Source organism: Brassica rapa, chromosome A01, assembly GCF_000309985.2.
Source record: "Brassica rapa cultivar Chiifu-401-42 chromosome A01, CAAS_Brap_v3.01, whole genome shotgun sequence".
Classification (NCBI taxonomy): Eukaryota; Viridiplantae; Streptophyta; class Magnoliopsida; order Brassicales; family Brassicaceae; genus Brassica; species Brassica rapa.
In genome coordinates this window covers 14,654,493-14,769,093 of record NC_024795.2, presented here as the reverse complement: position 1 = coordinate 14,769,093, position 114,601 = coordinate 14,654,493, and the positions used below count along the sequence as shown (strand labels likewise).

The window sequence follows — 114,601 nt, the reverse complement described above, 5'->3', positions numbered from 1 at the left end:
AAGAAAAAAATATAGTGTTTTTTTTTATGTTTTGATCTTCTGATCTTTTAATCAAATATTTTGTTTTCTTTGGAGATTTCACTTTGTTTTTTCTGGCAAATTTTAAAGTTGTCGTATTTTCAAATTAATCGGACGGTTCTTAATCTTCTTCATTTATTTTTTGATTAAATTGAATCAACAAAAATTTTGGTCTTTTCGAGAAGTTCGTCTATGTAATGTCTTTCTCCTTTTAAGATTCATTAAAGTCTGATATGTCGGATTCGAAGCGACCTTTGTATTACACATAGCAACTCCTTGCTCTCTTTTCTAGCCAGAGAATATTAAGTCTAAAAGGAGTAATATTGCGCCTTGTCATGTCTGTCAGTCCTTAGTGGGGCGGAAGATGATCTCTGGGACAAAACATTTTGTCGGACGCGAGGGTGTGCTTCTCTTGGCCAGTGGAGAATGGTGGAAGAAGGGAGATAACCGGAGGAAGCTACATATGGTGTCGGATTACAATAGTGTCCAGAGCTAAAAAAAGCATAGAAGTTGTAGTAGTTTGTGGTGCTTAATGATTGTTTACGGGGCTTAATGCTGGTTCGAGTGCTTAACACTGGTTCGCGGCGTTTAACAGTGAATCTCCGTATTTTTTCTGCAAATTGCGCACGTACGACGCCTAGAACGATACAAACGGAGATGATGACACATCTATGGTGACTGGCGTAAGAGATAATTTTGTATTTTACAATTTTATTGTCTATGATTTTAAAACTCATCTTGTAACCGAATCATATTTTCCTTTATGGACCTTTTAAAATGGTCAAAAAAAAATATTTAATACCCTTTTTTGTAAGGATGCAAAAAGTTTGAGAATCATATAAAATATGTACTTCATTACGGGCATGCAACATGAGCCTCTCAGCTTTGCATTCTATGATGGAAGGTATACTTTGGACAGCCTCATGTATGAAATACAAAAGGATAACATCGATACGGTTCGAGACAGAATGCTCGGACTAAGTGGAAATGACTACAAACCCGATGGAGTGGCCATCATTCACGACAAAGATGGCGTTCCAGAGATTACAAGAAGACTTCGAGGATGTGAGCCTGTTTCATATTCCTCGGAGTAAAAACGACTGGACAGACGCGTTAGCAAAAGAAGCAAGAATCAGAGGCTACACTTTTCCTATATAGATCAGACCTGAACATATAGAGATGCTCCTCGGAGAATTGGCTTGTCTGTCTTCCACTTGATCTAGCCTAGATGGGTAGCTGACAAAAAAAGAATATGTCAAATGGTATTTATAGTGAGTTGTAGGCTGGATGGTCATGTTGCTAAGCTGAGGTCGAGTACATGGAAATATCGTATAAAGTTGGTATTATTTGATGTGGCTTGCAACATTGTAAGAGGTGATGGCGGTGCTCTAAATAAAAGGTGATTCTTTAGGTTTTCAAACCTCTTCCATACGTTAATCTTTGTTTTTCTTGAGGGTAATTGCTGGCGCAAACATATCGGTTTCCTTACTCCAAGCATTTTTTTGTAGTTCAAACAAATGATAAGTTTGGGAGAGTTGATATACCTTGGGGTTTGTGGATTTTAACTATGGTGTAAGTCCCGTTTTAGAGTCTATATTATGAGTTTTGAATCTGGTTTAGAGTCTTTGCAGGTTCATGCACATTTTAGAGCGTTTTGGAGATTACATAGCATTTTGGAGATTATGGAGTCATTTGGTGTATGAAAAAAAGTGAAGCTATAAGTAGAATTCAGAGTCAATATTTGGAGAAGGCGTCGATCGATACTTACTCTTGGTGTCAGTGGACACCCATGTTGTATGAGCAAACCAACACAAATTTCAATAATTTCACTTTAGTTTAGAAATTTCCTTATTTTCAAAGAGACCCGTAAGTGTATTTTACATTATATTAGTTATTTTAAGCCAATGTTTAGACTACGCTTTACTTGATACTTAGAAATACTTCAAAAAAACTTTGGAGAAAAGATTCAGAATTCCTTCAGGGATTGAGTTGGAACTCCAGTACTTCTATATTTTATCTAACTTTGCACTTTATTATGTATTTGATTATATTTTCATTGATCAGTTTGAGTAAAAACGTGTTAGCTTTAGATTTTTTCTATGGTTTATGAAGAACTGTTAATTGATAGAATCTCTAAGTGATCTAAGTGAATTCTTCATCAGGATTTCTATTTATGCATCTTTCTTTCTAATCTTAGAATAGTTGGTAGAAACGACAGTATAAATAATTACATGAATTGAATCTTGCTGATTGAATTGAATCTTGCTGAGCTAAATATTTATTTGCTACGAGAGTTGGTTTAGAAATTTAGTGAACATATAGAATGGAGAATTAATGCTTGTTTGAATCATTAAAATCAAGAAAAGACACAATAAAACAAAAAACAAGCCACAACCAAAATGAACCAATCAACGAAATCAATTGACAAAACCCGTTTGGTAGCAATGAAATAAAAACACAAAATGCATATAACAAACCCCAATCTTTGCTTTTCAGGGAGATTAAACGTGAGTTAAGAACATGCAAATAAGTTTACCTAATCTATTTTTCATATAGATTAACCGCGATTTAAGCACATGCAAAGAAGACTGCAAAGAATGAAAACGAAATTGCAAAGAACAACTATTCGGTGCTTTGGTCTAGTGGTATAGGAGCTCCAGCTGGAGTGCCCGCCTTTGGGTTCGAGCCTTGGCCACTGCGGAATTTACATATGGGCTGCAGCATCCGAGACCGAAGACCGTTACACGGTAAGCCACATGATGACGCCCTGGCAGTGTCCATGCTCACTTCGGTCTCTAGTCTGGATTACTTCGGTGGGGCCCGGATACTCGGTTAGCAAAAAATTTCTAAACTTCTAATTAGTAGAGAGAACAAGGATATTTTCAAGCACAAGATCGCAAAGAATGAAAACGAAATATGAAGGAGAAGTGTCGACTTCATCTTCAATTAGATGGAGAAGAATATATTTAGGCTGTATATGATTTGTCGGAATAAAATTGATTTATGCCAGAGAATAAGATATTTCAGTCGGTGTCAAAGTTTTTTTTTGTCACCACACCGAGAGAGAGAAAGAGGCAGAGATAAAAAAAAATAAGGATTAGTTTAACTTAATTAATGGAGATTTTCGTTTGGGTTTATTATTTTAATTTGTTTATTTGTAAACAAGGTTTTAACAGATAATAATAGTTTTAAATTTTTTTTATAAGATAAATCAAGGACTAGGTTGAGTTTTCAACAATCATTATCCGATCAGGATAAATATTTTGTTTTTTTTTCTACTAGAAATTTTTAGCGCCATGCGTAGAAACAATAATTTTTAATAAAATATTATTTTTATTTTAAAAGAAAATTTTAATTTAAGTTTGGACATCATTATTTTTATAATTTAACCTTAACGGTTTTATAAAAAGGAAAATGCCACAAATAGCACATTCATAGTACCACTTTTCATGTTTACACTAACCATTTTTACCCTCACTTTTAGTGAAGGATAAAAGACAATTATACCCTTAGGGTTAACTAATCTAGACTTAGGGTTTAGAGTTAGACAGGTGGGTAAGGTTTTTAGAATGTGAAATTTAGGATTCTAATAAATATATAAATAAATACTTAAAAAAATATAAAAAATTTTAAAAAATAGTTTCAAACATAATTTTCGTTTTTCAAAAAAAATTTGAAAAAAAAAATAAAAAAAAAATTCGAAAAAAATTTCAAAAAAAAAATTTATAAAAAAGTTCGAATTTGAAAAAGTATAATTCGAAAACATAAAAAAAGTTTTACTTTTTTTATTATTATTTTTTATTTAAGTAATGATTTATTATATATATAAATAACAAGGGTATAAGAGTCTTTTGCCACTTAATGAAGAGTGTATTTTTGAAAATGTCTCCTTAATGGTGGTAAAAATGAAAAGTTGTACCATGAAAGTGGTAAACATGTAATTTCCCTATTATAAAAATCAAAAACATATTTTTGTAGTCTTTGATTTGGTTTAACTATTTCAATTTGAATTTATTTACGTTTTAATAAAGTCAAAGTTATATTTTATAAATTTTTTTTGTAATTATACTATTTTATATTAATGATTTTTATTTTAAATATATCTCTTATAGTTAAAATATATTCTTATTAATTTTGGATTTTTGTTTGTTTTAGTTAAAATATGTTAAATGGGAAAAATGATTTTTTTAATTAATCTAATGAACCGATAAATTTAAATAAAAAATTATTTATCTATCAAAAATAATATTTTTGATGTTGCTATTTATTGATGCACACTTAAAAATAATTTGGGTAAAATGCATATATACAAAATATGATTTATAAGTTCTTGTAAAAAATATTTGTAACTATATTTATTATTTAGATTATTTTATTAATATGATATGATATATATATATATATTAATTTAAAAGTGATATATGAATTATTATTTATTAAAAGCTATTATTGTTTTTCAAAATTATAGGGTTTCTCGTGCACACAAAAAAAAACAGTTTAAAGTATTATTACAAACGGTCAGAAGCCCAGTAGGTCATAAAGGAAAAACATAAGAATATTTAAAAGCCTACAAACATTTGACCAATAGCTTTCTCCGTAATTTTTAGAACAACTCAAACACAGATCTGAAACCTGATCGATAGTTTCGTCAATGGAATCTCCTTCGTTCCTTGACTATCTCTTCTTCTTCATCGTACGTCCGCTTCTAGCTATTTCCTTTGCTGTCTGCTTCATCGCTCTTTGTACTCTCTTCTCAAACTTTCTGTTACTTGATAATTATGAGCTTTCAGATGATGATGATGTTAATGAATTTGATCATCTGGGTATTGCACAATTCTCGCAGGGTGGTTTCTGGCATGGAAGCTGGTACTAAGCCATGTTCCTCTTGTTCAAGAGATCTTTGGTTTGAGGAAGAAAACCTTTAAACCTAAACCTGAATCTCGCGGTAGAATCTCCAAATTCTACAAAAGTCAGAATTATGTTCCTCAATGGTAATTACTCTCTTATTTACTGAATCCTGAAGCCATCCATGTATAATTTACTGTGTCTTTTAGACTAATATTTCTCTCAGAAATTGTGGATTTAACAAGAGCCGATGGTCCAATACTAAACGAGCAAGAAGGGAACAGTTCCATGCTATAATCTCAAGTTAAAAGCTTTAGAGTTCTATTTTCTTTTGTGGAAGAATTTCTGCAGTGTTATGTGCATTCTGTATATTGAAGTGTTTCAAACCCAATTCCTTGATGTTGTTTCAAACTATTGTTGTCGTTGTGAGAGAACCCATTGTTTTCGGATGAATAAGACATCGAAATTTACCCTATTTGCTCATCATGTCCATCACAAACTCAAAACCAGCCTCAACATAGCCGACACCTTCACCTACTAATAAATGTCGCTCTTATTTGCTGATCCTTACTTTGATGGAAGCTAAAATGCTGCAGAGACAAACATTTACTAAACCAGAAGAGAGAATACAAAATCCAAAGCCAACACTGAAAGACAGAATTTTTTGGAAGAGATAGTTGGACCCACCACAGCGAGACAACATGAGACTTCGGGAGAGGGTTGTTCTCAACCTCGGTATGTAAAAACCCAGTCTGGAACCGCAAAGGGCAAGTCACTATACTAAAATTTAAACTATCAAACACATCTGAACCTTCACATCAACAAATGAAGTGCTCTATAAGCTATGAGCGGACAATGCATAATGAGAAGCATCGATGCCGTCCATTTACAGACAAAAGCAACATATTTAAGTTCATTCGTAGCAATAACAATAACACCACAAAGAAAACAGCCATTTAAGTTCATTCGTAGCAATAACCATAACACCACAAAGAAAACAACCATTTGTAAACAAAAGCAACATAATTAATTATTTGTAGCAACCACCATAACTTATTAACTTCATGCCATAGAGAGACGCAATAAAAAGTGAGACGCCCTTCTTACAACCACAAGTGATCTTTCTAATTCTAGCATTTCCTCGGTGAATCGATCCAGCATATGAGAAATGTCATGAGAGACAGACATTCCAAGACCTTCAAAAAAACTTTTGGACAGTCTTCTCCAACAATTTATCTTCGAAAAAGTTAGTACAAATCTTACAAACGTGAGCCTTGAATTCAGAAAGTGATGATTCTTCCTTTAAGATCTTCTCACCGGTATTACAAATGTAGGAACTCAGTGCATCGTTGACATGACACACACTAAGGGCTTGATTGAGAGAGAATTAACAAAAACATTATGCTCCTTATTCTCCAATCAACAATTTATTAGAAAAGCATCTAGAATATCATTTCGATGATGCAAATGCTCTCCATATGGTCATTATCCTATGTTTTCATATGAACCTTTTGGTAGAACATTTGCATTTAGACTACATAAAAATAATTTAATATAATTTATTTATTTGTTCTAATAATATACTGATACCTTTCTTGTTTTGTAGATCGTTGAAGGTGGATTGGATGAGCCACCACCTTTCTCTGAGCTTGTGCGCAACACACACTTACAAGGATGGCTCAGTAATTGATGAACGTGCTGAGTAACTTGTCCTAGAGGTTGCGGAAGCTGCAGCCGAATTGGAATCCAATGAGGAGTCTTCCAATAATTGTTGGGGTCAAAATGTTGAAATGAGTTGATCAGTATATGAGAAGATGGCTTAAGGAGTTGGGAATGAGAAAGTGTGAAGGCAAAGAGAAGGAGAGCTTGGGATTGATCAGGCCGTACAAGGCCGTACTGGCCGTACGTACCATCCGTACGGTCCGGATCAATCCACTACTCGACCAAAAGGAGAAGTTACCCGCGTGAAAGGATTAAACGGCCAAAGGAGTTTTACCTTAGAGGATATTACCGTTTGGATGGATAGAGTGACTGAGCCTTATCCTCACAGGCTGGAACAGGCTGTAAAGGCGAAAGGAACCTTGTCCAAGATGCCAAAAACGTGTGACAGCTCTCATTGGATCTGTTTTGAATTAAAGCAACCTTATCCTTGACCTCACATGCTTAGTCTCTCTAAAACCCTTGTATCTGATCATATATATTGTAAACTCAGTCTTAATGAATGAATAACACGAGTTCATCATATTCTCTCTCTAGTTCATCATGTTTCTCCTTTACATTTCATAAACAATCTCATCTTTCCTTAATCTCCCCATAATCTCTCTTTAATCTCTCTTGAATCTCTTTAAATCTCTCAATACCTATTCTACTCTCTAAAATCATATGGTATCAGAGCCAGGTTGGCTTTGGTATTGAGATTTCGAGTGTTATTCAGCTTCATTTCAAACTCTTTTCAATCTACTCTTTCGGATCTAACTAAACAAGATGGAGGGAAACTACAAGGTCATTACGGTTCCTGTTGCTTTGAAGGGTAGTGGAAACTACCTGCTGTGGTCTAGGCTTGTGAAGACAGCCATTGGGAGGCTAGGGTTATGGAGTCACATCACGGATGAGGCACCTAAACCAGTGGCCAAAGAAGGAGAAGGAGGTGAAGGTGATGAAGATCAAGTTGCTGCTGCCGAGAAGAAATGGATTCAAGAAGACTTAATGGTGCTTTCAGTACTACAAGGATCCCTTGAAGTTCATCTCCTAGACGCCTACAGCTACTGTGAGACTCCTAAACACCTGTGGGAAACACTCCTGAAGACATTTGGTAACACTACCAACCTAAGTCGGGTGTTTGAGCTCAAGAGAGCCATCAACAACCTTGCGCAAGAAGAGGAGGAGTTCTCTAAACACTTGGGAAAGTACAGATCACTCTGGTCTGAGGTAGAGACCTTGAGGCCAAGCACTATTGATCAAGAGACGCTCATGGAGAGGCGGGAACAAGATCAAGTGTTTGGTTTGATGCTAACTTTGAATCCGGCCTTTGGTGATGTTATCAAGCACATTCTAAGGTCTCCAAACCTTCCATCTATGGAGGAGGTGTGTGCACAGCTTCAGAAGGAAGAAGGGACCCTCGGCTTGTTTGGGAGAAAAGGAGATATGGCTCTATCCAACAAAGCTGAGGCAATCCAAGCAAACAAAGCTGCTTACCGTGGAGAGGAGAGGAAGTTCAGTGGCAACTGTGATCATTGCAAGAAACCGGGGCATAAGAGGAGTCAGTGCTGGATCCTACACCCTCACTTGAAGCCGGCCAAGTTCAACAAGGAGAGGGAGGGAAGAGCTCACCTTTCTGCAGAGACAAGTGAAGCTGGCGCATCAGGAGCTGGTTCATCTGGTCATGCGGGTGAAAGTGAAGGAAGAGCCTTAACCTCTCATCACCAAGGAGCCGGGAAGAACATGGAGCATGAGATGATTAGGAAGTCTGACATTGATGCCCTGATCAAAGCTCTCAAAGAGTCTGGTAACACACTCGGAAACACTCTTGGTTATTCCTATGCTGCTCATGTGTTACCTAGAACTTGTAATAGGTTGTTAGAGAACCTTGATAACACACGAATTGAATCTGACTCATATAAGACCTTTGCTGCTGATAGAATGTCTAGAAATGAATCTACATTGCTTGATATCATTAATAAGCTGAAGTTGGTAAGTAAATCACCTAGGAATCACATTGCTCAAGGAATAAAACCCTTGATTATTGATTCAGGTGCTTCACATCATATGATTAGTGATGATAGTCTTATAAAGAATATAGAACCTGCTCATGGACATGTAATGATTGCAAATGGTGATAGAATTCCTATTAGAGGTGTAGGAGACTTGAAAATGTTTAATAAAGATTCTAAAGCCTTATACATACCTGAGTTCACTTCTAATCTATTATCTGTTAAGAGATGTACCAATGATCTTCAATGCAATGTTATTTTCAGTCCTAATGATGTGAAATTTCAGGATATTGAAAACAGTAAGTTGATTGGACAAGGAGTAACCAAAGGAGACATTTATTTACTTGAAGACATTTCTCTTATTTCTAGTTCTAGTTGCTTGTTGAGTTCTGTTTTAAGTAGATGTGCATTATGGCATTCAAGGTTAGGACATCCACATGTTAGAGCCTTGAGCTTAATGTTACCACGTGTCATATTTAAAAATAATGAGTGTGAAGCTTGTATTTTGGGAAAACATTGTAAGACTGTGTTTAAGAGGTCTACTACTATCTATGATAAATGCTTTGATCTTATTCATTCTGATGTGTGGACTGCTCCCTGCTTATCTAGAGATAATTACAAGTACTTTGTCACATTCATAGATGAAAAATCCAAATACACCTGGATAACACTAATCAAAACAAAGGATAGGGTTCTTGATGCATTTAAAAACTTTCAATCATATGTTTCTAACCAGTATAATGCCAAGATTAAGATTTTCCGGTCTGATAATGGTGGAGAGTATACTGGCAGTGCATTCAAAAACCATCTAGCTCAAAATGGGATTCTTCATCAAACGAGTTGCCCTTACACTCCTCAGCAAAATGGAGTGGCTGAAAGGAAGAATAGACATCTTATGGAAGTGGCCAAATCAATGATGTTTCAGATGAGAGTGCCAAAGAGATTTTGGAGTGATGTTGTGATCACGGCTTGCTACCTAATCAATAGGATACCAACCAGGATCTTAGAAGATAAAGCTCCTTATGAAGTTCTCAACAACAGCAAGCCTGTACTAGATCACCTAAGAGTCTTTGGGTGTATAAGCTATGTTCTTGTCCCGGGAGAGATGAGAAACAAGCTGGAAGCAAAGAGTGTCAAGGCTATGATGATAGGTACTCAACTACACAGAAGGGATACAAGTGCTTTGTTCCAGAAACAAGAAGGGTACTTGTATCTAGAGATGTCAAGTTCTTTGAAGAGAAGAGCTACTATGAAGATAAAGATTGGAAAGAGCTGGAGGATCTGTCACAACCTTCAGATAGAGCTACAAGCTTGAGACAGATACTAGAAGGTCTCGGGATTGGAATGTCCCAGGAGTCGAATGAAGATCAGTCACCTGAAGTACAGGAAGCTGAAGAACCATCTCACCTTGATCATGAGGGAGGGATGGAACTGAGGAGCTAGATGAGAGTCAAGATTTTGCGCATCATCCTGATCAAAGTGGAGCTGAACCAAGTAGTAAAGAGCGGAATGAGTTGCCAGAACAAGGAGAAGTGGAAGCAACTGAAGTAGAAGCACCAGAGCAAACACCAACTGAGGTACCATTGAGGAGAAGCACACGGCTAAAGAGAGATGCTTCCAACTGGGTAAACACGAGAGTGTACTACAATGCCCAGGCTGTGGAGCATCCCTCTCAGGCTGTATGTTCTTTTGCTTGTTACCCAAAGGAGCATTGTGCATTCATGATGAGCTTAGATGAAAGCAGTGTACCAAGATCATATGAAGAAGCAATGCTGCATGAAGATTGGAAAGAATCAGTGAGTGATGAAGCCAATGCCATGATAAAGAATGACACTTGGTTTGAAAGTGAGTTACCAAAAGGGAAGAAGGCAGTAACAAGCAAGTGGATATTTACCATTAAGTATCTACCTGATGGAACCATTGATAGGAAGAAGACAAGACTGGTGGCTAGAGGATACACTCAAACATATGGAGAAGACTACATTGATACCTTTGCTCCTGTTGCCAAGCTACATACTATAAGGATTGTACTGTCTCTTGCTGTGAACCTTGAGTGGGAACTTTGGCAGATGGATGTGAAGAATGCATTCCTTCAAGGAGAACTAGAAGATGAAGTGTATATGTATCCACCACCAGGTCTAGAGCATCTTGTGAAACCAGGGAATGTGTTGAGGCTCAAGAAAGCTATCTATGGGTTGAAGCAATCACCTAAAGCATGGTACAACAAGCTGAGTACTACTCTGAATGGGCGTGGATTCAAGAAGTCAGAATTGGATCACACTCTCTTCACTCTCACTACACCCTCAGGTATCATCTGTCTACTTGTATATGTTGATGACATTATCATAACAGGTAGTGATAAGGCTGGTATAAAATCCACAAAGGAGTTTTTGAAATCTTTGTTTGAAATCAAAGACTTAGGAGAAATGAAATACTTCCTTGGAATTGAGATGTGTAGATCTAAGGAAGGATTGTTCATTTCCCAAAGGAAGTATACACTTGATCTTTTGAAAGATGCAGGTATACAAGGAGATAAGACAGCAAAGATGCCTCTTGAAGATGGATACAAGATTCCACGTGAGGGGGAGGTTGAAGATAGCAAGGCCTTTCATGATCCAAAGCTATACAGGAAGCTAGTGGGGAAGCTCATCTACCTCACCATCACACGGCCAGACATATGCTTTGCTGTGAATCAAGTGAGCCAGCATATGCAAGTCCCAAAGGAACATCACTGGCGCATGGTGGAGAGACTTCTCTTGTATCTGAATGGGACATCAAGCCTTGGAGTTTGGATGGGATGCAACAAGAGTACTGAAGTGGTGGGATATTGTGACGCTGATTGGGCTGGAGATAGAGCAGACAGAAGATCAACCACAGGCTATTGTACATTCATTGGAGGAAACTTGGTGACTTGGAAGAGCAAGAAGCAGAAGGTGGTGTCTTGTTCAAGTGCTGAAGCTGAGTATAGAGCAATGCTGAAGCTCACCAATGAGTTGGTATGGATCAAAGGGATCTTGAAGCATTTGGAGATAGAGCAAGCAACTCCAATGACTATGCATTGTGATAATCAAGCGGCTATACACATTGCAACCAACTCTGTCTTCCATGAGAGAACCAAGCACATTGAAGTTGATTGTCACAAGGTGAGGCAGATGATTGTCTTGGGAGTAATCTTGCCATGCTACACAAGGAGTGAGGATCAACTTGCGGATGTGTTTACCAAGGCTCCAAGACAAAAGACTATGGAGTCCATTCATACCAGATTGGGACTCATAGATCTTTCCCAAAGGAGCTGATCCCCTTTGTCATGAGGTCTTTACTCTTTTTCCCTCATCAAGGTTTTATCCCAATGGGTTTTCCTTGGTGAGGTTTTTAATGAGGAAGTTCTCATGGCTGTTCCAAGCTTAACTAAGTCATTAAGTTAAGCTTGAGAGGGAGTGTTGAAATGAGTTGATCAGTATGTGAGAAGATGGCTTAAGGAGTTGGGAATGAGATAGTGTGAAGGCAAAGAGAAGGAGAGCTTGGGATTGATCAGGCCGTACAAGGCCGTACTGGCCGTACCATCCGTACGGTCCGGATCAATCCACTACTCGACCAAAGGGAGAAGTTACCCGCGTGAAAGGATTAAACGGCCAAAGGAGTTTTACCTTAGAGGATATTACCGTTTGGATGGATAGAGTGACTGAGCCTTATCCTCACAGGCTGGAACAGGCTGTAAAGGCGAAAGAAACCTTGTCCAAGATGCCAAAAATGTGTGACAGCTCTCATTGGATCAGTTTTGAATTAAAGCAACCTTATCCTTGACCTCACATGCTTAGTCTCTCTAAAACCCTTGTATCATCATATATATTGTAAACTCAGTCTTAATGAATGAATAACACGAGTTCATCATATTCTCTCTCTAGTTTATCATGTTTCTCCTTTACATTTCATAAACAATCTCATCTTTCCTTAATCTCCCCATAATCTCTCTTTAATCTCTCTTGAATCTCTTTAAATCTCTCAATACCTATTCTACTCTCTAAAATCATACAAAATCGGTCACGACGGAATCAATGTCTGAAAGTCCGTAAAAATTGGACTGAATATTTTTACGAAAAGTAATCTTCGTAAAGAAATCTTTAGGAAGAATCTCACAGTAAAATCGAGTTCAAATCTCGATTGAATCAAATACCGGCTGTCCCAAGGCAACGGACACGTATCTAAAACCAGCCACAGACGAGCTCGAGTATGGCAATCGGACCACGCAGCGACCAAGCATGCACACTGCTCAGTCGCTACGTAGCGACCGAGCGCACGTCCCGCTCGGTCGCTACATAGCGACCGAGCTCTTCCGAAATGTCAATACGACACCAGTCCATGCATTCTCGTCTATCCTTCGATGCTATCTCCCGAAGACCGTAGCGAACTCAGTTCATGTTTTCCGCCATTCTAAATCATCGATCAAACTTTGCGGTAAAAACCGCGGAAAGTTTGTTCTTTATCGAAAGAAGTCGCAGTAAACGCTTCGAGTCGGAAGACGGCCCAAAGGGACCTAAAACGCGACTCGAGGCCCATCCTACGATTTCTTAGCCAAAAGCCCGTAAACCGTCTTACGGTTTACGCTTGGCGCGCAAGGAAGGATAAATGTCAAGTTCCTGCGGATAAATACGAAATTTTGAAGATAATTACGAAGAGCGGAAAAAATGGAATATCTCCATTTTCTTAGCCAAAAAGCCCGTAAACCGTAGGATGGTTTACGCTACGTAGCGACCGAGCTCAAGACAACTCTCCACTCACTACGTAGCGACCTGTAAGGCCTGAGAAAGGTCCTTCGTTGGGTTCTATTTTGAATCCTCATCGAAACACTTTTCGTTTCGTCTCAATCGAAGTTTCCGTTGAGATTTTACGACGAAAACAAATAGGACTCTTCTTGGCTCGCTTCCACTCGCTACGTAGCGACCTGTCAGACCTTCACTCGCTATGTAGCGACCGGTAAGGCCTCAGAAAAGTCCTCCTTTCGGTTTTCTTTTGAGTCCTCATTGAAACGCTTTTCGTTTCGTCTCAATCGGAGTTTCCGTTGAGATTTTACGACGAAAACAAGTAGGATTCTTCTTGGCTCGCTTCCACTCGCTACCTAGCGACCTGTTAGACTTTCACTCGCTATGTAGCGACCTGTAAGGCCTCAGAAATGTCCTCCTTTGGGTTCTCTTTTGAATCCTCATCGAGACGCTTTTCGTTTCGTCTCAATCGGAGTTTCCGTTGAGATTTTATGACGAAAACAAGTAGGACTCTTCTTGGCTTGCTTCCACTCGCTACGTAGCGACCTGTCAGACCTTCACTCACTATGTAGCGACTTGTAAGGCCTCAGAAAGGTCCTCCTTTGGGTTCTATTTTGAATCCTCATCGAAACGCTTTTCGTTTCGTCTCAATCGGAGTTTCCGTTGAGATTTTACGATGAAAACAAGTAGGACTCTTCTTGGCTTGCTTCCACTCGCTACGTAGCGACCTGTCAGACCCCCAGCTCGCTACATTGCGACCTGTCAGGCCTCAAAATGCTCCTCCTTTGTGTTCTCTTTTGAATCACGATCGAAACGCTTTTTCGTTCCGTCTCAATCGGAGTTTCCGTCGAGATTTTACGACAAAAACAAGTAAGACTCGTCTAAATTCCTTCGCTTTCTCCTACTCGCCCTTACCTCCAGCTTTGTGTTCTCCTTCAAATCTCGATCGAAACGTCTCTTGTTTCGGTCGGAGTTACCATTGAAACTTTACGACAAAAAAAACCCCGCAAAGACTTGTTTTCTCGCATGGATTCAGATTAATCGTATAAAACGGCAACGGTTAACTTAACATCTTAGCCGCCTCAACTATACGATTACGTTGAACCTTTTTACAAAAATTGACGTCGTTTCTAAGGAGAAGATAACAGTCAAGTTCGGAAGATAAATGTCAAGTTTCAAAGGATAAACACCAATATCGGAAATGGCGAACATACACGAGAAGAAGAAAGGGAAATGAGCAAGCAAAACTGAAAAGAGACAAAACTGCATCTTCGAGAGAACTAAGGTATTTCCGACTTGAAATTTTTGAAATCAGACTTGGAATTTTCGTAGGAAATTACTAAGAAATAAAAACGCCTTTGAGACTGCCATAGAACTTTACGGAACGTAAAACCTAGGTGGATAGTCTAGCGAACTAAGTCTTAGGCGATTTTTCTTGTCTCGATATATTGTTCCATAACTGTTCAGAAAGATCTTGCAAACGATCTAAACTCTCCGAAAATTGAGAAACGATCGCCACGCATGTCAAGATCACTTCCTAAAGAAAGAAAAAACTAGAGACATCAACGTCGTTTTAAAACCGATTTGTTACTAGCAATTTTCTCGGAACCGACATATTCCAAGTCGTCAAAACAACCAAATCACAGTCCAAGCGTCGTCTTTAAATCGTCCTGGATTATCGATCATTTCAAACCTCAGAAGACGAAACGTACACAACCCCTTCAAAGTATCGGTTCAACCGTTTTCTTTCGTAAAAAAAAAAGAGGGAGTAGGTACATATACGCCACTCGTATACTCCCAAACTTCAAAAACTTTTGCAAATCATCACGAAAACGATTTTGTCAAAGCAAATCGTCTCAAATAGGCAAACGACAATCTAAAATTCGTCTAAACGCTAGCAACATATCCAGACGATCATGAACATAATCTCAAAAACTATACATCATTTCTTGTCGCAATCATGCGTACAAAAAACTTGTACCAATATCAAACTGAAACTCGACGATTAGCCAAAGTATTGAAGCCCTTTCCGGCTTCAGAAACTAGTTTCGTTTTAAAAATTTCTACAAGAAATCTTCAATCACCAAAGCATTTCTTTCAGTTTCCGTTGTACCAAGTGAGTCACGGAAAAGCATCAAAAACATTTGCGACGAAGAAAACTCGAGAGTAGATGTAACATCGTGCACATTAAAAGGAGCACTTTCCTCCCGATGGTTAGCTAAATCCACCTCTGGTTGACCAATTCGTTCAAGAAACGAATGTGTCATGAGAATCCTCTCAAAAAACCTATGAAAAACGTTCTGCGACTAGATCGTATTGAAATAAACTTCGGTAACACTCTATGAGTAACTCCAAGCAACTTTCACCTAAGATCGAAATCACAGTAGAAACGTTTCTCGTAAAACCCGCAGAAACAACGCTACTTTTACATATGTATACATATCACTGATTTACAACCTTCGTAAAACCGGTTATATGATATGCCTACATTCGGAAATCATATGATAAATTCTTCGTAACGAAACTAAGTCCTAACAACCAAACAGTTAACGGAAAATCTAAACTTTTTGAAAATTGACCAAGTTCAATACGCTCCACAATTCACTTTAAGCCCGCAACGTTTTAACCATAATACGCGGCATGTAAGGAAAAATTTGTAACAAAGCTTCTAGAGCTATACGAAACATCCTAAAAAAATGCACGAAATAGATCTCGGAAGGCCAACACTTCACAAAGCACTATGAAGGAAAACGTTGTTCCCATGGAAAAATTTACACGACACCTCAGTCCTAATTCCTCGATCGCAAATCAAATTATTAGCATCCAAACAGGAACAACAATTTTGGCTGCGAACATCCGTAGTCAAACCAGAATGTTTCTCAAACGCAGGGCTAAGACTAAACCCTTGCAACATCGCGAAACATCTTCGAAGCCCGCAAACATTTCAAGCACGTAACGCGGCATACGAAAAAATAACAAATCTTCAGCATCGCGAGACGTCGCAGACGCCTGAAGATTTGTTCTTCGGCGAAATTTCCTTCCTCGATAAAAACACTTTCTTGGAAGACCAGACAATCATACGCACTAACATCTTCTCAAAAAATATTCTTCGCGAAGACTCAATATGGTAATTTTTACCATTAAGTTTGTTGCTGATCACAACAAACTCTTAACGTCCTAAACAGACTTAGCCATCTCGTAGAGATGACTCTCGTACATCCGACACAAGGATAATAGCGCTATAAAAGAAACCCAAAATTTTTGGTCAGCACTTCCAGGAGGCTTAAAAATTGTCCTTGGAGAGATGCTCGGTTCCTACCATACAAGTCGTATAAGCCGAGAACCTATCACGGACTTTAAATCGGTATGGAATCAGGATGAAACTGAAACGGGATACGTAAGTCGAATTAGTCATCGCACCCTCTAAAACCAGGAGTAAACCTAGGTCTTGCCCTAAACACAGCGCACTGGTCTTTAACATCTCTAGGCACAGTATCAAACACCCAGATACAAGATCCCAAAATTTGTCTCTTTGCCAATATTCGAGAATCTTCAGAAATTCCGCAAGTTTACACACTGCGGAAAACTCTCGAAACAGATTACAGATATAGCAGTTCACACAGAGTTAGATTACGAGATGACAACTCGTAGTCTTCCTTCTACACCCATACAAAATGCCATCGGCAGCAACACGCCTTATAACCGCAACATAAAAACTAGACCATAAAGGTCTCACTGGAAAACTAGTCATAAGAACCTTAACTCCAAGACGAACTACGAAAGGCTTGATCCCTTCAACAAGGGTACGTAGGCAGCCGTCATAAGGCGCAGCCCCAATCTTATCGCATTCTATTTTTAGAAGACCACTTACCACAGACCTTTTCAACCATTAATTCCACCTAACTCACCTAACTTGCCTAACTTGCCAAGCCACTCGCTAGAACCTCACGCTAGAAGCTCATGGTTCTAACGAGCTGGAGGGCTAACTGTTGGGGTCAAAATCGGTCACGATGGAATCAATGTCTGAAAGTCTGTAAAAATCGGACTGAACGTTTTTACGAAAAGTAATCTTCGTAAAGAAATCTTTACGAAGAATCTCGCGGTAAAATCGTGTTCAAATCTCGATTGAATCAAATACCGGCTGTCCCAAGGCAACGGACACGTATCTAAAACCAGCCACGGACGAGCTTGAGTATGCAATCGGACCACAGACAAGCCAAGCACGATCGCTACGCAGCGACCAAGCATGCACACTGCTCGGTCGTTACGTAGCGACCAAGCATGCACACTGCTCGGTCGCTACGTAGCGACCGAGCGCACGTCCCGCTCGGTCGCTACGTAGCAATCGAGTTCGAGCCAAGCTCGGTCGCTACGTAGCGACCGAGCTTTTCCGAAACGTCAATACGACACCAGTCCATGCATACTCGTCTATCCTTCGATGCTATCTCCCCAAGACCTTAGTGAACTCAGTTCATGTTTTCTGCCATTCTAAATCATCGATCAAACTTTGCGGTAAAAACCGCGGAAAGTTTGTTCTTTATCGAAAGAAGTCGCAGTAAACGCTTCGAGTCGGAAGACGACCCAAAGGGACCTAAAACGCGACTCGAGGCCCATCCTATGATTTCTTAGCCAAAAGCCTGTAAACCGTAGGATGGTTTACGCTTGGCGCGCAAGGAATGATAAATGTCAAGTTTTCGCGGATAAATACGAAATTTTGAAGATAATTACGAAGATCAGAAAAAAATGGAATATCTCCATTTTATGCTATGACGGCTTAAGGGCAGAAGAGTAAAAGCGTAAACCGACCTTGGAGCGAGTATATAAGGAATCCTAGGCGAGAGGCATGGGGGGAGGACTTTTTTTCAGAGCAAACTTAGCACTTAGAGCAATTAGGCAACTTTCTGTTTTTGTTATTTCGAGCTGTGACTCAATTAGGTTTAGCCGTCTTAGGGTTGCTAGAACTAGGAATCTCGCCGACAGCTCTCGAGCCCAGGCTTATACCTTGTTGTAAACGCTCATACGCAAATTTGGAATAAGACTTCTCTTTGCTCTCTTTTTACGATTTTTATACTTTTGTCGCTGTTATCTCGTGTTCTGATTACTTAGCGTGTGGTATTAGCAGATATCCGGGACCTCTGGGAAATTAGGGTTTTCCTAGTTTCCTAATTTAAACGGAAATCGACAGTGCGAATTTCGGTTCCCACAATAATGTCAGCCAAACTGCTTCGATTTCAACTGCTGCAGCTGCAACTCCAAGACGCATCCTCCTTGATCTAGAGTATGTCAAGGTACCATTCTTTGATTGATTATTATTTCTTAATGTCTTATTACCTGTATGTTTATAATGTCTGCTTAATGACTCTAGGTCAAAAATGAACTATCATTATTGCTTAGCCTATGTCTTGAAGATTGTCTCTTATTTGTCTACTTGTGTATGCGTCTGTCATTGTTTCCATTTTCAGCATGGACAAACAAGCGAGGAGGTATATATGGTACTGGGAGCGTCCAGTTCAGAGACTATGATTCACCTGCTGCAGTCCAAACATCTCTTAAATACAGCTTGGACATGGACTTGCGCATCTACGGGATGGAGTAAAATTCTAAACTTGTGCAGCTCCGGTGTGGATCTTCTCAAGAGCGATATGTGATATCACTCAAATTACTTTAAGGATTGACTTTACTCTCTCAAATAAAAGGTTTAGTTGTAATATTTAGGGATCGAATCTACACGGAGCGTGGGCATACAATAAACTCAATACATTCGCGATTAAGCTAGGTAGATAAGTATGAAAGCAGGATATAAAGTAAACATGGTGAAGAAGGTAGTTGTTCAGTTGATTGATGGAAGGAGGGTTGCTAGACTTAGGATTTCAGGTAATCATGATTATAGTGATATAGATGCTAAGGTTATCAATCCTAGAACTCGAATTCTAATGAGAAAGTATTCCACCTTCCGTGTGCGAATAATTCCTATTGACTAAGTCCAATATCTCAGATGTCTATTGTTGATATGGATCAAACGTCGATTGATGCTATGAGATTAGCGTCGATCGATGTTTCCTTAGGCAAGTTTTAGCGAACTGTTCGATAGGTTCACTAGTATTGATTAAATCAGGTGTCGCTTGTTTCTAACAATCGTAGCTAAGGAAATTAATTCAGGTAGCAGACCATGCCCTCGCGTGCTCTTAATTATCCGAAGTCCAGGGTTCTATTTAGATACTCTAGAACACAAGCATTACAAACATTTCCATGAAGGAAATCTTTATCACCTTAGCGTATCTATATTTTGGGTTAATCCCTCATAACCTTAATTATTCCCTAAACCTAGCAGGTGGAACTATTCAAACATGAAATTGTTCACAGAAATCATAGATGAATAGATGAATAGGTATAAAATATAAAAACAAAAACCAATGGAGTTCCAAGAGGACTCTGAAGGAGTTCCTCTCTTCTCTCCAATCCTAAAATAAGAACAATGAATAGAATAAAGCCTAGCCATCAACAAAGGCTTAGAAAACACATAAATAGGATTTTGAGTCTTCCAGGGGCATTCTGGTAATATGTGGTGACTCCTGGGCTTAAGTCGGTCATGAAATAGGCTCAACCCGTCTTCTGGGATCACCGTCGATGGACACCAAAGGTCTGTCGTCGATCGACAATCCTTCATCTCCTCGACAGTTTTCTCTCGTGAGGCAGACATACCATTCTTCAATAAATCGGGCATAACTTCTGCTATAAGATGCTGATTGAACTCAAACCGGCAGCACTGGAAAGCTAACTAAAAGATCTATCTTGTGTAAAAATATGTGTCAATCGAACCGTGGGAAGGTATCCATCCATAGCTAAACATATGACGCGTTTGTGGAGTTCTCCACCTCAAAAGGCTCCAAAATCATCAAAGTTCTCCAAAACGTACCTGAACCTAAAAACACTTTAAAACATACTCAAAACCCATATAATAGTCTCTAAAACATCTATATACCATGGCTAAAAACTTGTAAAAGCCATGGTATATCAACTCCCAAACTTATCCTTTTGTTTATCCTCAAGCCAAACAAGAACAAACCTCTGAAAAAAGTTTGAAAACAAGAGGAACTCACACAACTTTAAACTTACTACTTTCACCTCTGAAATGTTGCAAGCCACATTAGAGCAGTGCCAACTTTAGAAGAAATTCATGTATTAGACCTTAGCTTAACAACCAAACCATCCATTCCACTGCTGAACTGATTCTGCCTGACATACCCCTCTACTGACCTCATTTCTGCATATAAATGTCTAGGCTAAATCTTGAGAGTATCGATCAAAGGACATACAGACTCTTACGCCAGCAAGTATCTGAACACACAAGTATCACTCCCGTTGAAAGGTATTATGAGTTCTGAGTTATCCTCCAGAGTCTCTGCATACGGCGATTCCCAAACCGCAACAATTGCATAAGAGAAGCCTTCACTCGAGGCTAAGGATTGCTTCGAAGGATATTTCTCATATATTACTTCTGTTTGGTCTCCAACTATTGCTTTGATGGCATCAAAAAGCATTAAGTAATGGATGTTATTATTACAAACATACTCAAACTCCATCATTATTGTTCAATAATGGATGAATGTTTTGCCAGGCCAGTGAAGTTAAACATGGTTTGAATTCCCGCTGGGATTCAATTAAGACCGAAACCAAGAGGGAACAACGAGTCTTACAAATTGGCATCGGCGTTTAGGGGCAACTGTTCAACTCGTTTGAACCAGCTCACTGGTAACTTTCCCTCAAAGTCATAATCTCCAAATATGACATCAGCCATTCCTTGCCCTTCGCTTCCAGGCAGCCAAGCAGAGACTACAGCCTCTGTCTTTTCAAAAACCGTCGTGATGCAGCAAGATATTTGGAAATATTCTAAATATCTTTATTATTCACTAGTTTACATAGATAATTACTTTTTATTGTATTTTCTATATTTTAGTAGTTTTCTTATTTTAATTAAGATTAGGGTTTTCATAGATTTAAGGATTTATTATAAATAGTCATTCAAGCCTAAAGTTGTATTCAGTTTGATTTGATTAATAAAAGAGCTTTGGCTTTTGGGAGAATAGTATTCTCTATCCCTTGTATTGATTTGATTAGATTCATCAATCAAGAAGCAGATCCCAAACGAGGATTCTCTAGAATCCCTTGGTTGAGCTGACAGGTCCCAAGCGTGGTTTCACAACCCCTTGGTTGAGCTGTTTATCGTTGCTTCCGCTCCATCACGTCGGCTCAAGAACCATAGGCCGTCCTGAGAACAAGATCATTAGAGTTGGGACTCTCTCTGCAACTGTGGTTACAATATCACTCCCGTTGAAAGGTATTATGAGTTCTGAGTTATCCCCCAGAGTCTCTGCATACGGCGATTCCCCAACCGCAACAATTGCATAAGAGAAGCCTTCACTCGAGGCTAAGGATTCCTCTGAAGGATATTCCCCAACTGCAACAATTGCACAAGTGCTCAGTTTCAATGCTTTATTCTTCTTGTTTTTTGGTTGAGCATCGGCTTCTTCTAATTCTTTTGAAGATTTTTCTCGTAAATCACTTTGGATTTATCTCTAACTGCTGCTTTGATGGATTGTCAACAAGAAACTAAGTTAATGACATAAAACAAACCGGGTCAACACATCAATCGTTCAAGTTAAAAAAAAACATGCTAGAAAAAAGGAAATTTAGTTTTGCTTATAGATTCTCAAAATATACATGGGGAACGTACATATCAATAACACACACACACACACATATCACTTGATTTTGTTATTACAAACATACTCAAACTCCATCATTTATTGTTCAATAATGGATAAATGTTTTGCCAGGCCAGTAAAGTTAAACATGGTTTGAATTCCTGGTGGAATTCAATTGAGACCGAAACCAAGAGGGAACAACGGGTCATACAAATCGGCATCAGCGTTTAGGGGCAACTGTTCAACTCGTTTGAACCAGCTCACTGGTAACTTTCCCTCAAAGTCATAATCTCCAAATATGACATCAGCCATTCCTTGCCCTTCGCTTCCAGGCAGCCAAGCAGAGACTACAGCCTCCGTCTTTTCAAGAACCGTCGGCTCAAGAACCATAGGCCGTCCTGAGAACAAGATCATTAGAGTTGGGATTCTCTCTGCAACTGTGGTTACAATATCACTCCCGTTGAAAGGTATTATGAGTTCTGAGTTATCCCCCAGAGTCTCTGCATACGGCGATTCCCCAACCGCAACAATTGCATAAGAGAAACCTTCACTCGAGGCTAAGGATTCCTCTGAAGGATATTTCTCATATATTACTTCTGTTTGGTCTCCAACTATTGCTTTGATGGCATCTAAAAGCGTTGTGCCTACATTTTCAGACCAAGACAGATCCATTCATATTAAATTTCTAACAACATTTACTTTCAGTCGTTGCGTTAATTACCGATTGTTATCCTTCCGCTTAGACCGAACCATGCCTTTGTCCATCCCCCGCACTGGTAGCCAAGATCGTCAGCATGTGTTCCGGTGACTAAAATTCTCTTTGCATTGCGATCTAGTGGTAGAAACGGTTTATCAACATGTTTGCCGTTCTTTAGCAGAACTAGAGACTTTCTAACCGCTTCACGGCCCAATTCTCTATGTTCCTAAAATCATGAAAAACAGAGTCAATAATGCCCTGCAATCAAATAACACTATGTACAAGAAACCTCACCGTGCAGCCAACAGTACCCAATAAAGATCGGTCTGTGAGAGGATGTTCGAAAAGACCAGCTACAAACTTCACTCTGAGTATTCTTTCAACAGCATCATCAATCCGAGCCATCGGCACTTCCCCTGACTGCACCAGATCTGTTAGGTCATGTATGAACCGTTCGTACTTGAAAGGCACCATCACCTGCAATAAAATAAATTAGTAACATAATGCTCATTCATTGCTTACTCTGAAAAAGTGTAAATCATTAACAGGAGGTTTTAGAGTCTACCATGTCAATTCCAGCATTAATTGAGATCTTGACGCAATTGCGGCAATTTGAACCAAATGGCTCGCTAAGCCGGTCCAAAGCTTCCCAGTCAGAAATAATAAATCCCTAGTAATCAAAGCAAAGGTGGCCAGCTCAGTTCATAGACCTCTGGTTTGTTCAGATATTCCATAACAAACAAACTTTTTGTTGACCTTGAAACCTAGTTTCTGTTTGAGAAGCTCTGTCAAGAGGAAATAGTTAGAGTGGAGTTTACTTCCATTCCAGCTTGAGTAAGATGCCATAACAGTAGAGACTCCCTGAGAAAGACAGTTCAGATATGGAGGAAGATGTATTCTCTCCAAGTCTTCGAATGACACAATAGTGTTCCCTTCGTTTGTGCCATTTTCGGTACCACCATCTCCAACGAAGTGTTTTGCACAAGCAACCACATTGTTTCTGTCGCATATGAATAAATCCATGAGTAGTGACATCAAAATTATTAAAGACGCATATCAAGGCATGTGCGTACCTTCCCGCAAGAAAAGGGTAACCATTAGGGTGTTCTTTGGGTGGCTCTCCTTGAAGGCCCGAGACAAGAGCTCACATATAGTGTTAGCATCTTCACTATAACACTCATAGGATCTCCCCCATCGTGGATTTCTCAAAGCCTATCAGAAAACTAAAGCTATTACAAGAAAAGAGAGGAAGAAGAGGTCTTGGTTTAACCAAAAGTAAATCAAACACCCTAAATTATTATCATAAGGACTTTGCTTGGACGACAAGAAACAATCATGGAGTAAACTCTACTGATTATCCATTCAGTATCATAACATGTATAAGGAACTTACGGCTACGCAAGGAGCAAACGCCCAGTGAGCACCCATGGCCCTTACTTCTAGTGCTGTTGCAGCCCCAATTCTTCTGATCAAATCTGCGTCTCTTTTGAAATACCGCAACGACTAACCAGTGTTATCACATTAATTCAACAACCACTTGCTTCAAATACCAGTACTTAATTAGGTTCAGTTCCAATCTAATTGGACAAACACTACTACTATACCCAAGTGCTCAATGTTCTTGTAAAATGAAAAAGAATGAGACTCGGGGATCAAACCTGGTGGCTCCGAGTCCAATGTTGTGGGGGAAGATGGTGGCTCCGTAAACGTTGTTGTTGCCGTGGACGGCATCAATGCCGTATATTATCGGTATTCCCAAACGTGATGCCAAAGCTGCGTTTTGGTAACCGTCGATCATATCAGCCCAGTCCGATGGCCTAGCGTCCTCGAACGGCCAACTCCCTCCGCCGTTCAAAACACTACCTGTAACTCCAAATCCATTTTTATAACTTTAGCATTTATATTCAATTTTTTTGTAATGATACAAAGTTTGTTCGTCGACCGAATAAAAACAAAATGGTGTGTATACCGATGAAGGAATTTGTAATGACGGTACGAGTAGTTACGACGCGTTCGATCTGAGTCATCTGACCGATCTTCTCCGCCAAACTCATCCGAGAGAGAAGGTCTTGAACACGCGCCTCCACTGGCGCGTCTGGGTTTTTGTAAACGCATGATTCTTCTTTGCTTTCCATTCTCTTTTTTTCCTTTTCTCCTTCTGTCACAAGTTAACTACTTCTAACCTATTTGTCCTTTGGCTTCAGGTGATATTATCATTTCGTTATCGTTATATATATTGAACTATTCTGAAACAAATATAACTTTAAACCAATCATGCAAAGGCACGTTACAAACTAAATTAATTTAAACACACTAGTCAGCTTAATTTAAACATTAGGTTAACAAACACGCAAGAACCTTATCGCTATGACGCCATACCTATGCGGTCATCATGGCTTCGATTGTTTTTATTTCTTTTGTCAGCATTGAACTATTCTCAAATTAAATAAAAACATGCCTAATCAGATTAATTAAAACATTAGGTTCATAAACACGCCAAAACCTTATCATTACGGCAATACACATGCCTAATCAGATTGGTTGAACTACCATTTGTTTTTCTTAAGTTGAGCTTGTCACCTAAGCCACTTTAAACTTACTTTAAACTTGCAAACACAAGAAAATCAGGAAGTACTAAACAACTTGCACTAGCAAAAAAAAAATGTTATAGCCACGAAAACCATTGGCTAAATTGAAAAAATACCCATTAAAAGAAAAAACTGTGGTTAACGGTATCTATTTTAGCCACGATCTAGCCACAAATAAAACGTGTCTAAATTAACCACAATGTAGTCAAGTAAAAACCATGGCTATCATCTAGCCATGATTTTTTTTCGTGGTTATTTCCGTGGCTATACATTTAGCCACGACTCTACCACATAATTTTCCGTCGCTATACATTTTGCCACAACTTTGCCATGTTATTTTTTGTCGCTATATATTTAGCCCTGATTTTGCCACAATTTTATGTGACTATATATTAAACCCTTCAATCTAATACCTTAAACCCTAAACATTAAACTTAAATCATATATCCTAAATACTAAATGAAATCTCCAAATATAATATTTTCAAACTATAAACCCAAATTTGAAAACTAAACTCTAAATCTAATTTTATTTAAACTCCATTATACATCATAAATCTAAACCCTTGACATCTACCTCAAAACTTATATTCTAAATACAAATTACAACAATAATATTCTTAAACTTAAAGACCAAATCTTAATTATAAAACAAACATAATCGTGGAAAGTCAAACTTGGTCAATTGCAAAATTGACTTTTGTAAAAAAAATTAAAAATGTAGACTGCAAATGAAGTATGTTCTAGAAAGTTAAATACTAGGTAAATTTTGATCAACTGCAAAACTAATATTTTTATGCAGGAAGTCTACTCATGTTTTCAAAAATAGCTTACAATTATGTAATGGCAAAATGTAACCTAAATAATAGATTACCTTGGTAGTCTACAAAACTAGACTTCAAATGACGTATTCAGCTGAAATCAATGTCGAAAGTTCCTTTAAAGTGGATTTGGGTATTATTCATCATGTGTTTTGATGATTTAATTTTTTTACAGTGTGTGTTAATGAATTCTAATGGTCTTGCATGAATGTCAAAAGTTAATGTGTTATAATTATGGAACTCTAATTTTTCTTGTTTGATTAAGTTGTTAACTAATAGGTGTAGACTTCCTTAAAATGTCTACTTCCATAATTGTATCAAACATGTAATATTTTTTTTTCTAATTTTGTTTAACGTGTTTTTTTTTTTGCAGAAAATTGTCCAGTTACATGTTGTATACAGAGAATTTGTGGTAAAAGACTTTTGTGTAATTTTGTTTGAAGTATACCCTTGAGACTTCTTAGGAAGTCTTTTTAATTATTTTTACTCCTGAGCCTTCTTGAGCAGTATTTGTAGATTTTTTTTGTTTTCACATGTGTGTTAATTTTTTTTTACTTATGTGTAAGTTTGATATATTTAAGTTTTACATTCATAATGGTTTCAATTTCTTGTTGATTAGAGTATGTTGTGATAAAGTTGAAAGCTAAAAATTAATAATATTATACAAGTGAAACACAGTTAAAAATTAATATTATATCCAAGGATTTTGCATCCAAATAGTAGTTTACAAACAAATATTTTATGATAATAATTTATTACAAAGCAAATTTAATAAGATTCTCTAGAGTTTTTTTGATTATTCATAATATTGATAGCACAAATAAAGTTTGCTAATGAAATCTTCTAATGATGTCTGCTAATAATACGACCTGCAAAAGAAGATAAGATAATATTAAAAATGATTAATTTTTTAAAAAAAAAAGACATTATATAAAAAGTCTGAAATCATATTTTAGTAGATTTCATGTGAAGTCTACTTTGAATTTATGCTTTTAGTAAACTTCATTTAAGGTATATTAGCTTTAATTTCTAAAATACATATTTAAAATCTATAGATCTAAGTATTAAATTTTTGGGTGGGGGAGATGAAAGCTTTGGAAGAGAATCTGTAAAAATAAAAAAGACAAAATTTTGAGAAAACATAAGAACATAAATTAAAATTATATTAGTAGTCTTCTAATGAAGTCTACTTAAAAGTTATTGTTTTTAGAATTCATTTGAGTTTACTAGTCTTAACTTTTAAATAGACTTCATCAAAAGTATACTGTATCGAATAATTTTCAAATTTAAAAATTAGACTTCATGAGAAGTCTTCTTAAAATTTATGGTTTGGTAGATTTCATTAGAAGTTTATTGGCCTTCATTAGAAGTCATCTGAATCACATAATTTTCAGATCTAAGAATATGTATATTTAAGAACATGAAAATAGCTTCAAATCTCAAAAAACTTATAAATAATTTTTTAAGCTGAAATAGTGGCAAATAAGAAAGGCATAGAGTTTTAATCTATAACTGAATTTGAATATAAATACAAATATAAAATCTAAAGATCTAAGTTACAAGAGGAACAGAAGAAAACCATGAAAGAGAATACCTACAAAATAAGATAAAAGTACGAGAAAACATGAGACAAAAAAAATTATAAGTATATTTTAGTAGCCTTCTAAAGAAGTCCCCTTCAAATTTATGGTTTAAGTCTTATGAATAAGATAATTTTAAAATCTAAAATATGTAAATTTAGAAAATTTAAAAATAGCTTTGAATTTGTAAAAATCAAAATAGAATTTATAGGAAAAAATATTAGTAAAATAAATACATATATTTTTAATCTATAACTTTATTTGAATATAACATAAAATATATATTTAAAATATATAGATCTAAATCTTAAATTTTCAGAGAAGGAGATGCAACAATGAATGAAAATACTTACAAAAATAAGATAATATTGTGAGAAAGATATGAGAAAAAATTAAAAAATTAAACTAAAACTTTTCTTCAAATTAAAAGAGATTAGAGATAGGTGAAAGAGTTCTAAAGAGAAGAGAATCTGTAAAAATAAAAAAGACAAAATTTTGAGAAAACATAAGAACATAAATTACAATTATATTAGTACTCTTCTAATGAAGTCTACTTCAAAAGTTATTGTTTTTAGAATTCATTTGAGTTTACTAGTCTTAACTTTTAAATAGACTTCATCAAAAGTATACTGTATCGAATAATTTTCAAATTTAAAAATTAGACTTCATGAGAAGTCTTCTTAAAATTTATGGTTTGGTAGATTTCATTAGAAGTTTATTGGCCTAAGTCATCTGAATCACATAATTTTCAGATCAAAGAATATGTATATTTAAGAACATGAAAATAGCTTCAAATCTTAAAAAACTTATAAATAATTTTTTAAGCTGAAATAGTGGCAAAGAAGAAAGGCATAGAGTTTTAATCTATAACTGAATTTGAATATAAATACAAATATAAAATCTAAAGATCTAAGTTACAAGAGGAACAGAAGAAAACCATGAAAGAGAATACCTACAAAATAAGATAAAAGTACGAGAAAACATGAGACAAAAAATATTATAAGTATATTTTAGTAGCCTTCTAAAGAATTCCCCTTCAAATTTATGGTTTAAGTCTTATGAATAAGATAATTTTAAAATCTAAAATATGTAAATTTAGAAAATGTAAAAATAGCTTTAAATTTGTAAAAATCAAAATATAATTTATAGGAAAAAATATTAGTAAAATAAATACATAGATTTTTAATCTATAACTTTATTTGAATATAATATAAAATATATATTTAAAATATATAGATCTAAATCTTAAATTTTTAGAGAAGGAGATGCAACAATGAATGAAAATACTTACAAAAATAAGATAATATTGCGAGAAAGATATGAGAAAAAATTAAAAAATTAAACTAAAACTTTTCTTCAAATTAAAAGAGATTAGAGATAGGTGAAAGAGTTATAAAGAGAGAGAGAGAGAGAGAGAGAGAGAGAGAGAGAGAGAGAGAGAGAGAGAGAGAGAGAGAGAGAGAGAGAGAGAGAGAGAGAGAGAGAGAGAGAGAGAGAGAGAGAGAGAGAGAGGAGAGAGAGAGAGAGAGAGAGAGAGAGAGAGAAAGAGAGTTTTAGATAGAAGGGAGAAAACTATAGAAACTTTTGCAGCCATTTTACAAAGAATATGTAAATTTTCTTTATATAGGGAGACAAAACTATAACTAGGTTAAAATTTCGGCATATTTGAACAATACTGATTTAAATTATGGAGTAGAATTCATTGGAAATTTAATATGATTTTTTATTTATTCTTTAATGTTCTTATTGTTTTAATATATGATTTCAAATTTTTTGAATAGTAATTTAAAGACTATTGTTTTAATTTATTCATCCAAAAATTTATATTAATTTAAAATTATTTTAATTTTTAATATCAATTTTAATAGACTACATAAGAAGTTTAATATACTCTAAAATTATACTCTAAAATTGAGATTGCAAAAATTAAAATAATATTCTTTATTATCATTTTCTTCAAATAATATAATACTACTTTCATCAGGATCTAAAAAATCACAATTCTTGTAGTTTATTCATTTTTGTAATGCTGGGTTTTATCGGGTTCTTTAATAATTGTTTTTTAAAATCTAAAGCGGATTATTTACGGGTCACCGGGTTTACCGATTCAACTGCGGATACGGATCGGCTATGAAAACACTGGATCTAACATGAATATGCGCCTAGTCGAATGAAGTCCTCATCTTGTTGCGGAAGAGGATTGAAGAGGCCGTGTATTATAATTTATGACTGTTATGGTATAGCTCACAGACTGCAAGTAAAGTTGTCTGGCTCATTTTGTTTGTTTTTTGGGTGGATTTTCTTAATCAATAGCTCACAGTGCTTCACAATCTTGTCTCTCTCACACATTTCATGTTTCTTTTCTGGCCTGAACTCACTTTAGATTTGTTAAACATTTCTCTCCAGCAGAAATCCTACCTCTTACACACAGTCTCTTGCGATCATGAACTTGTGAGTCATACATAAAACAATTATACTTTCCCCATGTTTCTGTTCTAGTTCTGTCTTTAGAAGAAAAATTATCTCTATGACAGCTCTCTCTAGAGATCAATCGATTGTATCAGGACTCTTGCAAATGTTTTGAAGAAATTGCTAAATTGATACGTAATTGTTTCTTATTTTTGAGTTAGCAAAAATTGCAATATATAGGCAATAGATAAACCATACATTTGGCTAGAGTTTTTACATAATATCTCAAAGAAGATGTTTGTCAAAATGTAAAAACGATAACACAAACAAACATTCATCTTATCACACAAAGTTTCATTTCTTTTGTGCAACAGAGGATTCCTTAAGAGAGCATAGATAGAGAAAATAGTACAAATGCTGAAATGCAATATTATATAGGCCTCATATTAATATTTTATGTGGGATTCAATTAGATAAAAACAGAAAGACTTCAACTTTTGGCTCCTCATTTGGCTTGAAAGAACCTCTCCCTGACAGACATTAACTCTTATTCCATGTTCACTGGCTGGAGATTCTTCACAACACTTAAGTCCCACCTCTACAACCAGTGTCAAACACTCACTAACCGGGAAACCAACTCTGAGATCACTATTAAGAACTGATTTGTCTGCAATGTCCAACACCCTATCTTGCAATGCCAACTTAGTGTAGCTGTGTAGAGAAACGTCTCCCCCAAAGAAATCATTTGTTGGTCGTTATCCAGTGAACATTTCCAAAAGAACACCAAAACTATACATATCACCATATATCGATGGTTGTCCTCCTATTCCATATTCCACACCATAATTCACAGAAAAAAAAAACTATGTTAGAAAGGAAGATAACATACTAATTTATTCATTTAAACCTTATACATGTGTGATAACAAGTCTTGGTGCTGTGCTGGCTCCAATGACACCAACCGAGCTTAGTTGGTTGAGAAAGGACTCTTTGACGCATTTGAGGAGAAGAAATGTGAGGCAACCAGGGTCGAACCTGAAGTTAACTTGGAAGAAGAAAGACCTAGTGAGTGGATGTAACTTCGTGGATGCAACTCTGTAATGCAAAACCAGTGGATAAATCATGTGGATGCCAAACGTGTGGATAAACCTGAGTGGATGCAACGATCAAGTGACCATGAAGATAGCTTGGACCTTGACGTGATGAATAACACTGAAGCTGACTTGGAGCTACAAGGACTTGGTGAGTTGGATACAATATATGATAGTAGATAAATTCTTAGCTGATATACTCTAACCGATAAACTTTGTTTTAGTTAATCTTATATAATCAAGTATCTGTAAAATAATTAAAACTCATAGAATTAAATATTCAAATGTCAATCAATAGAAAACAATATTGTTTCCTTTTTTCTTATTAAGTTATAGTTAGTTAAGTATCTCGGAAAGTTTTCTTATATTATTACAATTAGATAATATATAATATTATTGTTCAGATATATTTTAGTAAGTAATATAAAATCAATCGTTTAAAAAGTTCTTGAGAAAAAATACCTATATATCATCTATAAAATTATGTATTGAAGTTGACAAAATGTTTTACATAGATAACTATAATTTGATTCACAATTGGAAACAATAAATTAATATCAGTGCTATTAAAACACATTATTGGTAACATTGTCTTTCATTAATACTTAGTATATTAATCATCCACACAAATTCATAATGGTGTACTTAAATATTTTCCTGTTGTAAACCATTAATGCAATAATTCAGGGATTATTAATTATAGAAGTTTGTCGTGTATAAATATAAAATGACAATCTTCATAATTTTTCTAATAAGAATATAGATTTTTTTTTAAATTTGAACTGTGAAAAGAGCTAAGGTGTTAACACGACATCATAATAGGCGATGTTACAACTTAAATATTTTAAAAACAATTCTTATAAAAATTTTAAAATATTTTATTTAAAATATTTTACTTAAAATATATTTTAATGATCTGATCAAATTGAAACTGTAAAAAATTGTTTTTTTTATCAACTCAAGTATAATACATATTTTCTTAAATTTTGAAATAAATTATTTATATATATTAATATGGTATATAGTTAATTTAAAATATATTTATATATATATATATATTAATATTAATATAAATATCTGTGGGAACCGAAATTCGCACTGTCGATTTTCGTTTAAATAAAGAAACTAGGAAAATCCTAATTTCTCAGAGGACCCGGATATCTGCTAATTACCACATGTCAAGTAATCAGAACACGAGAATGACAACGATAAAGTATAAGAAATCGAAAAGAGAGCAAAAAGATCTTATTCCGAATTTGCGTATGAGCGTTTACAACAAGGTATAAGTATGGGCTCGAGAACAGTTGGCGAGATTCCTAGTTCTAGCAACCCTAAGACGGCTAAACCTAATTGACTCACAGCTCGAAATAACAAAAGCGGAAAATTGCGTAAATGCTCTAAGTGCTAAGTTTGCTCTGAAAAAATCGTCCTCCCCACGCGCTTCGCCTAGGACTCTTTATATACTAGCTCCAAGGTCGGTTTAAGCTTTTACTCTTCTGCCCTTAAGCCGTCATAGCATAAAATGGAGATATTCCATTTTTTCCGATCTTTGTGATTATCCTTAAAACTTCTGTATTTATCCGCAGAAACTTGACATTTATCTTTCCTTGTGGACCAAGCGTAAACCGTGCTGTGGTTTACGGGCTTTTGGTTAAGAAATCGTAGGATGGGCCTCGAGTCGTGTTTTAGGTCCCTTTGGGCCGTCTTCCGACTCGAAGCATTTATTACGATTTCTTTCGATAAGGAACGAACTTTCCGCGGTATTAATCCGCAAAGTTTGATCGATGATTTAGAATAGCGAAAATCATAGATTGAACTCGCTACGGTCTTCGGAAGATAGCATTTGAAGGTTTGACGAGAATGCATGGACTGGTGTCGTCTCGACGTTTTGGAAGAGCGTAGCGACCCTCGAGCCCGGTCGCTACGTAGAGACCGAGCGGGACGGATGCTCGGTCCCTACGTAGCGACCGAGCTTGGCCGAGCTCGGTCAAGCTCGGGCTCGGTCGCTACGTAGTGACGACACGTGTCCCGTTTCTTCCAAACCCAGAGCTTCATTAATCTGAATTCGGATGGGCTTGTTTCTTAGCATATATGGGCTTTGTGAATTTGTTACTTGTTGGGCTTCCTTTTTCAGAAAATGACACCTCCGTTTTCCTCTTCTCTTCGCGTCGCCAAAAAACGTTTTTTTTTTTTACGAAAGCTCGATCATTCATCTAACCGGCGTCGAATCTCCATCTGTAATACGTGAACCCATTGTTTCTGGCGATAGCCTGTTAGAACTCGGCGGTGGTGTCTTTTGATTGACTTCCAACTCACCTATAAATAAATTCTTGGAAACGTTACGAGAATCAGTTCATCCAATCGTCGTCTTTAACGCCCTCATCAACAACATCTCCCACTCTTCACACGATCTATCATTCAATGTATCCCCATTATTGCTATTGTGTGAATCACCACTATAAATAGGTCATCTCATTCCATCGAAACTCATATTATTCATGCCTCTCCATCTTATAGATTTCTACACGTTCTGACTAACTCCGCTCTCTTCCTCGCAGACTTGAGGGATGGGCCATTGGACCACCACCGTGGAGGTCCGCCTATTTTGGGAGGCTAGGTACATGAAGCGAGGATTGAGCTTTTGTATATAGACATGCTCATCCTAACGCAAAGATACAAAACTCATGATCTTCAATCTATTTATTGAAAATTTTTAGATTTTTGATTTGAATGATGATAAAGGTTTCCATTTAATATAAAAGAGTATGTTTTGTCCTGTGAGATTCATCAGTTGTTTCTCCTCATTAATTATCTTTTAAAGAAATATGTCCTGGAAAATTGCTAATTCTTCTGTCCTCCTCACTGATTTGAAGTATGGTTGTTGTATCTCCACCGTCGAGGTCCGCCTCCTAAGGTTCAGGAATGTGAATGCTCCTCCTCGAAGCAAAGGTAACTCCAGCATTAACATCTTTAAATATACGAGAGATGATTATTGTGTGGTTTGTTGATTCTGTTTCACTTTGTTCAGGAATTGATTATTAAATTTTTTATCCAAATATTTTTGTAAGACCATTTGTTCAGGTCTTGATTATCTTATTTTTTTCCCCAGTAGCTTTCGTTTGTTTATTTCCCCAGTAGCTTTTGTTTAGCTTATTCTAACTCCTTTATCTCCTACTTTCCTCCGCCGTGAAATGGGGAACTGTCAGGCGGTGGAGACTGCAACAGCGGTGTTAGAACGACCAGACAGCAAGTCGGATAGATTTTACTGTACAGTGATCGTTAAGTTTATATTCTTTGGAACTTGCAAGTAAAGGAATGATGGTTTGACCAATCGAAGTTCGGGTGAGTCTAGAGCTAACTCATCCACGAGTACCACATAATATGTTGGTGTGAAGAAAATTGAGTCCATAATGGTGTCCGAGCTAAATGCACACGTTCTCAATTCTCCTCTGCATGTATAAACCGTTTCTGGTCCACCCTCCTATAAGTTAACATATCTTTTGAGTTAGTAACGTATTTAGCTGCATTACTCAATAGAATGATGAGTTTCTCTGCATGAACAAAGTTGAGAGCATTGAGACATGTATTAGCATGTAACATCCAAAGACAACTATAATATAGACAATTTTTTTTGTTCTTTGTTAATAACTATTTTGATCACCAACCATTTCTGAAAATTACAGTATTGTGCAAATACGATTATGTTATTCGAAAATAAATAATTAGTTATATATTTGCAAATACGATGTGGAACGAGGAGAAACAAAAGATTTTGAAAGATAAATTTTCTAAGCCCTTAAAAGTTATAAATTTAATGGTTCTAAACCAAAATAAAATTCAAAGCAAATGAATAGTTTTACTCTAACTATTTAAAATTCAAAGCAAGAAAACTAAAATAATGATTCATACTAATATAGAACAAAAGATTTTAAAATAAAAACAAATATTAAACAAAAATCAAAAATATTTACTCAAACTATTTAAATTATTTTAAAATTATCATCCCGCCCGTAGGGCGGGCCGATCCTAGTTTCATATATATTTTAGTCATATTAGGTAATTCTATAACTTTAATTTAAGAAAAGAAAGAAGAATATTTTTATAGATTTCAAATTAATTTTATGGTTAGTTTAATAAAAAGGCTTTTTGCAAAATTGACTCAAAACTCAAAGTCAACCACAAAACTAACTTACGTTTTTTTTTAACATTTCTTTTTCCTTATTCACCCTACAAGTTCAGATTATTCCTGAAAATGCCTTAATTTTTGTTTTCTTTTCGAAAATGGCTGTTTTACTCTCTCAATCTCATCATCTTCAAGTATTTACAAGATTACCATTGCTATCAATACACCAACCACCATGAACAATCCACTTGAAGCTCTTAATGCACCTCAAATCGATTTACACTTTTTCTTTCTTAATTCTTATGAAATAAAAACAACATATCTTTCACTTTCTCTCAATATTCATCCAAAAAATTCAAGATTTTGATTCTAAATTTTTTATGGTCGAACCATTGAAGCTTACGATTCTTGGTGGGTCATTTTTGTTTGAGATTCTGGATGCTCGGAGAAGACTTATGTGTGCTAAACAAGTTATCTCACTGGTTGAAACTATGAAATCAGTTTTTTATGCAGATCTATTCACCCAGACGACTTTTGGGTAACTCTTATGGCTGTAGACGACTTACATGAAAGTCTTCTAGTCAATGCAGAGGTTAATTTTGCAATTGACTTTAAATGTGTTTTTAGAGACGACTTACATGGACGTCGTCCATCTATATTTGTTAAAAAAAAATTTGAGATGACTTCCATGTAAGCCGTCTAGGGTAAACGGATTAGTTTTGCATTTGACCGGATTGTGTCAGAAATTTGAGTTTTCTGGACGACTTATCCATAAGTCGTCCAATATAAAATTAAAAAAAAAATATTTTGTTTTATCTAGACGACTTCTATGTAAGTAGTCTCATGTAAGTTTTGCAACTGAAAAATCAAACATAAAAATTTATTTTTTTCTTGACGAATTACACGGAAGTTGTCAGTTAGACGACTTACACGAAAGTCGTCAATGATTTTATTCAGAGATTCTGGTCAAACCTTGCTTATCTTGGACGACTTCCGTGTAAGTCGTCTAGAAAAAATATATATATATTTTTTTATCTTTCAATTGCAAAACTAACCTGAAACGACTTACATGGAACTCGTCTAAGTAAAACAAAATATTGATTTTTTAATTTTTTACTGGACGACTTATGTGTAAGTCGTCTAGTAAAAGTCAAATTTCTGACACAATCCGGTCAAATGCAAAACTAACTCGTTTACCCTAGACGGCTTACATGGAAGAAGTGGTCTCGGTTTTTTTTAACAAACAAAGATGGACGACTTCAATGTAAGTCGTCTAGGTTAAAAATCAATTTCAAAACTAACCCAAATGGACGACTTCTTAGAAAGACGACCTTCGTGGAAATCGTCTGCGTCAATGTTTAATAAACTTTCATTTTCTCTAAAATTATAAAGACTTTTTAATATTTTTTTGTTAATTCATTTATATTATTCGATATTTGAGCTCTTTGAATAAAATTCATAACTTAATTGGTTTTAATTATGTTTTTACCGATATTCATGTGTATTATTGTTTCCAGAAGACTTGTCAAAAAAATTTAAAATTATTTATAAATTACTTTTAAGATCAATTATACCAGAAAACTTCCATGGCTGTCGTCTAGACGACATGCATTATCTTAGAAGACTCAAAAGACTTTTTGGGGCTATATTCGTAAAAATGAGTTTTGTTTTCTTGTTTGGTCACAAGGGGCTGATTGTAATTTCACAAGGCTTTTGGGTTACTTTTGCATTTGATTCAAATTTGAGTATACTTTTGTAATCAAAGTTAAGTTTTGAGTCATATTTGACAAATTTTTTTTAACAAAAAGTATAATATACATCTGTATGGACTAATTTATTTTTCTAAGGATTGTAAAAGTCATTTTAGTGACGATACATGGTAATACTTAAATATTATAATGCTTCTATTTTAATATATACCGGCAGAGCTTTCTATAAATATTTTCTATTTTGGTGAAACCATAAAAATTGTGATTTGGAGACTTGGGTCTCTTTATGACTTCGTTGACGTAAGCCTTGCGGCGTTGGATAATATATTATATATGTATTTAGGTTATCAATTAGTAAGAACGTGCAACTTACACTTTGTAGTATGACTACTAACCATCAATCATGTGGACACATGATTATTTACATTTCAACAAATTAAAATAACAAAATTCTTTCAAATTTTGTGAATTGCACTCCAACTCAGTCACATATTTTTTTTGTAAACTGACTCCAACTCAGTAACATGCATGGAGATTAATATTAATATCCCATCATTTTCATTTTAAACATTTTTCGAAATTGGTATTGATGAATTAATCCCTTCTACGTTCTATAGAGAATCTTTATACAGTTCACTCACTTAAACGTTGGCTTTTGATATACGCATCTACACGTTGATTTTGATTTCCTCATATATTAATCGAGGAACATTTAAAAAGATGTAATCTCAATTTTGTAATAATTAAAATTTTTTTTTTACTTATGTGTCAATCAATTAGGTAGTTAATTATTCTTACGTATCAGCCTCACATTGAAATTGAAAAACATATTGGTCCAATTTGATTTTTATATCTCACTAGAAACATTTAATACTAACTATATGATATATCATATGATATTAACTAAAGAAAGGTGGCTATTTATTATATATTATTTCCTTAAATAAAATCTATGAAATTACCTAATGTGATTATGATATATATAGTAATTAATGATTTTAAATAATATAGATTTACTAATAATATGTATGCTTTCTATCATTTTTGTTTACTTCTTTACTATTAAAATAAATTACACAATTACATTAATCATATATTAAAAATTTATATTTTTTTTGTATATGTTGTATTTTGAATTTTTTAAAACGAGTATAAATTACTAAAACTGTTAAAAGTCTCACATAAACTTTTGTGATCAATGTTTAAATTATTTTCTACAATAAGATACAATGATAATAAAATCATATAAATAAATAATTTTATTTTAATAGGTGTTTATGTTAATATATATATACTTCATATCGTTTAAATTTAATTATATATCATACACGATAGATAAGATTGATTTTCTTTTAATAAATGTTTATGTTAATATATATATATACATTTAATATCGTTTAAATTTAATTATATATCATATATGATAGATAAGATTGATTGTTGTGATTTATTTATTCTAAAATAATTGCGAATAAACAAGAACGGTCATTTGATTTATATGTGCAAGCCAATTTATTACATAATAGTAACTGATCTTAGTTATTTAATATATAATTATTATTTTATTATTTCATAATATGCAGAAAAATATAAAAGAAGTATTTATTCTGCACAATGCGTATATCTTAACCTAAGTATGTATCTCTTTAATAATTTGAAATCTTAAACATTTTCTAAATCTCCGACCAAAATAAAAGAAAGAAATGAGAATAAACTCAAAAATCAATATTTATATCGAGCAATAACTAAAATGACACAAAAAGGAGAAAAATACCTAAGATAGATAGGATTGATACGTGAACGTAAACTTCTCATAACCATAATTAACTTTTAAATTGCTAAATCATGATATTAAACCGAGCTGACATAGTTTCAATGTAACCAAATACAATATAACCTGTTTAAATTAATACTCTATAAATTAATATACATTAAAAATCTCTATAAAATAATATAATTTTATAGTCCCAAATTGAGATTTTGGTTGAATTAGTATATCGATAAATTAATATCTTTATAAATCAATATCTCTGAAATTAATAAAAAAATATAGTTTTGGTGTAGTCCCAACATTATTAATTTATAGAGGTTTCATTGTAGTAGGCATGAGATTCTTCGGCCTAAACATTAGGTTTTTATGCGATAAATAATTTTTTGACCTAAAATATTTTTTAAAATGGGATCCGTTCATTAGTAAACAAATTATATAATTAACAAAAAAAAATTAAAAAAATTGTTTAAGAGCCAAATATATTAATTCGCTCAATAATATAAATTTTTTTTCATACGATATTTTTTAAATAATTTTCATATAAATTTACCTTGCGCAACGCGCATGTCTTATCCTAGTATATATAATAAAGCCAGAAAATTTGGATTAAATAACTTTCTTAAATGTTTTGGTAATCTATCTTAGTAGATATTTTCTATAAGACGATGGAGCACGGTACATTATCAGAAATCTTTAACCTGGAACTTCCAATTAGCTAGAAGACAACTTTTTAGTGACAATTTACATTAACAGACCAGCAGAGACTGTAGCTGTAGCTGATTTGACCAAGTCCGTTATAAACGGTAAAGAGGTTTATAGATTCATAACAGACTTGGTCTAGTAGTTTGATTAAGGGTTCATTAATGCTTCTACATCGAGAGATCTGGATTTCGAATTCCAGAGAAGGCCTAATTATACGAATTAGAAGAAATAAGCTTACAGGAGATCTGCATCAAGGCGCAAGAAGTATTATCAAGCGTAGATCCCGTAGGACGGTTCAGCTGATTCAGTCAGGCGTGAATTCTCATAAGGCATGTAGAATTGTCGAATGTAAAATTGTCTATAATATTTTTCATTGTTTATAATAGGATAATTATCTAGCACTATAAAAAATCTTATAGATTTGGATTTTATAATAACTCTAGTGTTATTCAATTAAAATTTTCTATAAAATATGTTAAAGTCTTATGTTATTGGTTTATGAATTTATAATAAGTAGTTAGAAGTTAACAAACATCTAGAGTTATGTTATTTGTTTATGAATTTATAACTGATTTTGTCATTTTTAAAAATATGTTGTTATTGGATTCTTCATTTATGAAAATTTTCTTTATAAAATATGTTTATTAAAATATTGCAAGTAGATCAAGTATTCTCAAAGTCTTTTTTTTTTCTGTCAAATTGTTAATTTCATTCAAATGAGGAATACAAAGTTTACTACAAGCTGGCAGACGAACAAGAAATCCCAGAAACACATGCCAATAGAAAGATAACTAAAACCCACACCGGGACAACTTTTGAGAACACCGAACACGTTAAATAAAAAAAACCCACAATCATGTTAGCACACTATTGATATACTATGGATTTTACCCATTTTTAGCCATAGTATATATGTGTGTTTTAAACACTTTATAGTTGTTTTGAAGTCTTTTTAGTATGCTTTTAGGTTTTGGAGTGATTTGGAGGAAAGTGGTGATTTTGGAGATAAAATGATAAAGACCATGATTATCAATCGATAAGGAAATAATCGATCAATACACACTCAGTGTTGTCGATCGACAGCGAAGCGCGCGGAAGCCAGATTGGATTCCAGCCGACTTTAAGCCCAAGTCTCACAAAAATTACAAGATTACCTCTGACGAGTTTTAACCTAATATTTATGTGTTCTGCCATGTTCTAGGCAACACACGCTTTCTTACTTTCATGCAAAAAAATAATAATAAGAGTCTTAGGTTTGGAAAGAAGATTCAATAACTCTTTCAGAGATCTGTGAATGGAACTCCAGTTTTTCTACTCTATTTTATCTTATGCAGTTTTCATATCTCTTTGTTATGAATTGCTTATCTATGTCTGAGTAATTTTTTTGGTTAGATTTAGGGTTCAGATATTCATGAGGGATTAGCCCAAAATATAGAATTTCTAAGTGTCAGGAATATGAATCAACTAGTTTTTTTCTTAATGCATGTGTTCTTGAGTAGCTAACTAGGACATTGCCTTTAGATAATAGGACGCAAGCGAAAGTTTGGTTCTCTTTCTGATTAGTTTAGATTGTGCTAGGATTGATAGAAACAAGCAGAAGCTGATTTAGTTAAACCTAGTGAGCATGTCAAAACCGTGCGATAATGCTTCCTGGAAGGTTCATCGATCGACAACTTGCTAGTTGCATCGATCGACGAGCTGAACGGTGTATCGATCGATACCCCGTTGTTGGAATCAATCGACACTCTCTCAGGACCAACAAGCGACAGCTGAGGTCCTAGATCCAGCGATAGATAGTCTAAATATACGAAAGTTGATCGACTATTCTTATTGTTTGAGTTCTAGAATATCCATATATGCTTAGTCTAACCCTTCCTATATTTTCCTTAAAACCCAATCAATCAATCGAACAATTACTTGTTAACCCCTGCTATTTACTACTTTAAGACCTACTTACCTAGCTTAACTACTTGACTAGATAGATCTCTTGTGTGCCTTAACTCGCTCTGAATTCGATCCCTAATTACTACGACTGAACCTCTTATTTGAGAGAGTAAATCACTCCTTAGGTAATTTGAGTGATATCAAATTTGGCGCCGTTGCCGGGGAGCTTTGATTGCCATTAGATTAAATCTAGTTAGGTTTAGTGTAAGGTTTTGTTACTTGCAAAAACTGATAAATTTTTTTCTTGTCATTTCAGGTGCATGTCCATCAGTACCAGAAGCAACAAGGAATATACACTTCTCTTTTCATATCCTGCACTTCTATAACGCAGCATCCGTAAAAAAAAACGTACCGCGTCGATCGGCAATAGCACCTGCTCGTCAACCAACACTCGCCTTCCACTGTCGATCGAGACCACTCTTCCGTCGACCACCCTTACACACCCGACATCGATCGACATTCCACCTCGGACATCGATCGATACTGAGCCGCGAGACATGGTTGCGACACTAGTTCTAATTCAGGACGCGGTTGGAAACCTGCATGACCAGGAGGGTCATCTGTGTAATGTAGCAGGTCAGAAGATATATGATCAAGGGGCTGTAATCTCTGATCATGGTGCCGATATTGCAGCTGCTCAAGCTGTAGAAGAGGCTGCTAGAACGAGGACATTAGCTGATTACAACATGCCATATTAGTACTATGAGAACAGATCTGCCATACATCCTCTAGCCATCTGGAGGAAAGACTTTGAGTTGAAGCCTTAGTATTTCACACTCGTGGGACCTATTGTGGGTTATCACACGAGCATCCTATAGACAATCTGGAGAGCTTCGATGGATCTAGTTTTTGCTATCAAAGCCAATGGAGTTTGTGAGGACTATCTCTTTTGCAAGCTCTTCAAGTACTCACTTGCTGGAGAGGCTTCACACTGGCTTAAGCAGTTACAACCAGGATCTCTTATATCCTGGGCCGACATCAAGAATGCATTCTTATACCACTTATTTGATTAGGCACGTCATGAAGACTTGAAGAACAAGATTGCTACATTCACACAGGAGCCTACAAAATCATTCAGAAGCTCCTGGATCAGATTCAAGTCGTATCAGAGAGACTGTCCACACCATGAATTCAATGAAGTGCAGATGCTCAAAACTTTCTTCAGAGGCATCGCACTAGCATATCAGATGGCTATATACTCTGCTAGTGATGCAAACTTCAACACTAGGAATCCATAAGAGGTTGTGAGACTTATTGAGAACTTGGCATCCAACAACATCACCAAGAACACTGATTTTGAAATAAAAAAATCGACCACTACCCTAGGGAAGGAGAAGTTGGAAAATGGTAAAGCTAAGATAGATAGTGTTCACAAGCTTCTCAAGAATCATGTTAGCTATGCAGAGGATGTAGAGGCTGTAGATTTCGACAGTGAGATGGACGAAGAGGAGGATGTGAACTTTGTCAGTGGTTCAGGCTTTCAAAATCAGAGGTCTAGAAATCAGAGTGGATACAAAATCCTATGGCAATGGTCAGATGAGGGGATATAACTAGAGTTCACAATACCAGAAACCCTAGATCAGCAACTACAACAGCAGCAACAAACCTTTTGGAAGTTCTTACTATCAGATTCAACCACCGCAGACTCGAGAGAGAAAGATAGAGTCAATTCTTGAACTTCAATGGAAATATTGATTTTGTCTACACAGAGCTGAACTTAAAGTTAAGTCTTTGAACACACATGTGAGAAAGCTGGAGACACATGTGGTTCAAACAGGAGACACCATTAAAAGGCATGAGGCCTTCATGAAGGGTAAAGGGGATGACTCACTAAAGCACCACGTAAATGCCATTATGGATGATGATTTCTTGCAAGTGGTTAAGCATGAGAAGCTTCAAGAGGGAGACTTCCAAGTCGAAAGCTCCATGAGTTTTGGCGGTTCACATTGGTGTCGATCGACGCCAAGTCACGAACATCAACTGAAAGGAGACGGACGCACATTGACCGACATCAGTTTTTTTCACATAGATCGACAAAGGAAGTTGCATCATGCGCGACCGTGAGAATTCTGACTCACGAGGAGTTCGCGGCTAAACACCCACATCCACCCAAACCTTTACGCATCAAGAAGTTGGACATCGATCGACACAAAGAGCCTGATGCCGATCGACATCCAGACTCGACTGACGATCGACTCAACTCACCCAATATCGATCGACAACCACCTCTGACATACCGAGTGCAATTACCAAAGATTGATGTAGCATGACTGAATGCACTCAGAAACCCATCTCAACCTTCAGAACATATTGCAGACAACTTCGAAAAAAAGTTCTGGTGATGCACTATAGAGCCTATGCAAGTTGATCATACTTCTGCGAGGAGAACCTTGAGGAGAAAAAGGAAAAGCTTCCTAAGCATCTCAAAAGGGGAGTCAATGAGAAGGAGATGGATAGCTTCATTAAGAGAGTTCTCAGGATTCCCTTGGACAAGCCATTTGAGGAGCTTACTTTACCCATAGGTTGCGGATGTTCTTTAGAGAGACCAAGGAAACCAAACAGGACATACATAGGATCTTCAATCAGATCAAAGAGAAGATGACGCAGAAGATTACACTGAAAAAGAAGAGTGATCCTGGAAAACTTGCAGTGCCATGTTTGTGGAAGGGCATTGAGTTTCCATGTGCGCTGTGTGACACATGTTTATCAGTCAACATACTGCCCAAGACGATAGCAGGCCATATGGGTCTTAAGATAGAGCCTTCGGAGGATTCATTCACTTTTGTGGATTATTCTACGACGAACTCAGGAGGAATCATCAGAAACCTTGAGGTGCAGATTGGTAATGCACTAGTTCTAATTAACTTCCATGTCCTGGAAAACAAGCAAAACAGGAGTCCTTCTGTACTACTTAGGAGAGCCTTCATGCCTATTGTAGGAGCAGTTTGCAACATGAATACTAATCAGTTGTGTCTAACACTGATAAATCATGATGTCTACTACGATCCAGTCATAGTTATCAAGCCAAAGACGTTCAACACTGGATTCATATCAGCATGCCACTGCGATTACGAGGATGAATATGAAACAAAGTATTCAGGATCGATTGATAGCGGGACTCCACTATCGATCGACATTTCCATTCATCCGCCGATCGACAACATGTCCAGAGAATCGATCGACATCCGTCATGCAAGTGAGACTTTCGCTCTGCCAGTACACTGCTATCCAAGCTTTGAAGTCGCTACCCAGCCTCAGACATTGATTGATTACCAGTTTACCACTATGGTGATACAATCAGCATACAAGGCGACTATTTTATCGGCAGTTGGGCAGAAAATAGCCTTCATGAGAGTTTCGCAGTGGACACTGAATTACCAGAGATGAAATCTGATGAGTATGACAAGGTTTACCACAAAGAGAAGGACATTGAGTACTTTGGTCTTGCCATGGATGGCAGAGGACTTCTCCATACATTGTTTGCATTTGCAACGTCAACATCGATCGACAGCAACATCAAGCCATCGATCGACGATGATCCAACACCAAATATTAAGGTACAAGTCAAAGATAATACATATTATGATTATATAACTCCGGATGAATTTGGTATTTTTAGGGATCCAGAAGGCCAAGCAAGAGTAATGGATGGACGCATTCTCCACATATCTAATGGGGACATGGCTGAAATCATTGCCATGAATGGATGCAGTAACTTCTACATTCCGAAAAATAGATCAGAGGATCTAGCATCGATCAACAACGCAGCAGCACCATCGATCGATGGTCACTTCGAATCCAGACGAAGCACACTTCATCCAAACAGGAAGAGGAAACCTCGTTGGGAGAACACATAGGTATCCTTACCGACCGTGCCAGAGCAGAACATATACAACAAAACTGATATTGATGAGCTAGTAGCAGAGATCTACAAAGCTATCATAACTTCAAATGATTATCATTCGAAGAGGCTCGATGACCGTTCGACAACATTATCAGCTGGTTGACCATATGCACAGATGAGATGAAGCAAGACTTAGCCATGCTTCAGAAACAACATGCAGTCGGCGCATGAAGATCAAATCGATCGCTTCTCACGCTCAACAATCGATCGACGCTCACACTCAACCATCGATCAACGCTCGCATCTAAGCATCGATCGAAGCTCGACTCGCACCACTCAGAGAAAGGCTACAAATGCTAACATACCGACTTCAAGGTGTAGATTTCCTGACCAAACGCATGGACTCTTTGCAACAGGAGATATATACGATTCAGAGACAACTTAATTCTCAAGCAGAACCGTCACCATCGAACGACAGAAAGACTCGACCATAGATTGACGGCGACTATGCAGCACTACGAAGCAAGCTGGTTACTGAGAAGTCACTACATGATAAGCTTGATGAGATCACTTTCTCTCAAGACTTGCTGAAAAAAGATGTTTACTAGGAGCTGAAGGACATCTCAGAATCAACATATGCCATACTTGGAATACAACAGCGCAGCATTGGGAGTCTTCAACATAGGATGCATGCAAGTGAGGTTGCTAGAGAAAGATTATAGAATCCGTGGACAAGAGGAGATGAAGCCATAAGAAGCTTCATTAGAACTTGGTTCCAGATGAGAAAAGATGAAGTTGACACTTGCATACAACCAAGTGGTCACTTTGATCATTACTAGCCAAATACAACCTCTAAAGTCAAGCTAAATGACTATAACAAAGCGCTGAGTGGGAGGCAACCCACTATTAGGTAACTTCTTATAGTTTTAATATTTACTAGTTAATTTATTTCTGTTTTTACCTTTATTGAAGGTCTAAAAAAAAACCAAAAAGAGAACCAAGGAGCGGATACTTGTCATCGACCGGTGAGTCAAGGTCGACATCGATCGACAGCACAATACCAGAAACGATCAATATACTACCCTGTGTCAATTGACATCGACATCAGCGATCAGGTATATCATACTCCTTGTTACATATTGTCCTTATGATCTATGTTTTCACCAAACTCCGACTAAATGGACATTAGAACAGTGTATGAGAGGAAGTTTACTGATATTAATTTACCATGACTTTTATAAAAGATTAAAAAAATGTTTTTATTGACTCAAGAAGGGGATTATAAACTTTATAATTTCACTTATTATCTAACCACTCTCTAGCACCACTCTTAGATTTATTGACTGCAGAGTATATTAGAGATACCAAACTGGATCACCTGCCTATTATCCACACTTGTTGAGAATGTTTGAAAGAACCAAAGCTGATCTACAACCTAATTGAGCTTAATCAGCTCGATCGAACCGGTGGAAGAATACGAGTGGATGCAACCCCGTGGAAGCAATTCTGTCGATGAACCCGAATGGATGAAAACCCGTGGATGCGATTCTATGGATTACCCCAATGTTTTAGAAAGAAGATCCATTTGCCATATATGATGGGCCCATTACGAGATAAGGTCCAAGAAGCTGAATGAGAAGATTGCTTGCCTTGTTCAGAACCAAGAAAGTAAAGAAGATCTACTTGGCCAAACCACCACCACCCCAACCACTTTCATTTACTCAGATGTCTTATTTATGTTTTCTATGATGTTCATGCAGCTTGTTTAATTATTTCATTGTCTTTTTTTATATGCTTTCTAGGCTGATCATGCAGTAGTTCTAGTGTTTTCTATTTAAGTATTTTGAAATTGTATCAGAAAATTTAATCATCATTTTTATAAAAAAAAATTCTTCTCTTATTTGATGATTCATCATTGTTCTTATGAACAACCTGATTATAGAGGTGTGTAAACCTAAATCAAATCAGCAACCTTTCCTGTTGACTGGTGTGTCATATCCAGAACAAGAGAGTGGTGAATCTAAGGCCATTTTGCAACCTCAGTGTGATCAATCGATCTATCTATCTATCTAGAAACTGTCATGCATCTATCCATCCCAAAATAAACCATCTATCATCTGTCCTTGTTCCATCCAACCAAAATCAGAGTGGAGTATCTTAGGGAGCGTTCATCAGCGAGTCAGACACTATTAGCTAAGTTGCTGGTTAGATGGATTTGGTTGCTAAGCTAGGATATGGTATATAGGATACCTCTGAAGTTAGAATTGATTTGATGTGGTATGCAATATTGTTGAGGTGATGATACTAAGTTCTTAAATTATGTGAGTCCCTGCTGTTTTCAAACCACTTTCAGAGAGACTGCTCGTTGGTTTGCTTGAGGACAAGCAAAAGAGTAAGTCTGGGGGCTATATACCATGGATTTTACCTATTTTTAGTAATGGTATATATGTGTGTTTTAAATACTTTATAGTTGCTTTGGAGTCTTTTTTAGTATGTTTTCAGGTTTTGGAGTGATTTGGAAGAAAGTGGTGATTTTGTTGCTTTTTGGAGATAAAATGATAAAGACCTGTAGCTGACCATCGACCATGAATATCGATCGATGGGCGAAGGCAATAATCGATCGACACACACTCCTTGTTTTCAATCGACAGCGAAACGCGCGGAAGCCAAATTGGATTCCAGCCGACTTTAAGCCCAAGTCCCACAATAATTACCAGATTACCCCTGGCGAATTTAACCAAATATTTGTGTGTCCTGCCATTGTTCTAGGCAACACACGCTTTCTTACTTTCATACAGAAAAATACTTAGAGTCTTAGGTTTGAAGAGAAGATCCAATAACTCCTTCAGAGATTTGTGATTGGAACTCTAGTTTTTCTATCTTATGCAGATTTTATATCTCTTTGTTATGAATTGCTTAGCTATGTCTGAGTAGTTCTTCTTGATAGATTTAGAGTTCAGATATTCATGAGGGATTAACCCAAAATATAGAATTGCTAAGTTTCAGGAATATGAATCAACTAAAATGTTCTTAATGCATGTGTTCTAGAGTAGCTAATTAGGACATTGCCTTTAGATAGTAGGGCGCAAGCGGAAGTTTGGTTCTCTGTATGATTAGTTTAGATTGTGCTAGGATTGCTAGAAACAAGCAGAAACTGATTTAGTTAAACCTAGTGAACACGTCAAACCCGTGCGATAACGCTCCCTGAAAGGTTCATCGACCGACAACTCGGTAGTTGCATCGATCGACACTCCATTGTTGGAGTCGATCGACACTTTCTCAGGACCAACAAGCGACAACTAAGGTCCTAGATCCGACGATAGATAAACTAAATATATGAAAGTTGATCGACTATTCTTATATTTTGAGTTCTAGAATATCCATATATGCTTAGTAACCCGAAGTCTAACGCTTCCCTTGTTTGTTTTAAAACCCCAATCAATCAATCGAAAATTACTTGTTCACCCCTGCTATTTACTGCTTTAAAACCTACTTACCTAGCTTAACTACATAACTTGATAGATCTATTGTGTGCCTTAGCTCCCTGTGAATTTGATCCCTAAGTACTACAACTGAACCTCTTATTTGAGAGAGTAAATCACTCCTTAGGGTAATTTGAGTGATATCAACTATACTTGCAACCTTTTGACACCTCGAAATGCTTCTGAACGAGATTTATCGTTGTCGCCCACCCCCCCCCCCCCCCCACCCGAACGATAACATCCACTTCTATGAACACCGACAACACATTTTTCCCTCCTAAAGAACCATACTTTATAACCCAACAAGAATGAACCACTTGTAGTTCCCGTCCTCTTTCGGATACGGCAGCGACACACTTCATGTGTACAAACTACGCCCAATAAAAGTCCTCCAACCAACACTCTAATCTCAAAAGATCTAGAGATAAACGAAGTCAATCCCATCCGAGCCCACCAAAAACATAAAGAAACCAACAGAAATAGACAGGAAGCATTCACTACCACATCAATAACCCGATAACTTGCAAGTATAGAGACCAGACAACTAAAAGAGATCCATCAATTCTCTGAACTTCAAGGATAGCATAGAATAGCATAACATAAAAATTTCCCAACAACAATGGAAAAAAGTTGTTCTAATCCACCTAAAACGAAAGTCTCCACAGATCGAAGAGCAGAGAGGTCACGGGAAAACGGAATCAAAATATGATAAAGGAGCAGAACCTCTTCAGCACCAGTGAATCCTCAACTGCAACCTTCTCACAGATCTGACCCAGATCCAGTTAAAACCACACAAACCACCTCCAGTCTCGAGCTCCCTACCTTCACGTCATGGACACTGGCCTTGTCGGTGCTCCATCTGTGTAGAATAACAACTAGAACACATATATATCTCCAACAAGAGAAATCTCCAGAGACATTAACAAGGAGACCATGCCACATAGATAAAAGACAGAGGAGGAGCAGAGACCAAAACGATAATTAATCAAACAGAAGGGTGACCGGCAGAGTCTTTTTATAACATGTCCTCACCCAATCTTTTTATAACATGTCTCAAAAGTCTTTTTATAATTAACAAAATTTAATCAGCAAATAACACAAATTTGTAACTATAACATGTCCTCACCCAGTTGCCGTCGTCAAATTTTTTTTATATACTTATTGAAACGATATCGTTTTGTATTTTAAGCTGACTCATATGATACGTCAATACCACGTCGTCACTAATTAACGGTTAAATGACGGATTTCAGATCAACGTTAGTCAATGTATGTAAATTTTTTTTTTATAAATTGATGTATGAAGTTCAAATAACTTTTGAGTTAATGTATGTTTTAGCACATGTGATAAGTTGATGTCTTGATCAGGACCATAGAGTAGTGTTGAGGAAGGAATTGGCCGTTTTCCCATCATTCATCTCCACAGTAAACATAAAAGTCAAAAGCTGATGTCGCACTCTCCATAACGTCACCGTCGGTGGTGGTTCTTTGCAAGAAAGGAAAACGATTTGGACAGCTAGTAACAACACCACACATGAGACCAAATATTTCAAGTCACCTAAGAGAATTAGGAATTCAATGTTGTATAACACTCTGAAAACTAAAAAGGCTCAAAATGACATGAACATATGAAAATGTAGTTTAATTATAAAAAAAAAATCTTCTATGCTTCATTGTTACTTCACTGTAAAAACTTGTTTATTAGATCACTAGCATCACATCAATTTACAGAACATGAATAGGTCGTCAAAAAGAAAATGGATAAAACAAATGCAACAAATATATATATTATACCATACTCTTAGCGATAAATTCTACAATAAGAAGGATGTCATCAGTTTGTTGTTCAGGTTCCTCAACTTCATTGATGTGTTCTTCTTGCAATGGTTGTTCTTTTCTACCGATTATTCGTCCACGAGGTGTAATTTTGATAACGACAAACCAATTAATTCCTGATTCTCTCATCCGAGGGTATGGAAGGAAGCTAACTTGGTCTGCTTGTGAAGCTAATACGAAAGGCTCGAATTTGTTGTACCTTCGTCCACCATTGACATCAACTACACCGAATTTGTTAAATCGAACACCTCTGTTGACGACGGGGTCGAACCCTGTTGGGGTCAAAAACGGTTACGACGGAATTACCACCCGAAAATCCTCAGAGATCGTATTTCCGAAAGAGTTAGTAAAAGAAGGGATGTAATTTTCGTAAAAATAACCTATACGAGGTTATTTTTACGAAGAAGTGTTCTTTGGGATTCAAACCGAACGATCGTCCCGCTCGGTCGCTACGAAGCGACCGAGCTCGGGCCAAAGCTCGGTCGCTACGTAGCGACCGAGTGATCGTCCCGCTCAGTCGCTACGTAGCGACCGAGCGATCGTCCCGCTCGGTCGCTACGTAGCGACCGAGCTCGAGCCAAAGCTCGGTCGCTACGTAGCGACCGAGCGATCGTCCCGCTCGGTCGCTACGTAGCGACCGAGCTCAGCCAAGCTCGGTCGCTACGTAGCGACCGAGCGATCGTCCCGCTCAGTCGCTACGTAGCGACCGAGCTCAGCCAAGCTCGGTCGCTACGTAGCGACCGAGCGATCGTCCCACTCGGTCGCTACGTAGCGACCGAGCTCGAGCCAAAGCTCGGTCGCTACGTAGCGACCGAGCGATCGTCCCGCTTGGTCGCTACGTAGCGACCGAGCTCAGCCAAAGCTCGGTCGCTACGTAGCGACCGAGCTATCGTCCCGCTCGGTCGCTACGTAGCGACCGAGCTCGAGCCAAAGCTCGGTCGCTACGTAGCGACCGAGCTCAGCCAAGCTCGGTCGCTACGTAGCGACCGAGCGATCGTCCCGCTCGGTCGCTACGTAGCGACCGAGCTCGAGCCAAAGCTCGGTCGCTACGTAGCGACCGCGCTCAAGCCGAAGCTCGGTCGCTACGTAGCGACCGAGCACTCGTTTCGCTCGGTCGCTACATAGCGACCGGGCTCGAGCCAAAGTTCGGTCGCTGTGTAGCGATTGAACCTTTCCGAACATCGATACGACACCAGTCCTTGCATTCTCGTCAAACCTTCGAATGCTATCTCCCGAAGACCGTAGCAAGCTCAGTCCATGTTTCCCGCTATTCTAATTCATCGATCAAACTTCGCGGATTAGAAACCGCGGAAAACTCGTAGTAAACGTGTCGAGTCGGAAGACGGCCCAAAGGGACCTAAAACACGACTCGAGGCCCATCCTACGATTTTTCTTAACCAAAGCCCGTGAACCACAGCATGGTTCGCGCTTGGCCCACGAGGAAGGATAAATGTCAAGTTTCCGCGGATAAATACGGAAGTTTTGAAGATAATTGTGAAGATCGGGAAAAATGGAATATCTCCATTTTTATGCTATGACGGCTTAAGGGCAGAAGAGTAAAAGCGTAAACCGACCTTGGAGCTAGTATATAAGGAGTCCTAGGCGAGGAGCAGAAGGGAGAACTTTTTCAGAGCAAACTTAGCACTTAGAGCGATTTAGGCAACTTTCCGTTTTTGTTATTTCGAGCTGCGACTCAATTAGGTTTAGCCGTCTTAGGGTTGCTAGAACTAGGAATCTCGCCGACAGCTCTCGAGCCCAGGCTTATACCTTGTTGTAACGCTCATACGCAGATTCGGAATAAGATCTACTTTGCTCTCTTTTCGATTTCTTATTTTTATCGTTGTTATTCTCGTGTTCTGATTGCTTGACGTGTGGTAATTAACAGATATCCGGGTCCTCTGGGAAACTAGGGTTTTCTTAGTTTCCTTATTTAAACGGAAATCGACAGTGCGAATTTCGGTTCCCACAGTTTGGCGCTAGAAGGAGGGGGACTTACGGATCAATCTAACCCGCAAAAGCCACACACAGTCAGACATGTCAACCAACGACGCGGATAACGTGCAAACTCCCCTTAACGGAGGCAGCGGCACCGATCTCCACACTCCGGTAGCGGACGTATCTGCGGCCAACGCGCAAGCCAACGCCGCGACTCTCGAGGAGTTTAAAAAGATGTTCGCCACCTATGAAAAAAGGTCGGAAGAACAGGATAAGCTCGTGAATACCTTGACCAAACAGGTTGAAACCTTAACGGCAAGGACCCAAGCTATCCGTCCCCGCGGAACCACCAAAATCCGCGGGAAGAGGCTCGATTTCGCCACCCCACTCGATAGAGCAGGAGTCGCGCGGGAACGACCTTCCGGTCAAAACCCCAGCGAGAAGTCTCCCATCGAGAAGGGGAACTCTGAAAGTCTTCCGCTCCCTGCAAAGGACTCGGAGGATAACGAAGCCGAACACATTGACCTGGATCCTAGCGATGTCTCCAACGACACCGACGAGGATGTCGACAGACATCCAAGAAGGACCAGAAGCCGATCCGCTCGGGAAGGCTCCCCGTTCGAAAAACCAATGACGGAAGAAGAAGAAGTCGCCTATTGGAACGAACAAGAGGAGCTGGCCGAAAGGCAAACCGAGCTCACTCGCAGTAAGCGCCGACAGGCTCGGAAATCCACTGACGAGACATCGGATATCCGCGATCTTCGCGACTACATCACCAAGACTGCGGCAGAAGTGAGAGCCGTAAAGTCTCAAATCCATCATGCTACTAGTGCTGCCCCCGAGATCGATCGACTGCTGGAAGGAGCTCGAAAGACCCCCTTTACCAGTCGCATTTCGGACATGAGGGTGTCCGATCCGGGAAAGATCAAAGTACCGAAGTACGATGGTACGGCCGATCCGAAAGCGCACCTTCAGGCTTTCCACATCGCGATGGGAAGAGCAAGACTGAAGGACGGCGAAAAGGATGCCGGCTATTGCCGCCTGTTCGTCGAAAATCTTGAAGGAGCAGCGCTCGAATGGTTCGCACGCCTTCGTCGCAACACCATCGGGAGTTTTCGACAGCTCGCATCGGAATTCCTCAAACAGTACTCTGTATTCATAGACAGGGAAACCTCCGATGTTGATCTCTGGAGTCTCTCCCAGAGGGAAGACGAACCCCTCCGCGAGTTTATCAGTCGGTTCAAACTGATAATGTCCAGGGTCAGCGGGATAAGCGACAAAGTGGCCATCGACGCGCTGAGAAAGACGCTCTGGTACAAGTCGAAATTCAGAAAATGGATAACTCTCGACAAACCGCGAACGATCCAGGACGCCCTCCACAAAGCAACGGACTATATCATAGTGGAGGAAGAAACTAAAGTCTTATCGCAAAAACATAAGCCGGCAAGACCATCCTCGAAAGACGCAGATCCGAAGGGGAAAAAGAAGAACTCTCGTAACGACAAGTACGTCCATCACGAGGGGGAAGATCTCCAAGGAGCGCATAACTATGCGATCAATTCGGATCAAGGCCGGACCACGGGCAACACATGGACTCGCAATCAAGGGTATGACGAGAACACCTTCTGCGAGTTCCACCAATCCCGAGGACACTCCACGACTAATTGCAAAGTCTTAGGAGCAAGACTGGCCGCGAAGCTGCTCGCTGGAGAGCTTTCGGAAGTAACTAGCGTCAAGGATCTCATCCTCGATTCTGATCGGCCTCCAAAGACGGACAGAAATCCGCCCGCCGAAAAATCTCCTCAACGAAACCAACCTGGGGATAAACGCGGTAGGAGGCCGGATGACAAAGGGAACGATAACAATCGTCGCAGAGTCAATATGATCATCGGAGGATCTCAATACTGCGGCGATACCGTGTCAGCCATCAAGGCTTACCAACGGAAGGCAGAATCAAGCGCAAATTGGCCTACATGGTCTCCTCCTCGAGACGGCCAAAGTTGCTCGATCACCTTCACGGAGGAAGAAGCCGGCGGTATCGACCAACCTCACTGCGACCCGCTCGTCATAGATCTCGTCATACGAGATTTAGAAGTCGGAAGGGTACTCGTCGATACGGGAAGCACGGTCAACGTAATCTTCCGCGACACTCTCAAGCGGATGAGTATCGAACTCGGAGAGGTAATTCCGACGCCAAAACCACTCACGGGTTTTTCAGGCGAAGTGTCGATGACTCTCGGATCAATCCAATTGCCAGTCATGGCCAAGGAGATCACGAAAATCGTCGAATTCGCGGTAGTCGACCATCCCGCTATCTACAACGTGATCATGGGAACCCCATGGCTCAACGCCATGCAGGCAGTTCCGTCAACTTACCACCTGGGTCTCAAGTTCCCAACGCCGAGCGGAGTCGCGGCCATCTGGGGATGCCAAAAACAGTCGCGACTATGCTTCCTCGCGGAGCATAAGTTAAGGCAAATCACGGCTTCTGCAAACGGCAAACGCGCGAAGATAGATCGATCTTCGGCCAAAAGCGCCCCGCACAAGGACGAAGTAAAATCGTCTGTCAACGCAAACGCATCGGACGTCGAAGCTCGACATAAATCCGAAGCCCACGCGACAACTCAACCGGAACATCCGGAAAATAGCGTCGACCCAGCCACGATCGACACGGTCAAGGCGGACATCGCGACACCAACCGCCGAGTAAGAACACTCGCGGCATGAAACAGAACTACGAGATGGCTTGATCCTCGAAAGGGGTACGTAGGCAGCTTGTCAAAAGACGAGTTCAGCTATCCCCCTCTCTAAAAAGGGGGGGGGAGTGGGTGCGTATACTCGTATACTCCCACAATCGCCATTATTGTAATCGAGTTTTTAGAAACATAAAATTTTTTTACAATATACACTGTCTTTTTATCGAAAACGCTTACGCTTCAGTTTACGCTCGTCTGCGGCCTCATCCGGCCCAAAAATCGTAAAGATTATCACCTTTCAAACACGCAAAAATACACGCATAATCCTCGAAAATAACTGCGAGACGTCGCAAAAAGTTAAAATTCGAGGACAATGCTAAACAAATTGTCCGAACGCGACCACCAAAAACTTACACCCCGTTCGTCGATTGGCCCCGACGAACACGCCAGCCGTCTTAAACAAACGCAATCCGATCACTCTTTTGATCTTTAAAAACGTCCAGCACAAGGACAAAAGCGCGCTACAACAAAAATCCGAAATTTTGGTTTAGCACTTCCAGTTGATTCTGAGAAGATGCTCGATTCGTACCATACAAGTCATATAAGCCGAGAACATATCGCGGACTTTAAACCGGTGCGAGTCAGGAAGAAATCGCAACAGGAAAAACGATAGCCGGCTAGTCACCGCACAAACCTTAACCGAAAGTAAACCTAGGTCTTGCCCTAAACCCAACGCTCTGGTCTCAAACATCTCAAGGCATGATATCTAAAAGATACGAGATCATAAACCATGCCTCTCCGTTCGTATCTCAATGTTCTCGAAAATCGTAAAGACAGATAAATTTTTACGAAAATCACGAACGAACCAACAGATTGAACGTCTAATTAGAACTACATACGAGACGACAACTCGTATTTACTTCAACCCTACTCAGGAAAAACTCGAAACAAAACATTTATCATATAAATAAACCGCGTAAAGCGGCAAGGGATTCAAAGCCACCAACGGCCAGTCCCGGAAATACAAATACGGCCATCTTGGCCTAAACGAAATCCAAATTCAAAGGGCCACATTCGGCCGAAAACAAGGATAACTGATCCATCCCTCATAATCCAAAGTCAAAGTCCCCGGACAACGAAGCACCAAACGCATCCGCAGGACGATCCACTTCCTCGCCACCATCGTGAAAATCGATCGGGACCTCCTCGGTATCAGGAGAAACCGGGATGGAATCCCAGAACCCTTGAATCCTCTCGTCGATCGGAGGGATAAGCGCCTCAGCGTGGGCACGGTCACTCATCCCACTCTTCATCAAGCTCATTTCCTCTTCAAACACATAGTCGTCGGCTTGCGTCCTCCAAAGACTTCCGACCGAACCACGGCACTCGCGAAAGTCGCCCACCGAGGTAAAGGCATTCTTAAGGTTCCCGTACTCAACCTGGAACTGAGATGCGCGAGTCTTCATCACCTCGACGATTTCTCTTTTGCCTTTCCTCTCCGCTCTACGAACAGCCCGCGCATGATCACGAGTAAGCTGTGCCTCTCGCTCCAGCATCTCGCCTTGCACGCGAGCGAGATCCCGCTCCGCTTTCTCCGCCTTGAAGCGGTAGACCATGGCTTCTCTATGACCCACCTCGATGGCCGAGCCCAGCAAGCTCAGGCCCTGCAAAATCGATGGGCGTGTTACAAATCCATACATAGGATAATCACTAAAAAATTCCCAAAAAAAAAAAAAAAACTAACCCCATTGATGATGCGAGATCCTTCCGCAACGACTCTCGGCCTCGCCGATTCTTTCGTAGGAGGAGGAGCATCGAAACCCGATGGCAGCCCAGCAAAGAAATCATCGAAGTCCGGAATGGGGGCCTCGCTCGAACCGCTTCCGTCGCCGTAAGCAAGGTTCGGATCCCATCCTGGAAGCATAGAGTCGTCCATCGAAAACTCTATCGACATCTTTTCCCTTCCAAGAGCTCGACTCCGGCGCAGCTGTCGGAGCTTCGACGGGATTCTGGTCGTCGGGTTCGGAGTCGCTTCCCGTATCCGCGTCCAAAGCTGGACCAGGTTGCACAAATTTCAGTGCCTTCCGAACCCTTCTCGGCGTGAAAGAAGTCCAGAAGAAGGGACCATTCCTGAGAAGATCCCTCACCGCGATAATGTCCTCAGGGAATGGAGCAAGAGGATTGATGAAGGGACGATTGTTCGGCAACCTCCGGAACAGTGGAATGCAACTCTCTTCGACGGACGCAGCGTCCAAACGAACAAAGAAAAAGAACTTCTTCCACAAGTTGAAGTTCGAAATGAACTTCTTAACCACCGACATAAATTTCCGAGGGACAAACCTATGCTTATCCGTATCCTTGACAAGTTGAAGCCTCAAAAGCGCTTCATAATGATCGACGGAAAGGGAAAGGCCATGCTCATAGCTTAGGATCAAGATCCCAATAAGGTGCTGAATGGCAAGGGGTGTCAACTGACTTATCGCGACTTCGAAGCGGTCCAACACTCGGACGAGAATTTCGGGTATGGGGAACCAGAGGCGACAACGCACTATGAACGCCTCATAACAAGTAAAGTAACCCTCCGGGGGGTTGTTAGCACATTCCCCGCGGCAGGGAACCCGGAACTCCACAACATCCGGGATGTGGTAGAACGACCGCATCGTCGCGAGAAACTCGTCAGTAGTCCTGCTTGCGTCCTCTTCCTCGACTCCACGATGGACCAGGACCGGGAATGGCTTCTCCTTGGGAGGGATCAACGAGCCATAATGAGCAACCCACCATGCCTCGTTCTCGGCAGGATGCACCGAGTGAGGCACGAACTCCATCTTCGGAACGACGAGCTCTTCGTAAGGACTCGCGGACGAAGACCCTTTTTTCGCAATCTTTTTCTTGCTCGACATCTTTACACTTCTCTTAAGAGAATAGAGGAAAAGGGTGGAGAGAAAGATAGAAAGTTTTTTGAAAGATCTTAGAGAAAAACAAGAAAGTGAAAAAATTATGGAACAAGTTACCTCTCTTCTTATAAGACATGAGGATTTACTATTCAAGCTCGGACTTTCGCATATTAATTCCATCCATCACGCCTAACTTGCCAAACATGCCTAACCGCACGCTAGGATCCCCCATGCATGATCCTAACGGGCTGGGGGGCTAACTGTTGGGGTCAAAAACGGTTACGACGGAATTACCACCCGAAAATCCTCAGAGATCGTATTTCCGAAAGAGTTAGTAAAAGAAGGGATGTAATTTTCGTAAAAATAACCTATACGAGGTTATTTTTACGAAGAAGTATTCTTTGGGATTCAAACCGAACGATCGTCCCGCTCGGTCGCTACGTAGCGACCGAGCTCGGGCCAAAGCTCGGTCGCTACGTAGCGACCGAGTGATCGTCCCGCTCGGTCGCTACGTAGCGACCGAGCGATCGTCCCGCTCGGTCGCTACGTAGCGACCGAGCTCGAGCCAAAGCTCGGTCGCTACGTAGCGACCGAGCGATCGTCCCGCTCGGTCGCTACGTAGCGACCGAGCTCAGCCAAGCTCGGTCGCTACGTAGCGACCGAGCGATCGTCCCGCTCGGTCGCTACGTAGCGACCGAGCGATCGTCCCGCTCGGTCGCTACGTAGCGACCGAGCTCAGCCAAAGCTCGGTCGCTACGTAGCGACCGAGCGATCGTCCCGCTCGGTCGCTACGTAGCGACCGAGCTCAGCCAAGCTCGGTCGCTACGTCGGACTCGCGACCGAGCGATCGTCCCGCTCGGTCGCTACGTAGCGACCGAGCTCGAGCCAAAGCTCGGTCGCTACGTAGCGACCGAGCTCAGCCAAGCTCGGTCGCTACGTAGCGACCGAGCACTCGTTTCGCTCGGTCGCTACATAGCGACCGGGCTCGAGCCAAAGTTCGGTCGCTGTGTAGCGATTGAACCTTTCCGAACATCGATACGACACCAGTCCTTGCATTCTCGTCAAACCTTCGAATGCTATCTCCCGAAGACCGTAGCAAGCTCAGTCCATGTTTCCCGCTATTCTAATTCATCGATCAAACTTCGCGGATTAGAAACCGCGGAAAACTCGTAGTAAACGTGTCGAGTCGGAAGACGGCCCAAAGGGACCTAAAACACGACTCGAGGCCCATCCTACGATTTTTCTAACCAAAAGCCCGTGAACCACAGCATGGTTCGCGCTTGGCCCACGAGGAAGGATAAATGTCAAGTTTCCGCGGATAAATACGGAAGTTTTGAAGATAATTGTGAAGATCGGGAAAAATGGAATATCTCCATTTTTATGCTATGACGGCTTAAGGGCAGAAGAGTAAAAGCGTAAACCGACCTTGGAGCTAGTATATAAGGAGTCCTAGGCGAGGAGCAGAAGGAGAACTTTTTCAGAGCAAACTTAGCACTTAGAGCGATTTAGGCAACTTTCCGTTTTTGTTATTTCGAGCTGCGACTCAATTAGGTTTAGCCGTCTTAGGGTTGCTAGAACTAGGAATCTCGCCGACAGCTCTCGAGCCCAGGCTTATACCTTGTTGTAACGCTCATACGCAGATTCGGAATAAGATCTACTTTGCTCTCTTTTCGATTTCTTATTTTTATCGTTGTTATTCTCGTGTTCTGATTGCTTGACGTGTGGTAATTAACAGATATCCGGGTCCTCTGGGAAACTAGGGTTTTCTTAGTTTCCTTATTTAAACGGAAATCGACAGTGCGAATTTCGGTTCCCACAAACCCCACATTTGAAGAAGACACATTCCAGCTTCAATAATCCTGGAAATTCCACTTCAATAATCTCATTCAATATCCCGTAGAAATCTGTTTCGCCTTTCACACATATTCCATAATTACTTGTCACCCGCTGTCTATCATACTCATATGTATGAAAAGTGAAGCCTTGTGTTAAATACATCAGTGATGTGGTGACCTTTGCAACTAGACCTCGAACTACTTTATGAAACCATGAGGGGTAATCTGGATCGTCATAATCAACCTGGAAAAATAAAGAGAACGGTGAAATTAATTAATCATACTAACGACAAATACAGATCATGTATGCCAACTTACAAGATTGGGTTAATACATGACCCTTCAACCACTTAATAAAGTGTTGATCTTTCCTTCTGTCTACCTCCTTTTTGGATATACATGAGATTGTTTCTTCGACTTGAGAAAAAAATAGGCTGTAAAATCATATTTTCTATTAACTAATCATTTGAAAATTATATAATTTGTACATATATGTGTTTAGAAGTTTCAATATATGTTACCTTTCAAAATAACGCATCAATGGATCCTCGCAATTGAGTAGAATATAAGTGTGTGCACTATAGGCGTCTTCATCACTCGACCACCAAACCTCTTTCAATTTCCCATCGAATCGCCCAATCTGGCAAAAGATGTGTGGAACACCAGCAACTGCATATGTTGGCGCGACACCACCATCATCATATTTTCTTGGAGCTCTTTTTCGGGTCCGTACTTTTGGTGCAAAGTAGTAAGATGTGAAGTAAGATGTTTCTTTCGTCAAACTTCCAGCAATTATAGAACCTTCAACTTTGGCGAGTTTTTATTTTCCTTCAAATATTTCATAGCCCACTCATACTGATACATCCATCTGTAATATACAGGTCCACGAAGCAATGCCTCATACGGGAGGTGGACAACTAGATGCTCCATGACGTCAAAAAAGGTCTGACGAAAGATCTTCTCCAAGTTGCAAAGTAAGATTAGAATGTTCTCATGAAGTTGTTCTATGGATCCTCTTTAATAGTGTGTGTGCTCAGATCCCTGAAAAATGCTCCGATGCCTTGTATATTCCAATTAAACGTACATGATTATTAGTCATATTAGTCATATTAACGTAAGAAATTATTGTGTATATTACCTCCAAGTGCTTCATGTACATTTGTTGGAAGTAGCTCTGCAAATGCAAAGGGAAGTAATCGTTGCATAAAGACATGACAACCTTGACTCTTCATCCCGAAAAACTTTTTGACCCTTTTCAACACATCTAGAGATATTTGAAACATACCCATCAGGGAACTTTACTTATGATGCCACCCAGTTGAACAACACCAACGTTTGTTCGGAAGAAAATCTGAATATCGGAACGGGAACTTTTCCATTGCTTTTTATATGTAACTCGCTTCTTAAGCAAATATCAGACAAGTCCAACTTTGATTTTTTGTTGTGTTTTGTCTTCTCTAGGACATTCAATATTGTATTCATGATGTTCTCAAAAAAATCTTCTCTATATGCATCACATCGAGGTTGTGGCGCAAAAGAAAATCCTTCCAATATGGCAACTCCCAAAATATACTCTTATTGTGCTAGTTGTGCTGAACTCCGTAAAAATCAGGCATATTACCGGGAACATGCCAATTACCACCACAACAAACTATTTCTTGAGCTCCGTTGTAATCTATTTGCGCTTCAATTTCTTGTCCAGTAAATATGGAGGAGGAGTGTCTCTCAATTTTGTGCCTAAACAATTTCTTGTTTCTTCGGTACTAATGGCTAATGGAAAGAAATCGACAATGACAATCAAATCAACTTGTCTTCCTACCATTCTTCAGTTGAAACGCATCTGTCATTCCATTACAATATGGACAAGATAATCTCCCATGTGTAGTCTCCCATAGGCAAGAAAGTCATTTATGGTCCACAAAAGCATCGCTCGCATCGTAAAATTCGTCTTCGTAAAATTCGTCTTCATTGAGCAATCATACGTCCTCACCCTTGTTGACCACAACTCTTTTATCAGTGGTTCTAGAAAAACATCCATAGACCTTTTTGGATGTTTCGGATCAGGTATTAATATGGTTAAGAATAGAAACTCCCGTTGCATGCACATCTCCGGTGGCAAGTTGTATGGCGTAAGAAAGACTGGCCACAATGAATATTGTCTCCCTGACATTCCAAATGGACTAAATCCATCTGTGCAGAATCTAGGATACATATTTCGGCTATTGCTAGCGAATTTTGGATGTACTTTGTTAAAATATTTCCAGGCTCTTGCATCTGATGGATGAGTCATCTCACCATCCGTCTGAGTAGGCTCGGCATGCCATCTCATTCGTCCAACAGTCTGCTCAGATTGGTACAATCTTTTTAATCTGTCAGTAATTGGTAGGCACCACATCCTTTGGTATGGTACCCTATTACGTCGTCATCCTTGCGGTTTGAATCGTGGATTTTTGCAGAATCGACATTCTTCTAACTTCTCATCATCTCCCCAGTAGATCATGCAATTGTCGATGCAAACGTCTATCATCTCCGAAGGTAACCCAAGACTATAAACCAGTTTATGATTCTCATAATAAGAATCAGCTCACAGATTGTCTTTCGGAAAATACTCTTTAAACAAGTTTGCACATGCATCCATGCAACTTTCAGGTAGATTGTGATCAGTTTTAATATTCATAATTCTAGCAGCCAACGACAATTTAGAGAGACCTTCTCTACAACCACTGTAAATTGGCTGATTCACAGCATCTAACATTTCATAAAAAAATTTAGCATCTATGTTAGGTTCTTCAACTTCATCATGGGCTACAAATGCATCCACTACCATATCATGAACCCTATCACAATCTACCATTTTCTCCTCTTGATGGTAACTATGTTCATTATGCAAATGATCAACCGGTTCATCCTGAAAATTACTATTACTACTACTAACTTCATTCCCATAATTATAACCTTCTCCATGTTAAAACCAAATATAGTAATGTGGCGTGAAACCTTTATTTATTAAATGCTTCCATACATTTTTACGAGTTGTCAATTTTGAATTGTTGCATTTCCGACAAGGACAAAACATTTAACTGCTTTCATGGGTGAGCGGTGTAGAATCTACTTGATGCATGAATGTCTCCAGCCCTTTGAGATATTCTTTCGTCACTCTCCCGTTAGCATCTCTGTGAGTACATCCACCTCTGAAACTCCATAATATTTTCATCACCCGACATTTTTTTTTCACGTTTGTAGTTTTTCTTTTCTTTTTGGTGTGTTTGAAGTGAAACACAATCGACATATTTATAGGAAATTTTCAAAATTGGTAGGTGAAATTTTACTAGGAATTTACAAGAAAATTTAGTTAGTTAGCCGAAACAAAAAATGTGTTACAACTAAAAGGTTAGTGAACTCGAGATTGTCGGCGGTAAATTGTCGTTAAATATTTCCTCGTAAAGTCTTTGTTACATTTACGCCTACTTTACGACGAAATAGTATTTCCTCGTAAAAACCACGTCAATTTGCAATGTTTTTACATCGAATATTTATCGTCGTTAGTTTGCGAGGAAATTACGTTGATTTTTTTTTTCATCATAAAATACTCGTAAAAGGGATGTAGGACATTTTTTCCTCGTTAAACCTCCTCGTTATATATGTGTTTTTTTGTAGTGGCCTTGACGGGTTAAGCAGGTTTGGTATTTACTCTTAATTATTAATTTTAAAACGTCTATATTTTATAAATACTATGATCTTTAATTTACGTACCAACGGTCTGGTTGTCGAGGCTTGCAACTCAGATAAGGCGTACACTCGGGGGCAAAGCTAGGTTAGAGACAATGGGTGCACATGCACCCACTATATTTTAGATGTTTGGTGTTTCACATTGGACGTATAAGTTGATAGTGTCTAAGTTGGGCATGATGCACCCTTATTTTTCTACCAACCCGAGTTCAATACCCCTTTTTCTCTACTTTTCCACTAACTTTATTAAACATTTAATATATTTTATTTGTTTTTCACCCAGTCAAAATAAAGTGGCTTCGCCCCCGTACACTCGCACGATTTCCAGATTTATATCCCAGTGGTATTCATCACGATCTCGAATTCAGACGCATTTTTAGGTCAATCCATGAGGTGCATAAACTTCCACACGTGAAAGCATTCGTCTAGATTACCATCAAAGCACTCAATAATATTAAATAAATCTAAATGAGGGTTACTAAAGAGGTACGCTATCTCCACCTCCTACAACTGCCTAAGGAGTTAAACGGAAATTCCTCGCCTTCGAGCTTCTAGCAAATTGAGTTTGATTGTTTTAACAGAGAAGACAAGTTGAGAGGCTATCTAGTAGTTTCTGCGAACGAACAACATGGATATACTTCACACCAGTCTAGATGTCCTTCTACCTCTTGTTTCCATCATCTTTTTCTTCTTCTTTTACCCATTTTATGTTTTGATCAAACTTGTGATGTTTCTCTATAAGCAATTTCTCTTCGAAAACGTAGCTGGAAAAGTAGTTCTAATCACCGGAGCTTCCTCGGGCATCGGAGAGGTTAGCTATTTTTCTTCATCTTCTTTTACTGGAAGTAATTTCTTTGATAACAAAAGGTTACTTTGATTTAAGCTATTCAAGAGGTTAGCAACTTTTGGATGCAATGTTTTTTTAACCATTTTTTTGTCAACATTTTTGTTTTGTTTTTGTCTTTTATTATTTTTTTAATCTCTGTACTCTGTAGTATTTACCTACAAACATTTTACGGACAATTCCAAGTAATTAGTGACTACTAAATCTTAAATCTTTATAGTTTTGTTCACTATATACCGTCTGAATATATGCTAACTGATGATTCTATTTTTATTTTACCAGTTGCAAGGTATGGTGTAATGTTTTCGGATGTCCTAAAATTTTGAGGATCACTAGATTAATCTATTATACATTGGTTGGCTTAATCATTTAATTAACATTTTTAGTATATGCATTATAAATATAAAGACCAGTATGATAATGATTTTTTTTTATGTTTTTAATAATTTTTTATTTTTGTGATTTTTTTCGTTTCCATTTCATTTGTTTTCTTCACAAAATCTATTTAACAAAGTATTGCCTAAAAAGCAAAGGAAGAACAAGAAATAGACTAAAACTGGAAAAATGAAGAGGATAGCAACAAACGTAACAACACAGTATTTAAAGATGTTCTACATTAGTTTATAATTATCTTCAGATAAAGACTCTAACAATTTACAAAACTCTTTAACACAATTTAAAAATATATAAAAATCTTCATAACTCTTTTAAAATTCAGAAATCAATTAATTGTGAAAAACCATCAAAACTCTTTCTAAATCATAAACTAATAACAGCCCCTTAATCTTTTAAGTTTTGTTCACTATATACCGTCTGAATATATGCTAACTGATGATTCTATTTTTATTTTACCAGTTGCAAGGTATGGTGTAATGTTTTCGGATGTCCTAAAATTTTGTGGATCACTAGATTAATCTGTTATACATTGGTTGGCTTAATCATTTAATTAACATTTTTAGTATATGCATTATAAATATAAAGACCAGTATGATAATGATTTTTTTATGTTTTTAATAATTTTTCAATTTTTATGATTTTTTCGTTTCTGTTTCATTTGTTTTCGTTTCATTTTTGTTTCATTTGTTTCCGTTTCATTTTTGTTTCTTAACGACGCAAAAATATATAAAAATACCAGAACATAATCACATATAAAATATGTACTAAACTAAAGTGAAAAGTAAAACTTCATCTTCTTAACATTTATTATCTCTCTGAATTACCTATTTAAATATGAAACATGCATGAAACTACAAAAATATTACAAAACACACAAAAATAAAACAAAAAAGAAGTCAATAAAAATAAACAAAATATTAATATTTTATGATAGCGTATAGAAATTTTTAAAAGTGAAGAATTCACATAATTATAATATTTTTTAGTTTAAATATATACACATATTTTTATCTTTTTATTTTATATATTTTAGTTTCTATGACAAATATCAAATAAAACATTATCTAACAAATAAATTATAGTCATTACATATATCCATTTGTACGAATGTCCCTTATTTCTTTTGACAAATATTTTATAGTTAATTAATTAATTTGTATATGATCAATTATATAATAAAGAAACGAAATCTATCTTATTAAAACTCAAGTACAAAATGAGATTGTTTGGCAATATGAATAGTAGTTAAAAATATAGTACTATTTGGAAACATGGATATTAGTAAGTTAGAAAAAAAAATAATGGGCTTATGCTAGTAAAAAAATTGAAAGTCCATTACATTATATTAAAAAGTAATGGGTCTATGTTACTTGATATATATATTCAAATCAAAATAATAATTTAAAATTGATTTATATCAAAAATTCATTTAAAAGTATACAAATATTCAAAATATGATTTTTACTAACATATTTTTCAATAACTATTATAAAAATGTTTTCAATATATATAATAAAAATACAATACAAAGTCCAATTTCAAACACCAACTTAAATTATGGTTTTTATATTTCACATTAAATTTTAAAATATAATATATGTGATTATTTATATGATTGTACGTATAAAATATATTCAAAATTTGATTTTTACTAACATATTTTCCAATAACTATTATAACAATGTTTTCAATATATATAATAAAAATACAATTCAAAGCCTAATTTCAAACACCAACTTAAATTATGGTTTTTATATTTCACATTAAATTTTAAAATATAATATATGTGATTATTTATATGATTGTACATATAAAATATTATTAGTTATAAGAAAAGTTATTTGACGGTACGTATAAAATACGATTAATTATATGATAACACATATTTTGTAACCTATGATAACACATATATGGATATATATATATATATAATAGTGATTATGGGTGGATGTTCGGGTTCGTTTTCGGGTCTTTTTGAGATTTTGTGTTCAGTTCAGATCTTTGAGAATTTGGTTCTGATTTGGATAACCAATTTAAATAGGTTTGGTTTAAATATTTGGATAGAGAATTAATAATTATTTAAGTATTTTTGGAGTTTTGAGTATTTTTTAACTATTTAAGATATTTACGTTTAATTATTTGTATATATTTCCAAGCATTTATGCGAACTTAAAAGTATCATATATATTCTGGATGTTTTTATATATATTAAAAATAATTCGGTTTGGATCGGATTAGATTTCAATTCTTCAAATACCAAAATTTTAAATAATTCGGATATTTAATCAATTCTGGTTCGGATTTAGTACTACTTATTTGGATTGGGATCGGTTCGATTCTTAGAATTCGAGTTTTTTGCCCAACCCTAAATAGTGACATAAAAAGCAAATAGCATCATATTTTTTTTTAAAAATACACCCGCACGTGCGTGGAGGTCAAAATCTAGTTATTAATTAAAAATCAATGACATAACTAGACTAAAACTTATTGTGAGAGTTTATAAGTGAAAAATTACTTCATAAATAATAGTTTAGATATCTTTGTATTTTTAGTGATTTATAGGCCTATATTTATATTTTGATTTAGTTGATAATTTTTTTTGACGTTTTGACATATTGTGGATTTTTTTTTTCATATGGGTACTTGACAAGATAAATATAAATAAGCTTTTGCGAAAGTATAATTTAGATATTTGATGATAATTAGATTTTACGGGCATTTAAAGCCCAAAAATGTCCATGTTCGTGACATAGAGCATCCTTTGTGAATTTTCAGTCGATATTTGTAAAAGTGCATAAATTATCATATATTATCATTCATTTAAAATACGAGTAACAAGAACTAGATATATTGATACAATAAACTGATATGATATTTGGTTGAGATTATTTATGCGATCGTGCTTTATTTGGTTGGTAAAATAGCATCTAGCATACGAATATGCGAAGAAAGGAGCATATTTGGCTCTCGTTGCTCGAAGAGAAGACCGTCTGGACATAGTAGCAGAAACATCACGTCAATTAGGATCTGGTGATGTCATCATCATACCTGGTGACGTTGCCGAGGTTGAGGACTGCAAGGAGTTCATTGATGAGACGATTCGTCATTTCGGAAAACGTAAGCATTCAAATAATTGAAAAATTACCTACATCATACATAGCAATATTATGATTATGAATGTTGATGCCTGCCGGTAACCCGTAAATTATGGCCTACAAATACAGTTTGGGGTAATTATAAACTGATTTACATCATAATGACAAATTACATGTTATAAAAACATAGATGTTAAAAAAACATTTTCAAATTCTAATGCTATTGAATTTATGGTTTTAAAAATTTGCACTAATATTTATTGTTATTAAACATATTTCATATAATGAAATTGAAGAGTATTCTAGTGATTTTCGTATGTTTTAGTGAAACTTTCTAATTCAAAACAAAAAACTTATACCATTCCAATCAGAAATGCCAAGTATCCGTGGATAAGAATATTTATCTAACTCCGGATCTTCAATATTGTTTTACCACCATAATAGATAGTTCAAGTTGCTATAAGTAATGGATATTGGTAAATCAATGGGAAAAAAGTATAGATAATAATTTCCAAGTTTATAAAGTTGGCGAACATTCGAAAATAGCATGATTTACACGTTCATTAATATTCTCACATCTACATCTAAGAAAATGATGATCACATCACATATTATGAAGTGTCAATTTTCTAGCACTGCTAAATGGCATGTCACAGTCTACCATATAAGATGACATATCTTTTGAGGAGAACTGATTTTCCAAATAAGTGCTTGAAGCATAGTGATGCTAGGTTCAGTTAATATGGCCTGATTTTACCCAATATCCTGATTTTACTATATACTGATCACTCTTCGTATAACTCCAACAAAATTTATCGTTTTGTGTGGATTGGCTTACGACCTTAATCCTCTCCAACATCTCCACATTCCATTATTTAAGCTTGCCATGAATAAAGTGTTTCACCTTCATTCTTGGGTGGACTACCAGAACATTAGGCCATGCTGACAGGAATCTTCAGAATCCAAGGGTCTTCTCAAGCTCTAATCTCAAAACAAGAATACACTTTAATGGTTTAGCTTCTGATAAAATTTTTTATACATAAGAAGGCTATCAATAGAACCTGATATCAAAGGAAAACTAAGTCGGTAATACTTGCCATGCAACAAACACTCTTGGGAGAAGAGAATCTTGAAATTGTACTAGCCGCCACAACTGTTTGCCCAACAACGATAGATTAAAATCATGAATTATACATAAACCAAGACCAACTTCTTCGTTTGGGATATATAATTATCCCATTCTGCCCGATGCATCCACCTTTTAGATAGATTTAAGCTCCATCAGAACCGTGCAATGACACTTGTAAGTTTTTCACAAATATCCAAGGGAACCATAAACCTTAACATAGGTTGGAAGAGATTATACGATAAAGTTTATCAAAATTTCCTTCTGTCCTTTTAAAAACCATCGTGTGGACCATCCATTAAATCTATGTTGTAGTGTATCCGTTCCGAACGTAATAATTTTGCATTTTGATCAACTAATATCCTCTGGAATTTCTAAGTAGGATCCTATCCCGTCTTTGTTATCCATTCCCAAAGAAGATTTTTTCGTTTAATTCACATTCCTAGGTACTCTCTTACCAAAGAGTATAGAATATGTTTCAAAATTAATACACTAACCCAATGCTTTTAAATATATCTTGATTGCTTGCATTACTTCATCACATTTGGGGGGTTCCGCCTTACATAAGAAATAATTGTCATCAGCGAAAAGAAGGTGTGACACCAGATGGCTAACACATGAGACACGCATCCCGTTATATTTCCTTGATTTTCCGTATGGTTAAGAAGGTTAACAAGCGTTTTCGTGCATAAAATAGAGAGAAAATAAGACAAAGGATCTCCTTGACGACGTAAACCCCTTTTGGGTAAAATATTGCCTTTGTGCTGACAATTCATCAGAACATGATATTGGAAAGATGTTATGCATTGTATTATCCAGTCTATTCATGTTGTCTTTTGCATGACAAATTTAATAAAATTCAATTTCACTTGATCATACGCTTTGCTCATGTCAGTTTTGATAACCATTCACTTGTTTCTTCCTATCAGATTTGTTATGAGGGCGTGGAAAATTTCTTGAGCAATCATTATATTGTATGTGATCTGTCTTCTAGCAGCAAAGGCTGACTGGTTTTTTGATACACAATCAGGTCATGCTTTCTTTAATCTATGGAAAAAGACTTTGGAGATTATCTTCTAACTCACATTGCAAAGACTGATTGGCCGATGACACTATATGCTTGTCCTTTTTAGGAATAAGACAAATGTTTGTATCATTGAGTCCTTGAGCCATAAGACCTTTGGAAAGAAAATCATTAACCGTACGAGTTAAATCTCCTTTCAAATTCTCCCATAACTTCTAAGAGAAAAGCGGTCTCATTCCATCAGACATATGGGCCTTTTCCAGGTGCATCGCAAACAAAGTAAGTTTTATTTCCCTTTTTGTAACATAGGACGTAAGATCCTCGTTAATCGTATATATGATGATGGTCAATGAAATATTCGCTAATGCTTCATCAATCTCTTACAGGTTTGATGACTTCAAGATATTTCTGAAATAACTAGTAGCTATGGCTACCAATCCCTCCAGCATTACATGAATCATCAATTAAACATGTAATTCTGGTTTTGCATGTCTCTGATTGGTTAGTACATGGAAAATCATCGGCTGGATGTTTTGCAACACCATTTTTATGTCTCTGAAAGGAATAGTGCTCTAGACGTTCAACTATGACCCCTTCGACAATTCCAATTGAGTGTCTTTGTAGATGTAGATCCAAAGGTTTATGTGAAACCATCAAACATTTTTTATGGCTTGAAAAAGTGATCTTTTTTACTCCTATACTTTGTCATTAGAGCAAGACTGTAACACCCCCGACCACCCAAGGCTAATAGGTTTCCACGCCCACTCACTGACATGTGAGTCTCAGTTCGTACGTTGAGTGGTACATTAGTTTTTCTGAGGCTTGAAAGTCACTATATGATCTTTTCCCGTGCTTTGGCCTCACTCACACAGTATCGTGAATGACTTGCCACTTGGTCGCCCATTCTTCCTTCCACTACTTCAGATGAAGCACACTTAACTCCAGACAGCTTCACTCCGGAAAGCCTCTAGGAGTAGATTTACCCCTAGATGTTTAGTCAACTGCTGCACCTCGGGGGATGGAAAATATATCAACTCGTACTCTCGAGCTCTCAAAAAATATAAGTGCACTTTAGTTACATAGGTAGCCAAATCAATTGTGTTAAACCTTTCATCATACACTATAAATCAGGATGTTACAAAGACTGAAGTGAGTCAACTCTGCTCTGTAAAAACTGATATAGTTTAACATATAAGATGCAAAGACTGTCGCCGAAACAATAATAAAGAGCAATCCATATCAACGAGTATTCTAGAAATCACCTTGCTAAAATATTTGAACAATAGAGACACACAGCAGCAGTGAACATGGACAGCCTTTGGAAGGAGCAAAGCACTTTGATTCAAGTCCGAATTCCAAATGAGAAATCCAGTACAGTCTATAGCTAATGGGATTTCAGATCTTTAAGGTGATGAGTTCACTTCGAGTACGGAGTCGCCACCCTATTGCCAAGATTTCTGGTTCGCCGCTGGGATTAGAGAGATAAGAACGCAGTGATGGATCAGAGGTGAGTCTCCGAGATGTGTATCACAATCTGAAGCCAAAGAGAATTCAGATCCAAACGAATATAAGATCACATTGCTGGAGAAGATACAATGCACTCATAACCAGACTGATCATCAACCACCGAGACGAAACACTTAAATGACAAAAACAGGATGAGAGATTTTGATTATGATCTATAACCAAAGGGCTAAAAGATCCAGGTTCTCATTGCAACACATAGCTCCTTATTTCGTCTCGTCGAAGAGAACAATATGAAACCAGAGAGATGAAACTAGGAGCCAAAGGGCTTCCAGGTTTGATAACCGAAATTATATCTATAGTCATAGGACTATAGATCAGCACCAAGAAGAGATCTCACAAAGAAGAGATCGCCCCAAGAAGAGATCTACATATGAGCACAAGGAAGAGATAGTAGATCGTGGGTGATTCACCGCAATTTTCACTCCCAAGAGGTCTGTCTGTTCTGCTCCAGATATTTATGATATATTTTTCTTTTGCTGCAAATCTTATAATTTTAAATAGGATTATGTAGTGGTTTAATCAAAATCATATTAACATTCATAACTGACCCAAAATCATTTAGAATTCATATAAAATCAAATTATTCCAAATCATTACAAATACATAACTCAATACACATTGTTGGACCCAAATCCCCACAAGATCCAATAAAAAAGGGGGCCGCTCCATGTTAAAGAAAGAATTGGATCTCGACCTCAGGTTGACCTAAACTAAGATAGATATTCGGAGATCGATCACTAGCTCAAACTAAAAAAACGAGATCGAAGACCCGTCTGAAAATGGAAGGACCAAGTCGAAGAATAGCCTCCAGAATCATTGGAACATACGAGTCACGAGCAAAATACCCTAGAGATCTCGGGATCAACAACATACAAAGGAGAAAATCACAGATGTATCAGCGAACGGAAACAATTATAAAAAGAAGAAAAGAGAGAAGAGAAAGCACATTCTGAGACCTAGATTACCACCATCCACTTCGACCTCGATCTCCATATCTTTGATTCATAGTTTCTATCTTAGTTGATCTTGTTAATTCTTATAAACTCCATTTGTTTTGAACATCAATATATAATTTTTTTCATCAGCCTGAATCTGATTACATCGATTTGTTATGAGGATATTGTTGTCTACATACTTCTTCTTTCTTAATTTTTTACATAAAATCACTATCAAATACTTTGTGTGGGTTTTAAGATCCACATTTTGACGCCGTCTATGGGGAAGGGAAACATAGGCTTCGATATTGTGTTTACACACACATATAGATGTCAATAAAAATATATGATTCTATAAACGAACTATTATAATCGACCATGGTACAGTTTTTAATTGAACTGTTAGAATTCTTGTTTTGTATTGTTTGGTCAAATCAATTTACATAGTTATTGTTCTAATCAAGTTGTCATATCTAAACAGTGGACCACCTGATCAACAATGCTGGAGTAACTCAAACCGTTGTTTTTGAAGATTACATTCATATTCAAGCCGCTAATCCTATAATGGTGAGTTTTAATTTGCAAAATTCACATTAAACCATAAATTAAGTAAACTGATTAGATATCAGTACCAAACATGAATTTCATATAATTTCTTCAATATACACGTTAAAGTGCTATGTTCATAACAAAAAGGAAAAGAAAACAAAAACAGTTTTACATACAATATTCTATATATTTTAAAACGCAAACAAATTTTATCTCCATATCATTATTGTTTACACTATAATAAAAATAATATAATATTTAGGTTATGTTAGAAAAACCAACATAATGTTTTAGCGTTAAATCATTGTAAAAGCTACATGCTTCATCTAACTCGTGTGTATTTTAAGGACATCAACTTTTGGGGCTCGACATACATCACTTATTTTGCGATTCCACATCTTCGAAAAAGCAAGGGAAAAGTCATTGTGATTTCATCTGGTGCAGCAAATATAGCTTTGCCAGTGGCAAGCGTCTACTCAGTAAGATCTTTTAAGATATAAACAAAAATTTATTTGACCAGTTTCTATATATACATGAAGAAGAAATAAAAGGTTACTTGGGGCTCAACAATTACATACTATTGATATTACTTGATTTATTGTTGTAGGCAAGCAAAGCAGCCTTGTTAAGATTCTTTGAGACACTAAGAATTGAGCTCAATCCGGACATTAAAATAACAATTGTTTTTCCGGGAGTTGTAGCAACAGATATGACCACTCCTCGCTGCATAGAACATGTAAGTAACAAAATGTGTACATTTTTATACCGTATAAATATTAACACTAATTCTAACTATATGTATTTTCGTGCACTCGATTTAAAAAATAGTATGGTTCAGATTTTATCTTCACGGAGCCAGTGAGTAGATGTGCAAAAGGAATCTTCAACGGCATTTGTAGAGGAGAGACATACATAGAAGAGCCATCGTGGATGAAATGGATATATGTGATGAAAAACGTGTGTCCTGAAATCGTTGAATATGTACTCAACTATATATATATTCGTTCTCTCAAACCTTTTTTCAAGCGTGATTGATCATTTGGATACATGCAATTGCAAACTCTAGTCTTTAATAATGGGTGTGTTGCTATGATGGACGACATGAAACTTGTATTTTGTGTGTTATTAATTATCGCAATTGCGTTACATCTATTGTTTTTTATATTTTCTCATATCTTTTATAGAGCCGAATATATCGTATAGCTAGAGGATTCCTTAATTATTCATTTAAGACTATGTATAGGACATGACTCCGAAGAAGATAAGGCTTGTTCCTTCGGATCCTAGCCGGTTTAAGTGTTCATATATATATACAACCATTCGATTCAAAACGATCTAGGGCGGCTCTTTATTTCCAAGTTGAAAGATAATATTCCAAGAATTCAAGATCATGAGATAATTTATTAAATCAAGACAACATCATACAGAAACCCTGATCGTGAACAAAAGAAATGTCTTTCTTTTTTTTTGTGCATAATGCATGCCTAATATAAAGAATCTCGACAACCGTTGCGGAAACAACAGATGACCATCGCCATGCACAAGCAGATAAGGGCACAGACGTCGGTGGCACAGCTGTGATGTATATAAACAAAGAGGTACATATTAACTGTGGACTAAGAACAAAACAAAAATAGATAGACTATGAAAAAGGAAGAAAGAGAGAGAAACATGGGATCAACGAACCATCCATCTATTGTATCAAACAGAAAGTATTTGCTCAAAGATTATAACTCAAACTCAAACTCTTTACTGCTTTAGAAAACTATCTCAAAAACTAAAGCTCTCAACTCTCTTAAGTTATTCAACACACTTGCATATCTTTATATAACACTTTAATTATCCTAACCTCATTGGGATTAACACAACTCTATATTTCCTAATCCTTTTAGATAACCATAACTATTTCAAGCTATTTCAAGCTTATCCCAACATTCCAACCTAAGCTATTTCAAGCTTATCCCAACATTCTCCCTTCTAAGTTTGAAATCTCTTTTCTCCAAATCTTGTACTCCAATGAAATCTCACATTTCTCTGAATTTGATTCTTCCTAAAGCTTTAGTTAAGATGTCTGCCTTTTGCTTGTCTCCAGGAACATGTTCTACTTCAATCTGCCCCTTCTCCATGCATTCTCTTATAAAGTGATATCGAGAGTCTATATGCTTACTTCGACCATGAAAAATCAGGTTCTTAGTAAGAGCAATAGCCGACCTATTATCAATACATATCACGACCTTCTCGCATGGAAGACCCGTGATCTCACTTAACAGCTCTTGAAGCCAAAGTGACTGTCTTGCTGCTTCGGTTCCAGCCATGAACTCAGCCTCACATGATGATAGCGCTACAGTGTCATGTTTCTGCGAGCACCATGTAATTGGAATTTCTCCATGATAGAATATATGACCGATTGTGCTTTTGTCGTCGTCTTGATCGGTGTTGTAGCTACTATCACTAAACCCTATTAATCTCGGCACAACTGATGGTGTATTTAAACCCTAAATCCAAATCCAAACTCTAGATCATAAACCCAAACCCTAAACCCAAATCCTAAACCTAAACCCTAAACCCAAACCCTATATCCTAAACCTGAATTCTAGGCCCTAAACCCAAAACATAAACACCAAAAGATTTGAATTTGGATTTAGGGCTTACAGTTTGGTTTAGGGTCTAGGATTTGGGTGTGGATTTAGAGTTTACGGTTAATCCAAATCCAAACTCTAGATCATAAACCCAAACCCTAAACCCAAATCCTAAACCTAAACCCTAAACCCAAACCCTATATCCTAAACCTGAATTCTAGGCCCTAAACCCAAAACATAAACACCAAAAGATTTGAATTTGGATTTAGGGTTTACAGTTTGGTTTAGGGTCTAGGATTTGGGTGTGGATTTAGAGTTTACGGTTTGGGCTTATGGTCTAGGATTTGGGTTTACAGTTTGGGTTTAGGATTTATGATTTGGGTTTATAGTATAGATTTTGGGTTTAGGGTTTACTATTTGGGTTTAGGGTATAGGGTTTGGGCTTATTATTTAGGGGTTAGATTTAGATTTAGGGTTTAAAATTTAAGATTTAGGGTTGTGTTAGGCATCATTCTTTTTAAAAAAATTTAAAATAAAATTAATATTTTTATTAATTATTTAGGTGACACTTTGATTGGTGGTAAGAGAGATACTGAATTTAAAGATTCACCATAAGGGGTTGAACCTAAGTTTTGTCATTCAAAAAAATGAGAAAGGGTTGTGCCTTTTGAAAATCAATGATTCAAAAATGAAAAACACATCGTTTGGAGTAGTAACTGATGATGTCATACATTTAAACAAAACTAAAACTCCACCATTAGATTTCATAAGGAAGCGATCTCTACCATTGGATTAAAATTTTATTTTCCTATAAAAAAATGCTGACATCAGCCAAGACAATAAGTAGGTTTGCTATTATATATAAATTTTATAAATTAATAATTTCACTATTTAATAATGCACTATCAGACAAATCTAAAATGGTTTTAGTTCAAAAACAGTTATCAATAATCGATTTAAAAATATTTACATACATCAATAGTAATAAATTCAAGTGCATTATTGAAAAAATATTTTTTGTTCTGATGCGTTTACTTATATAAAATTTTATGTTTCAAATCTTATATTAAAGTAAATTTTGCAAAACATATTAAAAGAAAAATAACTCAAACTACGTTCCTAATTTTACTGTGATAGTCATGTTACTCTTTTTCATTTCATATAATAAAAACTTATTTGACATTAATATAATTCTGTGCAACAGTATCTGGGGAAGGAATTTGAAGAACAAAACTTGCATGTTTGGAAGTTTAGGGTCAAAAACGAAGATAGCAAAGAAAAGGGATCATATTTTAAAAAGAGGAATTAGGCCGGTGATCGATCCATGTAACCCAGATAGATCAATATTAAGCTCCTCAATCACGGTCCAAAGATTCTCGAGCAGATGGTGGCCATGACAGAGAAGAGAGAAGCGACAGTGACTCCGATGATTTAGAATAGGTACCACGTCCGGAGGTCACGAGTAGATGACACTACAAGAAAACAGCGGTATTCTGACGGACGTTCCGACGAAAAATGAATTCCTCGGAATATACCGAGGGAAACACAAAATTTGGCTTCCTCGGAATTTCCTCGGAATATACCGACGGAACTCCGAGGAAAATTCATTCCGTCGGAATATTCCGACGGAATACCGAGGAAAATTGTATTCCTCAGAAAAAACCGATGAATTCCGAGGAAATATTATAGACGTTAGAGAGCCGTTGGAGAGCCGTTGGGGGATTTTAAAAATTCCGAGGAAATTCCGACGAACTAGCCGTTTGCATCGGAATTCCGTCGGAATTTCCTCGGTCCGTCGGCAGGATTTCAACTATAAATACAAGCACCCCTCTTCCTCTTCATTCACTCCATATCTTCATCCTCCCTCTCACTTTCTTTACACACGAATTTGATTCATAAAAAACATGTCTTCTTCAAATTATTTTCGTTCTTGGATCGATCGACCTCATTTGGATCCGAACACGAGATTGCTTACGGAAGAATACCAACAAGGTATAACCGAATTCATGGGGTTAGTTCACCGACAACCGGAAGCAAAAACAGGTATGTTAAGATGTCCTTGCTCTAATTGTAAAAATAAAAAAGTTATTAAACAATGGGATGTTTGGACTCATCTATATTTGAGTGGGTTTACACGAAGTTACAAAATTTGGTATCATCATGGAGAAACTGATTATGAACATGGTAGTACTAGCGAACCTCAGCCAGCGGTTAGATTAGAAGATCCAATTAGAACGGATGTAGATTACGGTGTAGGTACTGAGCAGATGGTAAATGATCATTTTAGAGGGGAAGATTTACCCAATGCCGAAGCTAGGAGATTTTATGATATGTTGGATGCTGGAAAGCAACCATTGTACGAAGTTGCAGAGATGGTCATTCAGCTTTATCATCTGCTACAAGATTGATGGGCATTAAGACGGATTATAATTTGGCTGAAGACTGTGTGGATGCGATTGCTGATTATGTAAAAGGTATTCTACCCGAAGATAATGTAGCTCCTGGCTCATACTACGAGGTTCAGAAACTCGTAGCTGGTCTTGTTTATCGTATCAGGTAATAGATGTATGCAGAGACAACTGCATGATTTATTGGAGGGCGGATGAACAGCGGGTTTCATGCAAATTTTGTGGGAAGCCTCGTTATAAAGATACGAGTGGAAGAGTTCCAGTACCATATAAAAGGATGTGGTATTTGCCTTTGACGGAAAGGTTGCAGAGGCTGTATCTGTCTGAACGCACAGCGCAACCAATGAGATGGCATGCGGAGCACTCAACAGATGGTGAGATCAGACATCCTTCAGATGCAAAAGCGTGGAAGCATTTCCAATCAAAGTATCCCGACTTTGCGTATGAGAGAAGAAATGTCTACCTTGGATTATGTACTGATGGTTTCAGCCCGTTTGGCAAGAGTGGAAGACAGTATTCTCTATGGCCAGTCATTCTTACACCATACAACCTACCCCCAAACTTGTGCTTGCGACGAGAGTTTTTGTTTCTCTCGATTCTCGTTCCCGGACCAGAGCATCCTAAGAGATCACTTGATGTGTTTCTTCAGCCACTAATATATGAGTTGCAACAACTATGGGCTCAAGGTGCTGAAACATACGATGTTTCGTATAAAGAAAACTTTCAAATGCGGGCAGTACTAATGTGGACAATAAGTGATTTTCCAGCATATGGTATGTTATCTGGATGGACAACGCATGGAAGGCTATCATGTCCATATTGTCAAGATAACACTGATGCTTTCCAACTAAAACACGGAAGGAAAACGTGTTGGTTTGACTGTCACAGGAGATTTCTACCACCAGATCATCCATATCGTAGAAGTAGGAATTTGTTTACGAAGAACAAGAGGGTGTTTGACAGTCCACCTCCGGAAATTCGTGGGAAAGATTTGAAGACACAACTTAGAGATTTTGGTGCAGAAAGGACGCCAGACGTCGGTGGACATGAGCATTTTCCGGTAGATGGTGTTGGAAACCTACATAACTGGCACAAAAAAAGTATTTTTTGGGATCTGCCATACTGGGAGGATCATCTACTAAGGCATAATTTAGATGTCATGCATATTGAGAAGAACTTTTTTGACAATCTCATGAACACGATCCTTAATGTTCAAGGTAAAACAAAGGATAATTTGAAGTCAAGACTGGATTTAGTCGATATATGTGCTCGTTCAGAACTTCATGTTGATGAGAGTGGTAGGGCTCCTTTTCCCATATACCGACTTGATGCAGCGGGAAAGGATGCGTTCTTTGATTGGATTTCAAACGATGTGGAATTTCCAGACGGTTACGCATCTAATTTGCGTAACTGTATCGACAGAAAGGAAGGAAAGTTTACTGGCTTGAAAAGCCACGATTGCCATGTAATGATGCAGCGCCTCCTTCCGTTTGCCTTCAAGGAACTATTACCACGAAATGTTCATGAAGCAATTGCAGGGATAAGTGGTTTCTTCCGCGATTTATGCACGAGATCAGTGACTCTTGAAGGTATTGAAAATTTGAAGACTAACATAGCCGTGATTCAGTGCAACCTTGAGAAGATATTTCCTCCCTCATTTTTTGATGTTATGGAGCATCTTGTTATTCACCTGGTAAGAGAATTGGAACTTGGTGGTCCTGTGCAGTATAGATGGATGTATCTGTATGAGCGGTATATGTTCCATTTGAAGAAGATGGTGAAAAATTTAAGTAGGGTGGAAGGTTCTATAGTCGCACAGATGATCAATGAAGAAACTTCAAACTTTGCCGAGTACTACTTTCCAGCAGAAGTTCAGACCAAAAACAGAAGACCTGCTCGGCATGATGATAGAGGCGAACGGGCAACATATCATTGGAAGGTTCCAGACATTTTCACAGACGTTGGACGACTTAGCGGAAAACCAAAGGACCGTCGACTTACTGATCAGGAGCGCAGTCATTTGCAAACATATTTACTCACCAACTGCGAAGATGTTCTTCAATATGAAAGGATTTTCATGGCAGAAAAGCGGTTCGAATATAGATACGCCACAGAGGACGAACTAGAAGAAATGAAGCAGAGAGAATTTGGTGGATGGATGTTTACTTATGTGAGTGATGGTTTGGCCAGAGGTGAAACATTTGACGATTGGATACGCGAGATGGTCGTTGGACCAAACTTTGTTGTGAAGTCATATCCGAGATTTTGTACTCGAGGATATGCATTCACAACTCAGAAGAGGAGACGTTCGAGTACGACTTACGATGCTGGTGTTTGTTCTGCATCAGGAGATGATGTATACTACGGACACATAAATGAGATTTTGGAAATCAAGTATTTGGGCATGGTTGGATTGCGCTGTACTGTTTTCTATTGTGATTGGCACGACAACACTCCAGATCGAGGTGTGAGAACAGATGCATTTGGTGTTACATCAGTAAATTCAAGACGGAAGCTGCAATATTATGATCCTTTCATTCTTGCTTCTCAGGCCGATCAGGTTTGTTATATCAAGTACCCCCGGGTAAGGAACAGAGATGATCCATGGGTTACTGTTACAAGACTCAACCCGAGAGGCCGAGTTCAGGGAAGTTCTGAGCTGGAAGACCCACTACAACCAAGCACATCCGGCAACTTAAGTGCAGCAGAAGATTTAGGTGGAGTTGGCCTTGTAGTCGATTTAACCGACTTCGGAGAGGAAGCCGCCGTTCACGTAGAGGATGAACCAGTGATTGGAGAGTTTCACCAAGATCCAGATTCAGATTCATCTGGTGATGACGACTCGGAAACAGACTAGCGTCGACCTTTTTTTTTTTTTTAAATATAAATACCGAGGAAATTCCGAGGGCAGAAAGGTTTTCCTCGGAATTTCCTCGAAATAGATCTTGTCGATTTAGGGATTTGTTTATAGATTCCTTTTCCTCGGAATCTCCTCGGAATTTTCCGAGGAAATTCCGATGAAGATAAGGATTTCCTCGGAATTCCCTCGGAAAATTCCGAGGGAATTCCGAGGAACTTGGGGTTTTAAACCGAAAACAACGTTTTACGGATTGATTAACACGTATATAACCTTCATTAAGTGTCTTAACCAGATTATGATGTTTGGAACTAGGAACTTTGGTGTTTTATCCAATAACAAACACTTTTACGATTGCATGAACGAAAACCACACAACATAAGACAAACACTTATACACTTTAATAAACGGTAAAGGGAATACTTACAATTATTTTTGAAATTGTGTTATTTCATGGTTTATGATCATCTATACAAAGAATCCTCAATGATATGTATTATAATTGTATAAGAAATGAAATACGGCGAAAATAATCGATGTTTTAAAACCCCAAACCCTGGTTCCTCATAATTTCCTCGGTAATTACCGAGGGTATTCCGAGGAATCCTGGTTCCTCGGAATATTTTCATTTAACCGGGTAAACCAAGCCGCCAAATATTTCGCGAAAATTGAATTAAAGATTTCCGAGGAAATTCCGACGGAAATATAAAATATTTCCGAGGAAATTCCGACGGATAGTTTCCGTCGGACGCCTCATAATATTAGGGCGAGCCCGATCTTCTTCCCCATTCCTCTCTTTCTCTCCGCGCCGCACAGGCTCTCCCTCTCGCGATTTCCGTCGACTCCACCGTTCTCTCTCGCGATTTCCGGCGAATCTCCCCTAATCCTCCCCCATAATCATGTATGAACCCTATCCCACTCTCTTAGGGTAGATTTGTATGGTTTTTAAGTAGATTTGATGATTTTGGAATGAGATTTATAGATTTTTGTTAGGTTGAATAGTAGGATTGTGTAAAATCGAGTTTGATTATGTATTTCACTTGATTTGGATTTTTCTTTGGTTTTTATTGATTTTGTGGTTATAAAAATCGAATTTGTAATTATATATATATATATTCAAAACGTTTTTTGTATATAAAATCTATTTTTTGCATTATAAAATCATTTATATATTTATTAATGATTTTTAAAATCTATAAAACTTTTTTGTGATTAAAAATCATATATATAATATTTAAAATCATTTTTTTGTGGTAATAAAACGTTTTATGTATTATATATATAAAATATAAATTTCTATATTTATTAAACATTTTTAATATTATTAAAACTATTTTTTGAAATTATTAAACATTTTTAATATTATTAAAACTATTTTTTGCAATTATTAAACATTTTAAATATTTTTAAAACTATTTTTTGTAATTATTAAACTGTTTTTGGGGTTTATTAAAACTATTTTTTTAATTTTTAAACTATTTTTTATTTATTAAAACTTTTTTTGTTAATTATTAAACTATTTATATTTTTGTGATTAAAAACTATTTTTAATTAAAACTATTTTTTTTAATTTACAGGTCTAATGATGATCAGATCCGGCCTCGCCAGCGTCGTAGCCGGGGTGGTATGGGGAGCCAGTCTCGGGGTTCGTCCAGCCATGTTCAGGATTCCGTTTCGCCCCACAGCTCCTACCATACATCTCCCTCTCCATTACCCGCTCCTGCTGCTCCCGCTCCCGCTGCTACACCCGCTCCTGCTCCTCCGGGTCCTCCGGGAGTGATGAGTGTTGCGGAGTTGGTTCGACAGCCCGGTCGTGACCATCTTCCCTATCTCACTGAGTATCCACATGGACATGGTCAAACATGGTAATTTAACTTTTATTTTCTTAACTATTTTTTATTTAAACTGTTTTTTTTTCTAATAATTTGTTTTTTTATTAGGTTCAACCGATCCGGGAACGGGATCAGCGCATGGATCAACCGTATGATGTACTCGGCCCTCGACAAGGGACATCCGACTTTCACTCACTTCCCTCTCGAGAAGCAGCATTTGTGGTTTCGTCAGTTTGCGGTAAGTATTCAAATTTTTAACTTATATTTTTTATTTATTAAAACTATTTTTTGTAATTATTAAACTATTTTCTATATTTATTAGACATTTTAAATATTATTAAAACTATTTTTTGTAATTATTAAACTATTTTCTATATTTATTAGACATTTTAAATATTATTAAAACTATTTTTTTAATTATTAAACTATTTTTTTAATTATTAAACTATTTTTTATTTATTAAAACTTATTTTTGTAATTATTAAACTATTTTCTATATTTATTAAACTATTTTTATTTATTAAAACTTTTTTGTAATTATTAAACTATTTATATTTTTGTGCTTAAAAACTATTTTTAAACTATTTCAGCAAGAATTCAACTGGAATTCCGATGATACGCTCTCTATCTATCACCATTTTGTCCATAAAGTTATGGACAACTATGGGAAGCAGATGTACGAGTGGAAGAAGAAGTGGGAAGTAAACAAGGTAGTTTTTAATTTATTAACAATTTTTAATTTATTAAACTATTTTTTAAATTATTAAACTTTTTTTTTTTAAATTAAAAGGTCCCAAAGTCGATGAACGACACGGTCTGGAAGGAGTTGTGTGCGCATTGGGATAAAGAAGAGACGAAAGAAACTTCTTCCACCAACTTTAACAACCGCAGGAGCGACCGTAAAGGGAAGGGCATCTACAAGCATAACTTGGGTGCTCAATCTATTGCCACTCTGGCGGATCGCATGGTAAGTTCAACCGTTTTTTCTTCAATTATTTAAGTTTCGGAATTTTATTTTTTGTGCATTTTTTCAAATTTCTAATGTTTGTTTAATTTATTTTTTTTCAAGGCGGAAGAAAATGAGGGCGACCCGGTTGATGATCTCGCCCTTATGAAAAGGGCGTATACCAACAAGAAGACCGGCCAGATTGATGATGGTCTTGTGAGGGACGTGGTCGACCTGGTCCAAACTCAGGTGTATGACGAAGTGTCTCAGCTTCAAACCGATGATGACGATTCGACGGCCTCGACCAACTTGTCCCGGGTTCGAATCAACGAAATCGTTGAATCGGTAAGTTTTTTTTTTTAAAGTTCAATTTAATTATTTCTTGATTTTTATTTTATCATCAATTTATATTATCTAAATTTGGTTACTTATATTTCAGTCGGTTCCAAAGAAAAAGTGACGTTTGGTCGGTTTGCGTCGTCGCTCCCGGTCGGCTGCTCTTTCTTCTGCACCACCGGCATATGTTGATCCAGAAGTTCTTACGGCTCAGCTGAAGGACAAGGATGATCGGATATCTGCGTTGGAGACCCAGATGGCAGCTCAACAGGCGGGCTATGAGACCCAGAAGAGGCTGAACGAGCAGATGATGGAGATGATGAAGAGGATGTACCCGAACGAGGTGTTCCCGAACATTCCAGACCAGTAGTTTTTTTTTTTACCAAAAACTCTGAATGTTTTATTTAACTTTGAATATTATCTACTATGTTTTAATGTTTTATGTTTTATTCAGTTTTAATTTTAATTTTAAATTTTAGAATTTAAATCTTAAAAATTTTAATTTTTAAAAATAACAATAATTTTTAAAAAAAATTAATTTTTTCGAAATTCCGAGGGACGAAAGTTCCTCGGAATTTTCCGAGGGACTGAAATTCCTCGGAATTTTCCGAGGGAAGAAAATTCCTCGGAATTTTCCGAGGGACTGAAATTCCTCGGAATATTCCGAGGGAAGAAAGTTCCTCGGAATTTTTCGAGGGACAAAAGTTCCTCGAAATTTTCCGATAAACATTCCGAGGAATATTTCGTCGAAACTTCCGAGGATTGGACCATCGGAATTCCATCGAAATATTCAGAGGAAGACGTCCCTCGGTATATTCCGAGGAACCTTCCGACGAACTCTGTGTCCTCGGAGTTTCCTCGGAATTTTGTTTCCTCGGAATTTCGTCGGAAATATCCGACGGAATTCCGAGGAAATATGAATTTCCGAGGAGATATTTCCGACGACTTGTTTCGTCGGTATGTCCTCGGAATAGCGTTATTCCGACGACATACCGACGATTTTTTCCCTCAGTATGCGGATGTTTTCTTGTAGTGTGAGGTCACAGTGATTCCAAGCTTGAAAAACACCCGGCAAGGAAGAAGAATTGCAATGGCTTGGAATGGTGAGCAAGAGTTACAGAGTGCAGATAATCAACGATAGCGAGACCAGGAGCCACCTTGGAGAGCCATAAAAAATCATCAGTGATTTGGAGAAGACAGAGCCAACCGGTAGATATTTGTACATGATCTATTCATCCCGTGACACTGAGTGAATTTAAAGAAGGGGGAATGTTGGAGAGGGATTGCATCCCTCCACAAAGCATGCCGAATACAAAAGTTCTGCCCAAGGACTCAGCCAAGCAGCCAAGATCGGCTCTCAAGGACTCTAACACATTACAATCAGCCTAAGAGCTCGGCCCAAAGACTCGGCTCATTAATCTCAGCCCAAAGACTCGGCACATAAACTCATCCCAAAGTCTCGGCCCATAAGCTCGGCCCATAAGCTCGGCCCAAAGACTCGGCCCAGCTTATTAGGTCTAGTCGACTTTTGAGCAAACGGAAAAAGAGTCATGGGTATAAAGAGAGGATGTGAGGCATTAGGAAGAATAGAGAAATACACTTTCAAACAAATTGACGCCGAACTAGAATTTCTTCTTTACTCTCACTGACTGAACTTGTCCTTTTCACTTATGCTCGCCGAATATTTCAACTCATTTTCTCGTTCAACATTTTAATCTTTCTTATTGATCAATAAAAAGTGTGTTCAAAATTACCCACAATAAAGTTTGTTCATCTCCTAAGAGCCGACCAAACTCATATTCAATAGTTGGTGTCCACGTGGGACTATTCAGAGTAACGCTAAGAAGATCAGTATGAGAACCGACGACTTAACCAACAGAGAAGAGACTCCGGCCACAGAAGATGCAACCATGATGGAAATGATGAAAAGCATCATGGACCTTCTTTCTCAGCAAGAAGAAACCAATAAGGCAACTAACGGGCGTCTCGCGGTCATAACCGTTGTCATCACGCCACCAGCTGGCGATGTCAGTGGCCCTGTAGTGATAAAGAGTCAGCTTTTCCAGACTGAAAACTCTACGGTTGGAGGAAGAATGCACATAACAAACCTGTAAATCGCCGACCTCCTGATCTCGATGCAATATATCAATTCAAAGATCCACCAACTGACGAATTTTGAGCCTGGAGCGCATCTGAAATCCCCCTTTAAGAAGAGAATCATTGAGGTCAAAATCCATCAAATGGAAAAGATACGGATCCCATCGTACTTCGGCGAGACAGATCCCACCGTACTCCGTCGAGACAGATCCCAGAGACCATATAACTGCGTTAAACATAGCCATGGGACGAATACACTTTGCTGACGAAAATAAAGATGTCAGATAATGTCAGTATTCGTAGAGAGCCATAAGGGGCTCAACGTAGTTTTGCAGAATATCCAAAATTTCCATAGACAGCTTCCACGAAAAATCGGCTAAATTCTTGAAACATTACATAATATTCATTCGTTAAGAAGCCTCAGCGTCCAACCTGTGAAAAATATCTCAAGCTCCAAGTGAGGAGTTCAAATGGAGAAGTTCAAGCAGGTGGTATCGTTGATGTGCTTTCGGCGGTTAGTATACTAATAAATACATAATATAAATATTTTGATTTGTAAACAATAATTTATATCATATTATCATATTATTATTCTATAGTATAATTTTTCTTTTTTTTGAAAAACTTTAGTATAATTTTATTGTTAAAATGTTATGATTCTTAGACGATTTAGAAGTTAAGCAATTCATAAAAATTGTCGCCGTTTAAACCCTTTTTGGAACATTGAAGTTGATTTAACTTTTAGTTTCATATATTGGAAAATTGTACAATATAAATTATATAATCATATAGGAACATAAAAGTGAAAAGATTATTGAAAGGGTTTCTAAATATATTATGGAATCAAATACAGACATCTATATATAGGATTGATATTTTATGTTTTTATAATCATAGGTTGCTAAATAAGAAAATGAGTCACGATATCATAATGTAAACAATCCCAAGCAAAGACAACACACATCATCATGTTCACCCCAATAACAATCACTTGCAAAGTACATACACACAAACTCATAATAAACACAAATATTATTTAATTTAATATATAAAATAATAACCCTTTAATTAGTTAAGACATCACACCATGAAATTTCACAATTCCCCATACAAACTCATATCCAAGAACTTCAAAAAATGGTAAGAGGCATCTTCCACATATGCCTCTTGGCATCGTTTCTTCTTCTGCCACAATTCTCTTCCACCGTAAACTACCGTGGCTTCACCGTTGGAGCAAATGTTCCTTCTCCATGGGACCATAATATTCCCCCACCACCAGAAACCACACCATTCGCAAGCCCCACCACCAGTCCTCCAACCACCTCAGCTCAATCCCCTGGTCCAGCGGCCGCATCGTCTCCGATCAACAACAGCTCTATCTCCGGCGACATGACATGGTGGTGCAATAAGACTCCACACGCTAAGACATGCACCTACTACTTCCAAAAGAGCCCAGACCGCAACATTAGCCGACCACCAAGGTTTCGGTCCGAGTTTCTGCGAATGCTGGTCCATGTAGCACTTGACCAAGCCGTCATTGCACACGCTCAAACAGTTAAATTAGGTCAGAGCTGCACCAATAACCAACAGAAAGGCGCTTGGTCAGACTGTGTAACGCTATTTGAAAATACGGTCACTCAGCTGAACCAGACGTTCAACGGACTTAACCCGGGGGCTTCTAGTGATGTGAAGTGTTCAGACTTCGACGCACAGACGTGGCTCAGCACGGCTCAAACCAACATCCAGACATGCCGGTCTGGCGCGGAGGATCTGAAAGTCTCAAATTTCGTCATGCCGGCCATCTCCAACAAGAACTTGTCGGATTTGATTGGAAACTGCTTGGCCGTCAATGGAGTTCTCATGAAGCAACATAATCATAAGACTGGTACGTTCTATTTTTTAGTATCATAATTAACTTTAGTGGTTAGTTACTCATTTACGAATATGCGAATTTGTCAAGATATTTTTGTTACGGCTTATTTTTCTCCCCTAATAATATTATGTTGCAACGATTGGTAATACAGAAAATAAAGTGTTACGTTTCACACACACACGTAATCAGATCAATCAGACGCATTAATTTACACTCTATGGGATATATATATATATATATACGGTGCGGAAGTGTTTATTTTAAATTTTTATAAAATAAATATTTATTAGTATAAGTAATAATATATTATTTTCTTAATTTACTCGTATCAAATAATTGTCTAATATGATGTTTTTAAACCCAATAATTTATAGTTTATATTGAATAATTTCATTTATCTGGTAAACCGTCAATTGTATTACCCACAATTTTAGAATATAACCCATGTACTAGCACAAATGTATTATTTTTTATGAATCAAAATTTTAAGATAATATAATAAAATTGTTTTATATCTTTATTGTTAAAAGAGAATTACAGAATAAAAATGTCCACTAATTTTATAACTGGTTTATACTATAATGCTGCTGAGTAATTATTAAACCTATATTTAAGTATGTTTTTTCCTTTCTAATTAATAAACTATTTCCTAAATTGATCTAAACTAAAACAACAATTCAATTACATTTTAATGCCACTAAGATACTACCTAATTTTAACGTTTAGCATTTATTATCTTTTTATCAAATTAAACAACAATAAAAGATACTTAAATTTTAAAAGAATCATTTATATAATATAAATATAATATAGATTAACATATAAATATATAATCTTAAATATATTTTCATATAAATAATAGCGCATTGTTAATTGATTAATGTCGAAGAGTATAAAATACAAAGCGCAAAATTTTAAATAGTATTTTAAATACTTTTATTATACTTAAATATATGTTCAATACTTACTCAGTGGCATTCCAGTGTAAATAAGTTCTAAAATATATACTATTATTTGCGAAATAAATTTTTGGAATCGAGCTCTCATTTTAAAAGTTAGAGCGGTTAATAACATTTATACCTTTAATGAATAAAATGTATAACTAAATTAAAAATAAAAACGAAATTTTAATTAGATAATTGATTAAAATTAATAATAGTCAGAATTATCCAAAATCTGAAAATATATTTAAAAAGAGATAATTTATGTATATTTGTATTGTTATTATCTGAAAAAGTGTTTTAGTAAAAAGTTAAAAACATGAATTATATAACTAAATATTAATCAAATAAAATTTGTAATTATATAATTAAAAATAGAATATTGAATTATCCAAAATCTAAAAATCACGTTAAAATCTAGAATGATTAATAACGTTTATATCCTTAATGAATAAAATGTATAACTAAATTAAAAAATAAAAATGAAATTTTAATTTATTTGATTATATAATAGAATATTGAATTATCCAAAATCTAAAAATCACGTTAAAAGTTAGAATGGTTAATAACGTTTATACCCTTAATGAATAAAATGTATAACTAAATTAAAAAATAAAAACAAAATTTTAATTTATTTGATTAGATAATTGATTAAAATTAATAATAGTAAGAATTATCCAAAATCTTAAAATATAATTTAAAAAAGAGATAATTTATGTATATATTGTATTGTTATCTGAAAAAGTCTTTTAGTAAAAAGTTTTTTAGTAAAAAGTTAAAAAATGAATTATATAACTAAATATTAATCAAATAAAATGTATAACTAAATTAAAAAATAAAAAAGAAATTTTAATTTATTTGATTAGATAATTGATTAAGATTAATAAAAGTAAGAATTATCCAAAATTTAAAAATATAATTTGAAAGAGAGTAATTTATGTATATATTGTATTGTTATCTGAAAAAATTTTTTAGTAAAAAGTTAAAAACATGATTTATATAACTAAATATTAATCAAATAAAATTCTTAATAAATAATTAAAAATAGCAAATTGAATTATCCAAAATCTAAAAATATAATTAAAAAAAATTATACATATATATATATATTGTATTGTTATTTGAAAAAGTCTTTTAATAAAAATTTAAAGACATATATTACATAGTTAAATATAAATCAAATAAAATTTTTTAATTATATAATTAAAATTGTAATATTAAGTCATTTTAAAATTTATTTTAGTATAATGAATATAGTGTACAAAAAACTTTTCAAAAATTATGAAAATGTTTAAGCCCGCATTGCGGGCAAAACACCTATATAAAAAGTATTTGTGTTTTATACTTTTTTTTTTAATAATATAGATGAGTGGATGACTTTATCTAACATGGCCATATTTCAACTTGTTTGGTTTATCAAGCTAACCACAAAGAATATTTCCCAAGCTGGGTCTCAAGACACGAAAGACGATTACTCGTATCCGCATCTTTAGCGAAATCGAGACCCCACCTAGTGGTGGCACAGGACAGGTCCGGCCATTTCCGGTCAATTCAAGCTGCGATAAACTTCGCAGGAAGACGGAGAATCAAGTCAAGATTCGTAATATATGTGAAGAAAGGTGTTTACAGAGAGAACATTGAAGTTGGCAACGATAACCACAACATCATGCTCGTTGGCGACGGTGAACGAAAAACAATCATCACCAGTGCTAGAAGTGTCAAGGGTGGCTATACCACCTATAACTCAGCAACAGCGGGTAAATTACCTTCTTAATATCTTGGCTAAATTCGATTTAATTAATACGTTTTATGATACAAATAAGTTTATTGTCAACTGAAGGTTTTGGAGGCCAAAGGTTTGTTGCAAAGGACATGACATTCATCAACACGGCAGGGCCATTACGCGGCCAAGCTGTTTCTGTTCGGTCATCTTCTGACCTCTCTGTTTTCTACCGTGTCGGTATCCATGGATTCCAAGACACTCTCTTCATTCACTCGCAACGTCAATTCTTTAGAGAATGTTACATCTCAGGCACCATAGACTTCATCTTCGGAAATGCAGCTGTCGTATTTCAGAACTGCATGATTCTTGTCCGAAGACCTCTGCATGGCCAAGCCAACGTTATAACCGCTCAGGGTCGTGGTGACCCTTTTCAGAACACAGGTATAACCATCCATAGCTCAAGGATAGTCGCTGCTTCTGATTTGAGGCCTGTGATTCGAGCTTACAAAACCTATTTAGGCCGACCGTGGCAAGCGTATTCGCGTGTTACAATCATGAAGACCTATATAGATAACTCAATAAGTCCCTTGGGATGGTCTCCTTGGTTAAGAGGTTCCAACTTTGCTCTCAATACAGTTTTCTATGGAGAGTATAAAAACTTCGGACCAGGTTCTTCTACAAGGTGGCGTGTCCGGTGGAAAGGCTTCCACGCCATAACCAATGCTGCTGTTGCTTCCCGGTTTACTGTGGGAAGCCTCATCGCTGGTGGTTCATGGTTGCCTTCTACTGGCGTTCCGTTCAAGACAGGGTTGTGAGGAGAGTTGCATGTTTTATCCTAAAGACTAGTGTGATATTTTAAACACCTTTACCTTATTTTAAAACCAACAAATTATTCTATATATCAAAAGAGACACGGGTATTAAACACCTTTGCTCTAACACTACATTTTTTTCTCTAACGCTATATCTTTCCCGCTTAAAAATCTGTCACATGTTATGAACCGATATGTGAATGCCATAACCAAATAGGCATATTTTCTTAGACAGTTTTCTTTTCTTTGTATGCTTAGGATTTCCTTTTCCTCACGCTGTAGCTGAGGAGAATGTACAGGCTGCTTGACCCAGAACGTTACATGATTACAATAGTGCAGACCAATACTACGCCAAAAAAACTGCAATTCGTCCCCTACCTTTCAGAGGAACGATTTCGAACTGAAGCCTCAGTACTTTACACTTGTGGGATAAACACCTTTCCATGGTCACCCATATGAGCATTATATGGACCATCTGGAGCGGTTCGAGGATTTGGTTTCTGCCCTTAAATTCAATGGAGTCCCTGACAACTATCTTCTTTGCATGCTCTTCAAGTACTCACTTGCTGGAGATAGTTCGCACTGGTTTACGCAGTTACCACCAGTATCTCTTACATCCTTGACTAACATCAAAAACACATTCATTCGTTATTTCTTTGATGAGGCACGTGTTGAGGACTTGTGAACCAAGATTGCTACATTCACATAGGAGCCTACAGAGTATTTCAAAAGCTTATGAATCAGAGTCAAGTCATATCAGAGGGATTTTCCACACCATGGATTCAATGAGGTACAACTGCTTAGTACCTTCTTCATAGGCGTTGCTTTGGGATACCAGATGGCTCTAGACACTAACTTCAAAATAGGAATCCAGAAAAGGTTGTGAGACTTATTGAGAACTTTGCATCTGATAATAGCACCAAGAACACTGACTTCGAGGGGAGGAAACTTGCTACTATCTTTGGAAAAGAACAGATGGATGATGTTAAGGCCAAGCTGGACAGTGTTCACAAGCTTCTTAAGAAGCATGCCAACTTTGCAAAGGATGTAGAAGCTGTAGATGTTGGCGATGATGATGGTGACGTGGAGGATGTTAACTTCATCAATGGTGTTTTCAGAATCAGAGATATGGAAACCAGGGCGGAAACAAGAACTCGTTTGACAACAATCAGAGGGTTAACTACAAGAAGAGTTCACAGTACCAAAAACGGTACAACCACACTTACAACAACAGCAACGGCAGAGCTTATGAAAGTTCATCTTATCAGAATCCACCACCACAGACCCAAGAAGCAATATGGAAAAGATGGTTGATCAGGTTCTGGAGGGTCAGCAAAAGCTGAGAGTGGATTTCAATGGGAAGATAAATGTTGTTTACACCAACCTGAACACAAAGTTTGAACCTTTAAGCACACATCTGAAGAAGTTGGAGACTCAGATGGTTCAGACAGGAGAAGCTGTTAAGAGGCTTTAAGCCTTAATGAAAAAAGAGAGGAAGCACTAAAACACCAGGTGAGTGCCATCATGGATAATGATTTGTGGCAGGTGGTTAAGGAGGAAAAGCTTCAAGAGGGTGATTCTGGAGTTGAAAGCTCTATGAGTTTCAGCAGTTCACACTGATGTCAATCTACACCAAGAGAGGAGCACCGACGAGAATCGACCGACACATCCTGCCAAGCATCGATCGACACCATCTCTGGAGTTAGTTGTATCTTGCGAGATAATGAGGATCATGACCCACGAAGAGTTAACGGTTTGACACCCTCATCTACCCCAACCCTACCGGGTGACCACGGACGATATCGATCGGTAACATCAATCAGTATCCGATTGACATAAGGAGTAAGGAAACGATCGACAAGAGTTCTCCAGAAGTGATCGACACCCACTTTTCACCTACCGAGTGCGGCTACCTAGCATCGATGTGGCCAGACTGAATGCACACAGACACCCATCTAAACCTTTAGAGGCATCAACAAACATCAACAACCAGCAATCTGAGGATGCAGCAGAGCCTATGATTATTGACCAGGATACTGAGGGACATACTTTGAGGAGAAGAAAAGAAAAGGCTCCCAAGCATCTACGGAGAGAAGCTAATGAAAAAGAGATGGATAGCTTAGGAAATATATATAGGGTTTAAACACGTACTACGGTCTTCTGTAAATATAGGGAACTTTGGGGTAAAGTTAAAATTCATAACACTTCATTAAAAAACGTTGGTTTGCTGATTTGGAGGAGTTTCGATTGTCATCATAGTGGTGTCGGTCAACACTTGTTGATTCTCGACCGCTTCCTCTCGCGAGTTGGACGGACCACTATTCAGTAAAATGAGCATAATTTTTAATCTAGGATCCTGATTGACCTCAAACCAGTGGAATTGGAAATATAACTAAAAGCTCTTTCTTTTTCCCAACTATGATCTCAATCTCACCATGGTAAGCCCTTCATCCACAGCTAAACCTCTAACACATCTGCACATTTTTGCACCTCAAATAGGTCTAAAATCTCTAAGGTTCCCCAAAACTTAAATGAACCTGAAAATATTTAAAGTAGACTTCAAACACATATAATAGACTCTTTAAATCAATTATACCATAGCCTAAAAGTGGTAAAAACCATGGTATATCAGAGCGTTCTAAAGACAAAATTGTACATGACGTTGGTCTAGAAGTGCGATTACAATGGAAATCTAATAATACATGAAGTAAAATCTATCTAACTTTGCTAGAATAACCACCTACATCAAGAAAACCTATGTGAATCACAACCCATTTAGCAAAAGACAAAAATAAAGGCCAAGGTTTCTAATTGCAGAGAATTTCGGTAGCTAAGAATTGTACCTTGAAAATTACTAAGAGAAAAACTTCACACTTTACAATTCTGTTTACTGATTTGTCAAGGCCCTTGCGGATGAAAGGATCTCACATTCAATGCAACCATATCTCCTGCTTAATTTTCTGACGAAGAATACAATAGAATGTAAATAAGCAGCAGGTACAAGGAGAGGGATAATGCTCAGACCAAACAAAAAACTCAAGCTTCTTCTTCCACATAAGGATAGAACGAAGAGGAATAGGGTTTTCGAATAATCTGACACCTCAATAATCTCTTCTCATTGACTTTTTTAAAATACCATCTATGTAGATGGTATTCTCTCTTATTGAATTTAAAGGGTAAATGATGTTTTCTAATTAACCAAAAAAACTTTTTAAAAAAAAATCCATATATTCCAATAAGAGGAGATTTTATAGGATTTTTATAAATGCTATTTCCAATAACCTGAGATTTGCAAAGGTTTTTATAAATACCATATTCAATAAGGGAGGATTTGAAAAAAAACCTTTTTTTTATGAAATCCTTAATCTAATAAGCCCCACTAAGTTCTATTAGTCTTATCGGAGATTCGGGTCTTCTTCCTTTTCATCTTTTTCATTTTTCTCTTCTTCTCCTTGTGTCTTCTAATCGAAAGTTTATTTGGCGTTTAGGAATTGCCACTTTCAACTCAATATCAAAGAACTTCGCAAAGTTTGATTCTGATTATCATATGGGTTAATTTTCAACGATAATCTGAAAAGAATATCGAGCCGATGGAGAGATTACAACGTCTAAGTTTCTGTTCTCGTTTCTTCAAACCACTGGTTTTACTAGAACGACCAAGTGCGCATCGTACATTGTTCAAAATACTATCAAATTTTTATGAGTAGATGTTTTTGACTCGAAGTGGAAGAATTTCGTAAAACTGGATTAATTGGGTCTTTCGTATAAAAGGAACTTTACGAAATCTTTGAAACAAAGTGAGGAGGTGCAGATGATGAGGAAAAAGAAGCAATGGACTCGATTTTACCCGAGTGAGGTGCACAGTTCGTCAAGTTGTGAGCGAACTGGTCATGTCCTAGCCCTTATTGTGGTTGATCGTTTTATATGATCCTGTTTGACTTATCGAAGTTTGTCGAAGTGTTTTTCGTGTTTTATTTACGAGAATTGTTTTGTAAATGTGTTCAAATTTAATTTTACGGAAGTTATCCCGCAATAATGCTATTACAAAAAATTTTCCGTAAAATGTCGTCAAGTTTAATTTTACGAAAGTCGTTTCGTAAAATATTGAGTTTGGCAGTACGAGAGCCATTTTTTTTTGGAAAACTCACGTTTTGCGGCTTTCCGCAAATCTAGTTTCTATCTAGTTTCTGAGTTTTGATATCAGAAACTCTCACTGCGATGGGCTTAATTATCGTGACCAAATTTAGTCAAAAATTTGCTCGTTTCCGTAGGATTGATCATAGGGAGGTTTGAGTACTTTTTCCGTAGTAAGCTTATTAGAAAAATATCGTGAATTCACAAAATATGTTTCTACAGAAGTGACGCTTGAATTTTTCCGAAATCTAATGTTTCAGAAGACGTTCTAGTAGTGATGGATATGATCTTCCGTTTTGCTTTGTTTAGTCTTCGTCAGCCGTTTTAGGTTTCAAGTGATTCTAAAGAAATCAACTTTGTTTGACCGAAGTTACTCGGAAGAAGTACAACAGTGGGGGATATGCAACCCAATTTGCTGTGCTTCGTTTTCCATTTCGTTTATCCGAAAATTCTTAAACCAATAACAATAGATTCTATTAAAATTTTTGAAATCCAAGAACCAATAACAATGGAATCTCAAAATTTTCAAAGTTCATGAGAATTCACTTACCAATAACCACTTTAATAAAACAGCATTATTTTAAAACTAATTTTGATATATAAAAATATTTTTCTTTTATTTGTATTTTGTATTTTTAGAAAATTAAAACCACGTCACTATTTGTTTCGTAACTAAAGTATGCACAAATGTTTCGTATCTAAAGCATGGCTTATTTAGCCTCATAGATGAAAAGCCTCAATTTAAAATGGTTATAAATGTATAGGCACATTTTTTATTTTATGGCTTTTTTAGGCTAAACTTATGTATAGCCAAAAACATTGGTTTATAGCAGTGCTTTAAAATCCGACTAGAACATGCGGTTGAACTGCTAAGCCCGTTAACTCTATACTAGATTTTGACCCGCGCTTAAAAGCGCGGATTATTTTTCAGTTAATAAAAATATATGATATGAATTAGTATTTTAGTTTTGTTATACATTATTATGTTACAAAATTTTATTATATCAAAAAAATTATTATTTTTATTTAGTTATTTAATGTAATTATATTTTGAATCGTTTGATTACTTTTTTCAAAAAAATTATATGGATTAATCAGACTCAGTGCGTTTATTATTTTAAAATAAATTATTTTCAATTAGCTGAGAGCAATACTTTTATATCAAGTTTGGACCCGTCGTCGAACCAGTAAACACGATGACTTGTACATAAGCTGGTTTAGATTTAATGAAAACTCGTTAATTTAAAGCATGCAATCAAGTGTGACCCGGCATTTGGTTGACATGGTAGCAAAAAAATAATCTTCAATAATATTTTAAGAGATGAATGAAACTTCTAATATATTAACATAATAAAAAATAATTTAACGTAAATATATATAATTTTGTTTTAACAAATGATTTGCTAAAGTGTTTTTTATTAAATTTTATTTTGTAGATATTTAGAATTATATAATGTTAGATGACATGATATAATATGTTGTATGATATATGCTTTTATTTTAATAATTGATATCTAAATATTATATATCCATCTTTGAGCATAATATATGATGTATATAACGTTATTGAATAACAACAATAACATTGGATGATAATAAGAAAAATAATTAGAGAAGTGTATCATACAAAATGAGAAATAATAATAGGATTTATTTAAAATATTTAAATTATTTATAGTTATTGTAGTTAATGGTAGGATAAAAAATAAAGAGTTTTATATAGATGTTATAAATTCTTTTATAATATATTTTTAAAAATATTTTCTTTTAATAATATAAATTTTCAATCACATCTATAATATATTCTTATCAAAAATCATCATAACAATATATTTAGAATATATATATATTTAGAATATATTGTTAAACTAAAGTACACAAAATAATCTCTAACAATATATTTAGAATAAATTGTTAAACTGTATGCAAAATAACTTCCTTTAAAATATAGTCAAAATTATTAGAAGTGTTAGTCAAAGAGAATCTATGATGTATAAGCTGTGTAGATAAATATTTCAGAAATGTCAACATATTAATTTGAAAAACCACATTTCGATCAACGAAAAAATGATAGAGTGAAGTCTTTGGTAAAAAAAATAAATGATAGTGTGAAATGTTGCAAAGTTGGTGGTACCAAGGAACAATATAGTTTTGGTATTTAAATTTACCAGTCACGTTTTGGTTATGGATTCATGAGACATGTTTTGGTAAGATGATATATTTTACTATAATGGAGTTATGTATAATTTTTTGGTGTATCATAGTAAGTTGAGTAATAAATAAGAGCATTGATTATTTTATACTTAGAGAAATATAAGGTAATTGATTATTGCATAGTTAGAGAAATATAAGGTGAGACCAAAAAAATAGTTAAGTCTAATGAAAAGGTCCAACAACTTTTCATAGGTAAATTTTTTTAAAACTCCTTCCCTTTTAATAGTATAGATGTAATCAGATTTGTATTTTTTTAAATCAATTACTAGATTTTGACCCGCGCTTAGAAAGTGCGGGTTTGTTTGTTTTTCATTTATTGATGGAAAACTGATTTACAAACTACAATTATTTTTATTTCGAACCATAACAATTGAGTTTTAAGCCTTTTATCATTTGTTTTTTTTCTTTTCAAAATACGGTATTTCTTCGAAATATGGTAGTTGATCTATAATAATGTTTGAGTTTTAAGATTTGTTTTCATATCCGACCTAGATTCATGGTTGAACTTATAGACCCGATATATTGTATATAAACTGGTTCAGATTTAATCAAAAATTTGTTAATTAAAAATCTGATATACCCCGATAAAAACCAAAAAACTCACTATTAACCTGTGATTTGATATCATTGATCCGACAAAACATAAAATATCTGATAGTATTTTTCTTAAAAATGATTAAATTACTCATATATTTTTTTAATATTACATAAATTAGTAATTCCTTACAATTTGATGAAATTTTATTATGTCATCCAAATAAAAAATGATAATATAAAAAAACTTATTAATATGAAAATATTAGTTTATTTTTCGTTATTAATAACCTATTATAAGTTTGTGTTTTTATTTTAGATTTAAAAATTTATTTTAAGATAGTTTTTAAAATATTATCGAACACTCGTAATTGTCATATCAATATTATGTATAAAATGACATTATACATGAAAAAATGATATTCATATATGTATATATATATGATGTAGGATATAGGATTTTGGTTTGTATTAAAAATTTGTATAATATTCAAATGATCTATTTTAAATATTGATATATATATTTAAGAAAATAATATTTTGATGTTTGTTAATTTATTTATAGGTCATAATACATTTATATTTTTATTAAATTTAAAGTTAGTATATCTTTTAAATATATATATATATATATATAGACTCATTATTTATAGATTTATTTAGGTGTATATGTAGGCATAAAACTAAAAGACTTAAATGTCATTAATGAATTTTATTAATCCTTTGTAAAAATAAATTGTATTTTTGAGAAACTGCAATTTTCATTAAGGGTATAATTTGGGAATGATTTTATTTTAATGGTATTTATTAAAAAAATCATATTTCAATTTTATTATCTCTGCTATAATTGTTCCTATTTCAAATATATTTTATTATATTAAATGAAATTCATAAGTTTTTTGTTTTGTTATGGTGACCAAACTATTATAACTATTTTTATATATTTAAACTGATATTTAAATATGTATATAAATATGTACATAAATGTATGTTTTGATTGCAGTTTCATTATTGATGCTATAAGGATTTGTTCAGTTACCATTAGATGATAATGAAAAGGTGATATAGCATAAAATAAATTGCGTTTAAAATGACAATAGTAGTATATTATTTATTGACGAACTTTTATTGAATGATCACTATTTAATAAATTTTAATATGGCAATGAAGATTCGGAGAAGAAATAGGAACACACATTTCTTGTTGTAACATCTTAGTTTAATTAGTTGTGTATAATAGAGTAATTAATGAAAGTAATTAATAGTAGGACCAAAAATAATTAGTTAATGAATAGGTACAACAACCTTTCTAAATATATTTTTTATGACTCCTTCCCTTTTAATAGTATTGATTTATAAACCTGATAAAACCCGCAGAGAACCGTTAAATTCTTGAACGCGGCTACCGGCTGAAATACTGGTTGACCCAATAAATACCTTTTTCTTTTTTTCTCTTATATTTGTTAGTTAGTTTATTAAATATGTTTTGTGCTCTAAATAAAAATGAGGTTTTCTGTTTTTAATTACTGTCGACTTTGTATGTCCTTCTACTTATTTTTTATTTATTTTCTGCTTATCGTAAATCTCACTTACGATATGACATTTGTAATTTGAGTTTTTATTTGTGATTTTTAGAATTTGATGAAGATTTCACTATGTCACATGACGAAAATGAATTGAACGATGATAGAGAGAACCAAAATTAGTTGATGTGGTTTGGTATTAGTGTATTTTTGTTATCGACAATCTATTACAATTTATTTTTGGTTTATTTTAGATTTAAAATTTAATTTTTTTCATCTCCTTCTTCTGTTTTATCTTAGATCCCTCATCTGGAATCTTTGGTTGTATCACTTACCCTTAACCTTCCGATCTATTTCTTCTCCCATTTCTAATTGCAGATATAAGGCTAAGGTGAGGACTGATATGATCTATTCTTCATTTTTTCATTATCGCTTCATAGTACGAGTTTCTAACTAAATCATTTGTACCTTCGTGTTATCTATAAGCATATGTTTAGTTGTTTTATAAATGAACTACGTCATATATATACCCATATATATTGCATTTAATGTGTAAATACCTAGATCTACTCATAGGTTCCTAAAACGAATATGATGATTAAGACTTGTATGTGGGTGTTTGCATTGTTTGGGGATATGGAATGTGTGATTGCTGGCTTAAGGTATGGCACATGTGTGCCGGTACAACATGGTGGAGGTATGTACATCATAGGTGTCGTATCATTTCTTGTTGGATCTTGTGGAGATCGTGTGAGGTGGCATGATTCATTGCTTGAGCGGGCATGTGTGAAGTTAATAGTGTGGTAGCACGATCACACGGAGACGGCGTGATCGCTTGAAGGTGTGGAATTCACAGAGACCGCGTGAGGTGGTGAGTTCTCACGAGACACCATGAGAGGTATGGAGATAGCATGATGTGGCGTGTTCTCATGTTAGCACAATTAGGGTTTATCTTTGTTTCTTGTCGATTGCACTTGCTTTAATGGATATTCTAGGTAAAGCTTTTGTTATGTAGTGTGGTGAATGTTGAGTGATGATTTTGGGGGCTCTTAGGGTTTCCCTTCGAAATTCTCATCCCTCATCTTTCCATTTGAGGTTCAGTTCATGTCGGTGCGTTCTTGTCAAAGGCGTCCTAGGATCCTACTTTGTTGAAAGGCATATATTCTGGCCCTTGATTGGAGACAGATGTCCTGATATTGCTGACCATTTCAGCTATGCTGGTTCGGGGTGTTGCACCTCTGGACCTAGCTTCTTTCGCAAGTTGGTCAGTTCGACCATTTTCTCTCCGGGGAATATGATATAGGTTCACACTCTCAAAGTTATCCTGTAGACTCTGGAAATCATCAATCTTTGAAGCAAAAGATGGTCATTCCATCGGGCTCGTAGTCATATCTAATAGGTCTGAGCAGTCCGTTTTGAAGCAAATCGATGAGATCCTCGTGTCTACTAAGTAATTCCTTCATCTCAACGTGTAAAGTCATGTTTAATTTTAAATTTCTTTTTAAATATACTTTAATGATATAGATAGTAAAATCAATTAATTGAAAGAAATTCCAATGTATCATCTTTATATAGGAGAAATTGTAACAAAACATAATAGTAAATTTCCCGAATTTCAATTGAGGCCAACACTAATTTTAGCGATGAATTTGAGAATTTTCCTGTTTAGTCTTCATAATTGTACGTACATGCGCATACACATGCCTGTATATTCTCCCTAACGACAATTTTCTCTCAAAACTTAAACAAAAACATCTAATAGAGAATCCTAAGCAATTAACAAAAGACCTAAAAATCAATATGAAAACATGGTCCAACAAATCTAACTACAGTTTTTATGGATTACCCTACAAAAGATTTGCCTAATTAGAGACCTCTCTACATATATATATATATATATATATATATATATATATATATATATGTGTGTGTGTGTTTAAGGTTTTGTATCGCCAAGCAACACAAAGGTTCTTTGGAAAGAAAAAAATTCACAATGTCGGCATCCAGTTTTACTATCTTTTGTCTTTTTTCACTTGTTAGTCTTCAAGAATGTATGTGTATGCACATATAGTTTAGGTTTTGTTCATCAGTTATCATCAGTTACCATAAATATCATAACCATATCCTCTATAAATTTTCTGATTTTTTCTTTCTTACATAGGTACAAACGTGAAAGGTATTGAGATAAGCAAGTTAAATTTTCCGCTGTGCTCGGAATCTACTTGTCCTTCTAAATATAGAGAAGACTGTTTTCTATTATTTTCTTGTAAGAAAATAGAAAAATGTTATTGCTGCAACAACGGACATGATAAATACTGCTCATCAAACAAAGCACATTGTGAGAGACGCTGTAAGCAGGGAGCTTAACCCAACATCTCCTTTAAAATTTTCAGAAATTTGAAGAGCGCTTATGTATGTATGTGTGTGTGTTTACGATTTTATTGTACCCTGAATAATACGATAAGTGTTTCCGACGAGTATTTCAAGCACCTAGAAGAATCATTTTTAATTTCTCTTTGTGCCTTTACCTTTTTTTCCTCAAAGACCGATTATTCGGAACATTTTTTTTTTCTCTAATAAAATTCACTTCTAAATTACTATTTATGGGAGATTAAAAACAATACTTATACTTATAGGAAATTACAACAATACATATCGTTAGTCATCATAAAATATTAGATTTTCACCCGTGCCATAAGAAAAAGTTTCCTTTATACTTTGAATATTAAACTTTAAATCTCCTGAAGTTGTTGATCACATATTGTGGATCCTAAAATCCACACATGGAATTAGAATTTGGTAGTGTTTGTAATTGTAAATCAGGGAAGAAGAAATTGTGGAAGACAATATCTTTAGAATACAATGGTATAATCAGACTCAAGTTTACATCAATGAATTTTATGTTGATGTTTAAGGGGTTATAAAGTGTATGAAAGACAATCAGAAACCAAAATAGATCAAGGAAAATGTAACTAGCAAGGTCGAAGTATCTTGGTTGAGAGCTTGATATCGATTATAAGTGCATGCATTGAAGATGCAAGTGGAGCTTGTAGATGTCAATAGTCATCGGTGACTAACTAGACGACAAAGTCACTGATGATGGATGCATTAGTCGTTACTACATAAGGCATGCAGAGTGGTGGGTTACCATGTGGATGCAAGATATGCTGAGATGGAGAAGGATAGACTGAGGATTTATGTCTTGACGTAGTCGTTGAAGTAGTTGCTGAGGCAGTGTGTGTCAGAGAGTGAACCAGGAGGCATGCGGAGTGGTAAAGACCATGTGGACGCAAGATGCTAAGCTGACGTGGGATAAACTTAAGGAGCAAGTTTATACCGTGGAGAAAAGGCAAGAGATAAACTTGGGGAGCAAGTTTATGCCTTGAAGAATAAGTGCATTTCAAGAAAAGGAAAGTGTACTTATTGATATAGAAGTTGTCCATATTCATGTTCCTTGGATACTAGATTTTCAGGAACGTGGAGATCACTATAAATAAGCTATGGAGTCGTGTGTATTCCATAAGACACTGCCTATTATTATAGAGGAATGGTGAAAATCTCTTAGGGGTGTTCTTGGGTCGTGCTGAAGCAGATACTGAAGTACTGACGACAGAAAGACAAGTTTGGGTAGATTAGAAATCTTTCAGTAGCAGTTGTTAGGGTGTTAACAGGCTGTGTAAAGCTGATAAGCAAGTCTTGTAATAGATTTTTTAGGCGATTTCTAATAAAGCATAGTTGGTTCCTTGTATCCATTTTGTCTCTTGATTTATCTTTTGCATTACCGTAATGTGTTTGCATCTTGCACTTACATGCATAACCCTTCTACCTCTCTCGCATCCTCCTTTTATAGTCGTTAAAGTAGTTCGCAACCTCCAAAATCCTCTCCTTTTCTTCCACGCTTGATCTCATAGTTGTAATCTCCAAAATATCCGGAACAGTCCATTATTTCCAAGAATATAGGAGACTTTCAGCGAATATAACCTTGACCTAACTTGTCGATGGTTCATAGTTCAGTCTTGAATCTAACTCGAACAAGAACTCGTCCTTTTGTCGGTTTTGTCTATTTTGAATCTTGAAGACCCAAGACCATGTACAATTATTGACCTCAAAACCCTACCAGTATTTCATGGAGATTTGAGGAACAACAATGATCCCAGTCTTTAATGAGCTCGTTAGTTGTTTTTTAAGGACAAAAAATTTTAGATTCTCAAATCTTATTTTTGCGGAGATAATTACACCACGACTCTTCCTCGATTTTCATGGGATATTATCCTTGTAAAATTGGTTTTATTCCCATTAGTGTAATCACCTCGAGATCTTGTAATCTCAGATATAAATTCGACGGCCATTCCCTTTGTTTGTCATATCATTCTTTGGTTTCCATAATCATTCCCAAATGATGTGAACCAAAACGAGACCTAGATTTCGAAAGTCCCAAAGGATCTGTAGCAGAGGGGGTGCAGAAGGATCGGATGGAATCCGTTCTGGTGATATTAGAAACACCCCAACCGAAGTCCTTAGAGAGGAGACACTTCTTCCCAGTGGAACCGGCAGTAACATTAACTCCATTTGTCCTGACGCTTTCGTTTCATCCAGAACCATTGATGTGAAACCCGCTATACCCATTGGCTTTGATGGGAATGATCATCCTCCAAAGAAAGCCATATACGAGCCAGGGGGAGCTAACTGTCGGCGTCAAAATCGGTCATGGAAAAATCAACGTCTAGAAATTACTTAGAAAATATGTTTTAAAATAATAAAGATCAGAAAAGTCGAAAAGGCTAGGCCACCCCCCCCTCCCCCCCCCCCCCCCCCCCCCAAGTAAGAATTTGAGTACTAAACCTCGTATACTCCATCTTGGTTGGAAATGATCGGCTTCATATCCGAACAGAAAAAAAAAACGATCCTTAGAGAGGTCCTTTTCATCTTCAAACAAACGTCTATGAAAATCAAACCTTCGAATGTCTTACGAAGCGATTAATGAGAAAAAGGGGAACATAAGAATCCTCACAATACTCTGTCGCTCTCACCGCCATTGTGGCTCCTCGCCCTCATAGATCCTCGCTCTCTCCCCATCGCTTCCATGGCTCCTCCCCCTCATGTCTCCTCACCATAGCCTCTTCGCCTCACTGTCTCTCCGTCAGGGTAAGACCAACTCCATCTCGCCTCACCGTCTCGTTGACAGGGCGGGACCAACTCTATCTTTTCATGAGGGCGAGACCAACTCCATCTTTCCCTCACGGCCACTCCTGCTCGCCCTTAGCTCCTTCATTGCGTTTTCCTTCGAATCTCGATCAAAAAGGTTTTCGTTTTGTCTCAATCGGAATTTTCATTAAGATTTTACGATAAAAAAAAGAAGACTTGTTTTTCCGTAAAAGTCCGAACCAATAGTCGATATCGTAATGGTTAGCTCAACATCACTTTGCCCACGAACTAATAGGTTGATAGGACCAACAATTTGGAAACTTACATCGAAACAATCAACGGCTTCTCCGAGAATAATCATAAAGATTATAAGTCGTAAAACGGCCCAAAACGGTCTGAACCTCGACGAACGTTAAAATGAGAACATGCCCAAATTTAATGACAATCTAACTCGACTTGGATAAGGAAGAATGGAAGAAGAGGATAAATGTGAAGTTTCCAAGATAAACATAGACTTTGAGAAGATAAGGCAATAACTCCGCATAAAGATAAACTCCAATCTCGAAGAAATAAGTAAAAATGGCTAACTCTATAGGAATGTATAAGCACATCCGAGGCAGAGAAGAAGGGAGATGATTTTTAGACTTATATAACTTTTTGCACTTAGAAACTTTAGGCATTATTTTTGACATGCTTGTTTCTATTTCTCGCACTCGATTACTAGACAAACTTGCAAAGGCAGTTCGATCTCTTGTCTGAACTCTATAAACTAAACTACATTCGGCTTGATCCTCGAAAGAGGTGTAGGCAGCTTTTCATAAGGTCTAGTTCAAAATCAATCGAAACCTTTCTCTTGTCCTTTTACGTCTTTCGCCAAAACGAGCTGCGGCTTGCATAAGTCTTCTTGACATAGGCGGATATGCTAGCAAACTTAGTTAAGTTTTACTGTCTATGTGATTTGATTCCCTTTGAAGTCTCGTTTCCAGACGCTCATACGCAAATTTAAAATAAAGATCTACTTTTCTATAAATTTGTTTTGTTGTCTTTTCATATTTTCTTTATTTATTTGATCACTTGTCTTTCCCCTCGCAGAGAATCCAGATCATTAAGGACAATCGAGAATTTCTATTTTCCTCCAATAGCAAGGATTGACAGTGCAAATTTCAGTTTCCAGATGTGCCGATCTTCGTCAAGTTTCAGGTCCGAGTCCTTACCCAAGAAATCCTCTAGCTCCAAGAAATCTTCAATAATGATTTATCTATCAAAATCCAAATAATCAAGATGTTCTCCATCATCTATCTGCAAGAATTTTTCTAACTCCATTCTCTGTCTACATCTAGGCAAGATAATAACTTGATACATCGGTGTTCTTCAGTGTCGAGTATGCAATGTCACGAGGACAACTCAATCTTTCAAAGATTACAAGAAGTATCGATCGACAACAGGAGTCTGTGTCCATCCACTCTTTCGGCTCTCCAGGTCCATGCTGTCCATTTCCTTTTGCCATAATGGGATCAACAATCTGTCCTTGGTTCTGTTCGACCCTTTGTGTAGCCTCATCTGTCTGTTGAACTTGAATGTATATGGCTTCTTGAAATATTCCTTCATATCTCGGGCCCAGAATGCACTTGCATGCTCATTAGCATGCCCGATCATTTCATAGATATATTATTATGTTGATTGTATTATTGCGGTATGGCATTTAAATTAATTTTTTCTTTGAATAATATTACAGTTTTATGTAAAAAAAACTACTCTTTACAAATATGTCAATCTTATTATTTATGTCGACATATTTGACATCTCGAGTAACCCCAAACTAGATCTTGAGTACAACCTAATCTTAATGATGATTAGGATCTCTGTCAGTAATTCATCATGCTTATTGCTTTTAAAATTTTATAATTATATCAAGGTTTCAGGGTTACACGTTAAACATTTATTGTCTCATCTCCTTGCAACGTTGTAAATACAAAGTATGTACCCAAATTAAATCTTTGTTAAATTCAGCAGTCATATATTATCTTATCATACAACATATTACATGTCCGTATTGTTTGGACAAGATATAATTGACGTGGTAATTGCTATGTTACATGGAATCAGAAGCCTAATGATACGGCTCAGTTCAGATCCATAAGTTTGTGTAATGTTAGCTACAAGATCGTCTCTAAAGTCTTATGCCAGAGACTAAAGAAAGTCTTGCCAGGATTGATATCGGAAACCCAGTCAGCCTTTGTTACTGGAAGACAGATTTCAGATAATATCATAATTACTCAAGAAATGTTTCATGCCCTACGAACCAAACTGAGTGGACGTAATAAGAGGATGTCCATCAAAACAGATATGAGCAAGGCATATGATAGGATGTAATGGTCGTTTATCGAACCTGTGATGCGAAAGATGGGATTCTCTGAAATATGGATCACCTGGATTATGAGGTGCATTACGTCGGTCAAATATAAAGTTCTTATGAATGGGAAGCCAAGAGGAAATATTTTCCTAGGTAGAAGCATGCGTCAAGGAGATCATTTGTCTCCTTTCATTTTCATTCTGTGCACGAAAGCGCTCGTTAGCCTTTTCAATCATGCAGAGAACCAAGGAAAGATAACGGGGATGCGTGTTACACGCGCATGTCCTTCGGTATCCCACCTTCTCTTTGCTGATGATAGCCTTTTCTTCTATAAGGCGGAGCCCCGTGAATGTTAAGAAGTAATGGAAGTAGTCAGGACATATGGTAAAGCATATGGCCAATGTATAAACTTTGACAAGTCTTCCTTACTCTTTGGTAAGAGGATTAATGCAGCCACCCGGCAAGAAATTAAAGATACACTTGGAATACACAATGATGGAGGGATGGGAAAGTACTTGGGAATCCCAGAGGATATTAGTGGCTCTAAATGTAAACTTTTTGCATTTCTAAAGGATAATCTGATGCATAGAGTCAATGGATGGACTGGTAGATGGCTCTCAAAAGGGGTAAATGAAGTAATGATCAAATCCATTTTACTCGCTCTTCCGACATACGTTATGTCGACGTTTCTGCTCCCATTGGAGATCTGTGAAAACCTCGCTAGTGCCATTGCACAATTTTGGTGGAGCTCGAATCCACCAAAAAGAAGAATACACTGGGCGAAATGGGAAAAGGTTTGTTTACCAAAGGAAGAGGGTGGGATTGGGTTCCGTTTAATTTATGAGTTCAATCTAGAACTACTGGCAAAGCAATTATGGAGACTGGTCCAATACCCTGATTCACTGGTTGCTCGAGTCTTAAGGGGGAGATATTATAGGACGACCTCGCCATTAAGAGCGATCTCTACTAGCAGCCCATCATATGTGTGGACAATCATCTCCGCCGCAAGGAAGCTTTTACTGCTAGGGATCAGACAGAAGATTCAATATGGTTATGACGTCAGGGTGTGGGAGGATCCGTGTATTCCAACGACACCTGCTAGACCAGCTAGACTTGTAGCGCCTGTGATGCACCTAAATATGAGAGTCAGTGACCTCATTAATCAGGAATCAAAGGAATGGGACGCATGATTACTAGATGATTATGTCCATCCTGAGGATATACCACTCATTCATAGTATGCCCATAAGCTCTACTCATCGCCGTGATACTTTCTGCTGGAACTACACAAGGAGTTGCCAATACACAGTCAAATCTGGATACTGGGTTGCTCAAAATCTATTGACGCAAGAAGAGGAAAAGGAAATATTAGAGCTAAGTATCACTAAACTTCAAGCCTTTGCTTGGAAGTTGCAAACGCCAAGGAAGATGTGGCATCTTATATGGCAATTGATAACAGGTCAGGTAGAAGTCACGAGGAATCTAGTAAGCCATAATATAAGGTGCAATAATTATTGCCCAAGGTGTGGGGAAATAGATGAATCTGTAACTCATGCAATATTTGAATGCCCTCCAGCCTTGCAAGTATGGTCTTTATCGGCAACTCCTACAAGTCCAGGTATATTCCCAGTGGCAAGCGTCTACACAAACATGGACTATCTTTTCTGGAGGAAAAATAATATCATTGCACCAGACCAAGACATGGATACTTATCCCTGGATAATATGGTATATTTGGAAGGCTCTCAATGATAAGCTTTTCAGGGGTATAAACAGAGACCCTTTGGAACTCGTTCGATACGCAGAGAGTGAATGCCAAGCCTGGATTAATGCAAATGAGATGATACCGCCACAAGTACAGGCCATTAATAATGTTGAAAACCAAGTCTTAAGCTTGGGTAATATTTGCCTATTAGAAGGATCTTGGACAGTTTCTGATCGCTTTAGTGGATGTAGATGGGTCTGGATGGATAGTAGGGAGAACATACAACTTATGGGAACACGGAACTTCACTCGATGTGAATCAGCATTGCATTCGGAGGTAGAAGTGCTGCGATGGACGATGGAGATTATGCTTCAACACTCGCCGTGCCAGAGCTTTGGAACAGACTGAAAGGAGCTGATTGCAATGATAAATGAACCCCAGGAGTGGCCAAGCTTTGCGACAGAACTGGAGAAGATAAAGACGCTACAGATTTGTTTTCCGGACTTCAAAATCACCCATGTGCCACGAGTGCGCAATCAGCTTTCTGATATTTTAGCTAAGACTGCTAGGAGCTTTCGTAGGGAGTTACTTTTCATTGGTTGTTTTATTCCGGACCACCTCAAGCTTGAGTAATAGAATGGCCGTTTGACGTTAAAAAAAAACATGGAATCAGAAGCAGATACGTGAAAGCGGAAACGTTGAAGCGACTATTTCAAAAAAAAAAATAGAAAGCAGATTCGTGTTGGAAGCGTATATATATATATACCACCCCTGCTTAAAAAAAATTTAGAATTTTTTATCCCGAATGAAATTAAAGAAAAAAAATGATTTAATGAAAGTTTTCTTTATTCAATCATTGAACCATATAAAACAAGAAACATTCATGTTTTGTAAAAGACAAAAATAGAACAAAAAAATAAAAATTAAAGAGAACTACTTTGTTAGATCTTCTAGTCCTGTTACAAAGAAGAAAAAAGATAGCAATCATTTATCATGGTGTCTCTCCAGCTCTACTTTTTAATTAGTATTCGGTTAAGGAAATAAAACGAGAAATTTTAATGTTTCCTCTTTATTGTTTTTACGATTCCAATTTTGTATTCTAATGCTTCCAAATATGAATCACTGGTTCATCACGTTTCTAAAACTTGTTTTTTTTATTGGAATCGCGATTCTGACACGCTTCTGACCGGTTCCGTGCGCTTCCAACTCTGCTTCCGCTTCGGAACCAGGAACCATGACTGAGGACAAGCTTCCATGCAACATAGGGTAATTGTCTACTTTCGAGTTAGTTCTTAGATACGAGTTAATTAAGTTCACCATCAATATGGTATCAACGCTTATATATGGATTTTTTTTGGTCATCATTAACGCTTATGGTTATATCAAACAAATAATTCTTTAAATTTACATTTTTTATCTTATTGCTAGAAAAGATAAAAGTGCAACACCTTTTAAGTCACATTTGTGACTTTATCTACGTTATTTTTGGGATTAAAATCGGTCACGACGAAATTAACGTCAAAAACTTCCGAAGAAATATCCTCTTTGAAAAAAAAAAATTCAAAAAAAAGAGAAGCGGGAGAACCTAAATCGAGTTTCGTAACAACTCCGAAAAGGGTTCACACGATAAGTCTTCGAGAAAGATTACTCCAGGCCTCAGACAAACGATCCATAACAATGAAACAACTATAAGGCTCTATCATCTAAACCGAACACACCGTCCAACTCGCAGAACGGGCGAGTTGGACCGAACGCGCCATCCAACTCGCCCGTTCGGCGAGTTAGACCGAACGGGCTGTCCAACTCTCCCGTTCGGCGAGTTGGTTCAATTAGCCCGTTCGGCGAGTTGGATCAACTAGCCTGCCCTCGTCCCGTTCTCGTAGCTCCCAACTTCGGGATTGGATCGAACCTGCTCTTCTTTCATCTCGATCGGCGTCATCGTTGGAACTTTAGGATTTAAAAACCGCAAGAACTCGTTATCTCGTATGAAGTTCGAATTGATCGTATGAAATGGCAACAATTAACTAAACACCTCGAGCTGCCTCCGCTATACGAGAAATTCGAACCTTCTTTGGAATCGACGTCGTTTTGTAAGCGCTCGTTTGATAAATCACAAAAACGCTCAAGTCATAAAACGGCCCGAAAGAGTCCATAACGCGGCTAGAAGCCCACTTACGATTTTATATGAAATCGAGCTCAATCGTTATGACGGTTTATCTTTTACTTCGCTTGAGATATTTGGGACCTTTCGGAAATTTAGGGTTTCTTATCTTTCTGAAAACAACGGAAATCGATAGTATAAATTTCGGTTCCCACAGTTTGGTGCTAGAAGGAGGGGGGGGGGATATGGATCAATCTAACTCTCAGCCACCAACGCTCGATCAAACATGTCAGCCGGCGATCTTAATAACCAACAAACTCATGATGGCAACACTGCTGACGACAACGTTGAAAATACTCCAGCAACAAACGTTACAGCGGTTAACGTTAACACCGCAGCGTTCGAGGAGGTCCAGAAGACGTTCTCGACTTTCGAAAAGAAGTCAGTAGAACGGGACAAGGTCATGAGTTCTCTCGCTAAATAGGTCGAAAACCTAACAGCAAGAACCAGGGCCGTTCTTCCGCGCCGAACAACCCGAGTCCGCGGAAGAAGACTCGATTTCGCCACCCCTTTGGACCGGTCCGGCAACGCACAGGGGAAAACGTCTAGGCGAAATCCTGACAAAATCACTCATGCGCCAACACAGAAAAACCCAGGAGATCTTCCCCCTTTTTCGGAAGATAATGAGGAAGGAGAAATCGGGCACGTTGCTGTGGATTCTAGCAGTCAGTCCAAATCTACGGATGAAGACGCAGACGTGCATCCACGTCGTACAAGGAGGCGTGTCTCTCAAGACGATTCCCAGTTTGATAACCCTATAACCGAAGAAGAGGAAGCCATTTTCTGGGACAAACAGCAAGAACTGGCCGAGGAGCAAACTCGGAACACTTGCGGCAAACACCGACAAGGTCAGAAATCTGCTAGCAAAAAATGCGAGATCCGCGATCTTCGCGATCATCTCCTGAAAACGGTAGCAGAAGTTAGAGCGGTGAAATCTCAGATCCATCACGCTACTAGCACCGCACCTGAGATCGATCTACTGCACGGGGAGTCTCGAAAAAAGCCCTACACTACTTGCATCACCAGAACTAGGGTTTCGGATCCTAGAAAGGTCAAGGTAACGCCTTACGACGGTACAACCGATCCAAAGGCACACCTGCAGGCTTTCCAAATCGTGATTGGGAGAGCCAAGTTTAGAGAAAGCGAAAACCTCCGAGGAGCAGCACTCGACTTCTCGCCTGAGGCGAGAGTCCATCGGAAGTTTCCGCCAACTCGCTTTAGAGTTTTCAAGCAATACTCTATGTTCATAGATCGAGAAACTTCCGATGTCGATCTCTTGAGCCTGGCCCAGGGAGAGGACGAATCTCTCTGCGACTTCATAAAATGGTTCAAGATCGTTATGGATAGAGTCAGTGTAATAAGCGACAAAGTGGCCATAGACGCACTCCGAAAGATGCTTTGTTACAAGTCGAAGTTCAGGAAGTGGATAACTTTGGATAAGTCGCGTACGATCAAAGATGCGCTCCACAAAGCCACAGACTACATAATCATCGAGGAGGAGACGAAGGTCTTGTCACAAAAGTAGAGGCTGACTAAGACATCATCAAAGGATCCTGGGTCGGATCAGAAGTCGAAAAAAGAAAAAACATCGGAATGACAAAAACGTCCATCACGGGGAAGAAGAGACCTAGGGAGCGCATAACTACGCCATCAACTCCGAATTGGAGCAAGGCCGGACGTCGGGAAACACATGGACCCAAAATCAAAATTAAGACGAGAACACGTTCTGCGACTTTCACCAGGCCTGCGGCCACTCGACCATTAACTGCAAAGTTCTCGGCGCTAGATTGGCCACAAAGCTGCTCGCGGGAGAACTCGCTATAGTATCTAGCGTAAAAGATCTTGTCTGCGATCCAGAACCCCCCCCCCCCCCCCCCCCCCCCCCAAGAAACGATAAGGGTCCTCATACGGAGAACTCTCTCCAAGGGAACCAATCGGGAGAAAAGTGTGGAAGAAGACAAGACGAGAAGGGCAACGACAATAGTCGTCGTAGAGTAAACATGATCCTCGGAGGATCACAATACTTCTGCGATACCATCTCTGCCATCAAATCTTATCAGCACAAGGCAGAGACAAGTGCGAATTCGCTAACCTGATCCGTGTCCGGCGACTTCCCGAAAGGAGCGATCACTTTCGATGAAGAAGAGGCTGGCGGGATCGACCAGCCCCACTGCAATCCACTCATGATCGATCTCGTGATAAGAGATCTCGAGGTCGTCAGGGGTCTCATAGATATGTGCAGCACGGTCAACGTCATCTTCCACGATACTCTCAAGAGAATGAACGTTGAGTTAGGAGAAGTTGTACCATCGCCTAAGCCGCTAACTGACTTCTCAGGCACGACGTTGATGACTCTTAGATCAATCAAACTGACCGTTGCGGCGAAAGAAGTCACCAAGATCGTCGACTTCGCGGTCATCGACCACCCGGTCATTTACAATGTTATTATGGGCACGCCTTGGCTAAACGCCATGAAGGCAGTTCTGTTGACTTATCACTTAGGCATTAAATTCCTGACTCGTAACGGAATTGCCGCGATATGGGGGATGCTAGAAACAATCGAGACGTTGCTTCCTGGCCGAACACAAGCTGAGACAAATCACGACCACCGCAATGGTGAAACCCAAACGAGCGAAGCTAACTCAGGTACCAACTGAAAATGCTTCGGAAAAAGACGACTCAAAATCGTCTACTCAAGCAACGACCAAGAAACAACCAGTTTCAGAGCCCAAAGCTTCGACCCAACTCGATGGACGCAAACGTGATAGCCGAGTAAACACAATCGCACCAATAGCAAAACTACGAGATGGCTTAATCCTCGAAAAGGTACGTAGGCAGCTCGTCGCAGGATGAGTTCCACTATCCCCCGAAGAGGGGGGGGGGATGAGTGGGTACATATATGAATACTCATATATTCCCACTTTCTAAAATATTTGCCTTGTACTCAATACTTTTGAAACTTTTTTGGCAATATAGACTTAGTTTAAATTTCTCATATCTTACGAATCGTCTTGTTATAATTTAGAAAAACATCCGTATATGAGCAAAACGATTATCATACATACCCGGAAAAACGGGAACTCACGAAAAATCGTCCTCAAAACGGATCAACTCCACACTAGCTTAACAAACAAAGAAAGTTCGTCACATCGACTAAGGCATCGCCGGAATCAACAGGTTCCGCCGACCACCAATATTTCCCTCACAAACATATC

The 114,601-nt window shown here is 37.1% G+C and overlaps 4 protein-coding genes, 2 long non-coding RNA genes and 1 pseudogene across 10 annotated transcripts; 5 read left to right on the top strand and 2 right to left on the bottom strand.

The window, feature by feature from the left end:
* The first annotated feature begins 4,340 nt into the window (after positions 1-4,340).
* LOC103873924 (retrovirus-related Pol polyprotein from transposon TNT 1-94) lies at positions 4,341-9,941 on the top strand. Of its 4 annotated transcripts, none has more exons than XM_009152347.3 (3): positions 4,526-4,760; positions 4,862-5,009; positions 5,073-5,338. In XM_009152347.3, coding segments are annotated over exons 1-3 (240 nt in total). In that variant the 5' UTR covers positions 4,526-4,669; the 3' UTR covers positions 5,074-5,338. The 4 variants fall into 4 exon arrangements, with proteins under 4 accessions (XP_033134685.1, XP_009150595.1, XP_009150579.1 ...); XM_009152339.3 differs by having other exon boundaries at positions 4,571-4,760; positions 5,090-5,338; XM_033278794.1 differs by having other exon boundaries at positions 4,341-4,711; positions 4,862-9,941.
* An 11,312-nt stretch (positions 9,942-21,253) lies between these two features.
* On the bottom strand, positions 21,254-32,240 carry LOC103873953 (annotated as a pseudogene).
* A 976-nt stretch (positions 32,241-33,216) lies between these two features.
* Positions 33,217-37,492, top strand: LOC108870927. Of its 2 annotated transcripts, XR_001957594.2 has the most exons (4): positions 33,217-33,689; positions 33,782-33,840; positions 34,097-34,172; positions 34,430-37,492. It is a non-coding gene; the product is annotated as an uncharacterized LOC108870927 (long non-coding RNA). The 2 variants fall into 2 exon arrangements; XR_004451070.1 differs by having other exon boundaries at positions 33,219-33,689; positions 34,097-34,883.
* Positions 37,493-40,860: 3,368 nt separating this feature from the next.
* LOC117126508 lies at positions 40,861-60,206 on the bottom strand. Its single transcript, XR_004449123.1, has 3 exons — positions 59,984-60,206; positions 53,088-53,093; positions 40,861-50,905 (listed from the first exon to the last, which is right to left on the bottom strand). It is a non-coding gene; the product is annotated as an uncharacterized LOC117126508 (long non-coding RNA).
* A 4,106-nt stretch (positions 60,207-64,312) lies between these two features.
* LOC103873963 (11-beta-hydroxysteroid dehydrogenase-like 3) lies at positions 64,313-74,732 on the top strand. Its single transcript, XM_009152376.2, has 6 exons — positions 64,313-64,532; positions 67,886-68,078; positions 73,150-73,235; positions 73,565-73,696; positions 73,825-73,953; positions 74,046-74,732. Exons 1-6 carry the CDS (start codon positions 64,350-64,352, stop codon positions 74,250-74,252), a joined length of 930 nt encoding a protein of 309 aa, XP_009150624.1. The 5' UTR covers positions 64,313-64,349; the 3' UTR covers positions 74,253-74,732.
* Positions 74,733-84,643: 9,911 nt separating this feature from the next.
* Positions 84,644-93,619, top strand: LOC103873981 (probable pectinesterase/pectinesterase inhibitor 33). Its single transcript, XM_009152391.3, has 3 exons — positions 84,644-88,157; positions 90,508-90,843; positions 90,927-93,619. Exons 1-3 carry the CDS (start codon positions 87,410-87,412, stop codon positions 91,622-91,624), a joined length of 1,782 nt encoding a protein of 593 aa, XP_009150639.1. The 5' UTR covers positions 84,644-87,409; the 3' UTR covers positions 91,625-93,619.
* Positions 93,620-107,884: 14,265 nt separating this feature from the next.
* LOC108871274 (uncharacterized mitochondrial protein AtMg00310-like) lies at positions 107,885-108,712 on the top strand. The gene has a single exon (XM_018657580.2). The coding sequence runs from the start codon at positions 107,885-107,887 to the stop codon at positions 108,710-108,712; it is 828 nt and encodes a 275-aa protein (XP_018513096.1).
* The last annotated feature ends 5,889 nt before the right edge of the window (positions 108,713-114,601 follow it).

Bases quoted from the DNA above. Each gene is read 5' to 3' on its own strand.
- LOC103873924 (XM_033278794.1), top strand. From the start codon at position 7,348: ATGGAGGGAAACTACAAGGTCATTACGGTTCCTGTTGCTTTGAAGGGT.
- LOC103873963 (XM_009152376.2), top strand. From the start codon at position 64,350: ATGGATATACTTCACACCAGTCTAGATGTCCTTCTACCTCTTGTTTCC. The intron at 64,533-67,885 runs GTTAGCTATTTT...TTGGTAAAATAG, and splicing joins CTTCCTCGGGCATCGGAGAG to CATCTAGCATACGAATATGC. The intron at 73,954-74,045 runs GTAAGTAACAAA...TTTAAAAAATAG, and splicing joins CTCCTCGCTGCATAGAACAT to TATGGTTCAGATTTTATCTT.
- LOC103873981 (XM_009152391.3), top strand. From the start codon at position 87,410: ATGGTAAGAGGCATCTTCCACATATGCCTCTTGGCATCGTTTCTTCTT. The intron at 88,158-90,507 runs GTACGTTCTATT...TGGTTTATCAAG, and splicing joins GCAACATAATCATAAGACTG to CTAACCACAAAGAATATTTC. The intron at 90,844-90,926 runs GTAAATTACCTT...TGTCAACTGAAG, and splicing joins CTATAACTCAGCAACAGCGG to GTTTTGGAGGCCAAAGGTTT.
- LOC108871274 (XM_018657580.2), top strand. From the start codon at position 107,885: ATGGAAGTAGTCAGGACATATGGTAAAGCATATGGCCAATGTATAAAC.